Here is a 144,179-nt window from a genome sequence, read left to right on the forward strand (position 1 = left end):
GATGCTCTGAGCGGCGGACCGCGCTCCCCCAGCACCGATGGATTTTTCCATCTCGCCTCATAATGACCGCTTTCCATTTGTGCCGGCGATCGGAGGAGCGCAGGGGGTTGCATGTGAACAGCGAGGGGCGGCCGCCGTGCGACGCCCCGCCGAGCGCTCACTGGGCACGCCACGGCCGCCGAATCACAGCCTGAGTCACGAACACGCACACCTCTGACCTCCACGGTCAGATTTATCGATCGCGCTCCGTGAGCCGGAGCTGCTGTGAGGACCGCTCTCCTGCCGGCCCCGTGACCTTTCACCTCTTCTGTGAAGGATTCCCACTTCCTGGAGAGTCCGTTCATCAGTCAGGTGAACTGGGACCGAGGTTCTGAGAGAGGGGTCCTGCAGGGACCTCAGAGCCTCAGACTTCTCCGGTTCAGGACTGGATTCTAACCTTCAGCTGGTCTCAGGATCCCTCCGCCCATCGCTGAGAACGAGACCTGAGACGACCGGACTGGTTTACCGGGCGTTTCTGAAGAGTTTCATCAGGATGTGGATCAAACTGGTGTCAGTGCAGAGGTCATCTGATCTCCAGAGAGCCGAAACACAACATCAACTCCAAAGGTTCAAATTTGTTTTAGAGTAAAGAAGCATGACTCTTTAAAACAAATTGGATTAAAAAACCTTTTCATTAAAACCTGAAAAAGCAGGAATGGTTCAGGAAGTGTTTGAGTGGTTTCAACGTTTCATTTCAACAGTAAAATGTCCACAAAGCATCTTCAGAATTTTATTAAAACAACAAAGCAAAAACAGATTCAACTCTGCGCCTCGTTATTTGCTAAAAGATTTAAAATCCCAGAGACAGTCTCACTCGTCCTGCAGAATGACAAGACTTCTTTGAATGTCTGAAGGTTTTAGAATACATGTTTTTACAAATGAAAGAGTTGCTAGAATGGATAAAATGACTAAATCCATTAAAAAAATCAAACCTCAAGGCCACGAAAAATGGCTCCAAACCCGAAAATTCTGAAAATGTGTCCGAACCTCCACTGTTCAAAATGATGACAGTTAAAAATGCATCATAGGATGCAGGTTTTATATGTATTGCAAGAATAAAAATGCAGCTTTATGATCAATTTGACTCCCTTATAGAAGGCTGAATGTGTTTTCCAGGTTAGTCAGAGCGGCGGAGTCGGACTTGAAGCTGCAGACTGATGAGTTAGGAGGAAAGAACCCGTAGTTTCACATCGTGAGGGAAAGCCTCGGTGATCGGCGCTGCATGGCCGTGATCCGGAGAAGCACTGCGCTGAAACACGTGAGCGGGTGAGCGGGCACAGCTGGAGAGCACGGCGGAGCTGCTTGTCATGCACAGCCAGTCCTCGCTGCTGCTGCTCTCTCAGAATGTGAGGTCAAGGTGAGAAATCCCAGAGCCGCCACTTGTTGGATAACAGTCTCAAGTTGCAGATGGAGATTGTGAAACTCTTCTTGGCAGGAAAGCAAGCGAGGCTATGAAACTCATCAAAGTGCAAAGTACCAAAATTTATCTGAGACGTGAGGGAAATGCAGATGTTGGGAGAAGCCGACGGTGATGCTGATCTGGATGAGTGTGGACCACCAGTAACACACACCGACACACACTCCTGCTCTTAACTGCTGCCAGATGAAGACGAAACACCAGGATAGACATAAAGTTTAACACGTCTAACAAAAATTCAGATCACTGCAAAACACCAGCATGGAGGAAGCCTGATAAATCAGGAGAGGAGTTTCTAAATGATTTCAGATTCACAGCAGCTGTTCCTCTGGAGAGTCAGTTTTCTTTTTGGGAAACAGTTTCATAGCTGTAGCAAATGTTTGAAACATGAAATTCATCTCATGTGAGATGAGCTCTCCGGGTTCTTCTGAGTCTTAGAATTTTTCTCCTGAACTGTTTGTATTTTATACTTTTCCACTTTGTTCAAATGACCTGGCTGTTCCTGTCGCCCATATTTTCATATTTCTCTTGATTCATATATACACCAAAACTCAACAATATAATCCACAGTGAATTAAAACATTTGCTTCACACACATCTGCAACCTCACATTTTCCCTTTTGAGACTGCAAAAACAAGAAGACCTTGCCTGGTGATGACAAGTCAAACGTTTTCTTAAATTTATTTTTATTCCTCATCTCTCAATCTAAGAAATATTTCAGATTATTTAAATTTAGAAGAAAAGACACCATGTTTTCTATATGATAACTAATGTTTTGGTTGCTGTTTGACTGGTCATGTGACTTATGTTAGAAGCCACTTATACGTTAAAATAAACTGTATGTACCAGTTATGACCAGTAGATGTCACTATGTGACAACAGAAAGCTGCTAAAGAACCACAGAAAAAACCTGAACACAGAACTGACAGGGTAAGAAAAATGCCTCCAAACAGAAAATGTCTTCTCAAAGAAAAATGTCTGACAGAAAAGAGAAAGAGAGTAGAAAGAGTCCAGAGTGTGAGAGAAACCCGTGAAGGAGAAAAGACGCAAGGTTCACCCCACGACAGGAGTCACTCCACGCTACTGGAGAAGGCTGTCCCATGGCAGTGGTTTTTGGAAAACCTGGCGCTGCAGATGAAGAAATGAAGCGTCCGGCCACTGCGACCCTGACTCTGACACACTATGGCTGGATCCAGCCTGTCCACCACTCGGACTTCTGGGAAACAGAATTGCTCCTGGAGTTTTAGCAATGAAGCAAGGCCCGGTCCACGAGCCTGACCAGGAGACAACACACTCTGTCCCCAGGTTGACAGGGAGACGTTCAGAATGTCTGCAATCACACTTTGACCAATCAGAGGTCAGCAGCCCAGTAGTCCACCCCACCATGCCCTGGATGAGGCAGTGGGTACCCTGTACCCGCCCAGTGGACCCCCACCCACCGCAGGTACCGGCCTTTCAGAGGCAGGCAGGTGAGGGAGCCAGACAGACTCCGCCTCCAGCAGGAAGTGCTGCTGGTGATGCCGAGCGCCGGTTGGAGTGCAGGGTTTATGGCAGACATACGCTCCGGCTCCTGTCCGTTTATTTCACACTGACGGCGATTTCATGTGAAATGAATAAAAGGAGCAGGCTTTCTTCTCTCTGAGGTTCACTTGTGGTCTGTTGAGTCAAATTACCATCAGTATTTGTGGCCCGGGCCACCTGCTGCCGCCGTCCTCAGCTGCTTCCTGTGAAGCTCCTCAAACAAGTCCATTAGCTTTCATTAGCCGCCTGACAGACTGTCACACGCCTCCAGCCCCGGCGGCTGGAGTTTCCTTTCCTGTTTGACGGGTCTTCATGTCAAGGCTCCTGGCGTCTGGACGGATTACTGGAGGAACAGACAAGCATGGATAGATAAAGCAGTTATGTAATGGAACAGTGTCTCTCTACAACCACTGACACAACCAGGTGAATCAATATTGCATCTAAAATAATCTAATTTAGTCAATCTGTGTGACCAAAGCAAGCTAAAAGCCTTTTGTTAGTAATTCTTCTGGTTTAGAGACTCCAGCATCAATGACCTACATGTTCTGCTTCTTTCAGTGTGATAATCTGAACAGTACAACACTGTCACAAAGAGTTGAACACAAAGGAAAATGATGCCAAAGAAACAAACTATTGTTTTTCACTTCCTATAAAAAGCAAAGCTGCTCCAGTGTGTATTTGTGGGATGTCATATTGCTATTTTATTATTCTGAAATAAACCATATACTCCTCACCTCCTACAAGCAAATTATTGTCAAGCCTATGATGCTGAAAGGGTTTATGGTTAAACGATTTAATGGGATTTTTCATTGAATTAAAGGCCCTCTGGAGCAGAAATCAGAATGAAATGTGGATGGACGTGAAATGGAATGTGGTTAATTTCCATCTCTGATGAAGGGGGGTATTTTCACATCTCTGCTGTCAGGAGTACATATAACAGATTCCTCAGGTACAATGTGCAGCGTCACTCAATACTTTTTACAGATATTTTCATACCTAAAGATCCTCAACATGGCTGTATTGTTTTAATCACTGAAACTTTAATGACTGGATGATGAGGATAAGGAAAATGTGCACTCGGACACGTCGCAGGCCGTCAGGATCCGGCTCTGTTCCCAGGCCCGGCAGCATCTCGTGGACTCATTATGTATCTCGGCTCTGCAGCATCGCTTCATCAGCCGGAGCAAGCTGCTCACCGTTCCCCTCGTCCAGACTCTCGGGTTAGGCCGAGCAGTTGGCTGGAAGCGAAGCCGCCACCTGCTGGCCGCCACTCCCCCTTCAGGACGCGTGGCTTCCACACGGTGAGTCTAAACAGAGTGAAGGAGGGGATCAGCGGCTAACGCCAGACCTGCAAAGCAGATGCTAAGTGCTGCTGTATCTTATTATCTACCTGCTGCTGCTTCACGCTGAGCGAAGCCTCTGTTTTAATCCACTTATATCTGCAGGGAAACGTCTGAGCTCCACAATGAGAGCAAATGAAAGCCTTTCCCATCATCCCTCGGCTGGGCCGCGCTCCGCCCCGTCTGGATCTGTGGACACGGCTCAGAGCAGCCCTGCAGCCCGCAGAGACCCTGTTTATGTTGCTGCATGCGCCGCTTGTCCTGGAATATCTGTGACCTCAGAAGGTCCAGAGACGCCGGGCAGTCGAGTGGATTTCATACGGTGTCGGCTGTGATTGATCACATGTGTCATGGCAAGGAGAGCCGCTGATATATGGTGACTGTCGGGCTAATAAACACCAGCACTGTACGTCTGTTTCTGCTGAACCACCCTCAGACTGCCTGCTGCCAAGAAGACGAAGGGCAGTCACCACTGGCTGAGACAGAGATCTTCTACACCACTGTTACATCTATCACAGCTAGACATCGCTGTGTTTTTACAGTAACTGAACAATGTCATATTTACTGGTTTGTCATTATCACTCATTAAAATGATATATTTGATCATAAATTGTGTATGAGATGCATTTTTTGATTACAGTAAGAATCCAGATTTGATCTGACCTATATTAGTAAAAGACTTTTCAATTCAATTAGTGTTTAGCCCTGCTTGTGTTTGGTGAGTTGGCATCCATGGGACTGTTTCATAGTGAGATTCACGTCAGATTTAAGCTTTAAGATGTCAGAAGAGACTTGAAGTGCTTGTAAATTCACATTCGCAATTTGGCTTTTCTGGAGAAACCACAGAATCTACTGTCTCAAAGACTGGACCAGGAAAGTGTTGGTTTTCTCCACATGTTTGTGGATGACTTCTTTATGTTTGCCAGCCTTTCCTCCCAAAGCCTTTTGTCTGATGCTGTGCGTCTCCTCGGACCATTCAGCCTCTCCAGCCCGTCGGCCAGCGATTGTACCACTGCCATGAAAACCGTGGAAACAGGCAGCATGCTTCGGTGTGGCAGCAGAACCTGGCACCGACTGGGCCCAAACCACGCAGACCCCCTCACTTTAAGGCCCGGGGCCAAGACTCAAACAAAGAGGTCCTGCTGTGAGAAGGCAGCGCCAGCCACCCAAGCACCAGGCTGCCTGTGATCGCTGTTCACAGCAACACTGCGGAGCCTGGAGGAGCCTGTTTGGACAACTCCTGATATGTTGGTTGAAATCTTTTGAAAATTATTCCAAAGATTCCATCACGATTCCAGAGCGCCATTGTAATTGTACTTCATGCTAAATTCCAGTCGAGCTCCACGGAGCTGAACATTGAGACGGCCCTATGAGAGGAAGTGGCCCTCAGGCCCGCCCACCAGTCCTGTTCCACCGGCACAAAGGAGCAGAGACTGCTGGGTCCAGGACCTCTGTCACCTCCATCCAGCTCTACTCTAAATCAATGCTTCACCTGGCGACACGTCAGAACTTTTGTAAATCAAGACACATTGATTACTTTTCTTTGACTGCATTCATCTGAAGGACATAACGTCTGGCAGCTCCTGAACCGGGATCAGGCATCTGGAAGGTCAAAAAAGACGTTTATCAGGATGAACTCAGCAGACAGGATGTGTCGGCCTGACGTTGGTGAAGACGTGTTGGTGTCAGCGGCAGCAGATACGAATCAATCGCCTCAGATTATTTAACAGGTAGTTATATAATACTATTTTGTTCTGATGAAACCAAAGCTGCTCTTTAGAAGATTTTTAAAGCTGTCTGGAAACATGACTTGTATAATTGCTAATGTCATCTTATCACTTTTTATTGCAGCTAAATCACCAAAGAAAGCCTTCATGTCATTATATTCTTTAAAATGATGGTGGTTTTGACAGATTGTGAGCCTGGATCATTTTATGACTGCAGAAATTCAGCACCAATCAAAGTTTGGTCCTTCTGAGCTGGTACCAATCAGAATGCTGTCTTTGTTTTTTGTCTCATCCCTTCAGTCATTTTTTTCAGTTTCAACTTTCATCAAGAAAAACAATTTAAAACAAGATATTTGAATTTTACTTTATAATTTAATTTAATTTTAACTGATCTACAATTGAAAAAAAACAATTATAACTTTTTCTCTTCAGCTCATTCAGCTTGAATAAACTGTTCCGTTATACAATCCATAAAAAAATCCATAAAAATACAATATTGTTCTTGTAATGAATGCATGTCCTGTTAAAGAAAAATGTAAATGTCTGATTCTGTTTCAAAAGGTTTTTAATTGGCTGCTTTTCACACTCACCATTTGTGTTGTACTTGTGTGATTCCACTGCATGTTAATTAGTCTATTTATGCCTCTGATTGCCTGTTGGAGGCTAAGCATTTTATCTGCTTACATAAATGAACGGCCTGGTGAGTTATTAAAAGGCTGACAGCCCACGTCAGTCTGGGAGTGTCTGTAATCTCCTAACACCACACATTCACGCTCCGACAAATCAGCCCCCGGAAACGTCTGTGTCGCCTCCATCTGATGGAGCTCGGGCCGCCAAAACAGCCGCTCGAGTGGCTCATATCAGCTAATGGAAGCGAGTGGCTGTTAGTGTCAATAAGCTGTCACGAGCGCCCCGGATGCCGCTCGTATTATGTGCATGTGGGCGGCGGTGCGGCCTGATAACAATCCCGCGGCGACACGGCGCTCGGCAGCAGGGATCGGCACGGGTCAGCTGGCGGCTCCAGGTACAGGACTTTCTCAACAGGTTTTAACCAAGCGGCCGTCACGCCGCTGACAGCTGCGAGCGGCGGCGGAAGCGCCGTGCCGTGCTCCGCTCGTACCCTCTGGCCCTCCACTGTGGAGTGTCACTCCAGGAGAAGCCAGACTCCCGGCTGAGGAGGACGCTCTGCATTAAAAGGCGGCGTATAAATGAGCAGGTCAGCTCCGGGACATCTGTCAGCACCTGACACTGATGGACGCCTCGTTTCAGCCGCAGATCCCGACACTCCGGCACAAACACGGAATAGAAATAGGCTTTGACAAGAGTCGACACTTCAACATCACAGCAAAATGAGACAGAAGAAACGCAAACACTCAACGTCCACCGAGCTGATGCTTTTCTCTGAGATGTGAAACCTTGAGAAATTAGAAATATATGAATCTCAAAGAACTCATTCAAACAAAGGCTGTCAAAAAAACACAAGAACGCATCAATAAGACAGAGAGATGGAGCCTTTAATCCGTTGGCATGACAACAATCGACGGGGAAAGTTTCAGATGACAGTGTATTGAGACTGACAGCCATCAAATCAAGTTTGCATGTCATTATACCAGTTGGTGCTGAGTTTTTGGAGTCAACCGACACAGAGAGAGCTGCAGGACGTCACCCAGCGAGCGGCTTCTCTCTTCCTTCTGCATGGCTTGGGTCCAGTCAGTTCCTCTGGAAGAAAAGTTCTCCTCATATGCAGATGATGCTGGAGTCAGTGGTGGAGAGGAGCTGTTCCATGGCAGGTGAAAATAATTCCAAAACACGATGACTTTCTGTTCCAATTGAAAACCAAATTAAATGCATTGATAAAGACTCCAACATATAAGAAATATAACAAATACAGTATGAATTGAATGAACTGAGTGCACTATAAAGGGAAAGGTCAGTGTTCTTCATAAGTTCATCTTTACTGCTGGAGGAAGTTTGATAACCAGCAGTTGGAAGTGTTGGCAGAGGAAGTTACCAAATACAAAGTCATCTGAATCCATGTCTGTTGGTACTGACCATTGCTGCTAATCTGCTTTACGTGGTAGAGACATTTTAATAGGAGCAAACTCATTAACAGCTTCAGTTTCAGAAACACGAACCTCCAGAGAATCGGGTGGTCGGTGCGTCAAAGGACCCGGCGCTCTGCCAGCTGGATGACCTGCGAGCTCCGGTCGTCGTCCCGTATTGACGCCTCGCTTCAGAGCGGGAGTTTTCAAGAGTGAGCAGCAGCCTCAGGCCTTATTTCATCCAGCACCGTGCCAGGAAAGTGATGGAGAGCTGGAAAGCACGCTACTGACGATGAGGAAGAGGAGGAGTGAGACCTGGTTGTGTTCAGAGACCATTCGCTTGACTTTCAGGAAACCTGTCCGGCTGCTCTGAAACAGCTGGAAACTGCGGCTCCGGGTAGCGACAGGCAGACAACACCTCTACATCTCAGCTCAGTGGGACTGTTTCATCCTGGACGAGACGAGAGCAGTCTGAGTCCAGTTTTTAGGAGCTGTTTGGGGAAGATAGCACTCCAGTGTTCAAAGTGATTCCCACGAAGAAACGCTTAGATGAGCTTGATGCAGAAGCTCTTGGAGTTCTAAGATGATCCGACACCTTGGGGATAATCTGCAGCACAGATGGTGAACCTGGTTCTCTGGTGGACCTCAACTCACAAATGTTCTCTTGGTTCTTCTTGGCAAAATTTTCCATGATTCCCATGATTCCAGTGCTCTGGCGCTGCTTGTGAACTGGGTTATCTTCACTCATGGTGCATAAAAGAAGGATGAAAGTTACGTGGCGTCCCCCACAGCGTTCTGAAATCCCAGGTCAAGGATTTGAACAGGACGTCTCCATGTTGAACATTTGAAACCGGATGTAAGTGTGATTAGTCCAGCCCGTCATGTGACGGCATCACATGGACAGAAGACGCGCTGTGATAGGGTGATTTATGCAAAACTTTAAATAAAATAAACTCAACAGAAGATTTATGTGAAAATCAGGGTCTGGTGAAGCAGCACGGTTGAAGAAACTAGTGACAGAGACCAGAACATGTTCTCAAACCAAGAGCTTTATATGTTTATTGACACTTTGAAAGTCGCCATTTTTGAATGAGTTCCAATGAGACCCGGGCTCTTTGACTGATCATTGGATATTACAAAATATCTGTGAGCACTAGATGTCACTTTGTGACAGCAGGAAGCTGCTACACGAACAGAGAAGCATCCATTACGACGTGTATTTGACTGAGAGAGCAAAAAACGTGTCAACAGTGAAATTTACAATAAGATCAGAAAACAGAAAGAGTTCAGACCAGAGGAAAAACACAAACTCTTACCATGATGAAGAAAACAAAGACAGACGGTCAGCGCCGCAGATGCATCTGGACATGGAAGACAAATGTGACTGGAACACCGGTGAGACTTATCTTTCTCTTTAGGTTTGACAGATCTCGCTCGATAACCTAAAACAATAAACTAAACTGTGTTTACAATCATATGAAGAGAAGTCTGGAGTGAGGCGAAAGCCTGATGAGGTGAGAACCACCCGCCCCTGATTTCACACTGAGGTGTGTGTTAGTTTCTCCTCTAATTCTGCTGATAAACAGGCTGTGGAGGAAGCACCAGCTCCTCAGTGGAGGCCTCCAAAGCTTCATCCTGTCTGGCTGCTCGGAGCACTTCCTGCTGTGAACTGGCTCCGCTTCTGTCAGATTAGGAAAATCTGGAAAGATGTCTTTGAAATGTCTGTTTGTGTAAGACAGCGGAGAGAAGCTGTGGCACTGTCAGGTGTTATTTCACTGAGCAGAAACTCACCTCCTCCGCCTCTCTAACGCCACCGAGCTGTAAAAACAAAGGCATCGATTCTCTCCACCGGCTCTCCGTCAAAATGACCACGAGCAAGGACGCGGCGGCAGGCTGCCGCCACGCTAAAGTGAATATTAAGTCAAATAATTGGATTTTCCTCCTAAGCCGTTGCCACCGAGGAACTTACAATAAGGAGGAGTAATGGAGGATCTCTGCATCTGCGGCCCTCGGTGGAATTAAAGGAGGAGAAATTAATTGAATTCAAATTATATGTGTGTTAATCTGACTCCCAGAAAAGGCTCCAACCTTGAATGCAAAAATCATGTGTGAGTACTCCACAATGAAGTGTGAATTGCTCTAAATGATAATCTGCCAAGTCTAATATGGATCCAGTGATAGAAGTAGAGCTCCCCATTGATGGGATGAGTGAAGAGAGTGTCTGAAATGTCAATCTGATCGTCAGTATGATTATCTCGTTAAAGCAAAGCTCCCTGGGATAGTCTCGGGTAAGTGAGCAGCGGGGCTTGCATAATGCTGCCAGAGATTAGTGCAGAAACTGAAACCAGAGATAGGCCAGTGTGTGTGTGTGTGTGTGTGTGTGTGTGTGTGTGTGTGTGTGTGTGTGTGTGTGTGTGTGTGTGTGTGTGTGTGTGTGTGTGAGGACAGAGAGAGACTTTCAGGGATGTGAATATTAGCTGCCTGGTGTCGCAGCAGGTGGAGCTTCATCAAGGCGGAGATTACTCTCTGGCTGTGAATGTTAATATGACAGCATGGAGACGGAGGCCGGAGGGCGGACAGCCGCTTCAGGACAGCACCAGCAGGCTGACCTGGACTCCAGCGTCATCCAGAGTGTGTGTGAGAGTGTGTGATCTGCCGTTGGTTAACAGCAGGAAAATGACGTAGCTGACTGAGGACATCCAAATGAAATCAGGTTATTTCATTCATTTAAATCAGCTTTTCAGGTGAGCGTTCTGCATGTGTCAGTGGACGAAGTGTCCCCGGAGACATCCTGAGACGTGACCACAGGACGGGCTGTTGAAAGAACATGTGGGAGAATTACAGCCAAAGAATCACAGCAGATAACTGCTTTTCATTTATAGAGATAATCCTTCGGAGGAAGATGAAATAATGACGGAAACACACAAGAAGACAGAAAAGTCAGAAAGAGTAAAACTGAGCCAGATCATAACTATGTCTGAAAACGTTTCTATATAAGAGACATTTCCATATAACTGAGCTGATCTTCCTGCTCAAACACTTCTGCTTATGAAGCCTTTTGTACACTACATTGGTTTTTTTTATTGTTGATTGGTGCACCGATAAATGGTGGGTATTTATATTTTTAGATATGTATGACGACAGTAAAGCCATTCACCTAAATATTTCATTTTACACAGAAGCATTAGTTTTGTGTTTGATGGCTTCCCTCTGCCGCCCATCATCAGCGGCAGGCTGCAGTGTTTCTGAGAGAGGGAGCCGTTGGAGTCGGACCGGCGGGGCTGTCTGGAGCTCCCGCTCGCTGCCGGAGAGCAGCTTCCGGAATACTGAGCGGCCGCGGAGCGTCCGGGGATTTGAGGGAACACTGATAGACAATCCAGCCTGTTCCGAGCAGATCTGGGAGGGAAACACTGCAGCCTCAGCTTCACCTGTAAGTCCAGGGACTCGACACCTCCCACTGTCTGCAGCTCACCTGCTTTGGAGGGTTGTTATCCTGTTATTTGTTATTCTGTTGGAGCGAGCCCCGCCCCGCGGACCCCGGTTCGAGGACAGAGGAGGGATGTCTCAGAAGCAGCAGTGAACTCAGGTGAGTTTTGCAGATGCAGAGGAAAGTTGTGCCGACTCTTCTTCAACATGTCACATCAGTGGCACATATGGATTTGTCACAGACGGAATAATTCTGCAGCGGGGGATATTTCAGCGAGGGGTGAAATTCAGGTCATGAGCGGAGTGTGTGTGTGTGTGCGTGTGTGTGTGTGTGTGTGTGTGTGTTCGTGTCAGCTCCCACACACTCCGGCTGAGCAGTGAAAGCAGCAGCCTCTTCTGGCTGTTGTTTTCTGTCGACCGTCCCTCTCTGAGGCTGACAGCCAGACCTGCCGAGCGCCGCCGAGCCGGGTTCCCATGGTCACCGCGGAGCTGGGGAGCTCGCTCTGCACTTCGGAGCTGCCATTTATCCTGTCAGAGGGGGGTGAGCGGCCGGCGGGGGGGCGGCTGGTGGCCGAGCCCCTCAGCAGCACCCATCCAGGAGACTAAACACATTTACACCCAGCAGACTCCAGATCCAGCAGACTGCCGACGAGAGAGGAGCCCTGGCACGCATGGAAGCTATTCTCAAATCCAGAACCGTAAACCGGGCCAGCCTTTATCTTCCTCTGGATTTCACCGTCAGCATCTCGCTCCTCTTCCTGCTTCATGTAAATGTTGGGACATGAATGGAAATCAGGTCCAGACTGGCCACAGCGTTTCTGATGTCGTACACCTGAACGGTCTGGAGCTCGTCTCAAAGCAAGAAGCTCAGGGTTCAAGAACAGGAAGGGCCTGTCGGTGTGGAGTTTGCATGTTCTAACTGTGTGAGTCTGGGGTTTCTTCAGAGCCCTCTGTTTTTCTCCCACTTAAAACAAACATATGAGGTTAAATTTAAGTGTCCTGAGGTGTGAAAGTGAGTGTGTGTGTGTTTCTCTGTCCTGTGGAGACCTGTCCAGGTGTGTCTGTCCTCTCCTGTCCAGGTGGAAGCTTGTCTGGAAGATCTGAAGCTCCATCTAATACACAGCCTCTCCTTCAGCTCTATGAACACACTGTTCAGCTCTTCATTTGTGATCAGAAGAAAAGTGTTTGGACGGTCAGATCTGAACGTCAATAAAAGTCCATCTCTGTTCAGACGTGAGTGGACGTCAGGACTGACGTCAGGTTTGTTCAGGAGCTTCACAACAGGAAGACCGGCTGGACTTCTCTTGATGAAATGTGTGTATGTTGTTGTGACTGTCAGATAGAGATATGGGAGAAGCTCGCAGACGCCCTGTTGTGTTCGCTTTGTGAAGTGCGGTGTAATGAAACGGATTCCTCTGCGATCCATCTGCATTCGGCGCCGTGATCACGCCGCATCACGCCTTCACGCGGCGCTGCCTGTTTCCTGCAGTAAACGGTCCTCTAATGGTGACATATATGGATGGAGCTGCTGTCTGCCGCCGCCCCCCCCCCCCCCCCCCGAATGTCACATGACTGGTAATGAGGCCCGGTGTCAGTCACCGTTTAACGGCCGCCACGCTGTAATCACGGTACGGCCGATTCGCACCGTTTTCTGTCAGTATTATTCCTCTGCTGCTCTGAATCGCCGCCATGACGGCGTTTGATTCGTCCCCGCTCAGCCGGGATTCTGCGACATGCTAACAGCGGCTCCGGGGCGTAATGCGCTTCTGGCATAATTTAATGTGGGATTCATCGCTCACAAGCTCAGGAACTCATTCTGACATGACACAGCCAGCGCCCCGGCCCATTCCAAGGGTTTCTTTCTGGATTTCATGGTGACAGATTGGAAAAGCAGCACTCTCCAGCAGGTTGCCAGGCATGTAATGCCGGTTATTGCCGTCTGTGTGTTGATTGATGTGTGGAGAGAGGGAGGACAGGAATAGAAAACACAGACGCCTTCTGACTGCGGCCTCCGCCGGACCTGCAGAACTGCAGGAACCCGGATTTAAATGGGTGATACCTGAAGAAGCTGCGAGGGCAGAAGTCTGAGGATTGAATTAGCTTCCTGTGTTTCCCAGAGATTCAAAGTGACAACAAATGATAGAAGAGCGCCGCTCCACTTCCGCCCGGCGTGTGATTTGTTTGGGGATTCATCATGTGGAGCAACCACTCGCACCACTGGCCACAGACTTCAGTGTCTGTCTGAGACTTGAGAGAACCACACACAGCAGAGCAGAACCTCAATACAGCTGCAGTCTCTGTTCATGTGGACTGTCGGGAGAGGCTGAACTGCTTTTCCTAACACTTGATGCAGATTGTTTGAGGAACCTCGGAGGTTTTCAGAGAGCCACAGTGGAAACAGGCTGACAAGCAGCAGAAATTCACATCTTCCTCTGCATTCACTCCTTTGATCCGGGATCCAGGTCCTTTGGTTGAGTCGTCTTGAATTAGCAGGTTCAGCCTTGTTGTCGGTATCTGTCAATAAATAATGTCTTTGATTAATGCTTACATTACCGTTGTCTGATTGATTGCAGTTTGTTGCCTTCAGCTAATGTTTTTTCCGATATGAATTATTGAAAGAATTCGCTTTGACTTTCAAATACAGAATAATATTATCACGCATCGATTTTGCTTTGAGAATTCCGTGTTTTTGTTCAGCTGAATCAGGTTCTTCCTTCCTTGTGCACGTGGAGCTTCATATACAGTTAAACAGGGCCGTGCATGTGAGGAGCTGATCGTTTAATTCACTCTCCTCGGCGGCTCAGTAGATACAGGAAAGACATCCGATTAATGAGGCTGTCTCTTTCCAGAGCGTGTTAAACATTCAACAAAGGTTTTAAATGAATTAGTAATGACTGTCATGCATGCACACACAAATAAACACACTCACTCAACGGACACTTCATTAGGGCGCACTTCCTTTAACTTCGCCCTCTGATATCATCATTTCTCTGCAGGAATAGTGTCACTGAGGACTGAAAGCTTTCTTTACAGGCGTCAATAAACCCTTATTTCCTGTCTGTCTGTGCTGCCTCTCACTGTTGTGTCTTCATCAGCACCGTATTTATCAGCTCCTGTCAGAACATTTCCAGGACAACAGTGAAGCAGCTCTGAAAGGAGATATGTGACGAGGTGAACCGGTTGTTGCTAAACTTGCCCAATCCATTGAACTTGTGAACTTAATTAATTTAACAAAGCTCGGATGTTTGTGGAAGGTGGCCCACTGAAACATTAGAAACGTGTTTCAGACGTCTCCCACCTCTGGCAGGCTGTGTGGACGTTGATCTGGAGGATCTTTTATTAGTGGAGTCGGTAGACCTCGTCACCCAAAGCGTCTGACATTCTGTTGGTAACAGCTTCACACATCTGGCAGCTGTTTGTTGTCATGTTGACGTCTTAGTCGGTTGATCAGAATTTCTAACCCGTACTCTGAGAACCCAGCCTTCCAAAACGGTTCCTCTAGAAGGACAAAGGTTCTACTCACAACCGTTTCAATACAGAGAACTCTTTCTGGAAGAAGGAGCTCTTTGAGGGCGGTTGAAAACATGGCTGTTAGAAGATCTTCACTCTCAAATATTCAGTTGTTTAGCCATGTTTCAAATAGCATTTTTAAGGCAGATGTATCTGGAATACCCGTATTAATTCATTGTACTTGTTCTGCCACAGTCTAAAATGTCTTTTCCAACATTTCATGTTACACAATAGTTAAACGAGGATCTTTTTGACGTTTTTTGTAATAATTTCCAATTCATGAGTTTTTCCTGGTCTGTAGAATACAGTGTGGTTCTTCATGAAACCACGAGAAGACTAAAGGTTTTGGTGAAAGCCTTTATAAAGGTCTGTGTGTGAGTTCTAGATGAAAGGGTTCTGGATCGAGCCCTCAGTAAGGTTTACCAGTGAAACCACTACACAGCTGCAGGGTTCTTTCTAGCGCCTCTCACAGGCAGTTCTGGGTATAACCCTCTGGATAAAAATGGAGCAAACCAATGTGAGACACACAGGGGTGGGGGTTTAATCTACTGCATGGTTACGACTGCAGGATTCTGTGCATAAATTGGGCACAAACACCTTGAGGTAGTATTTTTAAATTGTTTAAAACGGAGTGGTTTCCTTGCTCGATGTAGATTTTGTTACCAGACCATGTTACCCACGCTGTGGCTCGTCCCACTTCTGTTCCTGCAGGACTGTAAGAAAGGAGTCTACTAACCATTTTTTCGTCAACCTGAGCAGCAGTCGACCTCCTCGAGTCCCGGTAAAGCGTTCCTCCCGGAGCGCTGATTGGCTCTGGCGGTTGTTTGTCTTTAGCTGGTGTGAGTGGCTGCAAATCGTCGCAGGTCCTCAGCACGCTGCAGAGTCCCCCTGTCTGAAACCCAGCGGGGGGCCGTCCTGGCCTCCTGCACTCCACCTGCAGATGGGATTCATTTTATTTCTTTTTGTTCTCCACCTCCCTCTTTATGCTCAAGGGAGAGGAATAAACAAATGAAATGTAAATGTAAGAACAGAGAAGGTGAGAAAAGAGGAACAATGTGAGAGTTGGTTTCCTGGAGCGGCGGCGGCGACGGCTTTGTACCTGTCAACGTTTGATCATTTCGTAGCTCCACATAGATCTGTTTAGGCAAAGTAGCTGAAATCAATTATACAATGCTAAACGTCCTATTATCTGAAGGCCCTCTGAGAGGCTCCCTGATGCCTGGAGAACAGGTGCAACTGCAAGATGCAGAGATTTGGCCGATTCCCCCCCCTCACCAGTCTGAAGCTGAATTTATACACCGTGTCCAAAGACTCGCCCATCAGAGTATTATCAACAGCCCATACATGACTGATAAAGGCAGCCGTCAGCCCCGTAATTCCAATAATTCATGGCAATGTAGTGAATTCCATCCAGCCTTCATCAATCTGGGCCTTTTATCAGTTTTTCAAATTGAATTAAATTGTCGGCTCGCTTGAAAGGGATTTCAAACGACCTGCCTGGAATACCGGGGGCTGGTGGGCCCTCAGCCTTCTGCCTGAAACGCAGAGCAACAATTAATCCCCGTGAAATGGAGCAGCGTGGCACTGGCTGGAATTACAGCCCGAACACCGAGTCAATCAGGAGGATCAGCGGCTGCCGGGTGGAGTCAGATAGAGGCCTACTTGGTTCCTCTGTACCTTGATATGGTGGCCCAGGAGGACCGATGGTGCAACGCAGCAGCAAAAACCTTTTGCTGCTGCGTTGCACCATCGGTCCGTCTGGGCCGCTGTATGTTGAACAAGACTCTGGCAATCCATCCGTTCTAATCCATGCATGCCGCCGTCCGAGCAGTCGTGAGAAGGAACCACCCAGGGTTCCTGGAGCGGAGCCGGCCCTGTTCCAGGGGCCCTGCCGAGCGCTCTGCCATGTCCTGCTGAATGCTGCGCTGTGTGAAGGACCCATTAAACACCGGCAGGTCGCGTTAAAATGGAACACCTTGTGATATTTCCCCCCTTCCTCAGAGCCCGGCCGGGAGTCGTGAAAAGCTGGCAGCTGATTGTCAGGTAGGAATAAACCTGGAGCCTGGTGAGAATAAACACCTCGTATAAAGAGAAGCAGGCAGAACAACCCGCGGGTCTCTGGTGGGAGCTGGGCTTGGCCGGCGGCTGCAGCCCACCTGCGGCCGCCCGCCGCATAATGAAGTGAGGAGGTGCAAAGTGTCGCAGAACATTTCACTGGCCGCGCTCAGGCCGGCATTGCTGCTCCCAGAGTGCACCTGGCCCGGGACAGACAGAGCGGCTGCAGCGTGGTTCAGACGACAGCCTAGACACGCGAGGACGGACCGTCTGACTGACTTCAGTTTGAGTTACGCAGCAAACTGCTGAAGTTCATCGTGAGGAGAGACGACCGCTTTGGCAACTATTACGCAAGTATCCGAAATATTCACACACGTCTAAATCTCATCACCATCTGGCGGCCGGGGGCTGCAGCGGAGTAGTCAGCACTCCAGCCTCACATTGAGAGTGACTTCAGGTCGATTCCGGGGTCGGGGATCTCTCTGCAGAGTGGATGTTCTCCTCCAGTGTGTGTGGGATTTTCTCCAGTGCTCCAGTTCCCTCCCACGGTCCAGAGACGAGTGCATTCAGAGGACTGTTGCTCTCAATTGGCTGCAGGTGTGTGTGTGTGTGTGTGTGTGTGTGTGTGTGTGTGTCTGAGTGTGTATTCCACCGGTCTGCTCTCAGGTTGTCAGAATCTCATTCAAACACTTCACAACACCTGCTGCTTTACTTTATCTGGAATGTGGCGCAGATCCAGAAAACTGATTTCAAACGAATCATTTGATTCTGTGATCTTAAAAAAAACATTAAAGGAGTCATTTATGTGACTTTTTGATGAGGAAATCAACTGTTTGATGGTCAAGAAATATTTGAATCAGTCCTGAGGACTGATTGCTGTGAAGAATAACCTCTGATTTCTTGATACAGACATGATTCTGACAGCGGTTCCTCCGTCAGTCACACTGTTCTGATCACACTGACCATATTTTCTGCAAACAGAACAGTGTTTAAATGAAGAGACCTGAACGTGGCTCTGGGGTCGACTTCAGCTTGTAGAAATCGTGAGATCAAGATTTCGTGGACTTCGCTGCTTTCCTCCCACGCTTCTTGAACTTCTCTCTTTCTTTACTTGGTGAACAGTTTACTTCGACACATTCTTGTGACCCCACACCCCGGAACCATAAATATTCATGAACGTGCACACAGTCGCACTGGATTCAGCTGCAGTGTGTGTAACGTTGTTTAATGAGTTGGAGGGAGTTATGATAACAGCAGCGTCTGGTCAGGCGGAGAAGCTAACGACCCTGGTAAAACATCCACATGACAGGTGGTGTTTGGAACCTGCTGCTGGTCTGGAGTCAGTCAGGTTCACTCTCACACCTACGAATCACACTGCAGGGACTTCTTCACGTCCAACTTGTCAAGTGAAAGATGAAAAACTGATGATATAATTTTAAGAGGCGGTGTGAAGCCAGCTGGGCCAGTAGGTGTCACTGTTGCTCTGTTGCAGCCGATGGAGCAGCGCTTCAGCCGCTAGCTATCCAAAAACTTACATGTGCGGTCAGTTGGTGACAGTTTCCTAACACATTTTGTTAAAACTAAATATTTAGTTCATTTATTCCCAGAAGCTGTGTTTTATTGAACCAAGCTACATTTTAGGAAAACATCTGGCTTAATAAAATCTGTTCTTTATTACTTAAACGGTTCCAAAATGAAGGTCAGCTTATTTACATTTAAGGTTTCATTACATTAACCAATCAGGTTTTTGTTTAACTAAATACTAATGTAATTGAGTGATATTAGATTTGGAGCTGCCGGCTGGATCGATAAGATAAGATAAGGCAACAACAACATGACCACAGGCAAAGGTGGAGTACGGAACTTTTACATCCATCTATTGAGTCATTATTAAAAAATAATCACCAACAAAAAGTCCTCAGTTTAGAATAAAAAGAAGGAAAAGTGTGAGATGTTTCTCAAAAAGCACGAAAACACAGCTGCCTGTTTCAGTTAGGAAAGAACGGAGTAAAACTACAGACCTAAATCTCGTGAAGTGGGAATCTAGGAAATGAACTTCAGCTTGGCGGCGGAGCAGGATGAGACGGGAGAGAGAAAAGACGACAGGAGAAAGACACATTAGGTTAATGATGGGGACTCCCCAAAGTCATTAAGACCGATCCGCTAGACGCCTGATATTATTCAGTCAATCAAAATCATCCATCCACACTCACTTCTCCCCACAGAGGCTGGAGGAATCCAGATAACAGGGTGAGAGCAGGATTCATCCTGAGCAGGTCACCAGTCCATCAGTCCACTGGTCCACTGGTCCATCAGTCCAGCAGTCCATCAGTCCACTGGTCCACTAGTCCACTAGTCCATCAGTCCATCAGTCCATCAGTCCACTGGTCCACTAGTCCACTAGTCCATCAGTCCATCAGTCCATCAGTCCATCAGTCCACTGGTCCACTAGTCCACTAGTCCATCAGTCCATCAGTCCATCGGTCCACTGGTCCACTAGTCCATCGGTCCACTGGTCCACTAGTCCATCAGTCCAGCAGTCCATCAGTCCATCAGTCCACTGGTCCACTGGTCCACTAGTCCATCAGTCCATCAGTCCAGCAGTCCACTGGTTCATCAGTCCACTGGTCCACCAATCCATCAGGAGTCCAGCACAGAGACACAACTTACATTCATCTCCAACAAGTCAACTCCACTCTGGATGTCAGAAAACCAGCTACATGGCTACATGTTGGGTAACAGAGCTGACCGTTGAGTCACTATGCAGAACTCATCTCATCAAAGACATTTTCGTTTTAAGAATCATTATGTGCAATAAGAAAAGACGGTATCATCAGCATACATGATCAAGGATCCGTCTGAATGAAGCCTAGTAATGATGACAGGTTGGTTGTTAGAAAGGAGGGAAGTATAGATGTGGAGGTTGGAGCGAGTCGGTCTTTTGAACGGCTCCTTTCAGAGAATAACACCATTCAAAGAGACACAGAGCCCATCTCAGACCAAGACACACAACAAACCACAGCTAAACTATCGGGATAGCTACTAAATCCTTAAAAGGGGTGAAGTCTGTCAGAACTGATGGTTAAATGTTTGTTGACTGTGTCTCATGACCCAAACCTCCCCGCAGCCTGTTTTCTGTCAGTGAAGCCAGGAGCCCCTCGCTGACATTGCCATGAATCACTGTCTTTACGTCCTTTCTCCTGCTCATATACATGTGAGCATTTGTCAGTTTTTCTAAGTATCGACCATGAAGCTTGCATTAAATGGTCATGAATCCACTGGACATGCACAAGGTCAGAGGTCTGATTTACAGCTGGGGGATTGGTCCCTTGCCCCACCAGCCACAGCAGAGGAGGTTACAGAGGAGATGAACCCTGGAGACCCAGAGGTGGATCATTTTATTGGGTCATTCTCTGGACGGAAGCACACACACGCAAAAGCAGACAGATAGAACGCTCATTTTTAATTCTGGCTCATGTAACAGACAGTCTGTAGCTTCACAGGTTGAGCTCTTCATATGGGGACCTGGTTAACGGCACATCGGAGTCATTCACTGGGCGGCGGAATGAGGGTGATTAGCCTGCGACGAGCCACAGTGTGCGATCCTGTGTTTGAGCCGTCTTCCACATCGTTTATGTTCCAGTGAAGGGGTGAAGTGCACGAGGGGAGATGTGGAGTGAGATTTAATGAAGGTCTCTTTAACCTCTGAGAGGAAATCCTGTTAAGCGCGCCAATAAAAGAGCAGCAGATGAATAAATCGCTGGTGGTCAGTTTGGACATGAGCTGGAAAGAAAAAAGGATTGTTCCAGATAAGATAAGAACAACTGTGGAGATAATGTACACACTGCTGCTCAGGCGGTTTATTTCTGTGTGTGTGTGTTTGTTTTTCTGAGACATGCCTCCTATGTTGGTCCCCAGAAAGTCAGTTCCAGATTTATTAATCCAGATTTATTAAGATCCTGCAGGAAGCATTCTGAACTGCAGACTCGTTGGACCTATCCTTCTGTCCTGGAAACAACAGTCCATCTCCAAACTGCAGAACTACACGCTCACATATATAAAGTGTGTGTTCAGCTTCTCCCTCGTATCACCAGACTCCAGCGTTTGGTTTGCATCATGTGCATCCGAGGCAGATTTCACAATGCAGACGTTTACATCAGTATTCTCCAGGTGAGGCGTGTCTGTAATCCGATCTTTTCCAGACAACATGACGGTTCGTCAGCGCGCCACACCGAAGAGAGCATCAGTGTGTGAGCTGTTAATCTGTCCGCGCACCGTCTTTAACATTCAGTGAGTAAAATGTCTCTAACGCAGATAAAATCGTGCCATTACCCCGAAGCCGCCGCCTCTCAGCACCCCGCCGGCTCCAATTCTTCTCACAATCACAAGGTGCATTCATCACTATTTTATGTTCCCGCCACACAATCCCAGCCGGCACTTTCAAAGACCGGCAGCATAACAAAGCAGAAATCGAAGCCGAAATTGTCCCCCGCTCATTTCAAACAGCCAAATATCACACATTAATAGATGTCGGTGCAGCATTGCTGTGTGTTGCGCCGCGGATCTTTTGAAGGAGTGTGCTGACAGGATTGCCTGGTGCGCTGTTTAATGTTTTATTTTCCCACACACTGGCCCGCCTCTGTCTGACTGGCTTTCACAAGACTGTGCACAAAATAATGATAAGGACACACAATAAAGCGCTTTAAAGAAGAAAAGAAGAAAGCCAGTGCGGAGGGATTATAGTGGGACTTCCCTGTAAAGAGGTTCAATCATCTAAACCCACTTTTCTAAACCATTGTAGTTCAAGGGACCCAGACAGCCCAGTCTGACCCAGCCAGGCTGAAAGCCAACCATCAGAACTGCCAACCTCCAACTTACAACAAGTCCAAAGTTTCCTGTAGTTTCAACATCAGAAAGTGAGAGTCCATCCAGGAGACATTGACATTTAAAGACCTTCAACCTGGAATTAACAGAGAAAACTGAACTTTCTCACATAAAAAGCACATTTTGACCACATGGTTCCATTTTAGATCCACTTTTTTGAGCTACTTTCTTTGCTGTAATATTGATGACTCACATTGACCTGGCCTGACCTGACCTGACCTTTCCTGACCTTCGAGGTGTGTCCGATCTTTCCTTCTGTTAGACGTGACCTGGTCCCTCACGCCGCCGTCCTCCATGCAGAGCAGTGAGGCCTCCAGCCTTCAGAGGGAAACGTTGGCGTCTTACTGGACTTGCAGCTTAACTGTGGCCAGCGCATGAAAAACTCAACTATCTGTCATGTTTCCTTCAACTGAGGTGGCTTTCCAAAATAAAATCCATACGCTTTCATTCTGATCTGGAAATAATCATGGGTGCTTTCATTCCCCTCCAGGCTGGACTGCTGCGAGCTCCAAACCATAAATCTGGGCCTCGGACTGGACGGGATCAGACGGCGGCGCTCTGGATCACACCAGTCCTGACAGAGCGTCACGTCACCCCGTCTCGCCGCTCTCCGCTGGCCTCCCAGCTGTTTTACTGCTGATTTTAAGGCCGGGATTGTTTTTAAAGCTGGTCTCAGTCGTCATGTCGAGCCCAAACACCACAGAGGAGAGGCTTTGATCGCCGCGAGAACCACAAAGATTCAACTCTCAGGATGGATTATGGCTCACGACAAAAACTAGAACGACCAAAACCTCCAACTACACTGACGAAAGAAGTGAAAAACTCACAGGAATCAAAGCTCCCTGTTTGTTTAGTGTTCCCTGTGTTGCTTGAGAACAGCCGTAAAACTCGAAGTCTCTGGAGTTTAATGAGTTTATTTCAGCAGTGTACCTGAGTGGAGTCTGATCTCCTCACCTGTGATCAACACAGCGACCAAACCAGAGGAGGTGTGTGTGACGAAGCGGCCCGCACAGCTGAAATACACTCCTCCAAGTTTGATGTGAGGAATGTTACTTGAAGGACTCGCTGCAGCCTGGGAATTAAAAAAAAGAGAAAGCGAGAGCCGAGCGCTCGGTGACCGTGGAGTGAGAGCAATTTGAAAAGGCTTCCGAGCCCCGCCTGGAGGCCGGCGCTCCGTCTGCATATGTCACCTGTAACATTCATCTGAATAATCGCTGACGGCTCCCCCGGCTGTGCCCTCCCCTCCGTTTGCCCCGGCGCCTCCGTGGAGTGTGCAGGCTCGGCTTGTCTGCTTAGCCATTGTTCCCAACAAGTCTGTGGGCGTTCGGAGACCTTTGGGTTCCAGCAGAATGCTGAATGTCAGCGCTCTCCTCGTCAACGTGGGATTTTCTCGCCTGGTTGAGACGAAGTGATAAAACTGAGAGAGCTCGGCTTGTCCCTGCGAGCCGCAGGTGGAGCGTCTGGCTGCTGCTCCGGAGCAGAGGTCTGCACGCCGGCTGAGGGGGGGTTCACAGCAGCTACACATGTTGACCCACTGTGCTGTAAATGCCTCATGAATCAGGGGCGGATCCGGTAGGGGGGCACAGGGGGGTACAACAGCTGTTTTGGGGGGGGGCCCATCGAAAAGCTATAAGAAGAAATGAAAGCTGCTACTGACCCCTTCATATTACAAAGCATTTTTATTGGCTCTGTAACCCAAAAAGAAACAATAACAATTTTTACCCTTGATCTGTAATAAAATAATCTCAAACGTTCTGTGCGGTAAGTTCTAAAATATTAACAAAAATAAAATACAATGAGCAGCACTATACATTTTATAGTAAATCTCACATGTACCGGTGTCTTGAAGCTTCAAGTATTGCTAAATGGTGCATTAATTACATTTTGTGTTGAATAATCGCCCTGGGGACCTTTAGGCACAGCAAATACAGCAGGACTGGGATGTGTCTGCTGCAGCTGCCCTCTGATTCCTAACAGTCATCAGAAGAGTCCGGCTCCTCCGCTGGTGCATCGAAACATATGGATTGAAACAGGGTTAATACATCTTTAACCAATGTTATGCTAAAAAAAGAACATTTTACATTTAATTAAATTTAATTAAAACAGCAAGGCATTAAATACGATCAGTTTAGACATTTAGAGTAGGTAATTTAGTAATTTAATTCACCCAACTATGACAGAAAAAACAAATAATATCAGGGCCGGAGTGGGTCTCATTTTCTGCCCTGGAGTTTCAGACCTCAGACCGGCCCACTTTAGATCCCCTCCTGCTGAAATCATGTCATTAAAATCTTACATATGAAATCTACAGTGCCAATGTTCTGTAAAGCCTTTTCTAAAACATTTCAAATTCATTCAGTTTCAGCCACATGGTGGACATCAGTGAGCAGAAACAGAGAAAGAGGTGAGCTCAACGATGTGACTTTCATCCTATTCGCTCTTCAACAGTGGGCTTATTGTTTTCACTATCTTACTTTTAATGGTTAAAAATGATATCACTGGTCTCTCCTGCGGTTCAGGTATAGAAAGTGGTATTACTGGAAGTAATGCTGGCTTGTTCACACACTGTTCTGACCGCTCAGCTGTTCTTCCATCCTGACAGGATCAGTCCCTCATCACCACTGGCTGCTGCTCTGCTAAGTCACATTTTAAAAATGATCATGACATGAATGCCTCATGAACTGATCACATGCTGCCACTACAGATGATTTACTGACAACATGCTCCAGAGAAACTGCTGAAAGTTACTACAATGTTCACATATTGTCATGTTTGTTCACTGTGGAATGGCAGCAATGGAGTGAGAGGGCTGTAGAGAGGGATGAAGATAAAATTATTTCTCCCAAAAAGTATGCAGCTCCTCTCTGCAGCTCTTCTCTGCAGCTCCTCTCTATATGTCTTTCCTGCAGCTCCTCTCTGCAGCTCCTCTCTGCAGCTCTTCTCTGCAGCTCCTCTCTATATGTCTTTCCTGCAGCTCCTCTCTGCAGCTCCTCTCTGCAGCTCTTCTCTGCAGCTCCTCTCTGCAGCTCCTCTCTGCAGCTCTTCTCTGCAGCTCTTCTCTGCAGCTCTTCTCTGCAGCTCCTCTCTGCAGCTCCTCTCTGCAGCTCCTCTCTGCAGCTCCTCTCTGCAGCTCTTCTCTGCAGCTCTTCTCTGCAGCTCTTCTCTGCAGCTCCTCTCTGCAGCTCCTCTCTGCAGCTCCTCTCTGCAGCTCCTCTCTGCAGCTCCTCTCTGCAGCTCTTCTCTGCAGCTCTTCTCTATATGTCTTTCCTGCAGCTCCTCTCTGCAGCTCCTCTCTGCAGCTCTTCTCTGCAGCTCTTCTCTGCAGCTCCTCTCTGCAGCTCTTCTCTGCAGCTCTTCTCTGATGCTCCTCTCTGCAGCTCTTCTCTGCAGCTCCTCTCTATATGTCTTTCCTGCAGCTCCTCTCTGCAGCTCCTCTCTGCAGCTCTTCTCTGCAGCTCCTCTCTGCAGCTCCTCTCTGCAGCTCCTCTCTGCAGCTCCTCTCTGCAGGCCTTTCCTGCAGCGCCGCCTCCTCCTTCCTTGCGTCGGGGCTCCTGCTCCTCATTAGTCCCAGAAATGAAGCTGCTGCTGCTGCAGAGCCTGGAAGAGAAAAGGCAGCATGCTCTTCTTCCAGCAGAATACAGACATCAACTTTCCCCCCCTCCCCGGATCCTTTGTTTGGGATTTTCCTGTGAAGTTGGCACACTTCAAAGCTGCAGGATTGACAGCGCTGCAGACGGAGAGATCCTCTTCATCTGCCTGCTGGAATTATGCACACATCTCTCCTGAGCACCACTTCAGAGCCGTTAAATATCTGGCCTCTGCGTGACACCCAGCAACACGCTGGAAGACGAACAAACGTGAGGGAAAAGCAGCGAGTTTAACACAATACAACTGCACATCAGTGGAACCTCCTAAAAGCAGCTAAACGAGACGACTCCAGCGGGGGGGGGCCTCGCCGGTCCTCCGAGCTGCACGAGGATGTGGAGGAAGCCGCCGCTGAATGTCTGCACTGCCGACCAATCCTGCGCTTCGTGCCGTCCCTCAGCGGCGGAGCATGTGCAGAGCGCCGCCTGGAACCCTGACCTCCGTCACCCGGAGACCCGGGGACCCCGCGGCACTCCTGTCTCACCATCCATCACTCCTGCCACGGCCCAGCAGCACCCACACCTCAGATAGCCTGCGCCGGTTGAACTGGGACTCAGGACCAGCCTGAACCACTCAGGAACCACTATTTTCAATGGAGCCAATTAAAACAGATAAAAACAAGACCTACATTTTTTCAGCTCCACATTTCATATTGTTCATTTCAGAAACATTCAACATATTTCATACTTTTCATACTGTTTATATAGATTCTTCCACTGAGCCCTCCAGCCCTCCATTTTTACTTTTGTATATTTCAGTTTTAATCAACAATGCGTACAATAACATTTGACATCTTGAACTGATTAAAATATAAATTCTTGATAAATTAAAAAAGTTGGAGTTTAAGTTCTCTTTTTTGTTTTATGTAACTTTCAATCTAAACCAGAAAAAAAATCAATTTTAAAACATGTGAAAGCAGCTTTATAATTTATTACTGCATTACTTTTTCCTCTTTCCAATGTTTTTATTTAACCTAAAGCTACATTAAGTTTAAGGTTATTTCTGTTAGCGAAAAAAATAATAGTTTTAAATTTGGAAGCTTTAAAAATGCAGAAAAATATGTGTTTGATTACATTTTTGACTATTTATTTCTAATCAAAATATTGCTGTATATAATGACTTCAGGACGATACTTTAAATGGCCTAAAATGTAACTGAAAAAGGAGAATACAGCCGAACTGGGATTTTAAATCGCCTGCTTTGAGTTTCAAACCCTAAATAAGCAGTTCAGGACTGACGCGACGGAACATTGAGTTGTGCTTCAGGAGTTGTTGAAGGGATGAAGCTGCTGAGTCATGCTAACGGCAGGACCTCCTCCTCCTCCTCCTCCTCCTCCTCTCGGGTTTGCTCTCATCCTGAGCCGGACCGCTCTCCGGCCTGCCGGTAAACAAAGAGCATTTATGGCCATGTGCTCCTGGTTATTAGCATGTGGAAGCTGTTAGCGACTGGACCGACCAGCGCATCCCCGTCATGATGAGCGTCCCGCTACACTGGGCCAGGAAGTTCATGGCGCTGAGACGCCAGATTAGGGAAATCCAGCGCAGATGAAATCAACATGTGGCGACCGCCGCCGCTTTGAGGCTGGAGCGGCGCTGACGAGGAAAAGCCTGCCGTGTGATTACAGCTCTAATTGGACATAACAGAGTAATTGCGGGTGAAACCGCGGCGGCCGCAGAGGTATGGGCCGCTGCTCGCGCTAAGCTAGCTGCTCTCTGCACAGCGTGGAGCGACCTCGGACGGTGACCTGCCGGGAACAGAAGGCCGGGTGGAGGCAGACCAGGCGTCATCCATCATGTGTGACGGCTCTCCGTCATCCCGCCGTATGGAGGAGGCGGGGCTTCAGAGTCCTGGAGACCCAGGAAGACAGTCTGAGTCGTAGATTTGTTCCAAGTTGCTTCATTCAGGAAGGAGACGTCAGAAGACAGCTGGACCTCAGCAACAATACTCATTTAGGCTCATTTACATGATTATTAACCGCAGGGCTGCGACCGCACTCCTGAAGCCTCATCCGGCACGTGTGGGCGGCAGCGCCGTGTCCGTCCTCAGGGTAGGACGATATTAATCCCATACACGAGGGCTTGCTTACAGCTCAGCGTTTTAAAGAAAACACCATGGAGTTTCCAGGTCTGGTGTTTGTGCCACCGGGGTGTGCGATTGTCCCCCAGCTCCGTCACACTCGGCCTACTGAACACACCCCCCTCCCTCTGGGGACATCCCCCCTTCTGATCGCCTTTCTAAATAAATCCTGGTCGTTATTGACAAGAAAGCTTCAATTGAAAGTTCAGAAATGATTCCCAGAATCAGCATCAGCTGCACTTTAGGCCACTGAAGGTGTCAGGCCCATGGTTGACTCCATCTGGTCTTCACAGGTCTATCAGGGATCAGCAGGTTCTGGTTCTGGATTCCCTCTGGACTCCAGAACCGTCAGCCCCTCGTCTTTCAACATTTCTTTTTGTGCGTCGCTGCTGGTTTCCAGGAATGAGTTCCTGACTGTTTTCCTCTTGATTCTCCAGATAGCTCTGAGGACTGTGGACTTGTGAGGACTTGATACAGAACCTTTGATGGTCTCTGGAGGATGGAAGCAGCACAGCGCCTCATCTTGTTTGAAATCCGCCACCTGACTCCAGTTTGGAGCATGAATACACCACGGAAGGGTTTCCATTTCAATTCAGACCTTTAGATAAATCGACGACCAGACAGAACATTTTGTTCATTTTTGTTTTTATAAAGCCTCCAGGTGTAAAACACTGTAAAATATATATTACCCCCCCCCCCCCCCCCCCAATGTTTTTCAGCCAAAACATGTCCCGTTGAGAAGCAGCACCCAGATTATTGTCTTCTATCAGTGTTAACAGGTATTTTACATTTAAAGCTCATGTCGTAGCTGCTGCAGCCTCATGGCCTGATGGTGCTGCCGCCGTGCCTCACACTGATAACGATGGCATCATTTCATTTGTTTTTATCAGCAGATCTCAGGCTTTCAGTGTATTGTTGTGCAGCCACATCCACAACAATACGACCAAACAGGGCCGACTCAGCACCACTGGTTCTGAAGGGGGGATCTGGGTCACTTCCTGGTACTGAGGACGTTTGCTAGGGACGAGGTCAGACCGCTTAAAGACGGCGCTCCGATGGCGAAGGGAAAGAAAGAGCCGCCATCTTCTCCTCCAAAACGCAATATAGGTCAGTCCTGCAGCAGATCAGTATGCAGCGAGGCCAGAGAGGGGTGGAGAGGGGTGGAGAGGGGTGCAGAGGGGAGGGTGGCGCTGGGCTGACCATGAATAATTAATGCCAACGGGTTCCTGGTGAACTAATCCCGTTTGTGAAACCAAATCAACAGCTAGCTGCGTTCGCGCCGCAGCCTCGGAGGGCCGGCGTCGGGGGAGCGGGCTCGGTTGCTCGCCATTAGTCATGTTTATTGCTCCGCACGTCAGGACGGCCCCGTCAGGACCGGGCGGGAAGAGCCGGTTTCATCACGCCGCTTCAGGTGGATTCATCACGACTACACATTTGCTGTTTTGGCACTCAGTTTATTACTTTTAAGAAAAATGACAGTGGAACACAACAAATGCTAATCAGGCTGAATTCATCAACAGAACCAAGGAGGCTGCTTTTCATCTGTTTCCCTGCTGCAATACAGCAACTGGCAACGATTAAAGGAGACAATTACCGTCACTGTCAGAGGTTTGGGGTGTTTTTATTACTCTGTGACTCCACTCAAGTAACCCTTCCACGATTCACTGCTGAAGAATGTTACTCATCTGTTATTGGTGTGTCATGAGGCTGCAGCCCACAGGAGGCATGTTCACCACGCACAGCATGAGGGAAACCAGGGTGGCGTCCCCGATCCGGCCAGAGGAAGCTGCTTCTTCCACGTCTTCCTCTCCACAGCTATGAAATGACAGGACGGGATGGATATGATAAAACACCTGATATCAGCCACCAATAACCAAACTGAGTTTTACAGTGACGTCTGTCTTGTTCTGATTTTTCAGTATTTGACGCTGCAGATATGTGTTTAGATACTGCAGTCTGAACTAGAGTCCCAAAGAGATGCTGGACTGAAGCATCCTGGAACTCTGATGGGTTCAGACCCAGATCCACCAAACAGGCTGCTACATCTAACAGAGATTATAATCAGTAAAGGAGGGCGAAGATGAAGAACACACCGAGCTCACTGAGCCCGAGGAAGAGGACAGAGGAGCCATCACAGAGGCTAGTGCTATGCTAAGCTAGTAAACAAATTCAAACAGCAAACAGGCCTTGGTGATTTGGTGTTTTATTGCTTCAGGATACCTGGTCTTGCTGTTACTTGAGCTCCAGACATGTCCTTCGTCCATTTATGCTTCGTAAATGACTCAAATAGTTCAGAAGACAACAGGAGTGTCTCCTACTCTAAGGCTTCTCTGTCTGACCCTCCAGTTGTTTGCTATTGGCTCATTTGAACCCTGAATTTCTTCCAATAGATAGTGAACGCCGTACGAACACTGTGTTAGAAAGTGAAGCGTAGCAGCATGATTGATGTTCTGTGTCCCTGCTGACGCCTTCGTCCTAAAAGTCTTTGAAACGACTTTGCCTTCCTTCCCGTCTGGTGCTAATAAGCTCCATGGAAGTCCGACACAGAAAGGTTTCAGCGAAATTTGGCTCGCGATCTTCAGCAGATCATTGTAAACAGCAAACTGAGTGATTTTATGAGTCAAAGTGTCTCTAAACCTGCTTCACATTAGATTTTATGGACTGGACTGTAAACGCTGAACTCCTTTCAGAGTCATTAGCCTCGTCTTACTTCACTTTTTGGCACTGCAGTGACGATTTGATGCTGTTTTCAAAACATTCCCGAAGCATAGCTGTGTGTGAGGCATTAGGCTGAGCACGGTGTGATCAAACAACGTTTTAGGATCAGTTCAGGCAGAAAACTGGGAATTTACAAGTACGAGCCTCATCTTGGCTCATCCCGTTGAAAACGTCAGTGTCATTCATTAACGGTCCATTCCAACCTTTCTATTAGCCTGAAAATGATCTTTTGGTTCTGTTTGTGCCAGAACGTCTGCCTCGCTGCTCATTTCTCTGATAAATCACTGTTTCCAGGCTCCAGATGGATCCTTCCTGCACTCTGTGCAAATCTTATTTTGGAAATAATAATTCCTCTAATTGCTGTATTCCTCATTTCTGTGTTGAAAAAGCGGTGAGTGAGTGAACGCCGCCTCGTCCCCCCCGCTGCTCGCCGCCTCCTCAGGCTTTGTCTTCTCCTCTGAACCATTTCACTCCTCGTGTAATGAGCTTGTTTCATTTGTTAAAACGGAGCGACTTGGCGTCTCGCGCCTCTATTACCGCAGGATCTGTCAGGACGTCACATCAGAGGCTTCAGAACGCTGATAACCGCTGGTTTTCAGCTTCACACAGTGAAACAGGACCGATCTGTGGCGTCTGCTCAGTCACACCGACACCGATCAGACATTACAGGACGTCAGACAGCAGAGGAAATGCTCGGTTTCTTCACGATGCTTCATTGGCGAGCAGCTCAGCGCTGGACGGCTGGGTCCGTTTCCTGAACTGATCAGAGGCTTCTTCTTTATCTGCAGTGTTGCTCCAGATGTCATTTCTGGATGCTCAGGCAGAATGTGGGGTCTTAACCTGCCGGACGGCAGCAGTCTGAAGCTGTGGCGCCAGGCGGGACGGATCCACGCCGTCATGTCTCCATCACGCCTGAGTCAGAGCAAGAGGTGTGTTCGATCCGGCTGAGAGTGTGTGGAGAGTGTGTGTGCAGCGCAGCCTGGGCTTCCTGTCCGGACCTGACAGCAGTGGCTCCCGCTGCTCCCCTCTGCCTCTCCAGTCCGCCGGGTTCAAACTGAACTTCGTCTTCTGCAGACTGTTAGCTCCTCCGAGCGCCTGCTGCTCTGCTGTCATCTCCGCTCACCTCTGACATCTTCAGCCGCAGAACCGCTGCTCGCTGGATATTTTCTCTATTTCACACCTTGTCTGGGAGCCGTGCACACACACACACACACACACACACACACACACACACACACACACACACACACACACACACACTGGAAAACCTCCACACATCAGCAGTTTGAGAAACAATCACACCTCAACTTTAGCTCTGGCTCTGTCGGTAGAAGGGATCGTCTTCAAGTTCCAGAGCTGACGTTTCAATCAACCAGTGTGTGTGTGTGTGTGTGTGTGTGTGTGTGTGTGTATTAAATGTGTGATTTGCCTGTAAGAATGAAGCTCATGAAAAGTCTATTTAAATTTGTTCTCTGCCTGATGCTGCACCTGCATGTGGAGATGCGTGTTCACTTGTATTTTAACAAATATTTAAGAAACATGATCAAAGTCAGTGCTGCAGTAAAGTTCCTGAGCGCTGATCCCAGATTTCTCCAGGAATAAAGTGTGTGTCTGGGGATTGTTATTGAATCTTCAGGTTTTTGTTGCAGCTCATTGTGAAAGATTTATTTGAATTGGCCCATCGGAGATGACTGGAGCCTGCAGAGACAGGCATTTCCCTGGGAAAACCACCGTGTGTGTGTGTGTGTGTGTGTCTGTGTGTGTGTGTGTGTGTGTGTTGGGGGGGTGGGGGGGGAGCAGGGCCAGTCAGCGGCTTGTAAAGCTAATCTTTTTATTTATGTTTAACCTGGACTTCAGCACCATCAGCACGCTGAATTATTTATGGACAGAGATGCTAACGACTGGCCCGAATTCTGAGTTTTCTTTCTACACACACACACACACACACACACACGCTCACACACACATCTGAATACTGATGGAGTTCAGCAAGGACGCAAAGTTCTGGCTCGACTTTATTTTGAAATCTATTTTATGGCCGTAATGAGGCGGCGAACACGCGGCGTGACGGCAGGCGGCTGCAGGAGGTAAGGGTCACCATAAACAACAGAGCCTCGGACGTTACGAGGCCCGGGAGACGAATCGCAGCGGCGGAAAACGCATTCTTGTTAGAGAACATATGTTTCGCTTACATCCCCTGAGTAAAGGTCACGGGGAGACGGAGGAGCGGCTCCAGCCAGATTCACCGCCGAGCGTCTTCATCTGTTTGCTGCGTTGGGAGGGGGGGGGGGGGGGGGGGGGGGGGGGGACCCCGCATCAATTTACGATGTAGTGAGTGGCTGCGAGGGGAAGCAGCAGAGTTATGAGTTGTGCTGTTATGACTTCCCAGGGTCTAATGAAGACATCACTTTGCTGCTGAGCCGCACGGCCGCTGCTGTTTGCTGCCATATTTAAAGAGATTACTGAACATCCGGACACCTTTCCTGAAAGCCCCGGCAACTCCGGCTCCTCTTTAATAGTCACATCGTCACCATTAGCGCCGGCTTTTATTCATTCCCTCTCTGAATCTATAAACCGGCTGTCCTAAATGGGTATTAATTATTTTTCATGGGCGTCCGATGAGCCGTAAAATCAGCTGACGGATTTCTGGCACGGCTTCCAAGAATTTAATTTCGCATTTTCACAAAAGGACAAGCGGAGCTGGCTAATTAGAGCAGGAATCCGCCGCGCGCCGGCGAGGAGGGTCGTGTATCAGGATGTAAAACGGAGCTGCTTTGTAATTTGCGGTCTTGGAGAGAGAACAAATTGTGAATCAGTGGGAAGCGAGGGGAGGTTAGTGGAGTTGGGAGGAAAAAAGGGTTTGGGGTTTTTCAGGCTGGATGCTAACGGCTCAACTCAACGCCTGTAATGCTTTAATTCAAGCTCTTTGATTACTTTACCCTCAGATTGCTGCCATCAATCCTCCAGGACGTCTAAAATCAGCTGAAACTCCATCATTTCCTAACAAATACTCCTTTAAACTGCCAGAGAAAATTTACTCCATCTTTATTCATTCATTCGTTTATAATTGTGGTTCTCAACCTCTGCTTTGGACCCCCTTGAGTGGACGCCACAGATCAGAGTCAGGTCCCTGAAGGCTTGTCGGCTCTCAGGTTGCAAGTTAAATCCCTCTTGCTTTTCTTCATGTTTGTCTTGTTAAGTATTGAATTGAATCAGCTGTAATATGTCGCATGTAGGTTAATCCAGCCAACGAAGGGACTGTGGTTCTTTAAAGTGGATAATTCAGTGAGTTTTGAACGTAGACATTGTGAAATATGGGTGATTTTGGTTTGGTCAGGGTAATAAAGTTTAGTTTTTGATTTAACAACAACTCTTAACTGGGCTTAAAAACAATTTAAATGTTCTAAAATCATGAGTTGGATCTTGAGTTAATTTTAAATTATGACTTGGTGTAGGTTTGGACCCTCTGGGGTCAAATGGAATGACTGGTGTTTATCTGTGGATGCCACAACTTCAGAACCATTGATTCGCAATTTTAAAGTAAAGACTGAAAACTACACTGATTTCAAAAAGATACTGCTTTTCATTTTTGTATTGCAGAATAATTTAAAAAAGCATTTTCCCAACATGACGCTGGTTATTTCAAACTTCTTTTCAGCTTTTTTTACCAGGGCGTTGAGCTCTGTTTAACTCTTGTTAAACAGCCTTGTTGTTCTGGTTTCATGTTAAACCGCTGGACGCCAACATGGTAAAAATGATCGGTCTGCCCACAGAAATGCTTGAAGCTCTGTAGCTTCATGTCACTGCTGCTGTTTTGCTGTAAGATAATCGCCCATGCCTGCACACAGAAAACAACAGCATGAAGTGAAAACTGAAACTCTGTTCAATTATATTTCTCCGTGTATTTCCATCCATGTATGCAGATGATGGTGTAATAAATGATACTAAACACATCGTTTGTTGGAGGAAGCCTGCTGAATTCTAAAGCATGAGCAGCACCAACACTCCGTGGTTATTGACTGGAACTGTGGTGCTCATGAGCAGAAAAAGTTGTTTTCCCTGTATATAAAAAGACTGAAAACTCTGGAAGCCACAGCGAAAGACATTGAGAAAAGTCTGACCCAAAAATAGGCCTCAGGAAATTTACAGCTGTACAGATTCATAAGGATAATAACTCTATATATTACAATCAGGTAGCTGAAAAGGCCATCCATCTGTGATGCCGCATCATCCTGCAGGGTGGAGGGGAGCTGGAGCCAAACACAGGCGAGGACAGGACGCACTGGACAGGTGAGGACAGGTGAGGACAGAAACACCGGATTCACAGGCTTCACAACGGGGTGAACAAGTGACCATGAGAGGTTATTTCAGTTGTTATACGGGAAAGTCTTTCATCTCTTAGAACTGTTCTGGTTCCAAACACAGATTCTGCAGTCAAACAGTCAAACAGGAAGTACTGAAGGTTCTCCTGTTTTCCAGTGTTCTCACAGCATGTGGTCTGTTTGTGGGTCACGTGACATTTATCCAGTTTTAAAAGAAAACAGCTCGTCATGCTGTTCTTCTGGAAAGCATTTATGAAGTGTTGCTGATGAGTTGGAGGCCAACACCTCTGTCCTGATTAAATTCTCTGCCATAAATCTGTTTCCTCGCCGCTCCCCGCAGAGCGGACATATTCCCCCTTCGCCGCTCCATCAGCGCCGGGCGGCCCGGGCCTCACCTCCGCGGTGTCACGCCGCACAGCGTCAGGAAATTGCAGGCCTTGAAAAAACAGTGAGTCATCTGACAGAGAGGAGCCCTCATGTCTTTCTTGGCAGGCGGCCGCTAAAGGTCGGGGGTTCGTCCCGATCGCCGGAGTCCGGGCTCTTAAAGCCGAGACGCAGACTTCAAGCCCTCAGCGGGCGGCGGCAGTCCGGGAGCACAAAGGCCTGTGAAGTGGAAAAAGATAAACAGCCCCGTGTCCTCATGGTTTGAGGTGAGCAGATAATATTATCAGCGTCAGACACAGAATCCTCCTCTGCCCTCACGGAGGCCGTCCTGCTCCGTCACTCAGTCCCATCGCTCGCCGTTCAGACGCCATGTGGGGCCGGGCTGACATGACAGAGACGCGACTGGGGCTCAGATAAACACTGGTCAGAACGGAGAAGATCATATCCGAGCAGTCGACACGGTGAAGACGACGGTCAGACGTTACAAACTGCATGCAGGTCATCACTTTTCACTACATCAGTGAAAAATATGAAGTGAAGAATTTAAAGCAGAAACACTATATTTCATCATTTGCACAAATTCTGTAAATCCCAGCAGGCAGCAGTGATTTCAAAACTTGACTATAACAAAAATAAAAAGAAAATCTGAAATGTCTGAATCGGTGTGTGCTTTGATTATTTTGCTAAATGCATTTTCCAAACATCCAGTAAACCTTCTGCTTCAGATTTAATAACCTGCATTGATTCATCATCTCCTGGTAGGAATGAGCTTTTTAATGACTCTTCATTTAACTGATTTAGAAAACAAGAAGAAATTCAAGTCAACAGCTCTCACAACGACACAGATTTTCATAAAATGTTCAGCAGAGCGGATGTGACCTGAAACAAATTCATGCTCTGTAAAAGCACAGCCTTTATTTCCAGGTGCTTGAAAACTTAAAGTGCTCGTGTGTCGTCTGCAGCACGGAGAAGTTGAAAACCAGCCTCGCTCATGTGCCATCCGCCCACCCGCGTTCGCCGCAGGCTGAGGGATGCTTGTTGCCATGGAAACCGTGCAGCGCCACATCAGACCGACTTTAGAAAGTACCTGGACCGCGAGCAGGCGGTGCAGTCTGCGAACGGTCTGCGTCCAGCAGTTCATCTGAAACCTGGAGCACTTAGCAGCGAGTGGTCATCTGACGGCGCTGCTTGTGTTTCAAAACTCACTCATCCTGGTAGACTGAGGGCGCCGTGGAGGGAGGCAATGTTTGTCCTCTGAAAACATCCAAATATGGATCCTGAACTTTACTATTATGAGCATCCAGTGGTTGATGAGCAGGAATGTAGATTCAGGCTAAATACGTGGTGAGACTGTGAGTCGTGCTCGTCTCCGAAGCGGTGCTGTTCTTTACTACAGCGGGTCAACACAACGGGGGAAGCAGCCGGTACAGGTTCTGTCCGATCAGCTTCCTGATCATCAGAGTCAAGAGAGAGAAGCAGGAGGAGCGTTGATCCTGCACGGTGACGGACTGCTACACTTTAAAAACAGCAGTTTTTAATGTAATGTTTCATTAAAATCACTCCCTTCTCAAAGCTTTTTAAAGGATCTGTGGGGAACCAATTTTCATCGATGAAGTTCCAGCATGAAGCCTGCAGGAGGGACATGATCCTCCACGGGTTCAAAGCACTCAGGAAAGAATGAAAAGGAAAGAAAGTCACAAAGTATCTTATTATAAAGTCTGCTGATGAAAGTCGTGGGGAGCCAGCTGAGGAAATGTCTGCAGCTTCTCTGCTAAAGTATGAGCTGCTCTTCAAACATGATGTAAACAGACACAATTGTAAACACTTTATCATCAGACATTGCAGTGCACGTCACGCTGAATCACACCACTGACCTTCTATATTGTGTGTGGTGTTATCTGTCAGCAGATCACAGCCCACATCTTCACAATTTGTCCATTTTTCTTTGTACACTCGCCTTATAGATCATTCCCGGGTATATCGGAGACCTCGTGCACGTCCTCCTGATGCACGGCAGCAGCGTCGCTCCTTCAACGTCACTCGGCCTCCAGCCAGGGCCGACTCTCGGCATAGGCGAACTATATAGGGCGCCATGTACGGGGGGGGGGGGGCGCCGCCGTGACTGTACAAGGGGCGCCCCGACGCTCCGTGTGAGCACTGCTCTGACGGCCCGTGTGAGCAGCGCACTGCTCGGCATCGTTCAGTATCGTTCGGCATCACTCATCACTCGTCGATACACGCCCCCCCCCCAGCTCGACGACTCTCTGTGACTCTCCCGGGGCACTTGTGTCGGGCTCGCCGAGGGCGCCTGAGAAGCCCGGACCGGCCCTGCCTCCAGCACAGATGTTTGTGACTCCCAGCTGGAATTAGCAGAGACGTCCTCCTTCAAACCATCAGAACACATAACGGCAATGTGCTGCGTTCTCTGGAGCTTCTGCTGATTGGAATGACTAGAACGAAGCTTTTCAGGAAAGACAAGTCTGAATAACAGTTTGGAGCTAAAAGCATTTAGAATCAAGCTGTTTGAACTGTCCAGTGTGTGTGTGTGTGTGTGTGTGTGTGTGTGTGTGTGTGTGTGTGTGTGTGTGTGTGTGTGTTGCTCTGTGTGTTTCCTGGTTTATTTCTTTGTTTTATCAAGTATTCAAAACTCCGTTCCTCAGACCAGTCTTCTTCTGAGGAGAACATAATGTAATTTCCATGGACACTGATTTCTGCACTGCTGCTCTGAATAATTTACGTTGCCATCTTTTAAGAGCAGAATTTTAAATATTTTCCAAGGGTAATGAAAATGAACCATTTTCGGAACTCAAACCATTTGTAAAAGTAGGAATTCATTATTAAATGTCTGAATTTATTCATCAAGAGCTAAAAAAATATTTTTTTTTCTTTTATTCATCCATCTTTGTTAACACAAGGTGTGAGGGACAGTCCTTTTCCCACAATGCACCACAAACTGTGGTCACACACTCTCAACAACAACAACAACAACAAAAAACAACAACTCAAACAACTTCCTAAAATGCCTAAATAATCTTCAGCTGGATGGTAAATGGACTTCACACAGTTAACACACACTTTCACACACCGGCAGAGGCAGCCGCTCAGTCCATCCACTGTCAGCTGGTTTCAGTTCAGCGTCTTGCTCAAGGACACAGATAGGGAATCAAACCTGAAACCTTCTGATGGAGAGACGACCATCAGAAAACTCCTCACATTTCATGACCTCTTTAAAATCTCTGGATCCTCCAGAACCAGAACGGCAGCCCAGCAGCATGATGGTCCCTCCACCATGCTTCCCAGAGGCCGTAGAGCCTTGCTGTTTTCACTGACCATGGCGATCCATCCCTCAACTTCTCAACTGAACCTGAGCCAAACTTTCAGTAGCTCTATTTTGAAAAACGACAGGACGGCACAACAGAGGAAGAAAAAACTGACTGTGAGAAAAAAGAGCCGCAGAGCAGAAACTGGCAGGGAAACACTCCTCAGCTGATCAGAGGAGCTAATCCACTCCAGGAACGTCCAAGCCTTTATGAATGAGACGGTTGTGTTTGGAAGTGCAGACTGATCACACAAAGAGGCTGAGGGCAGGCGACGGAGCCGAAACAGTCCGTCCTCAGTGACCCGGCTCGCCGTCCGGGCCGCCGCTCGTCGGAGGAGTCCGGCGCTGAGTCATGGAGCATTCATGGAGCGAGGCGGTGAAACGTGAGCTATGTGGGAGCCGGCTCCTGCACCGCACAGCGTCAATGGGAGGGCTGTGTGGGAATCAAACCCAGACCGGGCAGAGGGCACGAACACGGCGGAGGCGAAGCCACGAAGCCGGCTTGTATTCTGGAGATGAAACGGCGTGTGGAGGCGTCGGAGTCCGTCCCGCTGCGTAGCTCTGGGTGTGGACGGCGTCGAACAGCTGAAAGCAGACACTCATTCCTCAGCGCCACCACCAGGGGCGCCGTCTGGCCGCTCCGCCCGGCCTCAGGCACCGGGGTCTGCCGGTGGAGGGGGGGGGGGACAGCTCCACCCCCTCCGACATCGATCCGCACTTCAAAACCACAACTGAGCCTCCCGCTCCGTCCCTCGGCTGACACCATCCATTTGTTGAGACGGCTTCTCCGCAGGCGTGGGTGCTGACAACCGGCGCTACCCGACGGCGCCCCCTCACCCCCCACATCCCCCCACCCCACATCTGAGACTGACAACAAGACGGTTTTTTCCATTGGCAGGGTTTCTCTGGTGTTGGAACACACGACCAAACACACATGAGAGGGAGGACTGTCGCCTTCCATCAGCCTCCGTCAGTCGGAGCAGGAATAATGGAAGTGAGCCGCAGTGAAACGCTCTGAATATTTATGGACTTTTACTTTGAAACCGGACACTAACCCAAACTCAACCTCTGACCCCAGGCTGACCTCTGCTTTGTGGCATGTTTGGGTTTTTGTATGTAATATGAAGCAAATTTACTGTTTTTGTGGGATTTCGGCAAAGGGCCAAACAGATGCTTCACACACAGAGCAGAGGACCCAGAGAGGATCAGGAAACTTTACAGGAATGGTATTGATAGCTGATCTTCCCCCTCCGAAAGCAGAGCTCAGTCATAAACCCAGACGCTAACACGACCCCCACTAGCTTTTCCCTTTTCTCAGTTGGAGGATTTCGCCCTGCAGAGCGGTGTTTTACCCTGATATCCGACACGTCTGACACGGGGAAAGAGAAGGAGTCGGTTTCCACGCCACACGTCAGTCCTGAGAGTGTCTTTCTAAATGACAGGTTTCCCTTCAGACCGGAGAGGAGAGAGATGAAATGACTGTTTTGGCTTCACTTCCTCCTGTTGTGAAAATGTTCTCCTGGTTGAAAACGTCTCATGTCTTCCTCTCACCCACACACAGTGACCTGGCCCTTGTGGCACCCTTGTGGGACCCCCCCGTCCCACTCATTCACCTTCAAATCCCAACATTCCACCTGAGCGGAGGGGCTGGAGTCTCTTCAAGATCCACTGTGGAACCAACGGTCTCCCGCAGACACCCAGCCTGGACAGCAGAACAGTATTTCCAGCGTGCATAATTCAGGATACTTTTAACGAGGCGATAAAATCCTGACGTTCCACTCAACTCTTGATACGGCAACATGAATTCCTAATATTTTTTTATGAACTGCGTCGGTCGGAGGTGTTTATCTATAATAAAAATCTTAAATTGTAGCTTGGCAGCGTGATGCTGTCGGCTCGCCACTCATCCAGAGCGGAGAAACTCCGTCCTCCGTCCCCTCATGGAGATCAGCTCGGCTCCTGTTTCTTACTAACAGCTAGATGAAACGTTCGCCAGGGGCCCCCCGTCTCCCGAGGCCGGGAGGGCGGGTGGGCCACCCCCCCTGGCCTTGGTCGTGGTACAGCCGCTGACGCTCCACTTCCAGACATGGTGTGCAATGCTGGGTCCGCTCTCACCCTGGCTGTCCAGGACGCTGAGATGTGGTTACGCCACAGGTGAAAGTAAGCCAGAACGCACCGGAACGCTGTGCCAGTAAGAAATATACTGGCCTCTTCTACTGGAACGCCCCGGAACGCCTCTGAAAAGCAACTTTCACTAATGCATACAAAGCAAGCCCTTTCTTTTTTCAAGCAAATTTTACCGAAATAAGTGTAAAATTGATGAATACATAAAACTCATCTCCAGACTACATCTTCTGTGAAATATTGGAGCTTGCTGTGGACCAGACACTGGAGGTGACAGGAGGAACAAATGACTTCCAGGCCTTCCTCGACAGTCTGTACTCCTTATACAGCCAGTCACCAAAGAACATCAGGGACCTGAGTGCATGTGCTCACGACCTTCATATCACCCTCAAAAAGATCGGGAAGGTGTTCACTGTCCGCTGGGTAGCGTCATCATACAGAGCAGTCTCTGCAGTTTGGCAGTCGTTTCCAGCCCTGGCCCGACACTTTCGGAAGGCATCGGAAGATGATGACAGGGATGGCAGAAAGAGGGCAAAGTTTAGAGGTCTGCTCTCAAAGTTGACCTCCATCAACTTCCTGAAGAACCTTGCTGTGATGGCAGATGTTCTCAGCGAACTGAAGGACCTATCTGAAATGCTCCAGAACAAGAGGATGACAATACCGAAGGCCCACAACACCATGACAACATTTGTCAGATGCATTGAATGCCTCAATACATACTCAGTAAAACACACAATCTCTGCCAATCAAGTAGAGGAAGCCATGGAGTTCAAGGGAGAGAAGCTCAGCATGGGCAGGTCTCCCATAATCAACTCTGGCCAGTTTATCCAAGCAGCAGTAGACAACATGAAAGAATGACTGCTCACTACCACAGCCAACAGAGCACAGGTCAGTGTCTCTGCCAGCCATAAAGAGACCTACAACACACTGATAAGTCGATTTGCAGTCCTCAACCCTGACAACTGGGACCATGACAATCCTCACTTCGGAGAAGAGGAAGTGAAGGCTTTGAGTCAGGTCCTACATGTCAGTGAAAAAGAGGCCCACCTTGGTTTTGTGGAGTACAAGATTTGTGGTGGCAGAAGTATCCCTGGTGAGATGAAGAAGCTGCTCGTGGCTGCAGACACACTGTCTCCAAGCAATGCAGATTGTGAGAGAGGATTTAGCTCAATGAACAATATCACAGAGAAAAGAAGCCAACTCACAACCAAGAATACAGCCAATTTACTCTTCATCAGCTGTGTGGGTCCACCAATCAGACATTGGGGTGTGATGCCTTATGTGAAGACATGTCTGGCCAAGGGAAGGAAAGCAGCCATCTCAACTACAGGCATGGCTTGCCACTATAAAGAAAAGGAAGACAACCACTACAGCCCTCTGTGGAAAATGTGGAAATCTTTGTAATTCCATTTCCCATGTTATCATTTATGAGGCACAGTGCCGCAAATGCAACAATCTGTTATTTTGTGCACAAATAACAGATAAAGGCCAGGGAAAATGGTTAGCACTATGACCTGCTGGTGTCACAGAGTAGTGCTACTGCACTACTAATAATGTTATTATTGTTCTAATGTTATCTCCCCGACGTCCCCTAAAGAAAGTAAATGTTTTGCCATATATTAAATTATGTGTCTGATATCTTACATTATGCACTCAAGGATGTGGACAGGAGTCAAAAAAGAGCAGGATTTATCAACATCTGTCTTGTAGGATGCTCACAAGCTTTGCGCACAAACGAAAACATTTTTTTGAGTTGCACAGTTCCTACAAGAATCTTATCTTACTTTCACCCCTGGGTTACGCCCTGCAGTTCGTGTGTCGCCCGCCTCCTTTCAACGGGATTCTTCGTACGCGGCTCGCGTGCCCTGTGCGGGCGGTCGCTCTCGAAGCAGAGGTGTCCTCGCTCCTATGCCGGGGCGCGGTAACCGAGCTGAGCGCGGAGGAGGCGCACTCGGGTTTTTATTCCCCCTACTTCTTGGTCCCCAAGAAGAACGGCGGGATGAGACCCATTCTGGACTTGCGGGCCCTGAACGCTCATGTGGCCACCAGGAGGTTCCGTATGCTGACGGTCAAACACCTCCTGGAGAGCCTCCGTCCCAGGGACTGGATGACGTCAGTCGATCTCAGGGACGCCTACTTTCACATCCCCATTCTGAGGAAGCACAGGCGCTTCCTCAGGTTCGCCGTGGGATACTGGTATTTCAATACAACCGGCTCCCCTTCGGCTACTCCCTCACTCCGTGCACCTTCACCAAGTGTGTCGAAGTCGCGCTGGAGTCCCTCCATCGTCGTGGTCTGAGGATCCTCACCTACATCGACAACTGGCTCATACTAGCGCCCTCTTATCAGGAGGCTGTGGAGCAAACGGCCCTGGTCCTGCACCACATTGAGCTATGGGGTTCTTTGGGGTTCTTTTCGCCAGTGCATAGAACGTACAGTGTCCACTCTGGTTCTCAGGTTGTCAGACTGACCTCCTCTCGGGGTAAACGCCTTCGCGCACAGGGACTGGCCTCTGGGCCTCCTGTATGCATTTCCTCCGACCTGCCTCTTGGCCCCGTTGCTGTGAAGGGTGAGGGTGCAGAGCCTTCACGTGATCGTGGTGGCTCCGGACACCCCGGGCACCTGGTGGTTCCTGGCCCTGATCCAGTTGGCAGTCAGAGACCCGTGGTCGATCCCTGACGGGCCCGACACTTTACTGCAAGCAGGGGGTGCCCTCCAGTCCTGAACTGTCGTGGGCAGGAGACTCTTGGCTTGGATGCTGAGAGGGTGAGACTAGTGGAACTAGATCTCCCCCCGGCGTTGGTTTACACCATCCAGAGTGCCAGGGCCCCCTCTACTGTCAAGGCCTACAGGTCTCCGTGGCATCTCTTCATGTCATGCTGCTCGGAGAGGGGTCTAGACCCGGTCTCCTGCGCTATCGGTGGAGTGTTGGAGTTTCTCCAGGCTCTGCTGGACAGTAGTTGCGCTGCATCCACTCTCGCCGTTTTTGCATCGGCCATTACGGTGGGCCAGAGCGGCTTCGGCCGTTTTTCTGCGCGCAGTCACCCGCTGGTGAAGCAGTTTCTGCGTGGGGCGTGTCGGCTGAGGCCGCCCCCCAAGGCATGTGGTTTCCCTGTGGGACCTCCACACAGTGTTGGATGGTCTGAAGGAGCCCCCCTTTGAGCCTTTGGAGCATGCGGAGGACCGCTTTCTCTCCTTTAAGGCTGCTCTCCTGTTGGCGCTGGCATCCGCCAAGAGAGTTGGGGATCTCGGTGCTCTGTCGGTCATCCCTCCTGCATGGTGTTCATTCAGGATGGGGGCTTAGTGCACCTTTGGCCTAACCCAACCTTTCATCCCAAGGTGATCACTTTGGACTTCCGGTCGAGGGTGATCCGGATCAGGGCACTTAGCTCCCTGCCTGGCTCGTGTGTGGATGACTCTCATGTGTGGCTGCCTGCCCGAATGTTCTTGGAAGTTTGTTGTGGCTGTACTGGACGTCAGGCCTGTTTACTTCCGGCTTTCTCCGCACCAGTCGTGTCAGGTGGGAGTAGATTCATCCCTACGGCCTCCGCCTTGGTGAGTACCAATAGCGAAGCCCATAGGTGGGCTAAGCACTACACTCGAAAAATTGGTAGTTACTAAACGTAACTCCAGTTCTACGAGTGTATGCGTGCCCACCTACCTGCAGGCCCAGCTGTCTTGCTTCCTTTTCTACTGGCTGTTTCAGAAGAAGGAAGATTAGCGCACGGGCGCTGGTTATATTCCCTTGGTGAGGGGCGTGGCAGTGTGCCAGCGCACGACGGGGATTGGCGCGTCAGTTTCGGACTTGTCTCAGTGATTGGCTGGCGCCAGAGAGGAGTACCAATAGTGAAGCCCGTAGGTGGACATGCATACACTCGTAGAACTGGAGTTACATTTAGTAACTACTAATTCTCTTGTCTTCTCCTGTTTACTGATGCGACTCTGCATGTTGAGGCTGAACGGCGTCGGCGACTTGCTGAAATGAGAAGAGAGCAGAGGCGTCGGGAGCCCGGTCCTCCATGTTCCACCCAGTCCTAAATATAGCCGGAGAGACGGTGGATGGACAGGAGTGGACCCAGCAGTGGGACGGAGTGGCTCTCAGCCTCTGAGCTCTCTGTTCACCACAACACTCCTTATCCATGTCATCTGGCTCCATTTTGGTTAAAATTTCACACTGCAGTGTTTTATCTTCAGATGTGACGGTGATAAAACGCTACACCTCTGAGTTTTACTGATATTTTACAATGTGGCCTCAGTCTGAACAATCATGTCGTATTTCTTCTGACTTCTACATCAATGGTCAAAAACCTTTCTGTTTGCATCAGGAACACTTGAAAGCAACATCATTTTCCTTGGATCAGCAGGACGCTGTGTGAAAAGGCTTCAATGACGTCTGAAAATAAACTGTGGGTGTGTGTGAGTTAAGAGCAGCAAAGAACCGCCGCCTTCAGTGAAGTGTTTTTCAAAATAAAAGTCAACACAGACTGATGGAAATTCAAATGCATATTTTCAAAATAAAAAAGTCCTTCTGCCTTTTACCAAATGATCCACCCAGAGGTTGGAGGCTCCTGTGATGGACAGCGTCACAGTTCTGGGCTGCTGGACACAGACTTCTATCAGTAGATGTTTGGACATGTCGACTCCTCGTTGGCTGTGTTCACTTAATGCTACTTCCTCATTTCTTGCTGACACCTGAAGTCTTGGATTTCCTGCAGGACAGCAGCAATACTGTAACTCCCACACTTAATGAGGCAATTCAGCCAATGACAGCTCTGTCTGTATTTGTCTGTGTCTGATCTGATATGCTCCTGATTCCAGAAGTTTCCAACTATTTTTCTTTTCAGTCTACTTGTGCTGTAATGCCTGATGGTAAATGTCCCGGTGGGACGAGGCCCTGAGGCTGGACCGGGACACGCTGGACAGATTAGATCTCAGGACGGACTGAGAGACCGGGAGTTCCTCAAGATGAGAAGAGTGGAGTCATGCCACCAAATAAAAACTCAGAGAGGCTGAACTGTTTCAGCGCGCCGCTGACTGATGTCCAAAACATCTGCAGCCTGTTCGGCAACAAACTGCGGCAGTATTCACACAGCCAGATCCAGAGCGTTCTGCAGGGAACGCCGCACCGCGGCCGATCGGCACGCTAACCAGTGATGGCGCTCTGCCACAAGGTCACTGCCGCTCGGTCGATACGCTTCGTTCTGGCTGCGGATCAATCGTCTAATTAGGCCGGACGACGTGGAAGCAGCCGAGTCATGATAACAGGATGCTCATTACATGTTGGCGACCCAGCTCGCCGCCGCCACCGCCGCTGGTGATTACATAACAGCAAGGAGCGCCGAAGGAAAAACAACATGCAGAAATATAAAACAATTGGAAACACAAGTTGTTCAGACGGCATGAGAAGCTATTTGGACTTTCAGAGTTCATCTGACCTAAACGAGGCTTTTTCTGCCTTGGAGTCGTTGTCCTGGTTCCAGTTCCTGTTTTCTAAGAAGCTTGAAGCACAGAGCTCTTCAGAGGACTGGAAGGTAACCAGCAAAGCTGCTGAAAAGCCAGTTTCAGCTCTTTGTTTCCCAGAGATCAGTGTGGAGAAGCTTCCTGGACGACGATGAGGAGAAACTGGACGTTTCCTTCCTGCTTCAACTGTCCAGAAAACTAAACTCAACATCTGAAGGCTGAAAAGCTTCATTCCTCCTCATCACATCATGAACCCTGCTGTCCAATAACGCTGCTTTTGGAGATCCAACACACTTTGTCAAAAAAGTACTGCTCACTCCACATTATTAACATGTTGCTGCTGCTTAGTGGTCAAGTAACTAACCTGAGACTGTACTTTGGCTAAAACACATCAAATACATGAATTGCTTAGTCCTGCTGATCATGTTTTGTAAGAAACCCTGAACACTACGCCGGGCTCACACTGGCTCCGGTCCGGCTCCGGTCCGGCTCCCACCTCCGGTCCTGCTTCTGGTCCGGCTCCGGTCCTGCTTCTGGTCCGGCTCCGGTCCTGCTTCTGGTCCGGCTCCGGTCCTGCTTCTGGTCCGGCTCCGGTTCGGACGCTGCAGCTAATCAGTAGTCATAAATCAATGTGGCGGCTCCCAGCAGCCACGGAGCGGCTGTGGTCCAGAATGGTTCCACATGCCGGCAATGATATGTGTCTGCAGCGCCGGAGACGGCACTGTCAGGACCCACCCTGAGCACCGCGCTTCAGCGCCCCCTATTCAGACCGAGTGGAAGAGCAGAACAGCACTGCGAGGAACAGAGTCCCCTGCTCTGTTCAAGACAAGTACCCTACACGATTTACCATTTTAAAGGATGATTTAGGTTTATTATTCTATGGGAAGATTTCATTCAAAATGAACATTACTGTTGTACAGTCAAAATGTACTGTTTTGAAAGAAACCTGTTTTAAGGAGGATTTCACTCCAAATCAACCAACACCTGCCTGCTGCCTGGCTGTCAGTGTTCCTGTGTTTCTGCCGTTTATATTTCTCTGGTTTTTCGGACTCTGCTCGTTGCTTTGACCCGGCTCTGGATTTGCCGCTGTGGATTTGTCTTCCTGTTCTCCTGCTTCCTTATTCAGGAACTCTGTTCTGGATCGGCCTCTACCTCCTGGTTTGTTCCTGTGATTCTGTGGCTTTGGCTCTAATTAAACCCTGTTAACCAGATCCTCCTGGTGGAGTCTGCTTTCGGGTTTCCCGACGGTCCTGACAGAGCTAACTGTCCTGGGACTGACACCTTTCCTAATGACTGGTACACTCCAAAAAAAACTTGGGCATGTGTTTGTTCAATTGACTAGAACTATGTTCACCTTAAATGAATTAAGAGTGTTTATGTTTATTAAATGGTTCGTTCATGTCTGTTGAACAGGGATTTTAAAAATACTGGATGAATTAGCATCACTCATGTCAATCCAACAAGAATAAGGTCCTTCAACGCAACATTGATTATCCTGCGCATGCACAACTCCTCCCACCATGGTGGGGGAGGGTGAGAGGAGACATGAGCAGCAGACATTTTGAAGCAGGAGATCTTCGTCTGCTGCAGGAAGTGTGTTGAACGGTAAGTAATACAAGGTTTAACCATTGGTCTCGTTAAATCATGATTTCGCTGCTTCTTTTTTTCAATTTCAGTTGATAAAAAATGGCATATATATGTAATACATCCTGCAGAAGAGGATTAGCGCCACTGGGGAAAAATATGACTTTCACTTTCTGAAATTAAAGTCAGAAGTTCTGACTTTTTTCAGAACAGTTAAACAAAACCTTTAGGACCTTAATTTTTTTTCTTCAGTAGCCCTAATCCTCATTTGTATAATAGAGAAAACAATGTTTGGTCTACTTTTTCAACAATGTCTTCTTCTTCTTCTTCTTCTTCTTCTTCTTTTTTTCTTCCAGAAATGCATCTTAAAAATAAGCAGTGCCTCCTTGCTCTGAAGATTTGACCTCCTCTCCATGGTAAGGTCATATATTTGTAACATTACTGTTTAGGTATTAAAAAAATAAAGTTTACTCAAAATAAAAACAAGACTTGAAAGAATTGAGAATGAACTCAGACTATGCGGTGTACTTAAAAAAATATTAAAATGAAATAACTATACACTAAAATGTCATTATTAGTTGCCCCCCGCACCAGTCTGTTGGGTCTTTGTATTCAGCGTTTCTATTTCATTCCATCATTTACTCATGTTTTTTTCCTTCTTCTTCCAGTGACCTGTGTGTGGCAGTGCACACAAGAATGGGAAGGTAAATGCATCAGTGTTGACCATTTGTTTATCTTCTTTGTGATGTCATAGTGATGATGTCATAGTGATGATGTCATAGTGATGATGTCATAGTGATGACAGCCAGCATTTCATTGTTCATCCTTCCTGTGTTGTATATTTTTTGATAAGTGGAGTCCTCTATGCATTTTTCATGTTTTTCAGATTGATAAGGAGTTGATGCGCCTATCAACTGTTCCTCTGATATCTACGTTCTTTGCTGAACTTGAGCGGTACACTCCACGCATGATGCAGCTCCATCAACGCAAAGGAGGGGTGGCTGGAAGAAAAATAAGATGGCACATGGCGAACGTTTCCAAGGGTTGTATGGATACACCTATGCTTAAAAAGCCTTCATTCCCCTGTCATGACAGTTACATGATTATAAGAATTCCTCGTGGAGTTATTGGATGCAGGTTTTGACTTAAAGTGTTTAATCCTGATTTTTATTGATCACATCAGTTTCAGCCAGAAATGAAGAAGTAAATGGTTAAATCACATTACGAACAATTTGGTCAGAATGACAAACCACCTTGTGTGTGAGAGCCAGAGGGGACTGCTTCATTTTGTGTTTGATTGAGTTAGGACATTGTATAATACTTGCATTTTGTCTCTGAAAACCAGAGTATTGTTTAATGCAGTGTTTCTGACCTGCAGTCCGTTTGGGTATTGCTGTTCCCTGAGGGTGTTCGATATGGCAAAAATGTCATATCACGATTTTTTAAAATCAATTTCACGATCACGATTTTATCACGATTCTTTTTTATATTGATTTTTCTAGACTAATTTGCAAGTTTGACAATTTTTCCCCAATATTAAACATATATAACGTATAAAATGCATTTAAACATGTAAAACCCTAAAAAAAACAAAGACAATTTAAGCTAAAGAAACTGGCTTTAATTTAAATAGTACAGTTTTTTTCTAATCAAAATGTGCAATGAACACAAACATAAAAAGTAATGAACAGCAATAGAGTGCACTTTTGTAACACAAAAACTAAACACACTAAATACATTATTAAAAAGGGTCAATAAAAATGCAAACTTCGCTGGTTACCTCTTAAAGCTAGGGTTGGCGATTTGAATTAGATACATTTTTTTAAATGCTGGTTAAAATGATCTTTACGACCCGATGGGAAGCAATTCATAGCGTGTTCTTAAAGTAGTTTGGAAAATATCCGCTATCTGCAGCAGGAGTAAAACGGGAAAAACAGCAACCAATCGTCTTGACGGGACACCTTTTTTTAAACCAATCAAATCCCTTCGCCGTTCGACCTGCCCCCTGCGCGTACATGTCAATGGCGTGCACTGACCCTGGTTCAGTGCGCGTAGAAGGACGGAGCGTCGTTGCAGAATGGCGGAGACGAATGTTTGGGGGTTTACCAAGTGCGCCATAACTTGGCGTTGTGCAATTAAAGAAAAACGAAGAAACGAAGCGCTGAGGACAGGTTACGCCAGGAACGCACTGGACGCGGAAGTGCCGCGCGCACCACCGCGCGCAGAATGTCTCCGCGTCTCTGCTCCCAACGGAGCTCCTCCAATGGGGTGGGAGCTGGGCGGAGCCTTGGGGAGATGCTACATTCATGCTACATGCTAGTTTTCCAAGATCGCCAACCCTAGCTTTAAAGGACAACAATTTAGAACAGAAACATTTTAACTTTAATATCTATAACCTGAGTGAATAATACAGCTGCTTGAGAACAATTTTTTGTTCAGAGATCTAAGCTTTTATCTCCCTTTAAAATTGACGTAAAAGATAATGAACAATAAAGTTCACTTTTGTAACACAAAAAATTAAACATATCAAATAGCTTTTTAGCAGTTTTAATGGGATATAGTTTTAATAGTTGCGCTATATGACCACTAGAGGACTCTGTCTCCATTGAAATACAGCCCCTCATCATCCCATTCAGACCTCAAGGCGCGCCGGGGCTGGTAAATTTGGATGAGGTCTGAGATGTACCGAGGGGCCAGTCCGCTTAAGGCTTTAAACACAAACAATAAAATCTTAAAATCAATTCTGAAACGAACAGGGAGCCAGTGCAAGGACGCTAAAATGGGGGTTATATGATTGTATTTCTTCCTCTCAGTTAAAAGGCGTGCCGCAGAGTTTTGGACTAACTGTAAGCGGGAGAGAGCGTTCTGGCTGATGCCTGAGTAAAGTGCATTGCAGTAATCCAAACGTGAAGAGATAAAAGCGTGCATAACCTGTTCTAAAGATTTAAAAGTTAAAAATGGTTTAACTTTAGATAAAAGCCGAAGATGATAAAAGCCCGATTTGACGACAGCATTTACTTGCTTGACAAATTTCAAATCACTGTCAATAGTGACGCCAAGGCTGGTGACTGAGGGTTTAGCATAGTGTGTAAAGTGGCCCAGATCTCAGCTGGGATCGATCTGTCCAAATACAGTTCCCTCAGTTTTACCCTCGTTAAGGCTAAGACAGTTGTTTGCCAACCAAGCCTTGACGTCACGAAAGCAATGAAAGAGGGGTGCCAAGGGGCTGGAAGAATGTCTCTGGAGTGGCAGGTAGATTTGACAGTCATCAGCATAGAGATGATAGTGTATCCCATGCTTCTTAAAAATGACACTGAGTGGGAGGAGGTAGAGAGCAAATACAACTGGAGCTAGAATTGAACCCTGGGGGACTCCACAATGAAGAGGAGCAGATGGTGAGGTGGACTCCCCCAGCCTAACACAACAAGATCTCCCCCTAAGATAAGATCTGAACCACTCCAGAGCAGTCCCCTTGACACCCACACAGTTTTCCAAATGATCTAAAAGAATTGTGTGATCCACTGTGTCCACTAGTAGCTTATACATCCTTTTTGTTTTTACAAAACTGATTTTTTGGTTAGTTTTTTTTGTTAAAACGACAGGCGAGAGCGATGGAGGCCCAGCAGCAGCTGATGCTCTCCCAGCTGGAGGAGAAGGACCGCCAGCTGAAGGAAGCTCTGGCAGCGAACAGCCAGAAGGACCGGAAGTACTTCAGCTCAAGCTCCTGGAGCAAAAGATGAGAGCCGACAGCAACCTCCACTGGCAGGTCCGCTGGAGAATGCTGAAGGAGAAGAACGCTAAGAAGGAGGAGGCTCTGCTGAAGACTCACCAGCAGCAGGTCGCCCAGCTGGAGGCCGAGCTGACCACCATGAAGGAGGCTCTGCGGGCCCAGAGGAGGGAGGCCATGAAACAGCCAACAGTCTCTGAGCTGGAGCAGAAAGACCGCCTGCTTCAAGACGCCCTCAAAGCCAAAGAGCAGGGCGAGAGGAGGTACCAGCAGCTGAAGGCCCTCAGCCAGAAGACGAGGGCCGACAGCAATCAACACTGGGAGGTCCGCTGGAGCATGCTGAAAGAGAAGGCTGCTGAGAAGGAGGCAGCTCTGGTTAAGCAGCACGAGGAGCAGGTGGTCCAGCTGAGAGCCCAGAAGGAGGCGCTCTGCAGACAGCTGAAGGCAGCCCAGGACAGCCAGGAGACTGTGGCCGACTGGAAGCACCGCTGGAGGCTTCAGGAGGAGAAGGCAGCAGCAGAGGTGGCTTCTCTTAAAGAACAGCACCGGCAGGAGAAGCTGCCTCTGACCGAGGCCAACCAGGCCCAGCTCATCAAGGTACAGACCCCTTTCTATTGACTACGTTCCACTCAACCTCAGCTGTTATGTGGTTTGATATGAACTGGTTTGGAACCATGAGTTCCAGGCCACTGAGCGGTTTAGGAAGTCCCTCAATGACCATTTTCACTAGTTTCATTCCAGCTTAAAAAGAAAAACGGTGAATGCAGGCGCAGACACAAAGCCCTGGAAGCTGGTCTGGAGGAGGAGGCGTGGCTGAAACGCCGCTTCAACCAGTAGAGCGACAGCAGACTTCAGGGTGGACAAGATCCTCAAGAAGAGACGAGAACTGAAGAGGAGGAGCCAGGAGGGGCGAGGAGGGGATGGAGGAGAGACAGCAGGGAGTCAGCAAGGAGAGGGAGAGAGAGAGAGATTTTGGTAGTTAGTTACTTTATTTTAGGTAGTTAGATTTTGGTAGCGAGATAGTTTATTTTAGGTAGTCAGATAGGTATATAGTTCTTCTAAGGTAGTTAGATTTTGATAGGTAGTTTATTATTTTAGAAAGTTAGACTTTAGTAGGTAGTTAGTGTTTTAATGTAGTTAGATTTTGGTAGGTAGTTAGTTTATTTTAAGGTAGTTAGATTTTGATAGGTAGTTTATTATTTTAGAAAGTTAGACTGTAGTAAGTAGTTAGTTTTTTAATGTAGTCAGATTTTGGTAGGTTGATAGACAGGTAGATAAATAGACTTTGGCAGATAGATAGACAGATAGGGGCTGACATCCCGAAGAGAGACACAGATTTAATGAGCATCTCAGCATTTTTCTTGTCCTGGTTAAATTAAAATCGCAGATAGCGCCTTTAATAGCTCATGAAGATGGAATCATCTATGGCTACACAATTGTCAATATGCACTGTGGTAACAGAGTAGTACGTGTGCAACTAACTGATGGCAACCATGATCACAAAGAGCGTTGGCTGCAACTTCAGTCCTAATTTAAAAAAAAAAAACAACTGAAAAACTGTTGACAACTGTTGTTTCTCTGACATTTAAAAACACAAAAAGCATCTGCTGGCCCGCTCCTTTTTTGGTTGTTTTGTACTTTACTGTTTTGTAAACTATTGTATTCTTACACTTAATTTTGTAATTGAACATAACAGGGAAGTAAATATGTGCTTTGTCCAATTGTTCTATATGTACTTAGTCTCACGTTGTGTACAACTCACCATGTATGCTTTAATGAGCTTTTCACGGTCTTCGTTCACATAGATATAAAAGGACCGGAGGACACAAGCTCTTCTTGCGTGCATTGAGTCATGCTGATGGGAAAAAAGGAGTCCATTCAGGTTCCTCAGGTTTCCAGTGATACCTTGGAAGCCCCTGCATAATGGAAAATTGAGGGAACAGTAGGGGTGTGCGATATGACGATATGAAATCATTAAGGATTATAACGTCGGGACGATCTCATAAATCAGAAAGATCGTTAAATCGTCGGGCACGTCCTCCTCGTTCTTTTTTCACCTATATATAATATTTTTTGGAGTGAGGATGTTACCTGAAAGCTTCAGATAATATGAACTAAATATTCCCTCCAGTGCAGTTTTCCACACACATACTAGATACATGCGGAGCAACATTAACGATGATTTAAAAAAAAAAAAAAAAAAAAGGTTCCAGTTGACTCTGGGATGCAAAGGCAGCTAACAACGAGCGGAGCGCGGTGTGACAGCGTCTCCAGCTGGAGCTGCTGCTGGGTGGAGGCTGGGTGGAGGCTGTGTCAAGCAGAGCTGGTTTACAGCAGCAGTACGGGATCTACAAGAGATCAGCCGCCATAGAAACACCCCAAGAAGCTGGAGAGAGAGACGCTGAAGCTAGCACCGATGCTAATGCTAGCTAGCGAGCTACCGCTAGCAGTTCACAAGCTAGCATGAGGGATTTTATATACATCAAATCACAGAAATGTGAAAAGACACTTAGTGAACAAACCATCAAGTTAACAGCTGAAACGAACCTTTAGTCTGATCACTAGTGGAACGTCTTTGATTTAATGGATGATGAGGGGCTGTGTTTCAATGGAGACAGAGCCCTCTAGTGGTCAGATAGCGCAACTATTAAAACTAGATCCCATTAAAACTGCTAAAAAGCTATTTGATGTTTAGTTTTTTGTGTTACAAAAGTGTACTTTATTGTTCATTATCTTTTACCTCATTTTTAAAAGGAGATAAAAGCTTAGATCTCTGAACAAAAAAATGTTCTCAAGCGTCTGTATTATTTACTCAGGTTATAGATATTAAAGTTTAATTTTTTGTTCTAAATTGTTGTCCTTTAAGAGGTAACCAGCTAAGTTTGCATTTTGACCCTTTTTAATAATGTATTTAGTATGTTTAGTTTTTGTGTTACAAAAGTGCACTCTATTGTTGTTCATTACTTTTTATGTTTGTGTTCATTGCACATTTTGATGAGAAAAAAAACTGTACTATTTAAATTAAAGCCAGTTTCTTTAGCTTAAATTTTCTTTTTTTCTTTTAGGGTTTTACATGTTTAAATGCATTTTATACGTTATATATGTTTAATATTGGGGAAAAATTGTCAAACTTGCAAATTAGTCCAGAAAAATCAAGATAAAAAAGAATTGTGATAAAATCGTGATCGTGAAATTGATTTTAAAAAATCGTGATATGACATTTTTGCCATATCAAACACCCCCAGGGAACAGCAATACCCAAACGGACTGCAGGTCAGAAACACTGCATTAAACAATACTCTGGTTTTCGGAGACAAAATGCAAGTATTATACAATGTCCTAACTCAGTCAAACACAAAATGAAGCAGTCCCCTCTGGCTCTCACACACAAGGTGGTTTGTCATTCTGACCAAATTGTTCGTAATGTGATTTAACCATTTACTTCTTCATTTCTGGCTGCAACTATGTGATCAATAAAAATCAGGATTAAACACTTTAAGTCAAAACCTGCATCCAATAACTCCACAAGGAATTCTTATAATCATGTAACTGTCATGACAGGGGAATGAAGGCTTTTTAAGCATAGGTGTATCCATACAACCCTTGGAAACGTTCGCCATGTGCCATCTTATTTTTCTTCCAGCCACCCCTCCTTTGCGTTGATGGAGCTGCATCATGCGTGGAGTGTACCGCTCAAGTTCAGCAAAGAACGTAGATATCAGAGGAACAGTTGATAGGCGCATCAACTCCTTATCAATCTGAAAAACATGAAAAATGCATAGAGGACTCCACTTATCAAAAAATATACAACACAGGAAGGATGAACAATGAAATGCTGGCTGTCATCACTATGACATCATCACTATGACATCACAAAGAAGATAAACAAATGGTCAACACTGATGCATTTACCTTCCCATTCTTGTGTGCACTGCCACATACAGGTCACTGGAAGAAGAAGGAAAAAAACATGAGTAAATGATGGAATGAAATGGAAACGCTGAATACAAAGACCCAACAGACTGGTGCGGGGGGCAACTAATAATGACATTTTAGTGTATAGTGTGGTGGAAATTTCTATTGAGTGCATGCTTAACTGTTTTGCAGTGCTTAGATTTATTTGTTATAAATACCCGTAGCTCTCACACACTCAGATGTGTGGGGAACCGCGAATGCTTTGTCTAGAATTTACTTTTCCTGATAATCTTAGCGTAGCAGCTGCGGCACTCGTGGGAGTCTTCCTGTGTCCAGCCTACGGCTGGGTGCAGTCAAGGCCCCTGGGAGTGAACGTAGCAGATAGTTATTAGAGGCGTGCACGCCCCTGCGAGGGCAGAACTCACTCTGTTACTCTGTTGACTGCGTGACTTCTCCTGCTGTACAGCATAATAAAAGATACCAAAACGAACTCACCGGCGGAAGCCCTTTATTAAATAAAATTGCCATAACAGTTGGCGTCACGAACAGGATCCTACGAGTGGAATCCGGCGGAGGACAGAGACCTGGTGATTGGCCATCCTGCGGACAAATTGCTGCAGCCCCGCCGCCATTGATGGACTCTATGGGGACCGGGTCTGAGCCTACCGTCCGGACCACCGCTAGGATCCACGAACTGGTTTCCCTCCTTTTCGGGGAAACTCCTACAAGCACCCGGTGAGTTCTTTCCATATTGGACTGGTTGGAGGGCGAGTGACTGATGTAGTGCCGGTCACTATAATACACAGCATAAAACTTCAATCCTCCCAGAGTGAGTGGGAGAGAGATTGGAGAGGGTTTTTTAGCACTTTTGCACCCTCGGGTCTGGGCTGGGACCGTAGAGGCGAAAAGGCCGTTGGAGACGTCCAATTGAAAATGGGTAACAGATCTGTTAAAGAGAAGAGTCCTCCAGACACCCCAATATGTAATGACATGTCAGGAAGGTATGGGCCCGAGTGTGTGGGACGTGTGAGAGAATTGAGTGAATGGTTTGGGTTCCCCAAAGGGGGGAAGTTTGAGCATGAGACAGTGACTGGTTCTGCTAAAATGTTCACTGGGAAACAGGAAAACCAGGGATAAAAAGAAGATTGAGAAGTCACTTTGGATGAGTGAAGCTGGAAGCAGAGGTAGAAAGCAGAGGGACATTCGCTTAGGGAGAGAACAGGGAGAGAAAACATCATGAGGGACATGAAAGGGTTTTACTACAGATACATGTGTCTCCGTGCCATCTGCTCTCTTTCGAGGTTGATTCGTACTGGACGTCGGATGTGTGAGGAAAGCGACTGGACTCCTCCCCTTCAAACATCCATCCAACCACCATGGCCTCTGCTCTACTCTACTCCCACCCTCTCTGACGTGTCGAACTCCACCTCTGCATCGGCTTCCTACTGAAGGAGTGGTCTGGTCTGTCAGACACTCCCAACACATCGGCGCTGGAAAGCACCACCTCCTGGATGAACGATGGAAGTAAAAACCGAGCCAACAGCACAACATCATTCATGGTTCTTCCGAAGCAACTCTCCTCAGGGCTCAAGCTACAAGCACCACCCTGAGGGGGACGGAGGACGCCAGGGTGAGGCTGGTGGACAGACTGGACACTGGGTCCGTGACTGCCCACATAAGAACTGTGGACATGGACGATGGTGTGGAGAACCAGGCAGAGGAGCACAAGAAGGGGGGACACCGGGTCACGTTGAATTCTTATCCAACTGACGGAGGAAATTCTTACTGAGAAGATGAAATCACCACGCACTGATGGCATGGGTGACGTACGCAAAATAACACACAACCCGCTAACCGCAATGAAGAAGCGCTTTGCACTGACACACAGCTTGCACAGGGTCAGGATAGAGTAGCAGAGCTTGAAAAGAATACAAAAAAACAACACATTGATTAATTGTATTTCATGCACAATTACTGATGTACATCTGAGGTTTCCCATGCTCACGCTCAAGATAACACGGAAATCTGTGGGATTTTTATTTTAGTTTATTTTTATAAACTTGGTTGATTCTGGGACGGTGAATTGGATGTTGACTCCTGGTAATAGAAGAAAGCTTTCCATGTCCACTGAGATGCGACATGTTCTTATTGTCTAAACTTTGCCCGATGACTCTGATTGACAGACAGTCGATGATCAAACTGGAGATGGTGCTCACATCAACCGCAAATTTAAAACTTCAGACAAACCCCAGTGCATATTATATGCACTGTGCATACAGGACGTGATGTTGACTATGAACAATGTTTTTTTCCAGGACTTTGACAGTGATTTGACTATATCAACGTTTTTTTAACAGGACTCAGTGCGCAGCGTCTGTATGTCTGTCTACTGTCCAGATGTCTTTGTTTAATGTTTCAGGTTCTCACAAATATTTCCAAAGTTCCCTTGCCAAATCCCGCGATGGGCAATGGAATGATTTGGGACGGTTCGTGCGACAACGCGTGATTTCAGCCGACTGCTGATCCAACCCTCCAATATTCGCCATCTCTCTCAGCATATCGTAAGACCTCCGCTGAAGTACATGTTCCAATGAGCATGCTCGAATAACCACGTATGCAAATTGTGTTTTCAAGAACAAACGGAACAAAAGTTCACTTTGTTAGGATCAGAATGTAAAACCTTATTAATTTAATCTTGAGAGGGTTTTTTTTTTTTTTTTATTTCAGACCCTCCAAAGCGAACTGTAAAACAAACAGTTCATTCAGTAGCTGCATCTTTATCAGCTGAGGAGCTGAGGACAGTTGAATATAAAACAATTGCAGAGGCCTGAGAGACAGCATCACACACACAGCCTAGTGAGCTGATGATGTGGGGTTGAAGATGCACCGATCAGATAATTTAGTACAAAATAATATACTAATGTGTTTTTGTTTTGTTTTTTGTCTGGGAAGCATTTGTTTGTTTTGTTAGAAAATTCCTGCAGGTACCCCCATCGCTCCGCTCCACAATTCTGATCCTCCATTGCCAGCTGCACCGCGCTGACCTGAGGGAGCAGCTTCACAGCAGCGGGAAGTACAGACACACACACACACAACTAGAGGGACTCAGATTGACACAGATTTAGGGAGAAAATTGTTTTTTCTGAGCCTGTGAGGACATGTGCGGTGATTCTGTTCTTCTCTTTCTGCTGAGACTTTTTTTAATGCAGGGGAGAAGGAGAAACTGTTGTGGCTGTGGAAGCAGTGGACACAATAATGGAAGGAGCTGCTCCAGAGGCTGGAGGCGGGGCGGCTGGCGGTTGAGGAGGTTGTGGAGGCGATGGGGTTTTGACTACGAACGTGGAAACTTCCGACGTGATGACGACATGTTGACTGCTGGCTGATCGCCGAGGTCAGAGCATGAACACACACACACACACACACACACACACACACACACACACACACACACACACACACACACACACACACACACACACACACACACACACACACACACACAGACACTTACAAAACCACACAGACAGAGAAAAAGAGAGGTAATTGGAATTCCCAAAGTTATTTTAGCAACTTTCAAATGATGATGTGTTTATTGTATCTCGTCACTCTCAAGGGAGAAATACTAATGGGTCAACAGAACTGATCAATCCTGATAAAGGGAGAAAGAAGAGGCAGCAGGCTGCCTCCCTTATGGGTCACTTCTCCCCCCACAGCGCTGTGGCTCTGACCACAGGCTGTGAGGCTCATCGTCTTAGTGACATTATTTAAGAAGTCATGCTTTAATATTGTGAACTTTATGTTTATCTGTACGTATTATGGAGAAAATATACCAATGCTAAACACACAAGAGAACTTATTTAAAGGTATAATACATGATTTTGATTTCTGGGTGGATCACCTAAATAACTGGTGGGTCTGTTTGTCAGTCATTCTGACGAGCTGCTTTCGTAAGGCGGTTCTCCGTGCTCGCGCCCAATCAGCTTCTCCTTTTTGCGCATTCAGAGTGTTTCTGTAGCCGGTGAGCTTCTGAGCTCGTACTGACCGATGGCGAGTCTGACATAATGAAACTGTAACTGTTTCGGGAAAAAAGCTTTATTTATGAGCGAGGCGGATCGCAGAAACTGTAAACAGAGCCGTGCACGCCGGAGAAGAGGAGATCGCGCTCGTACACTTCCGCGTTTCCTGGGAGAAGCAGGAGAGCCGGGCGGATGGTCTGGAGCATGGCGTTGTTCAAAAAGTGAGTAACAGACTTGGGGCTTCGTCTTTTCGAGAAAATCGTGTATTGGACCTTTAAGTGAAGGTTTGTTTGTGATTGGCTACAAGAACCCTCAATCAAATGTCAGTTTCAAGATCCACTGACACAGATGGAACTTCCACCTCCATCTGATTTAGCTGGAATATTTGTGGACTGAACAAAGATTATGTAGCTTAATAGGCTCGGTTAAACCTTGCTGAGTAACACTGAGGCCAAGTGTCACATTGACACGTCCTGGATGATGACAGTGGTTACAGGTATTGGATGTGTTATGGCGTGAATAACTGCTGAAGGTGTTTAGTTGAGACGGACGGTCCATATGATACACCTGATTTCACACCAAATCCGCTCACCAGGAAACAGGTTGTCTCTTTCCTGGGAATGTATTCCTGCTGTCGACAGTTTATTCCAAATGATTTTGATTTTATTGCTCCCATTAGGTCTCTGACTGCATGTTTGCAGGTTTCCTGGACTCCAGATGCACTGGAAGCATCCCGGGCCCTGCAGTCTTTCTTCACTTTTCTGTCTCGACCTGTCATTTCGTTGTTTCTGATATTGAACAAACTGTGACGTTATGGTTCTGATAGTTCTGGTAAAATGATAATGTTCCTTCTATATTAGCAGCTTGCTTCACGATGCGCTGTTTTGACCGCCAGGCTCAGGTTGTTTGGGATCCACGCCGGGGGAATGGACGGCGTTGAAGGACATGTTGATAACATGCAGCTTGTGTTTGAGGTTGTTTTCATGGAGCTGTCTCTTCAGACTGCTCAGCCCCTCCTTTACACTCTCACCAACTTTCTGGGGAATGAGGACAGTTTTTTTTCTCGCTCGGAGCTTCGATTAACAGACTAACCCATTCTGATGTGATATATTCTTGGTGTACATGGTGGTTCTGAGGGGGGAATGGTACATCAGGCCTTATCATTCCCACCAGGTTACATCATTGTGGTTTTCTGGGAAGTTCTCAGTGGTGGCAGAACAGCACTATAGAGTGTTTGGTGTATGCAGCTCACAAGACAAGGCGAGGAGAACGCCATGGGGAATGCTGCTCACCGCCACCTGAGTACCCTGTGACCACCTGATGGTGGACTTCGTGGAGCTGACTCTGTTTCAGATCAGACAGACCATCACAGGGCCCTTCCCCTCCTGGCTGAAGGGTCTCTCCACTCTTCGCTGGCTGAACCCAGGTGACTGGATCCAGGTGAAGGACTTCTGCAGGAAACACTGGAAGGCCAGGCAGTGGCCATGTCCAGGTCCTGCTGGACTCATGCTGCTTTTAAGGTAGCAAAGCGAGCTACCTGGAGCCAGGCGAGTCACTGTAAGCCTTTCCCAGCACCACCCTGACTCCAACAGCTGATCTCCCAGCCACAGGGCAGAATAATCCCTGAGATCAGCTCCTGTGTGAGGTAGTCCACCCTCCACCAGGCAACAGTGAAGATGTTCCTGCTCCTGAGGGTGCTGCTGCCCCAAACCGCAGTGGCCCCCCTGCTTCGTTGCAGACGTATGGTGGACCTCACAGGACTCCAGGACAGCCTGTGGTGGAGAGCTGCCCCTGCGGTAGCTCCAGAGTCACATAATGCCAACTGTACTGTTTGTGCTTTAAGCCTTATGCTGCCTCCGCTAACACTTTACCATTCCTTGTTCCTTGTTCCTGTTCCTCTCCAGGATTCTCTCTACACATTTCTGCATGCAGGCAGGAATAGCACTGGCACAGAGCTGCAACATCCTTGGTTCTCACTCTAACCCTTACCCTTAGCCTTAGCCTTAGTCTTACCCTTACCCTTTCCCTCTCCTTTTCAGCAGCATTCTAAGGAGGTGTCATCCCTTAGTATGGCACCATTCATAACCAGCATGAGAGCCTCACTAGTCTTGTTACTGATGGATTTGACTGACCTCCTCATGGAGGAGCAGAAGGCTGTGTGTCCTGGGCCTGCTGAACAGAGTGGCCCTGGACCTCCTTCTTGAAAAGAAAGGGGGGTTTGCCCTCTCATAGGTGATCAGCACTGCTCCTGGGTTCCTGACATCTCAGAGAACATGACTAACGTAGACACCCAGCTGTCTTCCCTGCTTGCTGAATTGAGCTCTCAGGAAACGGGTGTCCCCTTGTCTGGATGGGACTTCTGGGATGGCTGACTGAGGGCGGCTGACGGGCTTGGCTTACTAAGGTTGCTGGCATGCTAGCTGTTTTCCTATCGATTCTGGGGGTTTTCTCCTGCTGCATTATTCCCCTGGTCCGTTGTCTGGTTGCTCGCATGTTCACAGCTACTTTGGCTCATTATACTTTGCTTCATTCCACTGAGCTGTTTGCATCCTTGTTCGCTCACCTTTCTGATGATTCTGATGATGATGATGCTGATGATTTGGGGTTGATTGACTGATGTGGGGTGTCTGTTGGCATCTCCCATGTGTTGAAGTTGATTAAACCGTGGTTGATTTAATCAAAAGGGGGGAATATGTGGTGGAAATTTCTATTGAGTGCATGCTTAACTGTTTTGCAGTGCTTAGATTTATTTGTTATAAATACCCGTAGCTCTCACACACTCAGATGTGTGGGGAACCGCGAATGCTTTGTCTAGAATTTACTTTTCCTGATAATCTTAGCGTAGCAGCTGCGGGCACTTGTGGGAGTCTTCCTGTGTCCAGCCTACGGCTGGGTGCAGTCAAGGCCCCTGGGAGTGAACGTAGCAGATAGTTATTAGAGGCTTGCACGCCCCTGCGAGGGCAGAACTCACTCTGTTACTCTGTTGACTGCGTGACTTCTCCTGCTGTACAGCATAATAAAAGATACCAAAACGAACTCACCGGCGGAAGCCCTTTATTAAATAAAATTGCCATAACAATAGTTATTTCATTTTAATATTTTTTTAAGTACACAACATAGTCTGAGTTCATTCTCAATTCTTTCAAGTCTTGTTTTTATTTTGAGTAAACTTTATTTTTTTAATACCTAAACAGTAATGTTACAAATATATGACCTTACCATGGAGAGGAGGTTAAACCTTCAGAGCAAGGAGGCACTGCTTATTTTTAAGATGCATTTCTGGAAGAAAAAAAGAAGAAGAAGAAGAAGAAGAAGAAGAAGACATTGTTGAAAAAGTAGACCAAACATTGTTTTAAAGAGAAATTTTACAACAGGACAAATGTCTCTATTATACAAATGAGGATTAGGGCTACTGAGGAAAAAAAATTAAGGTCCTAAAGGTTTTGTTTAAAAGTTCTGAAAAAAGTCAGAACTTCTGACTTTAATTTCAGAAAGTGAAACCCATTTTTTTTTTTTTTCCAGTGGCCACAATCCTCTTCCATACTATTATAATTAAGTGCTACAATACTTTTAAGATTACAAACAAATAATAAAGTCAGATTGAGAAAAAAAAAAAAAGTTAAACTTCAAGTCACAATTCTGACATTGTTTCTCAGAAAAGTAAAACCAGTTTTTTTTTTCACCTTAAAGTTTAAATTTTCCCCAGTGGCGCTAATCCTCTTCTGCAGGATGTATTACATATATATGCCATTTTTTATCAACTGAAATTGAAAAAAAGGAGAACTTCCAAACAAATCAGTGTGACAAACGAAGCAGCCAAATCATGATTTAACGAGACCACCTTGTCCACTCGTCCTTCGTTCCACCATTCTCAAAACTTGTGTTCTGGAGAAAACTATCTGTCTGAGAATTGTCTCATACAGGTCTAATAGCTATAATTTAACACTTACCCTATTGAAATAAATTATTTAATGGTTAAACCTTGTATTACTTACCGTTCAACACACTTCCTGCAGCAGACGAAGATCTCCTGCTTCAAAATGTCTGCTGCTCATGTCTCCTCTCACCCTCCCCCACCATGGTGGGAGGAGTTGCGCATGCGCAGGACAATCAATGTTGCGTTGAAGGACCTTATTCTCGTTGGATTGACATGAGTGATGCTAATTCATCCAGTATTTTTAAAATCCCTGTTCAACAGACATGAACGAACCATTTAATAAACATAAACACTCTTAATTCATTTAAGGTGAACATAGTTCTAGTTAATTGAACAAACACATGCCCAAGTTTTTTTTTGAGTGTACCAGTCATTAGGAAAGGTGTCAGTCCCAGGACAGTTAGCTCTGTCAGGACCGTCGGGGAACCCAAAAGCAGACTCCACCAGGAGGATCTGGTTAACAGGGTTTAATCCGAGCCAAAGCCACAGAAACACAGGAACAAACCAGGAGGTAGAGGCCGATCCAGAACAGAGTTCCTGAATAAGGAAGCAGGAGAACAGGAAGACAAATCCACAGCGGCAAATCCAGAGCCGGGTCAAAGCGACGAGCAGAGTCCGAAAAACCAGAGAAATATAAACGGCAGAAACACAGGAACACTGACAGCCAGGCAGCAGGCAGGTGTTGGTTGATTTGGAGTGAAATCCTCCTTAAAACAGGTTTCTTTCAAAACAGTACATTTTGACTGTACAACAGTAATGTTTTGAGTTCATTTTGAATGAAATCTTCCCATAGAATAATAAACCTAAATCATCCTTTAAAATGGTAAATCGTGTAGGGTACTTGTCTTGAACAGAGCAGGGGACTCTGTTCCTCGCAGTGCTGTTCTGCTCTTCCACTCGGTCTGGATAGGGGGCGCTGAAGCGCGGTGCTCAGGGTGGGTCCTGACAGTGCCGTCTCCGGCGCTGCAGACACATATCATTGCCGGCGTGTGGAACCATTCTGGACCCCAGCCGCTCCGTGGCTGCTGGGAGCCGCCACATTGATTTATGACTACTGATTAGCTGCGGCGTCCGGACCGGAGCCGGACCAGAAGCAGGACTGGAGGTGGGAGCCGGACCAGAAGCAGGACCGGAGCCGGACCAGAAGCAGGACTGGAGCCGGACCGGAGCCGGACCGGAGCCAGTGTGAGCCCGGCGTAGTGTTCAGGGTTTCTTACAAAACATGATCAGCAGGACTAAGCAATTCATGTATTTGATGTGTTTTAGCCAAAGTACAGTCTCAGGTTAGTTACTTGACCACTAAGCAGCAGCAACATGTTAATAATGTGGAGTGAGCAGTACTTTATTGACAAAGTGTGTTGGATGTCCAAAAGCAGCGTTATTGGACAGCAGGGTTCATGATGTGATGAGGAGGAATGAAGCTTTTCAGCCTTCAGATGTTGAGTTTAGTTTTCTGGACAGTTGAAGCAGGAAGGAAACGTCCAGTTTCTCCTCATCGTCGTCCAGGAAGCTTCTCCACAGTGATCTCTGGGAAACAAAGAGCTGAGACTGGCTTTTCAGCAGCTTTGCTGGTTACCTTCCAGTCCTCTGAAGAGCTCTGTGCTTCTCAGAAAACAGGAACTGGAACCAGGACAACGACTCCAAGGCAGAAAAAGCCTCGTTTAGGTCAGATGAACTCTGAAAGTCCAAATAGCTTCTCATGCCGTCTGAACAACTTGTGTTTCCAATTGTTTTATATTTCTGCATGTTGTTTTTCCTTCGGCGCTCCTTGCTGTTATGTAATCACCAGCGGCGGCGAGCTGGGTCGCCAACATGTAATGAGCATCCTGTTATCATGACTCGGCTGCTTCCACGTCGTCCGGCCTAATTAGACGATTGATCCGCAGCCAGAACGAAGCGTATCGACCGAGCGGCAGTGACCTTGTGGCAGAGCGCCATCACCGGTTAGCGTGCCGATCGGCCGCGGAGCGGCGTTCCCTGCAGAACGCTCTGGATCTGGCTGTGTGAATACTGCCGCAGTTTGCTGCCGAACAGGCTGCAGATGTTTTGGACATCAGTCAGCGGCGCGCTGAAACAGTTCAGCCTCTCTGAGGTTTTATTTGGTGGCATGACTCCACTCTTCTCATCTTGAGGAACTCCTGGTCTCTCAGTCCGTCCTGAGATCTAATCTGTCCAGCGTGTCCCGGTCCAGCCTCAGGGCCTCGTCCCACCGGGACATTTACCATCAGGCATTACAGCACAAGTAGACTGAAAAGAAAAATAGTTTGAAACTTCTGGAATCAGGAGCATATCAGATCAGACACAGACAAATACAGACAGAGCTGTCATTGGCTGAATTGCCTCATTAAGTGTGGGAGTTACAGTATTGCTGCTGTCCTGCAGGAAATCCAAGACTTCAGGTGTCAGCAAGAAATGAGGAAGTAGCATTAAGTGAACACAGCCAACGAGGAGTCGACATGTCCAAACACCTACTGATAGAAGTCTGTGTCCAGCAGCCCAGAACTGTGACGCTGTCCATCACAGGAGCCTCCAACCTCTGGGTGGATCATTTGGTAAAAGGCAGAAGGACTTTTTTATTTTGAAAATATGCGTTTGAATTTCCATCAGTCTGTGTTGACTTTTATTTTGAAAAACACTTCACTGAAGGCGGCGGTTCTTCTCTGCTCTTAACTCACACACACCCACAGTTTATTTTCAGACGTCATTGAAGCCTTTTCACACAGCGTCCTGCTGATCCAAGGAAAATGATGTTGCTTTCAAGTGTTCCTGATGCAAACAGAAAGGTTTTTGACCATTGATGTAGAAGTCAGAAGAAATACGACATGATTGTTCAGACTGAGGCCACATTGTAAAATATCAGTAAAACTCAGAGGTGTAGCGTTTTATCACCGTCACATCTGAAGATAAAACACTGCAGTGTGAAATTTTAACCAAAATGGACCAGATGACATGGATAAGGAGTGTTGTGGTGAACAGAGAGCTCAGAGGCTGAGAGCCACTCCGTCCCACTGCTGGGTCCACTCCTGTCCATCCACCGTCTCTCCGGCTATATTTAGGACTGGGTGGAACATGGAGGACCGGGCTCCCGACGCCTCTGCTCTCTCAACACGCAGAGTCGGATCAGCAAACAGGAGAAGACAAGAGAACTAAATATATTCAGCCTCAGCTTCAATTACTCTGATTTCAACCTGCAGCAAAACATTTGTAACCTCAACTTATTTTAGACTTCTGCTTAAAATTCTGAGTGATGGAGGCACAAAGGAGCTGCGGAGCTGATTCGGCTGGCACTGCTGAACTCCGAGTTATCTGCCTGACGCCCGTCCCTCTTTGGAGGGCTGTGTGGGTAAAGCGGAGAACTCCCTCGATCTGTTTGGTTTCATCGAACCAGCGTCTGTCCAGGATTTCTAACACTCACAGCACAGTTCGCCAGTTTGAAGGGATTAATAAACTGTTCCGGCTCTGATTCGGTACAGGAGTGACATGGTTTGAAGCTGTGATTCAACATTTATTCAGGGTCCAAAACAGGACGAGGAGAAGGCTCCAGAAGAATTGGACATGGTGGAAAGTGAGAAAAATGGTTCTTTAGTTTTGAAAGGCTGGATTCATCAGGCTGACAGCGGCTCATTCCAGCAGCTTCATTATTTGCTTTGGTCAGTTTTCTCCATCTCTATCTGATTCCTGTGGATTTTCTCCATCACAGTATTTGCTGTGACAGTTTCCGTCACTCTGTGCTCCACACAGAATGAAGAAGGACTTGTGGAAACAAATGTTTGAATTAAAGACGCTGACGAGACGTCTGTAGAACTCATACTGGCCCCGATCCAAAGTGAGTGTAAAGGAGACCCCTCATATGTCTCCACCACGTCTAACTGCACCGAATCACAGCTGACTGTTCTCCATCCAATCACAGCCTGGGAAACAGACACGTCTCCAGTGTCTCCAGAATCAGTCCGTTCACCCCTGATGAACGCTGGATGCGGTCCGGCTGCGGTCCGGCTCCGGTCCGGTACACCGCAGCACTGTGATTCACACTGCCTGCGGTGTCTCTGCAGTCCGCTGGAGGAGGTTGCCGGCGTGTTCAAAAAAGATGCTTGATTTGGCAGAAACCCGCCCAATCTGGCAACACAGAGCCGCTCCGGTCACAGAGCTGTTTTGAGCCGTTTTGGTGTCATTGGACTTTCCTGAGGTGACGAAGAACAAACCGTTCATTCTTCTACAGCGTATAATGACTAACGTCACGCTGTTTGTTCTGTATTCTACCAGAAGAAGTAAAAAAACTGAATATTAAGGCAAAAACACGACACAGATTTTATTTTGAAGTCACTTATTTTGGAACACGTATCGCGTTTCCTTCCGGCGCCCGACTTGCTTCTGTCTGGATTGACGCGGTAGGGCTGCGGCGTGCGGAAAAATAGGATCTTTACGGAAAGAGACCGGAGCTCCGCAGAGGCTCCGGAGCTGGACCGGAGCCGGACCGGAGCCGGGCCGGAGCCGGACCGGAGCCGGACCGCGGCCGCTGTGCACCACAGCATTGATTTTAATGACTACGGATTCGCTGCGGTGTCCGGACCGCAGCCGTTCCGCAGCCGGACCGCATCCAGTGTGCATCGGGGGTCAGCACACTTCGTACTGGATCTGAGTGAATTTGGCCAATACAGAGACTAAATTCTAGTATACAGAAACAATAGCAATGTTATTGGATTGTCATACATGTACCTTAGTCTGCTTTCATTTTTAAAATATCCTCTGATGTAATAAATCAGATCAAAATCATAAGCTAACAGTCTTTAAAGAACTAATCATTCCTCTTCTGCTGATTGTGTCTGAAAAAAAAAACCACTTCTTTTTTACCCTCTGAATGATGATTGACCTCATTTCATAATGAATAGGTGAGAATTCGGAGGATGCTTCTGTTGATTTAAATGCTTCAGAGGAGCAGAGAAATCAAAGGCTGTCATGATCGGTGGTTGACGTTTGAACAGGTTTATTTAGTTCAGGAGGATCAAAGAGGGCTGCAGCCTGGCAGCAGTGTCGCAGGTTCTCAGTCCAGTTCGGTCGGGGAAGTCTCCTGAACCCGTAGGTGAAGGGGGGAAACTCGAGCCCCCGGTCCAGCTCTGAAACCAGCGACAGCAGTTAGAGGGAGATGAGGCTGACGTGCTGGAGACCGTCTGAGTAAGGTCTGCAGGTGGAGGGAGCAGGACGCAGCGCCCGGGGAACCGAGGCAAGGCGAGGCAACGCGTGGTGAGGCGTGACGAGACGAGCCAAGGCAAGACGAAGTCTCCTCTCTGGCCTGACAGAGCAGCAGAGGTACCTGGAGAAGATAACGATCCGGCCAGCAGCAGGTGGCAGGGGGAGGTTATATAGGCAGGCAGAGTGGCGGTCTCCAGGTGAAGGCAATCAGACGGACCCAGGGAGACGGAGGCCCCGTCCACACGAAGACAAAACGCTCATAGTTCCAAAAATGTTTGTCCGTAAAGACGGAGTTGATTCAATATTTATGGCCGTCCACATGACTGTTTTCAAAACGGCCGAAACGTTGCAGTAACATGCCAGGCCGCTAGGTGGCGCTTCATTGACAACCGCCGGAAATACATGGCGATATCATAGCACCTCCGCCTGGCAGCGCTTCATGATCCTTTTCGTGGTCGATCCAACATTACATGAAGCTTCCTGCTGACCGCTTCATGACTAAATATAAAAGGGACGTTGATGTTTCTGTTCTTTCTGCAGAAATCACTCTGAAACGACTCAACAGCTCTTCTGGACATGTGACAACTCCAAGATCTTTTGGAAGGATTTCTGTTGCTTTGTAATTAATAATGTAGACAAGGACTTTACTTTGAGGTGGGAAAATGTGTTTTTTTTGTTTCTTCAGAAAACAGGAAAAGAAGGACGGATTTTTTTATCATCAATTTACTAATCCTAAAATCAAAATTCTTTATTCATAAATGCAAATACAGCAGGCAGAAGCCGTCATTTACCCACTTCAGAAATGTTGTACTCTATTACCGTGTTGGCCCGAATATAAGACGATGTTTTTTTCCAGAAATTGCATCCTCAAAAGTGGGGTCGTGTTATAATCGCGGACTTACGGTAGATGGTCAATACGCATCCGCGCCGCTAGATGGAGCCAAAGTATCACTGACCAGAGAGCGAGTGGAGCGATGAAATGAGATCAGATGATCTCAGATGATCTGATGAAAAATGGCGGATCATCTGGAACAAAGGGGCTGAACGCTGGACAACTGAGCAAACAACAGAGGAGAAGTTATGATACCAACTTTAAACTGATGGTGATCAACGCAGCAGAGTCATCAAACTACTGCCAAGCCGCCAGGAGGTCTGGTGGAGCAGAGCCTTGTTCTTACTGGAGAGCACAGAAAAAACACTACAGATGCTAACGCTATGAGAAAAGCTTTCCGTGGTCCTGAGAGACGCTTCAGAGAGACTGATAGAAGGATGAGTGAATACGTCCTGAAAGACGGAAAGAAAGAAAGCCCACCACTATATTATATTATATTATATATATAAATATATATATATATATATATATATATATATATATTACATCTCATGAAATGTTATCTCAGTTGTGAGTTTTTGAATAATTTTATAATAAAAAGTTGTTTTATGAGTGACCTTATTATCGTCAGCATTTTTTTTTTTTTCACAAAATGCTCTTTGAAAAACAGGGGTCGTGTTATAATCGGAGTCGTCTTATATTCGGGCCAATACGGTATATAAAAATGTTAAAAGACTCACAACAACAAAAAGGCTGTAAAAACTATCAGTATCTGTGAGAAATTTAAAGTGTTTGAAAGAAACTGATGGCTTATTGTTCCCCTGACATCGTGTTTGCCATGTACGTGTATATTTACAATTAAATTGTATCCCCCGGACTCACTTTAAAACTAGGGGTGACCGCTCCTCTGGAACGAGCTCCCCCTAGACCTGCGCTCCCTGGACTCAGTCAGTGCCTTCAAAAAACATCTAAAAACACCTCTGTTCCAGAAGGCATTTCAGACTCACTGACACGGTGTGTCTTGGCGGTACCAGATACTGCCTTCTAACTCTGCTTTTATGTCAGAGCAATCTCTTATCTATGTATTACTTGATCTTTTGAATGTTCTTTTTCTTTATACTTTGTTTTTTGTTGTGAAGCACTTTGTGACTCTGGTCTGTGAAAAGCGCTACATAAATAAATTTTACTTTACTTGTATCCGGTGGAACTGAAGCAGTGCAATATTTTGCTGTAAAAGCGGCAAAAGGCTTCAGTCTTCAGCAGGACGTCTGCTACACCGCACGGCGCCATTGTTATTGTTGTTTACAGCGTTCTGTGCATTTGTTACGACGTAGCGCGACGACGCAGCGAATCAGGAAACGCTCCAGAACAGGAGTAAATACGGAGCCATGGATTCAACAGTTTTGGGATCTGTTCACCCTGGGACCTGGTTTCTAAAATGTTCGGTTTCAGATCCATGGAATGCTGAATTGGTGTGGCTGACAGGGTGAACTGATCAAATATTTTTGAGTTTTGGCCTGGATTCGTCCTCGTGTGGGTGGGGCCTGAGACTGCCCGCTGCCTGCCTGAACAGAATCCTGACAAAGTCAGGCCTCCAGGGGAAACTTCTCCACTGGTTAGTGCCCGGTACCAGGTACTGGGCCTGTGTGATATGAAACATATTTTAGATCTCGAAACAGCTAATTTTATATCCTGATAATGATATACATCCTGGCACAGAATTTTCATGAAGATTTTGTTTTCCCCAGGCTCATTTGGTCTGTTTTATCTCGTGATGGGCAGATGAGGCTTCATGAAGCTTCATGAACCACCGTCTTTATTTCCTGGAGCCACTGCGTGGTAATGCCAGGCCTTCGTCTCATCTTCTCTGTTTTCATGCCATGTCTTTAAGCTGTCGAGAAGATAAGAGTCGCTTGTAACGAGCTGTTGCCGACATGTTTTGCAGATTGCAGTTGTCTGGTTGACGTCTGACATTTTAAACCCAAACCACAGCCGGATGATGGAGCGACGGAAACGTTACTCCAGCTTCCCACTGCGCTCTCCTGGTGTTGAAGCAGCTCCTTCATACACTAAACGTGTTCTGAACTCCCATGATACATTTGATCATCTGATGGCCTTTCTGTACTTCACATGGCGAGCCCACACCACAGCTGGAGTAACGGTAAAGTTAGTGTAGCGCCAGAGCCCAACAGGTAGCCTACACAAAAAACCATGATATAAACAACAGAGGGCTGTATTCTATGGTAGATATATTTAGACGGCGCTGCGGTGCATGGAGAGGCTGGAGGCTGAGGCAGCTTCCAGCAGAGTGGAATCCAGATCTGATTGGATCTAAAGTTTGGGAGGAAATAACAATGCAGAGTGTGTAAGTTAAAGCATGGAAATGAGGCTGAGCGGGCGCCCTGACAGCTTGTTGAGGTATGCGACGCATCTCCTCCCCGTGACCTTTGTTGCATGTCATCCCTTCTCCTCGGCGCCGTCTCGGCTGTCACTCCTCGCCGTCGCTGGCCAGCAGAGTGGAAATGCCACCAAAAAAAAAATCATCTCAAAAAACAAGCGTGAATTAACCCCGACAAGGCAGCGGCGTGCTTCAGAAGAGACGCGGCGTGGCGCCCCGGATCGAGCGGCCCCACCCTCCCCGTGCCGCCCCACGGCAGTGACAGCGGCTGCAGCGGCGCTCTGCGTGTTCAGATCAGCCAGGCCGATATCTGGGTTCCAGCTGGAGGCGCTCATGTGAAGCAACGGCGCTCTAATTGGGTGGAGTGATGGGATGACTGTTTGCTCTTATTAAATGGAGAGCTGTCTAAGTGTGTGTGTGTGTGTGTGTGTGTGGCCGCCACTCAGCAGGATGCAGCATGTAGCGTGTGTAGCTGCGTCACTTTAATGATCCGTCCGTTCAGCAGATGATGATCGCCACATCAGGACCTGCTGCTCTCATTGACGATGGAGGTCGATTCCATTGGAGCAGCCCTGAAAGCTGCTTTCCATCAATACTTTTATTTTATCACAGCATCTAATCAAACGTGTTGCGTAATGCTATAAACACGCAACCAACGATCAGTTTCTGCTCCTGTTGTTTCCCTAAAGATGTCTGACCTCTTTTACTGTATCAGTTTTGTTGTACAGCAGTGTTTGGTTTACCTTTAAATTAGTGATTGGATATGATTATTAAACTAATTTCATCTCTATTATTTTCACAATAATATTCTTTAAAGCTCCCATATTATGCTATTTTCAGTCACGTCATATCAGTCACAGAAGCCCAAAATCATAGTACATAAGTTTGTTCGCCCGAAATTGATCCTATGTTCGGAGTTTGAGGGTCTAAAAAGCGGCTCTGAGGAGCCTCCTCACAACAGCCTGATCTTCACAGCCTACTTTCCGGGATGCACTTGAACGCATCTGGCCACGCCCACTCAGTTTCAGTTTCATTTTCAGAAATGTGGTGCAGTGAGACAAGGGCTGTGTTCGAAACCGCATACTTACCTACTACTCATACTAACTTATTGAGTATACAGTGTGTTTACACTGGCAGTATGCGATTTTGAGTATGCGAGAAGTCCCCGGATGCATACTGCATTCGCCAGAAATGTTGAGTATACATCGTGTGTTCACTACTCATACTGAAATTGCCCAAGATGCAACGCGACGGACATTTGAATAAACTTTATTCAGTTCACAATGACTGTTTCTTCATGATGTACATTTAGCAAGCTGAGTATGGTTCTAGATTTAATCTTCCCTCCATTGTTTGTGCTCGTCGGTATGTTATGTTACGAGATTTCTGATTGGATTGACAATGATTAAAAATAGTAAAAACAAAAAACAAAAAAACAAAAAAAAAACCTTACATCTGAGAACAAGTCCCTGCTGAAAGCGACCATGATGGACCGAAGACGGCGAGCCGATCTTTGTTGAAGAGCCGAAAAAACTCTCCGTCGGTAAAGCATCATAATTGGCATAATAAGTGGTCCGTTAACGGGACACCGGTCCAAACGGCGATGTTAAGCGAGATATATTGCTGAAAGGTTGCCTTCTTGTTTTCAAAGTAAAAGCACAGATTTATCATTGAGGTTGTTTTGCATGAGAAAGGGAAAGGGGTGGTTTATTTTGGTGAAAATAACCGGAAGTGCGTTGCTCACTGCGGCTGGCTTGAATTTCGCCGAATTCGTCTGAACAAAATCATAAACGGCTGATATTCAGACAAATAAACGACACACTCGGGCTCTAAACCACCACTTTGTCGCCTAATTTAAAAAAAAATCTTGATGAAGTTATACATTTGACGAGTTTAGAGCTAAAGTGAAATCAGCTTTAGCAGATCGATTTCTGCTCATGGAAGAAGTGCAATGCATTGTGGGTTATTATGTAGTATACTGTAGTGTAAACGCTTCGCATACTGTTTGATGGACTGAGTAAGCAGGATGCAGGATGGATAGTATGAGTATGTAAGGATGTAGTAGGCAGTATGCGGTTTCGAACACAGCCAAGGAGGAAAAAGACAGTTTTCAAATGTGAACGTCTTAATGAGGCTACGGCAACACACACTGCCATAACCACCTATCCGGGGCCCCAAAGGCTGGATCCTCTTCCAGCGGGGGAGTGGTTGTTCCTCTTGATGACGTAGACAAAGTAAGATTTCAGAATCGCGTGTTTGAGTGTATATTTCCTTAAAAGTGGAGTGCGCAGTTGAGGGAGTTGACTGAATGTTTCACTTGTGGGGGCTCATACAGAGGCTCTGGGAGGTGATATGACAGTAAAGACACCTTTTAAAGTGAATTTTGTATAATATGACTCCTTTAACTCAAACTGATTTTTGTGGACAAATCAATAGACAAATATTTGCTCAACACCTTTAATTGACATAAATTCTCCTTTTAACAGTTTTGAATAGATTAACAGCAGGAAAAACCTTAACTGTTTACATGTTTAGCATTAGCTGGTGACCTCATGTTTAATCAAGTGCTTTCCGGCTGCTCAAGTGCTTGAAAATTACTATAGCTTATAAATCTTAACCATGATCAAAATAAACCCTGTTTCCATTTTTTATTCTGTAGTTAAATCAGTGGAACATGTGAAAATCATAAGAGTACTTTAATCCTTTAGAAGTGAGCGTTTGATTCTTCACCTTTAACTGGTGGATAAATAAATTCAACAACAATAAAAAGGCCTTTCTGACTACATTTGAAGAGATTTTTCTGTTCCATGTCTGTTGGGTGTCAGTGTGAGGAGAACCGCTGCGGCAGACAAAATGCCAGATTGTTGCTTTTCTGTCAGTGAATCTGAGGTTGGTCAGAACTTTGACCAGGTCTGATCATTAGAAGTGAGTCTGCTGCTCTGGATCTGTGGATGTGTGTCGCTGCGCTGCTGACTGAACTCACCAGAATGTACAGTCACCACGGGACCATCACTTCCTGGGAGCTCTTTCTTCACCAGAAGGGTTCCTCTGTGGGGTGGATTTCACGGGACCATGGACGTCCGTGAAGGAGGGGACGGACACTCAGAATCACTTGTCCCTCTCAGAGCAGAGTCTGGTGAAATATTTCATTTCCTTAAAAAAGCGCCGGGTTGTGACACCGCAGCACATCGACTTTGTTTTAATCCTCATCAGCAGACTAATGAATTACATTTGCTGCGTCTCTTCCCACTTAAATAAGTGACGAATGCATTGAGAGCTGCAGAGCGCCACATCTGGGCCGACAGGGACAGCGACGGGACGCCTCCTCCTCCCCTGACACCGGCCGTCACCTCCTGATGGCCACGGCGTCCGTTTGGAGCAAATCAGGTGTGGACGTCCAGCAGAAGACACGCCGGCCGCCGCTCCACGCCGGCTAATGAAAACGGATGGCCGGGGGGCTCGAGGGGGACCGGCACCTGACAGGACACTGTCCGTCTCCATCAAGACACGGGCGGCGGCTCCATCCCCCCGGCGGAAATGAAGACGTCCCGTCTAATGGGAAGCATAATGGCTTCGGACGGATGGAAGACGTCTCGCCTCGGCCGCCGGCTCGGTAACGAAGCTCAGTGACGAGGCTGGAGGGGGAGACCGGGACGGAGCGGCGGGAAGGAAGACGCCGGAATATTGAGACGTGGAACGCTTCGGTGTGTGTGAGGGAGAAATGATGGCGAGGGCGTGTGAGCGGCGGGTCAATACACACTCAGCCGGGCGCCAGCGAGGACCTGACAGGCAGGTCATGTCACTGCCTGTAAAAATAGCAGCTGGCAATCCAATAGCTCTGATTTATGAAGCATGTCAATACCCAGACTGTCACCGTGCTGCGGCGGCGCTGATTGGTGGGTAGATTGACACCCGGCTCGGCTCTGGATACTCCTCATCATCCCAGCTGCCAAAGCTCTCCTTGTCTGGGTTATTTTGGGATTATTCCTTTGTTTTCCACCAACAGTCTGTCAACACATCACCTTAAATCAGTCTGATCTCAGCAAATGATGCTGTGGAAACGGCAGCGGCAGTAGAGGAACCTGACGGCTGCAGGAGAAAGTTTTTCAGTTTTTCAGTTTGAGTTGAGTCCTTTTGGCCTTGAAGCCACAAAATGATCCAGTTTAAACAGTTGGGTCGCATCAATAAAATAACACATTACCATATAAATACACTGACAATTCTACAGAAACATACCTCTTCAAAGATATCTCACATCTACAAGATCAGCCTGAAAACGTAGCCGGCATCTTGCTTCTCAGATCTCAGCACTTCTGCAGCGTTCTTCATGGTTAGCCCCAATGCTAATGCCAATGCTAATGCTAATTCTCCAGCAGTAATTTAGATCATTCCACTGATCGTCATTGCTTTACACCAAACTTAAGTGTTTTAACCTGCACCTATTGAAAACTACAGCAAGAGGAAGTATATGCATTTATTTTCCCTCCTTTAGTTTCAGAAGAACACATGAAAAGAAAGATTTGGCTCTACAATACTCGATAAAATTTATTTCCATTAAAGACACACGTTAAATATTACTTTTGTCAGACATACATTTCCAAAGTGTTGATTCTGCTTCAGTGAATCGCTCATGTTCCATGTAGCTGACAGGTTTCTCATTGCTTGCTTGATTATTTTTAGCTGTGCAGTTGATTTCACTTTGCCTTCGCTTTGATTTCTCAGTCAGTCAAATACAGTGATAATAAAGATTCTGCAGAATCACTATTCTGTGGTCAGGTGTCTGTTTTCAGCTTGGAGGACGAGACTCTCCATCAGCGCTGAGAGAACGATCAAAACTGATCAGCGCCAGATTCCTCATCTTTATGTGTGTCGTCTGGAAGAAATGAAAAAAGTCACTGAAGATTTTCAGAGTCTTGTGTGAGGAATCAGAGTCCTGGAGAAAAACAAGAAGAAGCAGCAAGAAGCAGGAGAAGAGCCTGGTGAAAGCTGTGAAGTGGAGCTTCATGAAGCTTCACTGCTTCTTCTCTCTTGAACCACTTTTAAAATCTTCAGGCCAAACTCTCTCCAATCCTAAAAACAACCCAGGTAAAAAGGTTTTTATTAAATGTCCCCTGGTCATGATGTTAAGGCTGATCATTGTTCGATACATGTTTGGATGTAATGATGATCAAGCTGGTCTTACTTAAAGGTTGGTGGATGCTTTCTTTTTATCTGAATCTGAGGGAAAAAAGAAATTGAACAATACTTGTGCTGATTCACGTTTTTTCTAGTTTCAGCAAAAATCAAGTCAGAACGGAAAAAAAAGAGAAACAGAGACATAAAAGTTCATTAATGTGCCGATAAATCAGTCAGGAACTCCTTGGATCAATAGATGGAGGTGATTTCACTCCGCAGCCGACAGAAATCTTTGATGTGAGGATGTTTGAAAGGTTTTTATGACCACCGAGTGTTTGTTCTTTTTTTTTTCCCTGTTCTATCATCACCTCCATAAAAACTGGAACCATCTCCAGGGAGGGTTACTGAAACCCTGCTTCACCTGGCAGAGGCCAGACAAACCCTGGAAGGACACTGGGATGACTGATGACAGCTGAGCTGCTGTGGCGCTCAGGAACACCCCGGTAAGCCAGGCCACGCCTCCACCCTCCTCCTCCTCCTCCTCCACCTCCACCTCCTCCTCCGCTGCGCCTCCATCTTTCATACATGACAGTAGTGCTGCTCAGCAGTGGGTCGGCCCCCCGGGGACGGACGGGGTGTCCCAGCTGTGTGAAACGTCTCCAGAGTCAGAGCTCTGGCTCCAGCTGAAGGGGAGATTCTCCCGTCGCCCCCCGTCAGCGTCTCTCTCACGCTGCGTAGCTGCCGCTACGCATCCATGACGGAGTCGAAGCACAAGAATCTAAAGCAAACCTGTCGTCATCTTTTTTCTTCTATATCACTGGTGATGAGTTAACGAGGATCGTCTCAGAGTCTCAGAGTCTCCTCAGTCCCTCCACCCTGGAAGTCCTGCATCCAAGATTGTGCAGCTGTGATGAAGTTCACCAGCATAACACCAGGGGGCGGAGAGCGCCGGGTCCAAACTGCAAGAAACTCACTGGTGGTGTGTATTTAGCGAAAAGATCGTCAATGACGCTGCAGATGCTACACTCTAAAAAAATGATTCCTTGGGTTAGTTAGTTGAGCTTAACATCATGAGCTTTTTCGGCATAAAAGAATAAGGTTGTTACATGGACTTATTATAACAAGGTGGTAATTTGTTTTTTAAGAGGTTAGTCCGGCTGAAAATATTGGGTTAGCTAGTTGAGCTTAAAATCAAGAGCTTTGTCAACATGACATTCTAAATTTGATACATGGACTTATTATAACAAGATGGTGACTATTTTAAGAAGTTGGTCCAGCTTGAAATTGGAAACTGTGTCAAATTAAATATGTATGTATATTTTCAACAAACCTGTCAAATTCAAATTGAAAAAAACTTCATTCGTCCCCAAGGGCAATTCAAAGGCCAGACCTGAAATCAGCCACACCTCATTGTCTGAGCTGAATCAGGGACTGGAATTTTGCTGTATATTGAGTTTTCCCATCAGTTTGCCCAAATCTGTTTTGTTAAATTAAATGAGTAAGACAAAACAAACAAGAGTTTTCATAAAAATATTTTAGGGCTGAGTTTAAGTAAGATGGCCACACGATAGTGCAGTGGTTAGTGCTCATGCCTCACAGCAAGAAGGTCCTGGGTTCAAATACTGGCTGGGGCTCAGGCCTTTCTGTGTGGAGTTTGCATGTTCTCCCCATGGGTTCTCTCTGGGTACTCCGGCTTCCTCCCACGGTCCAAAAACATGCATGTCAGGTTAATTGATCACTTTAAATTGCCCTCAAGGTATGAACGTGTGTGTGAATGGTTGTATGTCAGCCCTGCGACAGACTGGTGACCTGTCCAGGGTGACCCCGCCTTCGCCGTTGGGATCGGCTCCAGCTACCCGTGACCCTGAAAGGGAGAAGTGGTAGCTGATGAATGAATGAGTAAGATTTTCAAACCATGTTTTAAGGTGAGGTAGCCTCACCTCTTTCATATGTTGCTTCACCTTAATTTTACACAAACCATTTCACTGAAATTAAGTTGCTTCACCTTAATTTGACATGGACCAGTTTATTAGAATTATGTTACTTCACCCTAATTAACTGTTTAACTGTTTGCAGGTTGAAGTAAATTATGTTGGTCGTCCTTAAATAACTGAGTTTCGACCATTAAAAGGCCTGTTGGATTTATTGAAAGGTTTTAGTTGGAATTTCTTAAAAAGGTTGATGCAAATTGTTACCTTAATTGAATTAAGCTGAGCTGTTACTTTATTTCTTAGAGTGTACTTGTAAACTGAAGACAGCAGACTGTAGTGGCGAGCTATAAGCTAGCTTCCTGCACGGCGCCGTCCGGACGACGGGAGGCGTGGAAAGTGTTGTGAACAGCACCAAAACCACAACAGACCACGTCCCTGGGCCAGGCAGGCTGTTCGCTCTCTATTTGAACAACACTACAAGTTGGATCACATGGACATTCTTGCTCCAATAAAAGCAATTTAACTGCTTTTATTTTGAAAATCTGATCACATTTCATGGCAATACTCCTCAAAATATGACAGGAGACACATATGAAGGGTTTTTTTTATCACTTATTCTATGATTAAAAATAGCAAAAAATGGGCAAATGTCTGAGTTTAATGAAGATCTCATCACATTTAGACACTGACTTCATCTTCGGTGCTCAGAGACAGAAGAACATGGAAATATTCAGATTATCTATAGACACAGAAGCAGCTCTGTCAGCTTCGGACAGGAGATAATTCGGCCTCGGCAGGACGGCAGGCTGATTGTCTTCATGCAGCGCCGCAGCTCTGGCTTCATTCTGTGTTCATGGACAAAACCTTTCAGCAGACCAGACGATGTGAAAAGCCTCTCTAAAATCAGGTTCATGTCATATTCTGATCTTCTGACTCTGGATTTGGGGTTTTCATCAACGGAAAGCAATATTCATCCAGATTTTAAAGATTAAAAGCCTGAAAAACACCATCGTGTAAGGAATGAATACATATTTAAATCGAGTTTCTCTTTTTTTAGACAAATCACTGAAATAAATCAACATGTCATTCATATTCTCCCTTGAAATGGAAATGAAGATGTATATTACAGTCTCACTGTATGAAAGAGATCGTGAAGATCTACATCTACACTCACACACACACACACACACACACACACACACACACACACACACAAGAAAGAAATACAAGTAGATGACTGGAGCCTTTTTTGTTGAAAACATTAGCTAAAGTTAGCTGTAATGCTAAAGAATTCAACTTCCTTCTGCTCAACAGGCTGGACTGATGAACTGAACAAACAAATCAAAAACTCCCTGTTAGAGCTCATGATCAGCGGCAGTAATGGATGTTTCTCTCATGCAGGGACTAGTTTCACGAATATGATCCATAAGAAGCTAAAGTTTAGAAAGTAGAACAACACTTGAAGCAGTCTAAGGCATTTAGACGGCTCCGGTTTCAGACTGTTGAAGTCAGCAGCTCCCAGAGCGACGAAGGTGGAAACAGCAGTGAGAGCTGCTTCCTCTAATGTCTAAAACTTTGATTTGACAAAAGGAGATGAAGGACGCAGAAGACGGTGTAGGAGAAGTCCCGTTCCAAAAGCGCCGTCGTTACTAATTCATCCAGTTTACCATTCTCACCCCTCAATAATAAATGGCAGGAGGAGGTTCGGCCAGTCCAGCTGCCGTCTCCTGAAAGGCCCCCCGCCCTCTGCCATCTGAGAAGGAGCAACAAGAAGGGAAGCGCCTTGATTCAGGACCGGCCCCCCCCCGGAGAGCGGTGGCATCCCTGCATGCATTATTCAGGAGTGTAAATTAACCCTGAGTGGAGGCACTCCATCAATCGGGGGGGGGGGGGGCTGCCATGACGGCGTGCCAGCTGGGGGCACAAAGCCGGCGAGGCGGGGGGAGTGGCGCTGGTCCGTCTCCGTCACACGGCTGTAATGGAGAGGCCGTCGCTGGAATTAGCCCCCCGCCTTCTGAACAGGTGGCCCGACCGCCAGGCGTGGGCGGCGCCCGCCCGAGCCCCAGGTCACAGGAAGTCACCTTCCAGGAGAAACGGCGTGGAAACTCTTTCTGCTGTGACAAGCCGTCATAATTCAACCCAGAGGAGCTTTCCAAACATCCGCAGCTCTGTTGAGCAAACAGCAGTTTGGAGGTTTGAACGCCGTCCAGAAGCCACAGAGGCTTCACTCACTCACCCAGACCCTGAAAACACCCGGCGCCGCTTTTTACATTCCTGCTTTCATCTTGTGTGAACTGTGCTCAACTAGTAACAATAACCTGAGATCTCACAACATGTTAATAGAAATGTGTTGGATAAAAAAACTAATTTATAACCAAAAAATAGTCTGAAGCTGCGAAACAAGTAAACTTTTAAATCTAGCTTTAAAGTTGCAGCTGGGATATTAAACGACTGGAAATCCAACCTGAGTGAATGACAGCAGTGGAGGACAGAAAAACCACAGATATTTTAAACACATGTAAAAACAAGACCGATGGTGACGACGTGACAGTAGGAAAAAAGGCCATTGAAGCGACAAACATCAGCAATCTGTCAAATCTGTCAAAATGACGAAAATCCTCCCAGTTCAACAAACTGGAGACGGACCCCTGCAGAGAAGTGTCTCTACTCCCACAACTCTACAGATTCATTGACAAACACAAAGTGGTGTCTGAAAGCTGATCTGGATTCAGATCAGAGATCCAGAAGATCATAGTTTTAAGTGTTTCAGCAGCTCCAGAGCTCACCCGTCTGAAAACTGCAGACCACTCAGTAAATGAGGAAATATGAATCGATTAACGGCAGAGTTCTGGTATCAGGGGCGTGGATCCACGCTGGGTGGAAGTTATTTCTGAAAGTGGAAGACTTTCAGTCTTCATGCTGGGTCATGGTCTGTGGAGTCCCTCAGGGGTCCGTACTGGGGCTGCAACTTTTTTATTCTATACAGAAATGACAGAGTCTGTCTTTTTAGCTCTGTCTGGTTAAAGAGACGACAACGTTCAGATATTTTATAATTCAGCAAATTTAGCTGAACGTTAAGCTTCATGAGTATTTCAACTGTTTCAGCCATTTTCACAGGAATCTGATTGTGTTTAAAACTTCTGTTTGTTTTGTATTTCAGATTTTGTGGCACACAAATATCAGCAAAAATGTTGATTTTCTTTCCCTTCGGGTAAATGTGAATTCTGCCTAACCACCACCCCCACCAACACCCTGACATCATACTTTTTAATATAAATCAACATGCATCGGTTTTAGCTATTTCTGTCTCTTCAAAACGTAGAACGTGGAAGCTGCCTCCCCTCCATGCATTCATTTATTCAAACTCTCTCATGTGAACATCAGGAAGATCTTTTATTGATCGCACAGCCGCCACTTGCAGACGGTTCTGGGGGCATTTTTGCACCTTTCCTGAGCGCAGAGCAGATCCACCAGGAAAGTGTTTTTCCCTTTTGAGGAGAAAAACTGGAGGAGTCAGAAAACAGCGGCTGAAACACTCCATTTGCTGCGTTGTCACGCTGAGCGGCGCTCAGGCGGCCATAACCACGTCTGGAGACGTATGGCTGTCTCCAAAGCGGATGTCGTCTTCAGGCAGACCGTCCCCTTAATTTGAAAAAATAACCCAACTTTTTCCAGCGTTGAGCGCGGCGGCGGAAGCGAGGCTCCCTCGGAGGAGCGCCGGAGAGCGCGGCGCATTACGCATTCAGGGCATCATTCAGCGCCGAGGAAGGCTATTAGCTGTGCAGCTTTCTGGGACGCCGTCCAAGTCAGATCGGAATTCTGGTTTGGTTAAATCCCCACAAGGGTTTTCCCGAGACGCAGATAGCCGCCGCTCTCTTCCCGCCGACGAGCCCGGGACACGGCGGTCCGGGTTGTTGAACGGCACGTCGAGAGGCTGCTCCCCCGATGAAACCGGCAGGAAGACTCAGCAGCTGATGAATTGCTGGGGGTCCGGGGTGGAGGGGGGGTCTGTTGTTTGGTCCTCCTGACTGGGGATTAAAACAGGATGTGAAGAGCCGGGACCACGGCGGCGTCCAGGCTCTGATCGTCCAGGTTTCACCACGTAATGATTCAGACGTGCTGAAGATACGACTCTCTGCTCCTTTCACCCCCAACAACAACAAAACACACAATTAAGATCCGCCGTATCTTCACCAGCACATCTGACACCAGCTGCTGCATTCGGCCTCGCCCCCGCTCCTGTCCTACATCTGCCGCCATTCCTCTTCCTGATGGATCGTCCCCCCTGCCTGTTTTCCGTGTGGGGGGAAAATACAAGCCGACACAGAGACAAATGTCTTCCGGGACGCAGAGTCATCCTTCATGAGGGCCGTGGGTGGCTGTCCTCCTCTTCCACCGCCGTCCTGCATCACCACCAGCAGGGGGAGGAGACCGGGGCGGCCTCCGCCGTGAGACTGAGGTGGTCAGTCGGTCCAACAAGAGACGTCAGAGGGTCCAGATCCGACACACCGGTTCATGTCTCAACACTTTCACCGGTTTAAATGTCACTGACTTTAAACGTCCCTGTGTCTAATTCTGTGCTGTTTAACTAAGATTCCAGCAGAGGGCGCCACTGTGAATCAAAATAGTGAGTGAATAAAAAAGAAGAGGTCTTCATGAAAGAGCCGATTTACAGTGAGAGCATTAACTGGTGTTCCTACACAGACGAATCAGCAGTCGCTGCTAATCTCTACACTGCCCCCACACAGCCGCCAGCGGTACTGCAGCCAGTGGTCTGAACTCGTTAGCTTCCAGCAGAGCGACAGAAGAGACCAACGCAGGCAATCCGGGGGTCTTCAAATGATCCTGGATGGAAATACTGTCGCTCAGAAACACTCAAAATCACTGAAACGTCTCGTTAAACCAAGTAAACACAAACAAAGCAGTGAAGGGATGATCGCAAGAAAAGACTCAATTTATATTGGCTTATATTCAACATAGAGGTGTCCCCGACTAAGAATTTCCATAGTCGAATCAGATTCGTCCGATTCTGCCAATAGTCGACTGATAGTCGAATCTATCATCTTGTTTGGCGGAGCGGGGGGAGCCGCGGGGCCTGCGGAGCGTCGGAGCGCCTATGCCTACAGCCAGCCCTGATTGCACTAAGAATAATAAAAAAAATTAATTAATAAATTAATTAAAAAAAAAACAGCGCAGGCAGGTAAAACAACACTTTTATTTTTTTCCCACACACTGAAACACAGACTGGAACAAAGTGTCGGTAACTCTAAACATCAAACAAATGAAGTATAGTTCAAATGACCAGAACCAAACCCTCTTCTAACAAACGGGCTAAAGCATGTCATTTATTTATATCTAAAATCTCTGCAGATAAGCTCACATTTTTTGGCTAAACAATTTCTCACATTATCTGCTCAAATTAAATGAAATAGGCTTAATTTCACTGTGTCGGTCCGTTTCGCGCAACATCCATGCAAAAACAAACACTAAATTAAATAGAATTAGCCTTTTAGGTAAATAAAAATAATAATAATAACCTAAAATATTACAATTAAACGAAATAAAAGTCAGCATTAAAAATGAGAATTGAGTAACAGAACCGTCTTTTATTAGCCCAATTATCTGGCTACTGACCCGTTTAATGTGGAAAGCCATGTTGTTGTGAAGTGATATGAAAGGACACGATCTGCATTTGACTTTTTTTGGATCATTTTTGACTTGGTCTGAAGTTCTGTTTTTTTTCCTGACATTTTGAGCCTTTTAAAGTTCAGCCAAATCACCAACGAGATGCTGCTCTGTGACGGAGCTCTGCGCAAAATCAGATTGTGCCACTCACCATGGTGGTTCATTCACAAACAGTAAATAGACAGAGTATTGAATAAAAGTACGAGTTAAGTAAATTTTTCCACAGTGTATTTGATAGGCTAACATGTATATCAAATAGGATTTATATCATGTTTATTTGGAAAAAACAAGCAATTCTACACTGTTAAAAAAAGAAAGCTCAGAATACTCAATATATCAAGGCAACTCGATGCGATAAATTTTTGGGTTTTCTCAACTTTTTCAGGAGTTGTTGACAAAACTAGGATTTTCTAGTTGAAACAGAAGTTCTGTCAATATGAATTTTTTTGTTTTCCTATTCATGATTTTCTTGTTGAGCCAACAATACATGTCTTGCTTTAATGATGTGGTGTTCTGCCTTGACACAATAAAAATATTCTTGTTGAATAAACCTAAATTTGTGTATCTGCACAACTTGAAGTTCTCTATAGGCCAAACACTAATTATCTTTCTATAATGGTACATAATTTGCCTTAACTAAATAAAGATACTCTTGTTGAATAAACAAAATAACATGTGTCTGTTCTATTTTAAATTCTAGAGAGGCGAACAACAAAATCTGGCTTCATTGCTAGGTATTTCTACTTCAATGTAAAGTCATACAAAACTTATTAACTTGGCAAAGCTTTGTTTTATTGCACATGCAACCTTGACTGTCAAGAAAAAAACAGTGCTGTAATGACATTTAACAAGAAGCAAACAAGAGATTGTTTTTTAGTAACAAATGCAATCTTAAAATGGAAATCTCTGTGGCACTCAGTAAACGAGAAAATTAAAAATGAGGTAAGTGCATCTTAAAGATATCTTGCACAACTGTGAAAATCAAAAACAAAATCTTAGCAGCTCTTACTAACACTTAAGCACGAATAAGATAAGTGCATTTTAAACATTGTATAGATTCCAAAATGTAGAGTTATGAAAAGGTACCAGAGCTTGAAAGACCAACAGGCATTACATCAGAGACATTGAACTTGGATGGGTAAAAGCACATCTTTAAAAGAGAAAGGTTTGTACATTAAATCTGACAATATCTGAAGAAGATAGAACCATTTAACATTTTAACATGTCTACACAGAAATCAGTTATCTGTCAAACTCTGTCACTCGGTCTATCTGTGCCTCTCCTGCACTCATACCAAATCTTTGTGTGTTTTTTGCTCCTACATTAGGGAAAAATACTGCAGGTACATCGTTGTTAATACTGAATGAACTTGAACCACACACTTTACACATGATGGGAACATTATCTTAATGGCTTCAAAACATCAATGAGCAAAAAAACCACACATCTGCAAGACACGAAGCCTGTGTTAGTAAAATGACTCACATTGAAAAAGCATTCACAAAACATTTTAAAACAAGCAAGAACAATTGGAACATTTTTAACAAACTGTATTACTTGTCAACCCTTTCTGTTAGTCATTCTGTTTCACTTTTTATGTCATGTTTTAGTTTTTATCCGTGTCTTTCAAATTTTCAGTTTGTTTCTTGATCTCTCTTTCGGTCTTTTTGGTGTGTTGTTCATCCTGTACGGCATTTAGGCCAGCAGCTTTGTTTTAAGTGACCTTGTGCGCTGTGAGCACTTGGATCCGAGCTGAAAAAAAATGGTCTGAAGCGCTTCGAAGGTGTACATCATCTTCCTTGGGTAGTCAATGTTTATGGCATACAGAAGGCCAAAGAGATAGGCAAAGGCTGTGGAGATGTCTGGGATGTCCTGAAGCACAATTGCCCCTTCCAAGACAATAGCTGTGTCCAACACATTCTGCGCACCATCATCTTCAAAGACAGTAAGGATGGCAACAGGCACACCGTTGATCACTCGCTCTTCAGGTTCAGCAGCCTGTCAAAAAAGAAAAGAAAAAAAAGATATCTGATTATGAACAAACGTATCTATTATTGAGTGCTTTTAGTGTTTTTTTTTTTTTCCAAAACTGTTCATCCCTTATTCAATCTTTGCTTATAGTTTTAAAATAATTATTGCTCCTTTTCTTTGGTCAGTACATAAGATTAGGATAATGAGGAGTGATGGCATAAATTGCATAGAACATTTTAAAATTATTTTCCAAAATTGTTCAGTCCTAGTGTAAACCACAATGCATTATGTCTAATTAGCAATTCAATGAAAACTGTTCAACCTAACTGAAAGATTATTACAGACTAAACTACTGTTTTGTTTTCACTCTGGAATTTTAGGTGATTAAAAAAAATATCAAACAGCCATAAACTCTGAAAATCTAAGCTATTCGGTGCTGCACTGGGACAACGTGTTCACACTCAGAGCACTGTACTTTGGAACATCAACATTAACTTTAGAAGCTTTATCATCAATTACATTAAAGTCCAGGATGGAAATTAAACATTTGCAGCCTAAGTATTTACATCTTAAGGTGTTGTGTTTCTGTTGAACAGTCCTATTTTCAACCAAGGGGGGTTTTCAGGAACTGTGCTAACCTGTGTGAAATGGAACAATGTCATTTTGGTCTGTTTCTGAGATAATTTTTTATTACATGTTTAAGATAATGTAAGTTTTTAAGTAAAAAAAGATGCACATTATTTTTATATTTTAAAATCTGACTTAAAAAATATTATTTTATTGGTACAATAAAATCTACATTTTGTACCTGCAATTAATATTTAGAACTCAACTTAAACTTGTCCCTATTCTGAGGCTGAAATTTAATGAAACATTCTCAGGAAAGTGCTTGTCATTCAACTATGATATGCTGCATATAAATGCTACTTACTGAACACTTCAGGAAAAAGGAGGTTGCGTCATCCCGGACATAGACTGGGAGGCCCCTCAATGCTGCTGTGTTGCCATGAAATGTGATATCCGTGGTCTTCATGGTTTCATGTTAAAAAGGAAAAAATCTTGATCAGTTTGGCAGTGACACATTTACACAGTAAATCCAAAACATAAAAAACATTTTAAAAATCCTTAAAAGAAACCCTGAATTATTAGAGCAGTTAATCTTTTTGGATAGATATTTGTATATCACATGTATTTATACAACAAAAAGACCCTCACTAAAAATCTGTTTTAGTAAGACTGAACTTATCAAGTCACCAGGAGGCTGCCATGTTTCAGTCAACTGATTGATTCAGCCACAGCCACATTCAATTTGAAAAGGGGAAAAAACTTTTCATACATGGCGTATTTTATCTGAGATCCCTGTTTATCTCTTCCTGTTTTTAACTAAGTGGAAACATATCTTTACATAAACAGGCATCACATGTGCAGTTCAGGGCTTGAAGCAGGAAAAGATCGCATGCCTGTTTTTTTGGAGGGGGGAGGGGGGGGGCTGGCTCTTCCAGGTGGGCCTAGGGAAGTGCTGATACCTGAAAAACTAACATTCTTGCATTGCCTCCAACTGTGAAAGAGATACTTCATCAAAATGTTAAACTATCCTTTAAACATGACATCAAAATGCTGTGGAAAAAGTCAGTTTTTGAAATAGAGATCGAAATTTTATAAAATATATTATTTCTTCCAAAACCCATCCCTGTAAAGAAAAAAAAAAAAAAAAAAAAAAAAAAAGGAAAAAAGAGCGAGCATGCGCTGTTACTTCGCCACCGTCACTCACTGACCTGACAGTTCTGGACGTCAATCAACAAGATGTCTCAAATAGTCAAACAATATTCAAACTTAGCAACAACACACTGGAGCTATGAGTAACATTTTATCTTGGGGGCAACCCCAAAAAACAGACAGCACAACCGTCTGGAACTACTAAATCCCACTGATAGCGCTGCAGGTCTTCATCTTCATCCAACCACCAATACTGATACAAAGCTTTAACCAACAAGTTATTATTGTTTTTTGTTTTCCAACATTTTTGGGAAGTTAACCAACCTGTCGATAAGAGGAAATAATGAGAGATGATGGGGGGGCCGCATATATTAACCTCAGTTCACAGACACGGACTGTGCTCTGATCTGGCAGACCTTTTCAGTCCGGGTGCCCCGCCCGCGCTCACTTCTGCAGCGCCCAGACAATGGACAGAGGAAAAAAATATAGCGTTGCCCTTCGGCTAATTAGCAGTTGCTCATCGCGGAGCAGCAGCGGCGCTCTCTCTCTGCTCCGCTTCGACGCTCAGCGCCCTGTTCAGCATCGGCATCGACCCCTCCCCCCGCAACTCTCGGCAACGCTCGTGACCTTAACACCACTGCTGATACTGGCAAGGGCCTCGTGAAAACTTCAGCCTCATGTTAACATGTGGTGACATGTCCGCACCCTTTTCTCCCTCATCAAGCACATTCACAATTGAAACAACCCGTTGTTTGAGTAGAGATAAGTTACAACTGTAAATTGTCTTATATAAACGGACTTACCAGATCAGAAAGATATCCAGAAGTAGGAAAAAAATCCTTGTAATCCAGCAGTCCTGGAGACGAAGGCTTGCATGTGCAGTCCGTTCAGTGCTGGGCAGTTCAACCCGTAGAAGAAACCTGAGCATGCGCACACACAATTTGGCCAACAAGACGAAGGCGCTTTAATTTTAACGCAAATAATCTTGTTGTTTGGACAAGGAAATTCTATTTAGACGAACTATAAGGAGTTTCTTGTTGAATAAACACGACTATGTAAATTGAATTCAAAATACATTCATTATGAGTCAGATCAATTAAAAATCTTAATTTAGACCAACATTAGCTAGTTACATTTTTAACAGTGTATGTAAAATCAGTCATTCAGCACCCCCATACAGCTGTGATGGAATGGTCCTCGTTTAATAACCACATTATTTCGATGCTTCGACTGCGTGATTGGTAGTCGACTATCTGAGGACACCCCTAATTCAACATGACTCCTTTTACCTGATGAGGACTCACTGAAGAATTCCTTCAGTAGTCACTCGAGCAAAAGGTTAAACATTTACTCATGTCAAAATAAAAGCTTGATAAGAAGCACGGAAGCATGTAAAGTATAACGTCGTCAGAAATGGATAAAAACTACAGTTCAATTCCATTTAAAGTAGATTTTTATCAGAACAGAAGGAAAATAATCCACATTTAGATTTTTGATGGTCAAGAACACAACTGTTTATCAAGGAAATAAATCTACTTTGTTTCTCCTGTTTCATCATCTGGAGACAACATGTGTTAAATCTTTACACTGCTGCTTAGATATAATATAATATAATATAATATAATATAATATAATATAATATAATATAATGGAATATGATATGTTACAGTGAGTTAAGAGCCTCAGTAATTACCTTTTTAAGCTGCTCCCATTAGTCTTTATAAAAGATCATCAAGGCCAACAGGAAACCCGGAGAAGATCAGCTCAGTTACCCAAACTGTTAAATACTCGTGTTAAAGCACAGAAGTGGGTCTTTAGCAAAGAAAAGAGAAATTGTCACAATTCAACATAACACGAAATCAACAATACAGAGCAAAACAGAAATTAAATTTCCAAAGTTATGAATGAGAACTAACAGAAGGAAGAATAAACTTTCAGAATGTGACCCGTGTATTTTTCACAATGAAGTAAAATAAATCAGTCAAATACGTTAAATATTCCAACCAAATCCGACCACACTGCACTGCTGTTACTTCATTTCTTTAAGTCCGTAAAGCATGCAGGTCTTAATTATTTTTAAAATGTTGTGTCTGAATTAGTTTCCTCTCATTTCATTTGATTCCATTCACCGAAATGCAGTGTTGCATTAAATTTAGTCCTTAAATTTTGATTTTATTAAGATCTTTGTTGCTTTGTCAACCATTGGTTTGAATAATAACTATTGACTTCTTTAAAAATATGGAAAACAAAACATGTAATTGCTGATAATGAAGTTTCTGACCGCTGACCTTTTGACACAAACCTCCAGCAGTGAGTTTCTGTCTTCATTCGGATAAATCCTGAGGCTGATCCAGCTTTAAGACTCATTCTTTACTGAGTGAAGTAAAGATTCATCATTATCAGCTAGACGTCTCTAAGTATTCAAACTTTAAACTGAAAATTAAAAAAAAAAGCTTTAAACTACAGGAATTTGTGTTTCGACGGTGACAATCTGAAGTCCCTCCCGGTCCAAGGCCACGCCTGTGGCCGCTCGCTTGATTCTGGACTGATGGGAGAGTGAAAACAGAGACGTGGCGCTGGGCTTCGCCCTGAGCCGAGGCTCCAGCGGTAACGGCCTTAAAGTGAGCGTTACTGTTAAAAGTGCCAAATGTGCGGCGCGCATTAAAGGCGCTTCCCCAGAAGAGGTGCAGATGGCCGTCTCGCTGCGGCGGCCATCAAACAGCCCAGACGTTGCAGGCCCTGCGTCCGGGCCGCCGCTCGCCGCTTTATGGCTGGCTCCGCCCGCTGCAGACCCCCAGCGCGTCCGGGAGGAAGGTGTCAGCCGATCCGATCCCAGGACTCCATCTGGACGGAAGCGGGCGGAAGCGCTGCGCCCGGGGTCTGATGGCGCCGCGGCCAGCTGGCGGCGGCCCGCGGCGCCGGCGTGCCGACGGAGCGCCGGCTCGCTGCTGCACTCTGGTCAATCCCCGGACGGATTTCCAGTTCTCCACAAAATCTAAACATTTGAGTTTTTCCTCAATGAAACTTTAAGCTTCCTTCTAGAATCTACATTTAGATTCAGTTTGGAAAACAAGATTTCCTGCTTTTATTCTTAAACCTGTGAAGTTTTTCCCGGAGCCTTGGCCTTCGCTGTCGATCGCGGAGCCTCACGGAGGTTTCGCTCTGATTTCCGCTCTACAGCTTTAACAGTGTTAAGTTTGGAAGACGTTTTCTCAGTTTTCGACAGATGTGAGCCGGCTTGGCAATTCACAAATGATTCATAATTGATGTGTCTTTATACTGAACAGGAAAATAATGAACAAAACAGAAAACTAAAAAAGAAGAAGCATCAGCATTCTGTGGTCAGTATCTGGATTTGCATGTGAAAAGCAGGAGGAAGATGCAGCCTTCCGATGATCTCAGTATTATGATTTTATATTAGTGGCAGCAGTCATTTGTAAAAACCTAACTAATCAAATCTGACTGTAATCAAGCATTATCCATTGCATAGTGAATGGCCTTGTAATCAACAGAAAATAGCAAATTCAATGTGGAAAATGTTTTATTGCGCCTCGTTGCACCTCAGTGGAGTGTGTATTTCCACTGTGAACAGTTTCACAGGGAGCGGGACGACGGAGGTATTTTTACTGGTTAACATGTACAGATATATTCTGGTAACTTTACCATCAAGGAAGACAAAGCCTCGCTCCCCCTGTGAGCTCTGGCGTCCCCTGACTGGGCCACGCACCACGGGTTGGGAACCACTGCGCCTCCCTCAAACACACACGCTGGTGTTCATCCTGATCCCTGCTGCTCCCAGCACTCCGCTCCTCATGTCTGCGCTCACACTGAGTTGTCTTCTCAGAGCTGTTCAGAGTCGTTCTCTCTTCATGAGTCTTTAAATGGAGCTTCCTGCTTCACTCCAGACCTTTCTCTCCCTCAGAACATTTCTTTTGTCCAGCAGTAAGCTATTCTTTGCTTTAATACAGTGTTGGAACAGTTTGGAGCTCGACAAGGCCAAGGTGAACGGCTGCAGAGGGCTGTGTGATCAGGAACGCCGTCCAGAACGGCTCTTATTGATCTGTTTGGTGGAGTAACAAGAGTTCACGTGTTCCTCCATACCTGCACCCAGCACATTCAGCAAGGTAAAACCAGTGAACTGTAAGGAGTTTTTAGGAGCATTATTAATATTAGTTAATTCAGAATTAACTGTTCAGAATTAGATGAAAATATCATTTTTTTCCTTCATGCTTTCATGGGAATAGTGTTTCCAAATTGAGATGAAAAAAATGTTTAATCACCTTTACTTAATTTTGCCTAAGATCTGGGGTTGTGAAGCGTTCTGATTGGACAGCAGGAGGAAGTGACGTGTTTCCTACAGGAAGTAAAGAAACTCCACTTCCTCCAGCGTTCCTTTATTTCTTTCTCAGTTAAGTCTGAGTTTACAAAAAAGCTCCACATTCTTTTGTATCTATTCTTTTCAGTTTATCCATTTCTTCTCAGGTTGCTATTAAATAAATAGTCTCGACTGGAGTTCAACACTTGTGCTGGGCGGCCATCTTGGAATATGTGCATCATCAGAGAAGAGCAGAAGTTTACTGAAGGAGGAATGATGGAGGGGTTATTTTAATTGGCTTTGAAACCAGGATGAACCTGACACTTGGGGTTCAAGTTTAATTCCATATTTATTCAGGATCAGGTGTTTATAGGTCTGCTCTATCAGGGACTGGGAATTCCCACAATCCCACTCAGCTCCAGTGTCCTCACGTCAGCACAGCTGATCTCAGTGATGGACTGGTTCTCAGACTCTCTGCAGAGCTTCATCATGCAGGACCGCTCTTTAGCAGCACTCCAGACCCTTGAAGTCCTCTGTTCTGGGGCGAGTCTCTTCCCGGCTCTCGGTCGTGACGCCCCCCCCCCCCCCCCCCCCCCCCCCCCCCCGCACTGAGTGACTGGGGGGCTGTGAAAGCTGTCGCCAGGCTCGGTTACTCGGGATAACACAGCCGAAGCCCCTGACACCCCAAATGAAAGAGGTTGACACGCCAACATGGCGGTGAACACAATGGCTGTGACAGGCGAGCAGCCGCTCCGGCGGGGAATCGTACCGCGGCCACAAATAATGCACCTTCCCTTAAAGTATTCGTCAGGCCGCTGTCACCGAGGACGGGCCGACAGCCTCCGACAGCATTAGACCTGACGGCGTCACGGGCTCAGAACGCTCCGCAGGCGTGGACCTTGAAGTGTGCAGACGAGCGCTCATTGATTCCCCCCCGCCCCCGAAGGCTCCGAGGCCGCTCGGATTCATCAACCAAATGTGTTTTGGGGGCAAAAAGTCCCCTTTCATCACCGGACCGGTGGCATCAATCTGCTGCCGACGCCGGGCGCCGCCCGCCGGATCATCCCCAGACCTGAAAAGTTTAGAAGCCAGACCACGAGCCGGTCCAAGTCCCTGGCAGCCCACTGTGTGGGGGAGGGGGGAGGGAGGGGGGCGGGGTCAGGGGGGAAGGGGGAGGGAGGGGGAGGGGACATCAGGCCAATTGTTTGTCACATCAATCAAGGGGGGATGTTCATGCGGCCATCAGTCAGCGAGCCGGTGGCGGCTCGGGCATCAATAAGGTGGGCTGACAGCCGGGGGGGGGGGGGATGTAACGGTCCTCTTCCTCCTGGAGCGTGCCCCAAACACCCAGACATTCAACAGATAGATCAGGCCCGCTCGCAGCGTTTTACTGGAGCTCCGAAAGAGACGTCTGGCCGGGAGCCTGCTCACTGGCACTTCAGCTGATGCTGCTCTGATCACTCACAACAATAAATACAACATTGGCGTGTTCGTTCAAAACAATATTACTGGTGCTGTTATCACACTGCCAAGCAAATGGGCTTTTACTCCGGGACATTTGATGGAGCTGCTTTGCAAGACGTTTTCCCTGGTGCTGAAAACTACGTGGCCATCAGTGTCTCGCTCAGAGAGGAAGGCAGAGATGGACACAAGCAACTCCACCCTGCTGAACAGACTGGAGTAACTACAAAATAATAACCACTCCAAATGTCTCCTTTCGTTGTAATGCAAACAGACATACAGCAAGAGTACATTTATATACTGCACATTTCTATTCACAAACCAAAGCATGTTTATATTGTAAAGACAAAAGAGTTCAGTTTCACGACCATACCACGTTAGAAATACGATGAAACACTGAAAAACCTGCAGCATTTCTGACCTGATCTTTATTTTGCTTGTAAAGCCAAACGATGCCCCTGTTAACACGACGTCGATTCAGGTGAGGACAAGTGTCAGGAGAACATGGGCTGGGAGTCAGGACCGACCGGAGCAAGGGGATCCAAGCAAAACATGGTTTTTGGGGCCCTCCATTAAAGTGGATTATAATGATCAATTATCAAGTAGTGGACTTCGCTTGTCCCAGAATGCCACACAAACTCCTCCAGTGAACCCTGGCGATTCACTTCTTTGCTCCTCTAGAGCAGCTACAGGCTCTTCCAGCGATATGGATGCATCACGATGTGTCGAATCAGCTCCTGACAACGGAGGTGAACCGAGCCGACAGAAACCTGCGACATCCGTCTTTATCTGAGTCTCACACTGATAGAGATTAAAGGAAAGGGTGCAAAAGCACTCATTCACCTGTCTAGGCTCAGTTACAGCCGCAGCAGATCTGATAGAGGGAATGTCAGCAAAATGCCCATAGGCTTTTATTTTGGAGGCTCTTAGGTGTCCAGGTCTCAGACAATCTGACGGTTGCTTTAAAATGTTATCTTGTCTTTCTTTGTAATTCAGCTTGGTGAGAGTCGTTTCTCTGTAACGTTGAGTCAGTTTGATCCCAGGCGGCCTCAACGCCTGCAGACCGGCCGTTCTGGCCTTGTGCACGTCGGACGGGAAGCAGGTGGCACCGCCCCGAATCAAAGAACGGCAAACACCTGTAAGCCTGAGACTTTGCCCAGGATCAGAGGGCTGCAGGAGCAAGCTCCTGGTCTTCAGAGGCACTCAGGCTGAACGGTCATCTGACTGCTCGACAGTAAAGGAATATTCAGACAACTGGACTATTCTCTGTCAGTGTCATAGAATCTCTCTGCAGAGACAACAGAGACGGTCCTCCGGTGCAGTCCAGCCCTGGCGCTGCTGTCCTACCTGCACTGTCTGCCCAGATATCCAGCACATTAGGTTAAAGATCGTATTTTCACACAACAGTCCCCCAGTTGGCAGAAGAAGAAGCAACAGTATCGTAAAATCAATTAGACAGGAGTCCGGAGTCTTTGTCTAATTGCTGGGTCTCCGGTAGAAGAACCAAATCAATTTTCCGGTGATGCAAAAAACTGAGAACACTTGTTCCCTCGTGTGGTTTATTTAACCCGCCAGTGGAACAGATAATTCAGCCGTTGCTGCAAACCGATGGTCCCAAAGCAATCCTCCTGCAGCCGTCATGAAATGTAACGCCACAGCTCCAAAACGACTCACACACGCGAGTCATACGAAGGTGAGACGTTCTTAAAAATTAGTTAATTCAGTCCAAAATCATATTTATCAAAATGGAGGACTTCCTGTTGACCTTTACGGGTGATGGAGACTTTTACATGTGTGTACTGAACGTCACAGCTGTAGGCGAAATGTGATGTGAGGGTTTGATTTTCTCTGTACTGCAGGTGGCGCTGTTGAGCCATTTTGCTGGTGGAATATGTGGAATTTAGGCTGGGTCTGATGTGGGGCCAGTTTCACGACTTTTCCAGCCTTGGAATGGCCGATACAAAATAATAATAGTTAAATGTGCAAGCAGCCTTGAACGGGTGAATGAGACTGTCAAACTGTCAAACACTTCCTGTTTCCAGCAGGTGGCGCTGTAGGCCACAGTGTTGACGTAACGTGGCTGTGATCAGAGGGAGACTCTACAGTTTGGAGTATTAAATCATCCAAGTGTTTTTCAGAACAGCCCGTGCGAGGATGCCTCCAGTGTCCGGAGCGTCTCAGGTCCGTCTCCTCTGTCCAAAGCGTCCACGGTCTTCTCCCGCCCCTGTGCTCCATTTCCCTGTGTTTGACATCCCGGCCTCAGAGTTTGGAGTGGAGCTTTGTTTTGACGTGTTCCAGCTGCTGAGTTGCAGTCCGGGCCTCGTCCGTCCGTCCGTCCGTCCTGGCTGAGGTCTGCGGTTGGACTCACCGCCTCACTCACGTCTCCCTGCTCTCCTGCACCTCCTTTCTTCCAGATTGTTCTCACATGGCAGGAGTCCCCTCTGAGCACTGGCGGCAGGGAGGGACGGCTCTTCAGGCTGGACTCTGGGTCGTCTTGCTGCAGGAATGTTCCAGAATTTGAGGACGTTTGTCTTAGTTTATGATGAGCCTTGAACAGGATTCACGGTTTTACATCATTTCTATTGAATTCCACTGTCGAAGGTCTGAATCGTCCTTGGATTACCTCTTATCTGATCCTGTTGATGAAGGGAGTGTGGATCTAGCAGCTCTAGCTCTGTCTGGGCAGATCGGAGCCAGCTCCGGGACTCTCATTCACGAGTCCTGGACCTCAGCTGGAGTCCCTCTGAGGGACAAAGACAAGGGGCCCGGCCCGTGAAAGCAGATTAGCATTTCACAGACCGGAGTCCTGAACAGCCGCCGCCAGTCTCCAGCTAAACGGATCAAGTGTTTGTTTGTTTGCTTGTTTCAACACTGATTAAAATAATAATGGGCCGAGAGGCGGGGAGGGCGGGGAGGGCGTCACGCCACCTAGTTAGGACCAGTGAGAGGGTTCTGGGAGAGTTCCTGGACCCGGTCCAGGTCCTGACAGCTGCTTGTCTTCATGATGGTCCCACGTCTCCTGGGGAGCTGCCGGGACGGATCAGGCTCGGTCCGCTCATCTGAGGGAATTTAACCTGAAACCACCTCGCTCCTCATGTCCAGGTGTCGTGACGGGAAGAGGACAACAGAAACCGGGTTCTGGTCCTCTGTTCCATGTCCCACAATGAAATCAGACCCGGCCAGAACTCAGAACCTCCTGAGGTGTTGGAAAACATGAAGATCTCCCAGTGAGAGGAGCTGTTAATGCATTCAGTGTGGAGCCGGAGACCAGCGGACGCTGCAGGACAGAAACACCTGCAGGACAAACTGTCCTCAGCAACGAGCGCTCACTCTCCAAAAACTGTTTGGAATGAATGTCAACGTTTTGGTCTCGTCTTCCTGCTTCTGGAGAGCGAAGGGAAACGTCGGGAGTCGTCAGATCGTCATCGTCCCGCCGACTTGGTGGTCAGGCTGGTCTGGATGGACTAAAACAGGTCTGCTTCTGCTTTCTGGAGGAAAGTTAAAAAATCTTAACAGTTTAGTGGTAATTATATAAACTGCTGTTTCTTTTTTCTTTACACTTCCTCTAAAGAAGAAGACTGGATTGGACTGTCTGCTGGTCTAGAACCCATGTTCAAAATAATAATAACAATCATTACAGTAACAATAATAGTATGATCGTTATTATTTAGGATGGACATGATGGGATGGATGCGTTCTGATTTTTACAGTGATTTACAGTGATTTATCATTTACAGTGAATCAGTTTGATGTTTCTCATAAATGGTGATATTTTAGCAAACTTTTGCATAAATCAAACTTTCGACTGGAGGTGTTTTACTTTTTACTTTGATAATTGTGTGTTGTTTTTTTTTTCAACTGAAGGCATTGTCTCCTTTATTTAGAGAAACTTTAATGCTGTTATCCAGCACTGGCGCTTTATTGGGAGGACAACACGTGTAGCAGCAGATCTTCTCCCTCCATTAATGCGTGCGGCTGCGGCGGCGGCGCTGAGGCTGAACGTGCAGCTGCTTTACATATTTATCAGTCTATTAACTGCGCTCCACATTAAAATCTACATACAGCCGCCGCACAGCGTTGTAGGAATGTTTTATCCCTGCAATCGTTCAGCGTGAGGAGTAATCATATCGCAGGGAGCGCCTGCAGCCGGAGCTCTTCGTAACGAGGAGGGAGTCGCACCAGGAAGTGTGATTTATGTCCTCGCCGCTGCAGGCAGATGCTACTCTTAAAGTCGCATTAAGGCCCCGATAACTCTCCTCACAACTTTCCTGGAGCTGCAGCTCGTCTGAAGCAGGAGGAGATCCAGGAGTGGGTAGGGGGGCTGCGGCGTCCGCTCAGACCAAGAAAACCTCGACGCTCACCTCCTCAGTCAGGACTGAAGAAAGAGAAGCCGCTCTGTAAATATTTGTGGGCCTTCTGATCGCCTCTTACGAGCACAGTGAATCAACCCCAGCAGTGATTTCCTGCTTCCACGTGAAGTCGACTGTCACTGATTATCAGCACTGATTTAGGAACTCTGACGCTCTGGCCGAGCCTCTCAGGCCTCGAACCTCTCTTCGTCGCTGATATTTTATAGACGGCTCGCGCAAATTCCTGCAAGAGTGAGATCAGGATTGGTTCCAGATTGCGAGCGCAGCAGTTTGTCTCCAGACCCGCCGCTCTCCTCCGGCTCCATGGGAGGTTTGCCACAGAGGCCAGGCTGTTTGTGAGCACTGGTGGGTTTCTTTTGAAGCTCCGTGTCTACTCCCACACACACACACACACACTAAAAAGCTGACATTTTCACAGTTTTCCCTCTGATTTGGTGGTTTTTATGAGTTTGGCCGGTCTTGCTGCAACACTACAGCTGTACCGTCAGACTGGAGGCTCAGATAAAGTCTCCTTCTCAAACTTTTATTTGCACGATCAACTTTTTTTTTCCCTTCAATTTCAAGCAGTCTTTACATTTCCTTTTACAGCTTCACATTACAATTTACAGTTTATTGAACAGATTTTAAAACATGGTCTGGAACTGAAATATGGATTTGCCTCACAAATGCAGGAATAATGTAAATACAGCCAACAATTACTGCAAATGAGAAGAGGAGGTCAGGGTGGGCTTAAAAAACAAAAGAAGAAGAAGGAGTTCATATATTATTATGGAAATGTTTCAAACAGGAACTACTTTCTCATAATTTTACTCCAAGCATCAAAACATCCAAAATAATCAATATTTCTTTGCACAAAAAGTGACATTTTACATAGTTTTTCATAATAAAATTAAGAATTTTAAGTCATGAAAATGTGGAATTTACAAAATCAGATGTTTCTTGGTGTTTTCCCCTTGTTTTTTAACCAGGGCCCATAAATCACATGAAAAATGGAGACAACACTTACAACAGCTCTGAGTGTGGAAATAAGCTCAGTTGTCAGTGCCGTTCCAGGACGTTTGGGCTCTCTAACGGCTTCAAGCCCAGAGTGAAACCTCCCACAGGTCTGGGTTTGATCAGAACTGATCCAGCAGAAACTTTTCCCTCCGGTCGATCTTTGATTCTTCACATTGAACTCTGATTTGTTTCACTTCTCTCGGAGCTCCTGGCTCTGCTGGACTTGGCCATCTCTCTTTGGTTTTAGTGTTTAATTTGTTGTTAGCAGAGACCTCAGCACTGGAAACTGGACCTTGGATTAAAGGTGTTTAAAGAAGCGGACTGACTGATGGTTCGGTGGGTGAGGTGCAGGTCAGACTAACAATAAGCTTTCATGTCTTTTTGGAAATCCTCTCTGACTCCTCCTGACCAGTGCAGATCCTCGGTTTCATTTTACAAAATGATTTCACTTTCTTTTCTTTGACATCTAAACCTTTTTAAAACTCTGCAACCTTTTGTGATCAAAGATCCAAACTTAAATCTCATACGTTCCTACTTTATGTTTGTGTCCTCCAGATGTTTGACGCTCGTCTCCGTCTCCACCCAGCCCGTCAGTGGAACGTACCAAGTCTGGAATGGAATGTTCCAACAGCTATATGCTGGATTCATTGTGTTTATCAATGCTAGCTTATCAAATGGGCTAAATTTCTATTATTTGAAGTAAAAATTTGTATTATTTATGATTGAGGTTTAAATGTTGGGGGTAAATCAGAATCAGAAACATTTGATTTGCAGATAAGATGGAAAACATTTGACGAGACGTTTATGTGGTGTTTGGTGAGAAACGAGCACAGCAACACATCATCAGTGGAATGAAGCTAATCTGCCTCAGTTCCTGAGCGTTTCCTGGGGCATTGGGGAGTTTGAGGGGAAACCAGTTTCTCATGGGTCGCTCTCATTTAGCTTCTACTTTTATCCAAAACTTTCTCTTTCTTCCAGGAAACTCCTGAACGGCGTTGCTGTGCAGCTTCCTGAACGGAGTTAGAGACGGCGCATTGAGCCTGAGTTTAAAGCGGAGCAGAAAGGAAAGGACGTGTCCGCTGAAGGAAGTCTGAATATTGGAAACAGGTGGAGTAATGAAAGCCCACCGGCACATTTCTGTCCGCTGTTGTTTTAAGAAAATCTGATTTTTACAGTTGGACAGATAAAATGCAGCGATGGAGATTTTCTTAATATCCCAAAGACTTGGCTTTTAGCGGCAGAAACATAAAACACATGATCTGTGGCATGTTTTCTTATCCCCTCTTCCCTCGCTAAAGGCCGACATTACCAGACATTAGGAGCCGCCACTGTAAAGCTTTCAGGAGTTTATGATAAATCACTTTTATGCGCTCGCAAAGAGCGGCGAAATGGAACCGCTGTTTATTAGCAAATGTCCCAGATTGTTGCTACAAATTCCCTTAACAACCTGCAAATAAATTACAGTGTGAAGGGAAGGCAGCGTGGAGCGCCACGCCGTGCCGCCGCCAGCGGCCGCTCGCCACCGCCGGTCCTGCCAGCTGCTGGGCGAATCACCCTGTCTTCTCTGAAGGAGCGAGGTTTCCCTTCAGTCGGCCATCTTTTTCCTGGACCGGCTGCCTCCTGATCAATCCCGTCCCGTCCTTTGATCGCTGAGCGCTCAGGCGCCCACAGGGTCTGATCAGGGTACTGAAGCGTAGGTCTGGCCAGCGGGTGGATCTGAGCTCGAGGAGGGGACATGTGGGGTCAATTAGGCAGAGTCTGCTCCTGGACGGGGTTCAGCAGATCCACAGCGGAGACCTGCAGACGAGGTGGTCTCGGGCCATTTGGCAGGCCGGGCTCTTCAAAGTATCAGGTGTTAGCCAGCAAATGATCCAGGAGAGGTGGGGCTGGCGGCTGGAGCTGGGGGGGGGGGGGGGGGGGGGGGGGGGGGGGGGGGGGGGCAGCCGGGCGTGAGGCTCTGCTCTCTATACATGCCATGTCTCAACGGTCCACTTAAACAAGCCTTTAATAACACATTCCTGCTGGAGGAACGCCGCTGCCGAACGACTTGCTGACGAAAACGAGTCAATGACCTGTCGTCCATCTGGAGTCCTCCGGATTTTATCATGTTTCCAGGGGCGGGGGCGGGGGCGGGGACGGGGGCGGGGGCGGGGGCGGGGGCGGGGGCGGGGGTGTGTTTCCTAGATACAGGAGCATGTTTCCTCCTTCAGCTGCTCAGCTTCACACAATCTGTCTCTAAAACGACCAGCCGTCTCCTCAGCTCTGCTGGACTGTGTGGAGGGGTGGTGGTGGGCGGGCCCTCCTCATCCTGATGAGGTTGTGGGTTTCAGTCCAGCAGGAGTCACTTTGTGCTGACTTTGCATGTTCTCCCTGTGGATTACTGTAATCTGCTTACTGTAATCCAATTACTTACCACAGTCTAAAAACACGAGTTAACTGGACTCTCTCTCTCTGTCCAGTGATGCTCTGTTTGATCCACTTCTGACTTGATCCAGCTTTAATCCATCCATCATCCTTCCATCCATCCATCCATCATCCATCCATTCATCCATCATCCATCCATCCATCCATCATCCATCCATCCATCCCTCATCCATCCATCTGTTCATCTAAAATAACCTTCAACAGAACAAAGCTGTAGGCCTACATCTATCTACGGATCATACTTTATTTCTGCACTTGGCTGATGTTGCAGTGTCCCTGCTCCTAATGTCAACCTGAAGACTAAACCTGGCCTTTCAGCAGTGGAAGTTCACAGGAACAGTGTAATTTACTGACTTTAAAGGAACTGTTTTCCAGTGGTGTTTGCTGGAGCAGTGAACGTTGGACCAACACTGATGCTAGCACAGCTAGCGGGATGGGAAGAGACAGAGCTTTGAGAACAAATAATACAATGACGATTCCAATCGACAGAAGCTGTAGTACTACCCGTACTTTTTCTTTCTCCGGTTGCTCTCGCCGTCGCAGTTTGGACCGTCTTCAGTTGACGTGGATCCAGGTTTGTTATTCGGACTGCACTGACGACTCTGTGGATGTGTAATAATTGAAAACACTCACAGTAGCTCTAACCGCTGCACTTCTTCATCCTGCGGTCAGAGTATTTTCAGCCAGAGCTGAGCTGAAGCCACATAGTGTCACACGTGCATGTGGGTCTGAAGCCGGCCCGGCGGAGTCAGGGCGGAGGCAGACCTGGTTCTTCCATGAGTCTTCTCTGGAGACTGAGGCCTCTCCCAGACCTGGATGAACTCAGATGTGCCCGGTGCCCCCGTCTGACTCATACACGCTTCAGATTTGGTACTTTCCTCTGAAGAGACTCAAAACCACAGTTTACAGCTCTCTCTAAGCTCTCCATCAGCGAACTCAAACTGTGGTCTGAACCTTCCAAACACTCGCTTGGGTCTGCAGGCTGCAGTCACAGGTCGTCCACATGTTGTGAGTCGCCGTGGAAAACGGGCACGAGGAGCGAATCCGGCCACGTCAAAACAGTCTGAGGAAGACGGGAGCGCTGCCGACCGTGAAGAATTCTGCTGATGAGCCTGTGAGTGGCTGCAGGTTGGTCTGTTTCCTCAACGTGGCTGTTTTCATTTCCGAGCAGGAATCAGCTCCTCCGGCTCGTCTCCATCAGGGAAACTTCACAGGTCTGACATGGAGCCCAGAGGCTGTCAGGGAAGTCAAACACTGCGGCACACACACTTCCTCTGAGTGGAGGCCCCGCCCCCCTCTAAGTGGAGGCCCCGCCCCCTCAAGGTGTGTCTGGAATGATGACTGTGACATTTGTGTTTTCCTGTAGAAAAGTGAAGCTGCTTCCAAACCCAGCAGATAGGTTTGGAAGCCTATCTCCCTCTCCATCTCGTGTCTTCTCAGATCCTTGTCGGCCTCTGATGGTCCCCCCTCTGACGGTCCCCCCTCTGATGGTCCCCCCTCTGACGGTCCCCCCTCTGACGGTCCCCCCTCTGATGGTCCCCCCCTCTGACGGTCCCCCCTCCCCGACGTGGAGCTCTGGGTTCAGATAATGTGGATCGGCTGCTGGCGGTCCGATCGTCTGGCGGCTCCGGTTCCCGGCTCCTCGGGGAGATGAGCCGCAGCCGACATGCTGAAATCACTCCTGATGAATGAAATTAGAGAAGTAAGCGACCATGGACTTTTCTCACTGTCGGTCCACGGGTCGGTGTGAGCTGCAGGACACTGAGGACATGAGCCTCCAGCGATTCACCAGATAAACCACAGGAAAGCCGTTTTCAGCACACTACCCCACACTGAGATCTGAGAAATCAGCCATGCTGCTGCTAAGCTAGCCGCTAACAGACGAGCCTCAATGCCCTGCTGTCAGTGGGAGGTCGGAAAAACTCCCAGAATGCAACAGCTCCACAAGTTTTTAAACATTTGACTGAACAGAAGGTTTTATTAAAATCTTTGGATTGTCAAGATTTTCTGTGGTAAATTTCTGGTTTTGTGAAATTTATTGACATCATGTATATTTAAATAAAGGTTATTTTGGCACCGTTTTACCGGTCTGGATCTGTCTCATGTGACCACTGAACTGGAATGTGTTTCCTGGCCTGAAAGATGTCAGATCATTAAAAACTATAGCCTGAAAGCCAAAGTGTTTATTTCATTTACTTTGTCCATGTTGACTGCATTTCTGATCATATCTATCATTGTCTTATTGTTAAGAGTCGCGCTGGCATTACGATTAAGATATGAAGAAAGTTCCTTTCATCATGCGGTGCTGAGTGTTGAAATGAACCCATTTAGTGATTTTCAGTTTGGAGCTGATGGAGCAGAGCAGAGCTCCCTGAGCCGCCTCCTGCCGAGGCTCTGTGAAGGATAACACAGCTGCCGGGCCTCGCCGCCCTTTGGAAAACAAGTTTCCAGAATGTCAGAGAAGACGTCTGAGTTTCTGCTGCGATGCCGTGACGGCAGGAGGGACAGGAAGTGTGTGTGAGGCTGGAAACCACCGGTCCACTGCTGAAGGCAGCCGTGTTCTCGTGTGTTTGGGTCTTCGGTTTATGTGTCACCAGGAACGATCTCTGGAAACCCCGGTCAGAGTGGAGGTTTGGAACAAGTCCGTCTCCGGTGCCGACGTGCAGCTGGCCGGACGGTCGCTGCTCAACAAACAGTCAGACTACTGACTCCAGTCTGAATCTGTGAATTACACACAAAAAACTAAAATTCACTTCAACTTTTAATGATTAGAAAAATCCACCCAATATTTATATTTAATAATTTAATCAATTAATTTATTAATTTCTAATAAAGCATTAGGCTGTGGTCCCACACTGTGGTTATCATGGATATTCCCAGTTTGAGTTCAGCTTCTGTGCAGTTTGCATGTTCTCCCTGAGCATGCAGAGAAACTCACCGGTATGAAGCTCAGTGTACTGACTGGATGCTGTGTTGCTGGATGATGGGATGGAAAGGGAAGTTGACATAAATTCTTTCTTCACTTTGGAACCCTTTGTTTTCTATTGTTTTGTTTATTTCCTTTATTATCAATGATTGAAATTAACAAAACGATTATTTGTTGTTGACACCAAACGATTCTGGACTCCAGTAAACGTGGTTTCAGGCACAATTTCAGATTTTGTTGTGTGAATCTTTGGTTTTTTTTGGTGAGATTTGAAAACACTTTTTTCCATTAAGTGAGGACATCTACAAAACACATTTTAACTGTTTCCAAGAGTTGGAAGACAAGATTTAAATTAAAAGGTTTTTTTTTCCCAAGAATTGAACCGGATGGTTGAACTCTTCTATGCACTACAAACAGTTAATGTTATAGTTTTTTCTGTCATTAATCTCTAAATAGGAACCATTTATCGGATTCAATGCTTTGTACACGCTCTTCTTACTGTATTGATAGTTTAAAAAGCTTTTTGAGGTCAATGAAAACTCTCCAAGCATCTTTTTACTGCAGTTTCATCGATATAATTCATTACAAGCCTTTAAGGAATTCTGTATATCATTTAAAACACCAACTCTTCTTACACACTCTTCTACTATCGTCCAGACTCAGTCAGCGGTGGTTTGGTTTTTAATTTAAACAGAAACATCTGAGATGAGCAGCAGCTTCATCTTCTCCCTCGAAGAACAGAAGGGTTAGAGGACCAGACTGAGCTCTGCCTCATCTCTGAACAGGCTGAGGAATCAGTGGAACAATCAGATTCAGCCCTAAACCCGAACCCCACGTCACACTGCTGGTTTGACCTTTGACCTGCACCCTGCATTTCCAGTCGACCGCTCTCTGCTCTACCTGTGTGACGCTGTGTGTGAGAATCTTTATCTACATTTGAAAACGTCTCAGATGTACATGAATGGAAACAGTGGGGGCGATCCAGACCAGGATGCAGGAGGGGTGTGTGTGTGTGTGTGTGTGTGTGTGTGTGTGTGTGTTGGGGGGGTTTCTGCCTTTCAACTGCTTCCCATTTCTTCCATGGCTGCAGCGCTGTCATCTCACCCTGGTCAAGATGAAAAGCATCGTTGTGTAAAGAAATTGAAATGAAAATCCTTCTGGTCTCAGCAGGGGCGGGGGAGGGGGGCGGGTCCGGTGTGTGTGTGCATGAGTGTGTGTGTGTGTGTCGCGGCTCTAGCAGGTTGTATTATCTGTGGCTCAATGGCACTTCCCTGGGATCAGATCTGGTTGTGCTGAGGACGGTGTGCTGCATGCAGCCGCCTGCTGCGCTCAGCTTTGTCCAGGATCACAGGTTGTTCTGGGTGAGCGGCTCGGACCCGGGGGGGGGGGGGGGGGGGGGGGGCACTCAGCTCCCCGCTGACATTTAGATCTCTTTATTTTCTCCTTCATTCAGCGGACAGAGGAGCCGGCTGGGAAAAGGACGGGCCCCGGGGGCGGAGGGGGTCCGGGCTCAGAGATGAAGAGTCGGAGGGATCAGGAGGGTGGAGGGGGGAGGTGGGGGGGGTTGAGGGGGGCATCACTCAGTTGCTAAAGTCCAAGAATTCCATCAATGCCTCATTAGACCAGTATCAGGGTTGTAGCTACGAATGAGATCCAAGAGGACAGAAACTGGGAATATCTGCAGGAATGGCATTGAGTCCCTCTGGTTCTCATGCAGGATCATTCTAGGTGTGGCGAAGGGAAGTTCCTCTGCTGTGACGGCGGTCTGGAGAAGGGGAAGCTCTTACTGCATGTCAGTAGCGGATGTTCAGTATTTACCCAGCAGGCTGTTCTTCCAGTGTTTGGGTGTTGAGACGTTTCTCTGATCTGGAGCAGCAGAGCTGAGAGTAAAACTGACCAACCTCCAAGAGTTCTGAGTCCTGTGAAACTATGAAGGTCTTGATCTTCTCCTGAGGCTCTCCTGTCCTGCTCCACTCAACATGTGCAGAGTTTTTACTCTAATACTGAAGCTTTGCTTCGGGAGCCAGTGGATCCCTGTCGAGGAGTGTTCTCTGCGTGGGAGCGTGACGCTGGATCGCTCTGATCTGCTCAGGGTGGGTGGAGTTAAAAACATCATCAACACAACTTGATTCCTCCTTGAAACCACTGAGAGAAACACACACACACACACACACACACACACACACACACACACACACACACACACACACGCACACAGCTTTGTGTGGAGGCAATTGGTGGCTCATTGGGGGGGGGGGGCTCGCCTGCTCAACTTTGCAATAGAAGTCAGATCAGAGCCGAGAGACAAATCTCACCCAAAGACACCTTTTGTTTCTCCTCCTACCAGATCTGCTGCTCCGCTGTGTGTGACACACACACACACACACACACGCACACGCACCTCTGAATGTGTTTCTGCCGTCATGGACCGTCTGCAGTGTCCAGGCCGTCCTGATGGGAATCCTACATACAGGTCGACTCTTCAAGTCAGAAAAATATTTCATCGAAGAAATGACCGTCTGGGTTCATCATTCAAACTGAAAACATGGTGTCAAAGGTCAGAGTAAGGTGCTGGAGGCTTTGTTTTATGGATTGAATTAGGTCAATTTATCAGAGGAAAATTTTATTTTAATCCATATTGACAAATAACACAAATATCTGGAAAATGGATGGACTGTTGAAGGGAATGGATGGATGGATGGATAAAAAGATGATGGATGATGGATGGATGATGGATGGATGATGGATGGATGGATGGATGGATGGATGCATGGATGGATTGATAGATAGATGGATGGATGGATGGATGATGGATGATGGATTATGGATGGATGATGGATAGAGGAATGGATGGATGGATGGATGGATGGATTGATAAATAGATGATGATGGATGATGGATGATGGATGAATAGATGATGGATTGATCGATGGATGGATGGATGGATGGATGGATGGATGATGGATGATGGATGATGGATGATGGATGATGGATGGGTCATTTAAGCACCTAGAGTGTGGATCCAGATAAACAATGATACGGCCTTCATTTTCCTTGAAACTTAGTTTTTTGTTTCTTATGAACCGTGATAATAAAATGTCCTTTCATTTGTTCAAACTGTCCGGTGCTTGAGTCAAAGCCCTGTAAGCTCTGTAAAGCGCTTTGCCCCACTAGAGGGCGCTGTGAGTCACTTTCACATTCCATTATGATCCGTCCAAACTCTTCCTGAATAAAGCCGACATCGTGCTCCACCTGCTGTCAGAGCGGTGTTAATGCTTTGTACTGAGAACTGGGCTAGAATCTCTACAGTGACGGATTTGCTCTGAAGGTCGTGGACCACGGACGCTGTGATTTGATCGTTTTACACAAACACAGAGGAGACAGTGACGAGGCCTGGTCTGGACCCCTGCAGAGACGTGGAGCGTCCTGCCCGGTCCAGAGACCGCCGCACCTTCAGGCCTGTTGTGTTAATGACAGTCTGAGAACATGAACACAGCAATCTAAACCCCTGTAATCCCTAATAAGCTGTTAATGCGGCTGTAGGAAACATTATTATCATGTAGCTGGAGCAGGGGAACGCCTGTCCCACTAATCCTGACGCCCCTCTTTATTTTCCCAGACTGACACCGGATGTGAAGCACAGGAGCACCTCCATCCATCGCATCAGGGCTGTGGAGAAAAAACTACATATTTTGAGTATTTCAGGAGCACAGCTTTACTTTATGCTCCATTTCTGATTTTTGTTTTTAGCTATTAGCCAGACATGCTAACACTAACAGTACAGTCTGGTTTGACTTCCCTTCTCATTGGTTTTTGACATATTGACCGGGAACAGCTGGTTTTCTATCTTAAATTCACATTCAGGGCCTGATTACTCAGTTCCTGTCATGCTGGAGCTGGAGGATCAGTGGCCAGAGAGGCAGACCGGGATCAGAGGTGTGCGGGTTTGAATCCCACAGCTGCCACCTGAGCAAAACTGAAACTTAAAGGAGGGTTTTCTCTGGGTATCGATTAGATTAGATTGACAACATGGACAGAGAGATGTTGATGCATGACGCATCAAACATCTTGAAAACAATCTGTCACAAAGTCAAAACTGAAGGAAAAACAGAAAGAGAGGAGATTTAGAAGAGATTACAAGACTGAAATAAAGGTGCAACACAGAAAACATGTTCTTGAAAAGTCTACAAATCAGAGTCACGTTGGGCCAGCTGAGGAAACGTCTCTGGCTGAGCTGAGCTACATCTGCCGTTTAAGCTACAACACACTCAAACGTCTTCAGACTTCACTCACATCACAGAATGTGGTTTGATCTGTTCGCATCAGCTCCCTGAACGAAGGTCGTGAGTTTGAGTCCAGACCAGAGTTTGCATGTTCTTGTGGGCTTTGGTTTTCTTTTAGTGTTTTCTCTGACCGTAAAGTGGAAAAGGTCTGACGATCATTGGATGAACCTTTTGGAGATCAGACCTTTATGTTCAGTTAACAATACATCTACTGATGCTCAGACTTGGACACATCACCAGTGTTGTAACCTAGGTTCATCGGGTGTTTCGGGTCTTGCAACAGACACCCTCCTCTAGGAGACCCGACAGAGGTGATCAATTCTCGGACTGTGTCCACGTGGCATGCTACCCCCACTACAACCACTGCTCTCCCTTTTTCAACCAGAGCCACCTGGAGGCTCTTTCAGCTGCCTCCACGTTGTTGCCTATGGCCCTTCTGCGGTTCTCACCCGTAATGTCTAGTGTTCCGTAGGCTTTGCTCAGGGAGTAGCTCGCAAACCCCCGACGGCCTACCTCCACTGGCATACACCTGGTCTTCCTCTCGTTTCTCCGACAGTCCTCCACCAACTCATGGTACTGCTCCCTCTTTCTTTCCTGGGCCTCCTCCATTCTCTCCTCCCATGGAACCGTCAGTTCCAGGAGGAAGAGTTGTTTTGTGGCTTCTGAGATCAAGATGATATCTGGTCTCAATCTGGACTGGGTTATGTGTGGTGGAATCTTCAGCTGCCTCTCTAGGTCAACTGTCATCCCCCAGTCTCGGGCCGTGGAGAGCAAACCTGCTGAGCAGTCATGGCCTCGGCTGTAGCTTGGGTGTATCTGCTGTCCTTCAAAATGTGCAACATATTTCTGTTATCAGACACCATAGAGTTTTCTAAGAAGACATCCTGATAATAAGAAGTAGAATCTATTCATTATCTCCACAAACACTTCAGCAAATGAACTTTGTCATGTACCCCTTTCCCACTGCAACTAGCGGGTCGACCCGTGTCTTCACCCGCTAATGATCGGCTTTTTTTTTTTTCTTAGACTCCTTTCCCACTGCCTGCAGACCCGCGTCTCACCTCCTGCTGGCGAGCCGCAATGCTGCGTTTTCCCGCCCTGATGGTGTCCCATGTTGATGACATCATCAGCACGACAGAGCACAGCAAAAGTAAACAATGCAGCAGAACACAGTCCCTGTTACCTGTAGACGAATCTCCTCTTCCCCACGGATCAGGAGGAGCTCTCTGGTCTTGTTATCTTGCCAATGCTGGGTCATCTTGACGAAGGAAATCTCACGCTGTGTCCAGAAACAACAGCTAGCGCGCTAACGTAGCCATGCTGCGCCGACGTCATCATGTCAGTTCCCGGATGTGTCCCTCCTACTAAAAGCCGGTACAGACTCACCCGGGAATTTACCGGGTCGATTGCAGGGTGAACGACCTGGGTCGAAATCCCGGGTAAACCCTTTCCCACTGCCATGAGCATAGACGGATTACTGCATGGGCAAAGTGGGCATGTGCCCAGGGCCCAAGAGCCAATAGGGCCCTCGGCCAGGCTTTTAAATTTTTTTTTTTTTTTTTTGTCCAAAACAAAAAAAAAAGTGTGTACAACGTCACAACAGTTTGTTTTCAAAATGGAGAAGCGGGCGCTCAGCGGTTCGGAAAGACAAAAGCTATCACTCATGGCCGTAGAACAGTGGTTGGCCACTGGCGGCCCGCGGGCCAAAAGAACGATACTGTCTGGCCTGCCAGATGATTTTAAGAATCTGAGGCAGCTGCTTCACGGAGGCAGTAAGTCCGTCCATTAACCTGTCAGGACCAGCTCCTCCTAAACCGCCTTCATTACCTGTGAAACACCTTGAAACCCTCTGATTCAGTGAACAACCTGAAACCCTGCAGCTCTGTGCAGCACCGTGCTGCATTCAGGGAGACTTTGTAAAAGCATCCTGCTGCTAAACATCTCAGTCAGCTGTTAGCTTAGCTGTTAGCCACCGACGAACTAGCTGGATTTGAATGATTCCTTCGTGCTAAAGCATCAGTCGACGGGACGCGATCTCAACTTCTGAGATGGTGGAAAGAAGATTTAAAAGCTGAGCGTCTCGGATAGAACAGGAAAAGTTGTTACTGACGGACGGTTCAGTTCTGAGAGGAAGGATCTGAGCGGCGTGGCGGCGGCTCGGAGAGGGAAACATTGTTCTGGTAGATTTCTGGTTTAACAGCTGTTTACTGTTCTGCTGTTGTTTTCTCATCATCTTGATGTTCAGGATCATCAGGAGTGAAGCTGCAGCTGTGAGGCGTTCAGGTTCCTCAGGCTCTTTCAGATCAGAGGTCTTATCAAACATTTGTAAATACTCACAGTCGGCGCTTCTATATGTTCTTTTCTAAGGAAGAGATCCTTCACAACATTGAAATGGTTCTAAATTGTCAGCAATACAGAATTATAATTATTTATTAAAATATTCTTTCCACATTTCACCAGAGTTGGGTATGTAACGACAAGTAACGAGCGTTACAAGTAGTTAAATTACTTTTGATGGGACGAGTAGTGTAACGGCACTGCTCCCTCTAGACTGGTAGTTAAACTAGCGTTACAAATGAAACTCTACGATCGTTACTTTTACATGACTGCAAATAGAGCAACCAAAATATTAGTATTTAAGCGGAGTTTTTGTTATTACCACACAGTAGATGGAACGTGACCACATGAGGCAGCTACTGGCTCTCTCTTCCCGGGTCAGGGCTGATGGAACCGTCAAGGTAAATTGGTTGCCTTTTATAAATTTGTGCTCCACTGACACACTGCACTACCCTCCTACTGTAAAGGCCCTTTTAAATGAATACTCCGAAGATTAGGGACCACGCCCTGTGCCCTGTCATTGACAAGTTAGACCAGCTCATAAATCCCTGTGTCTCTGGTTCCCAGCTGTAGCATCGTAGTAGCTTAGCTCGAAGCTTAGCTGGAAGTCAATCAGAGCCGGACTACACAAATGGACAAAATCCTCCTTCCAGTGGTCCAGGGGACGGTGTATCAGCACCTGAAGTCTATCTGAATGGTTATAAAACATTTTAAAAGACGTGTTTTCTTTTCAATCCGTTAAAAAAAACGTTTTGATCCGCGGAAGGATATAAGGGAGCACAGCTCCGTGGAGCACTATGCAGTAACAAGTAGTGTAACTTCTTTACTATTTCCATGGAGTAATCAAGTAGTGTAAGGCACTACTTTTTCAAAAGTAACTAGTAACGGGTAACTCTTACTTTTTTGAGTAACGGACCCCAACTCTGCATTTCACACACATTCTTGTTTTAAAAGACAGTTTATTTAACAAGTTGGTGACTGAAGACAGCAGCCACAGTAATCCAGGCTGCAGTTGTCAGGAGCTTCATAATTCAGCTTATTGTTGTTTTGTTTTGTTTTTTTGACTTTACTGAGTGAAGCAGCCAGCTGTAACAAATACAAGCTACTTTTTTAAACCACAAAATTTCTGACATCATTGTTTTAACGTCGAAGATTGGATAGTTGTTTAGATTGGAAAGAAAAAAAAAATCTTCGATGAAGTGTGCGGTGCAAGTGCCCAGACAAAAATTGGCCCGCCGCCAACTCAAGCTGCCGACCCCTGCCATAGAAGCTGAACTGGTCCGAGAGTTGGATTTCAATGACATTATCCAGGACTTTTCCTGGAGGAAGGCCAGGAAAAAGCCAGCAGTTTAGGTAAGTTTTGGTTTATTTTATTTGAGGTGTGTTTTATTGTCAGGTGGCCTGGTACTGCATCAGTGCTGATATATGTAGACGGATCATTGGTTCGAGTTTATTTGTGGTTGTGTATTGCCCAGTGTTATGTGTGTGACGCACACTCAGTTTGTATGGTGGCCGTGGGCCCATGACAAGTTTGTGTCCAGGGTCCTTGGTGATGATAATCCGTCTATGGCCATGAGGAGCCGATAGTTAGCGGGTTTAAACGGGTTTGTTGGCCAGTGGGAAAGGGGTAATAGAGACTGAGACAACAACAGAAACTAATGTCTTTTGGAGAATATACACATGCAGCATGTTACATTAGGAAGAGGAGAACATCACTTCTTCTCATTAACACACTCTGAAAGCTCATATATGCTGTATTGAGGTTTGAATGTGAAGAATGAATGTGAGCCCTATTTTTAAGTTTCTGTTGCCGACGTCCACCTGGAGCCAGCTGGGATCTGAAACAGGATGAATCAGTTGAGAAGATGGGCCGGCTCTACAGGCTTCTCCTTTCACTTTTAAAATTGTACCAATGAGTTGACAGACGAATCAATTGATGCAAATCTTCTAACAACTTCCAGAAGGTTTCAGGAAGTTTTCAAAGGAGAAAATATATTAAAAAAGACAAGTTCTGCTTTCATCAGTGCACAGGAAATCACTGACATATAAAGCTATCAGAAACAACACAATTTAGCAGATAATGACAAAAAGCATCTTTCCAATGACAAAAGAATCAGACATGAATGAGAGCTCATTGAAATAAAGCAGCTCTGTCACATTCCTGCCTCTGTTGCTCACAACTCTTCTTTGCCTCATTAGAAATAAATCAGCGTCTGATGTGGAATGATGGGAATCTGACATGTTTCTCTTAATCCACTACTCTGTAGAAGAAAACATCTGTCCCAGACAAATGGTCCTGTCCACTTTTAAATTACCAGAAGAAGCACAAGAAAAGCTGGAAATATCAGAAATATGGAGCCAAAGACTTCATCAAAGACGAGACAACAGCGCAGAAAGCCAGAGAAGCTCATGGAACAACTTTTTAACAACTGTGAAGCTGGGTTTTTACTTCCTGGTTAACTCTTGATCGTCCTCCCATACCGGTTTACTTCCTAAATCACCACATACAGTTCCTGTGAAGAGCTGTGTTCTCAGCCAGTATTAAAGCTCCGCCTCCTGACCAATCAGAGCGCTTGAAAATGAACCGCTCATCCTATTAAGGTCCTTATTGATGCAAGCACGAACCAGAAGTGCAATTTATTATTCTCACCAAGCAGTTGAACAGGCTTCATCGACAGCCTGAACACACCAGGCTCACTCTTCATATTTCTAAATACGTCACATCGTTCTTCCTCCCACAGTAATCCTAGATACTTCAATAACAGACTGAATGAAATGGGTGAAATACTTCAGTTCTGAAGTTCTAATGAATCGGCGCTGCCATTGGTCATGTGATTTCAGTGAAACACGCCGTTAAGATCAGATGACCAGCAGCTGGTACCTGACTTCATGTCAGGAGATTCACTGAGCTCCCACGATCTATAAAATAAAATGTGACAATTCACATGTTGGAGGTTATCATTCCAACCTGAGCATTACAGAGAAGGAATCTGAAACTGGAAATTTAAAAAGTGTGATCTGGAGAATGATCTGTCTCAAAGTTAGAAAAACAAATGATCAGATGAGATTCAGGAAAAAGAAAATGTTATAATAAAGTTCCTCTAAGGGAACCAGCTGCAGAACTACTGTACGTCTGACTGCAAGAACAGCTGATTTACGCTTTTTACTAGCTTGAAACTGTCAGTAAAAAACGTTCAAAACCAAACATTTGAGGCACAGAATGTCGAGTTACACATTTCACATCATCTCATTTCTATAAACTCCTCTGGCGAGTAATGGCGGACAAAATGAAACCTAACTAAATCAGGCCAGCCGGAGCGCGCATTACGTCATTCCCTTCAAATTCTCCCCAAAAAAATTCTGGTGCCGGACCGGCACTGTGACTTTCAAGTGACAGTTTAGCGCTGTTAGAGGTACTTGTAATGAATATGTCAGGGCACATTGTACACAGTATTAAAAATGTGTAACATATTTATGGTGGAAAATAAGTATTTTTAAGGATGAAAAACTCCTAAATGCATCTTGAAACGTTGTCCCTGCTAGACTTCATTATTATTTCATTTTCTGATTACATTTGTTTTACACTGCCTGAAACAACGTCTGCTTTAATAGAATAAATATTAGTGTGAAGTTCCCCTTGTTGCTGTTTTTCTTTGGTTTATTGATGGTTCCTCCAGTTGCTGCATGCTGGGAAATGATGAATGATTGACCGCAACCATGAAAACACAACATTTAAAAATGGCTGTACATCAGGACAACGTCACAAAATGACAATTGGTACTCGAGCCTGTCTGCTGGTCCAGTGAAAGGCTCGCCCGGGGCTTTCAGCTGCTGGTCAATGATCCGTGCCGCAGGGTTGATTTTGGCTGATTTTCTCCGTGATTGTGGGCGATCTGCGTTTTCACAGTTCTGGCTAAAACGTTGAGCGTTGTGTTTGTCCACGGCCTCAGAAACGGCAGCTGACTAAATAATCCCCGGTCAAGGCCCATTTAGTCGCTGCTCTGGATGTTTCCAGCATGTCCCATAAACCCCCACATGATTAGCTTTTAACTGGCCTCAATCACAGCGCTTTACTGCTGCTTCCAACCTCTGCCTGTGATTAATGGTTGGAGATCCTCACACATCCTGCAGAAACTGCAAGCTCACACTATTTCCCGGTCACGAGCATGGATGATGAAGGAAAGCATGATGAGGAAATGGGAGTGTTTGTGTTGATTTGGCCTGTTTGCATGAGAACGACTGTATTGCTTCCATGTCTGTTTGTTTGCGTCCATCATGGAGTGATTAGACGGAAATATTTTACGTAACGAAGTCATGCAGGAAGATTATTTTTGCATGAGGTCTGACAGTAAATCTGAGTTGATGTTATCCTGCAGGGAGAAAACTCTGCACTGACCACGCTGCAGAATCTGACCGACCATCAGACTGCCTTCACTGTGAGGGTTCTACCTGCCAAACCTTCACCTGCTCACTCAAGATGTTTCTTTCCCTTGATTAAAGGCAGTAATGTCCAGAGGCAGCGTTCTGTGAGGACAGTAAACGGTGTATATAGTGTCGTCTGCTGCGTTGTCTGTTCATTTCATCTGCAGTTTTTCATTCTCTCTACTTGGTTCCGGCCACTCCAGTCACGTCATGTTGAGACTCTTCAGTCTGATCTTGGTGAAGATCTTCATCTGGACGCCTGGTTCCATGTTCGTTTCATGCTGTTGGGCCGGTGCTGCTCAGGTTTATTAGATTTGTTTCCACACTTGAGTTGAAGTCACTGAAAGAAAAGAACACTTTGTGAAATTGGCTTTCAGAGCTCATTTCTGAAACACACTCCAGGTTGGTGTACACATGGAAAACTAAACCTCTCCGAAATGAGCCACAGGGTTCACAGTGAATAGTTCCTGTTTGTTTTTCACTCATGTGTACCTGGAGAAGAGGAGAAGTAAAAGTGTTTGTGCTGATCAGTTTTAGAATTCACCATCTCTCCTCCAACAACCTGAACACTTCCTCCATTTATAGCACCATCATCTGCATACGATGAATCCCTTGGACCTGTATCATGAAGGAGCTGGCAGCGTCCCATCGTTCTGTACTTAGTTTGAAACATAGACAGAGTTGTTTCGTAGTTTCTGGTGTTTGGAGGTAATTTTCAAAGCATGGCTGTTTCAGTATTTACTGCTCCATTGTGCAGAGTTTGACTGCAGAAGTCTCTGGTATCCTGCAGAAAGCCTTTGAAACCAGACATATTTGCATACTGATGGATGATGTTTCAGCGATAGAGAGGGACTGAGGTGGCATTTATTTTTATACCTCTCCAGGCATGTCTGGAGGGGCGTTTGAAATCCACACTTTAGCAGGGTTAAACCCTCTGAGTCTGTCTCTTCTGTCGGCAAGCAGTGTCTCAGGCAGCGTAGCTTGGTTCAGACGTGATGAAGAATCGAACTGATGAAACCAGAACTCATCGTGAAAGCTGAGCTCGGCTTTCACTTGCCTGTGTGTTGAGTCACAGACGTCCACCGCCTGCCTGCAGAAATCACTCCGACAGATGTATGGATCTGTTTTCACTCTATCTGAACTGTAGAGCCATATTTCAGCAACACTTTATCACCTGCTGACAGTGTCTCTGTCGTCTCTGACTTTATGATATCCTGTTCACCGAGATCAGACGGAAATGTAACACAGTGTAATATTATCTGAAAAAACAGTAGGATTTCATCCATCCATCCATACATCCATCCATCCATCCATCATCAATCAAACATGGTACTGGTGCCCAAAATTTTTACTTCCACATTCTTTCCACATTATCAATATGGACAGGAATTCATGTATTTTTTAGTAAATTTCTTCCAAATGCTAATATATTCATAACATCAAACTGTAAATGACATGAGGACATGAGGTGGACCACCATACGTCTTTTGTTTCCCTCTTGGTCAGACATTGGAATTTGGGGGGATTTCATTGAATTTCCCAAACCATCCCGGGTTTTGTTCATCTTCTTCCATAGAGCTGTAAGACTGATTCCAAGAATGTAATAAAGAGATGTAGCCTCCTCTGAAAAACCTGGGGGCATGGTGAAAACAGATCAGTGTGCTTCAGCGTGACTTCCCTCTCTCTCATGGTGTTACGCAGTTCACACAAAACAAGCTGAAACAAGACAGTAATTATATAGAAACGACAAAACACACATAATCGATCGTAAAATAAAAGAAATACAGAACTACTAAGTATAACTTCACTAAATTTAGGGATGAAGTCAAGGGAAGGAATGTCCCACAATCCTTTGCGCTGTCCACTCCGACAGGCTCTGCCAGCAGCTCTGTGACTCAGACAGTAAATGTTGAAGTGTAAATGTACTTTTACCAACAAACTGAAGAAAACCCTTCTCTTCGTGATGATGAATAATTGGAAATAATAGGACTTCTGGGAAAGAGCTCTTCAGCAGAATATGCCTGGACGGACAAGAAAGATGAGAACTGAAGGAAAATAGAAATTAGAATCTGCTGCTTTTCTTTTTCTTTAATTTTGGGGCATTATTCATATTTTTGCATTAGAACAAGTAAAACAAGAACTGATGGCCTGTCTCTTCATTTTGTTTAATGAGGAACTACCTCTATTTTTCTTTTTGTTTCACTGACATTTTGAGGCCTTATTTAGGTTTTGGCACCAGAGAAATATATTTTTGAGCAATTGGCTTGATTTCTTTTTACATTAAATGAAGAAAGAAACAATAGGGCAGTGATGGTTGACCAAAGTTCCTCCAGAGCAGAGTCCTCAGAGCAGAGTTCCTCCAGAGCAGGTTCCTCCAGAGCAGAGTTCCTCCAGAGCAGAGTCCCTCCAGAGCAGAGTTCCTCCAGAGCAGAGTCCCTCCAGAGCAGAGTTCCTCCAGAGCAGAGTTCCTCCAGAGCAGAGTTCCTCCAGAGCAGAGTTCCTCCAGAGCAGGGTTCCCTCCAGAGCAGAGTCCCTCCAGAGCTGAGTTCCTCCCAGAGCAGAGTTCCTCCAGAGCAGAGTCCCTCCAGAGCAGGGTTCCTCCAGAGCAGGGTTCCTCCAGAGCAGAGTTCCTCCAGAGCAGAGTCCCTCCAGAGCAGAGTTCCTCCAGAGCAGAGTCCCTCCAGAGCAGAGTTCCTCCAGAGCAGAGTTCCTCCAGAGCAGAGTCCCTCCAGAGCAGAGTTCCTCCAGAGCAGAGTCCCTCCAGAGCAGAGTTCCCCTCCTGAGCAGGAGTTCCTCCAGAGCAGGTTCCTCCAGAGCAGAGTCCCTCCAGAGCAGGGTTCCTCCAGAGCAGAGTTCCTCCAGAGCAGAGTTCCTCCAGAGCAGAGTCCCTCCAGAGCAGGGTTCCTCCAGAGCAGAGTTCCTCCAGAGCAGAGTCCCTCCAGAGCAGGGTTCCTCCAGAGCAGGGTTCCTCCAGAGCAGAGTTCCTCCAGAGCAGAGTCCCTCCAGAGCAGAGTCCCTCCAGAGCAGAGTTCCTCCAGAGCAGAGTTCCTCCAGAGCAGAGTTCCTCCAGAGCAGAGTTCCTCCAGAGCAGAGTTCCTCCAGGCTGCCAGTCACCTTCTCTCTCATCATCAGAAATCCTGGCAGACACCACCAGCTGGACAGGGTGGTAATTACACACACTCCAAGACGCCATGAAGGTCTCACACACACACACACACACACACACACACACACACACACACACACACACACACACACACACACACACACAGATCTTCATCTGCTCCTTTCAGGCTGAATGTCGGCCCGCGGGCGGCACCAGTGAAATATAACTGGGCGCGTCCCGCCGCCATATGTCTTCAATCTAAAGTAAACACTGCTATACGCAGCTTTTCAGCATTTATAGCTGGATATTCAGCGGGGCAGTAAAGCGCGCATATGTCCGGCATAAATCAAAGCCTCAGCGCCCAGAGCCAGGGGAAGTTATCTGAGTTTCTGTCGTGTCAGTGGAACGTCGCGCTGATGCTCCACACTTTAACGGCTCTGATCAGCTCCTCTTTCATCCTGAGCGTCGGCTTGTCCTTCAGAAACAGACCCAGAGTGGCGTCAGGTGAGAAACTGTCAGGCCTGATCCCTGTAGGAGGCTGAACCATTCCAACTGGAGAAGAGATGAAGTTTGTGATGAGTTGGGAAAGCAGAGGGCAGCAGGTCAGGGTAGTGTGGACCCCATGGAACCCGGGAACCCCCCGGGAACCCCACCTCCCAGCGGACCTGGACGGACCGGCAGGTATCGGCTTCCATAGCGCCTGGCTCGGTGTCCAGTGTGATGTGGAAGTCCGGTGCGTTTCCCCTCATCAGGAATATTTAGTGAGTCTGCAGCCTGGCGGAGTCGGCTCGCTCCCGTCTCATGTGGAAGTCGATCCCCGGGGAAGCTCCTGAGATCATCTGGGCGTGGGGAGGGGGGGAGGGGGTCTGGTCTCTGGGGTCCTGCAGGAAGGAGGTCTGGTGAAGCCGGCCCTCGATGACCGAACCCGGAGCTGATTGGACATCTTGCATTCATTAAGGCAGACTTTGGATGATGCACCGTGTCCTTCGGCTCCGGGATCTGATAACAAAGCCCAGCCGCCGCGGGGGAAAGGCGATCCCGGCGCGGGGCCACGGACTGCACTATCCCACCCCCCTCCACCCCCTCCTCCACTGTGTCCAACGTCTTCTCTTCATCACATTACAATTATTCTCCAAAATGGCTGAAAACTAACGAAAGCAGTTAAAACGAGTGAAACGGCTTGTGAAAGGTCAGAAGAAAGGTTATCCCAATCATGAGCGATAACTAGAGAAACCAAAAACATGCATGAAAAGGTAAAACTGATGAAGTGGGTAAATCGAGTGAATGTTTCAAAACAACTAAAATACAAGTTATTACTGAAGAAACTACAAAAAATAAAAAATAAAAAAGCAAAATAAGACAATGACTATAAAAAATTCTAAAATGGCAAAAAAAAAAAAAAATCTAAAAATGTTAAAAGAGAGTCAGATCAGATGAAACTGCTTCAGAGGCTGAAACAGCTTCAATAGTCGAGAGAAGAGAAACGGTCTAAAGGCGCTAAAATGGTATAAAAAATAAAAAGAGAGTAACACTATTGGTATAAAATCGTTTTAAAAAAGAATAAAATGTGCAACAAAGAGAAAAAAACGAAATAGCTAAAACTGGTAAAATAGCTAAAGACAGGAATATCTGCTGAAGAGGTGAAGAGAAAATCAGTCAAAATGCCCACAAAGTCAAAAATCCACTAAAATGAATAAAACAGTCAACATTTGAGGTTTTATTGAGCTGCTGTCATGAAGCAGCCACAACGTTACAGACGCCACTCGGTCCATTTTAACATCAATAAAACACTTATTTTCTGTTCCTCTATCAGTTGATAACAATATTAAAGCAGAACTTACCTTTTTTTTTAAATTAGTTTTTAAACAGCGATCTGAGGTATTTTATGAGGACATTTGAAGGAAAGCGTCTCGTCAACCTGCTGCTAGCTGAGCTCAGATAGAAACTCAGTGAAGCGGGGCTGAGAGGCCTCGTCGTCGTCATTACACACACTCCGGCCTGCATTTAACTGAACACACACACCTGGACGTGGAGCGTGTTTGACGGTGAGGCTAGCGCCCGCCGGGCCGCAGGTCAGCCCGCCGTCCACGCCGCGGCTAGCAGACTTTTCTAAAGGACAGCTATTGTGCGGAGCAAGTCTGACTTTTTCCAAATGTCAGATTTCAATATTGAGCCACAAAGTAAATTCCACTCACCTGTGAGGAATATGAAAATATTCAGAGAGAGAAGGAGCGGCGGGAACACTGTGGTTTCTGTAAGTTTGGTGAAGCAGCTGTTGAAATGAACTTGAGAAATCCCCGAGGAGAAAAACACATTTCCTTCCAAATATAGAGGCCTGCACTCCCCAACTCATTCCACTTTAATTAATAACTCAGCTCAAGCATTGCATTGACTCTCCTGCCAAACAATGAAACCAGTTTTTTTTTTTTTTTTAGACATACAGTAACTTCAAACTCAGGCGGCGTTCTATATTTCTATTTTCCAGGTTGAGCGTGTTTCCTCCTTCCTCTCCTGAATAATGGAACTTTCTCTTACAAACGGCTCGGCTGCCACATGAAACACGTCGACAGCAGTAAGACGGAGTGAAACCCGCTTTCTGTAACCCCAAAAATCTGCAGCATTTTACTGAAAACCGCTGCTTGACTTCGCTAGCTGGCTCCACGTGTAGCAGTTAGCTTAACTCCATGATTAGCTCCCTGAACTATCTGTCTGGTAGATGAGCAGATGTGGTTTAAAGCAGCGCAGTGACACCCGACCAGGAGTGAAGGTCGTTGTATGCTAGCTTATGAAGCTACTGCGCTTGTGAATAGAGTTATATCGTAAAGCTACTGTCAGATATTTTGCTATCAGCACAGTAAATTCATCAAACCCATGCATTATGTGTTTTACTTGACTGAAATAAACATTTCTACCCATGCTAGGACCTGTTTCACACTTCTGACTGAGCTAGTTAGCTTCAGGATTTCTAGCTTTCTGACAATGACAAGTTTAGACGATCCAGCAAAAAAACAAAAACAACAACAAGTGTGTGTCTATTAGCACAGTTAGCAAACATCAAAACGATACATTAAAAGCTTTGTAAAGGGAGCTCAATTTATACAATTAATTAATTATTGTGGGGTGAGCAACTTTTGGTTAGATTAACTAGTTAGCTTTGAGCAGGACTGGTTTTAAAATAAAATTTGCATCATTTTCAAATACAGTAGAAAATGAGTGTGTTAAAGGAAATCATGTGATACGGCAATTAAATATGAAACATGAATAAAATAGGATGAAATGGTTTGTATGGTACAGCCTGTATCGGTACTGTAAATAAACAGTTAATGTCTTCACATTTTATCCACGTGTGTTTTGGAGCTGGGACTGTAAAAGTGGGTCAGGAAACAGGAGCAGAGAAGAGAAAGACAGCAGCGACAGTGCAGCGCTGAAGAGTGATGGATGTGTAGACTTAACACTCTCACACACAACAATAAGCCCGGAGTGCAACACGGCTGGTTTTCTCCGGAGATAGAATCGTATCCAGAACCTCCGAGTCCTGCTGTATTTTCTGTAGCAGCAACATTTGAATATTACAGACCGAGGAGACCCGACACAAGCTCCCACAGCAGCTAATCGGAAACAGTAGCAACACACACACACACACACACACACACACGCACACGCACACACCTGATGATGAAGTGAAGCGGACCATCAAGGCCGCCCTCCGTCAGGGCTGCTGCCTCATCGATCAGCAGAGTCGACTCAGATCCCGGTTCTCTGCGTCGGTGTTCTTCTTCATGGAGCTTCAGGAATCAGCGTCTCGTCTGCTGCTGGCAGCAGCGTTCCAGTAGCATCAGGTCTGGAAGTCTGCGTGTAGCTCTGTCTGCTGCTGTGCTCACGAGATGTGGTGTTGAGGCTGTTTCGCTGTGTTTTTGTTGGTGTTGTTGTCAGAAACTCATAATGCATGTGTTTGAACTGTGGGAGGAACCCGGAGCGTCTGGAACATGCAAACTCCACACAGGAAGGCCCAGCTGGTGTTTGAACCGGAATGTTCTCAGTGTGAGGTGAGAGTGCTGACCACTGCCCCACCGGCCACTGGCCGTGTTATTAACGTGTTGTTGTGTTGCAGCAATCCCCTCTGATCCAAAAGTGGTCGAATTTCGTGTGTGTATGCATGTGTGGTGTGTGTGTGTGTGTGTGTGTGTGTGTGTGTGTGTGTGTGTGTGTGTATGCATGTGTGTGTGTGTGTGTGGTGTGTGTGTGTGTGTGTGGTGTGTGTGGTGTGTGGTGTGTGTGTGTGTGTGTGTGTGTGTGAGACAGGGCTGGAGTCAACGCTGCAGCTGTATTTACTCAGATGCCTTCAGGAGCGAGGGGCCGCTGTGCGGGGCCCGGACAGGGACCCCTGAAGATGAAGAGGAGGAAGAGGAGGAGCCGTACGCCGTCCTCTGGTCCTCCAACAGCCGAGTGATAATACCGCCCGACAGAAAGAGTTTAGTTTGAGCCACGGCGAGTCGGCCGGTGAGTTAGCGTGTCTGCATTGACAGTTGGGTGTCGGCCTGCAGAAGGGCTTCCATACAGCTGAAGCTGAGACGACTCTGCTCCGTCTGGTGTGAAGCCTCAGCTTATTTAGACGTTAAAGTATCAAACTCGTTACAGAAAGGTTTGAATCTCACAGTGTAAACTGGCTCCAGGTCCGGCATGTGGATCAGGATCTGCTGTGGACCAATGGGAGGGGTCCCCCGAAACACCAGACCATCATACTGCAGCACTTCATACAGTCTGTGGGAGTTTTCCATGTGGTCTGCAGTGCAGTAGTACCTTACAATTTCCCTCTGGGATTACTGAAGTATTTCCATTCTGTTCTACGGTACTCCATCCAGATGAAGCAGTGGTTTCAGTCTGATCTTCATTTCGGAGCAGAAGAGTCTTCATGCAGTCCTCAGAGCTCCAGACCAGACTGAGAGGCGTGTTTACTGTTTCAGATGCTCGGAGAGCAGAACAGGTCAAACATGGGTCGGTCAACATCCTGTTTTTGTTTCTGTGTCCCATAATGTGACCCCAAACCCTCACAAGAGAAGAAAAAGAGAAGACAAGCGGTGAAATGTGTTGTTTGAAGGATTCTGGCTGAGAGGAGGGGGGTGGGGGGTCCTCGCAGCGCTGGATGTCCTCCGCCCTCATTAAACCGGTTACATCTGTCAAATCGACTTCGTACACATCATAAAACCGAAAACAGAAAGAGGAGAAGTCTGTTCCTTCGTGGCCGGTTATGTATTTGCCGCCGTGGAGGCGGCGTGCGACGAGACCCGAGCGGCTCCGGGGAGAGAGTAAAGCCCAAACTCCGTCTTCACCGCCGCGGCTGACAGTTACTCAATAAGACGGCGGCGAGGGCCGTTAAAGATTTTACTGGGGAGGGATTTGCAGCGAAGGCCAGCCACATAAATCTGGACAAACGGGGCGCCGCCACCCGCTCGGATGACACAAATCGACGCCTCGTTAGGATCAATAAAGTAAGAGCACAATGCTGCAAAAGCACAAGTGCAAACTGTGGGGCTCCGGAGGATTCAATAGCCCCGAAGAATGCGTGGGAATGGGGAGCTCAGGTTAGAGGGAGCGCTTCAATCCCACCAACTCTGCCATGAAATAGAAAGGGAGAGAGCAATTGACCCGTGAACCGGGGCTGAAAGAGAAATCACTTGTTCCCGTAATGACTGCCTTCCACTCCGGCGGAGAGCCGGCGGACGCCAGCGCCTCACAGCCGGGGCGACTGCGCTTAAGAGAAAGGACGAGGGGAAGGGAGGTCTGTCCAGCTGGCCGGCAGAATGACGATCAGCTCCCCTTCCTCCTCCTCCTCCTCCTCCTCCTCCTCCTCCTCCTCCCTGTCCAAACAAGTGCTATCAGATCAACACAAACACGGCTGCATGCTGAAGAGCTGGATGTGAGGCGGATCACGGCGCTCATTAGGCAGCTGAGGTGAGTTTCCTGAGTGGCTGCTGGCCGGGAGGGTTTATTCAGCTCCTGTTTATTTACAGAGAGCGGCCCGCTCATTTGCACCCCCCTCTCCACGTACAGCAAGACTGAAGTGGCTGCTTATGTCTGCTGTGGTCGGGGGGCTTATCCGGCTCTTTGGGGAGCATCTGCAGGCCGCTGCCTCCCATTAAAGCCTCCTCCACGGCGCTCGGCCTCAGGCTGCGGACCTGATGGTCTCTGACAGGGCCGGGGGACACACGGGGTTCAGACAGGGGTTCCGGACCACAGGTTTCCTCCCACTGTCCCAAACTAACATGCAGCCGAGGTTAAATTGTGTGTAAGTGTGAGAGGGACTGAGGCTTTGAGTGTGTGTGTGTGTGTGTGTGTGTGCTCTGTGACGGCCTGGTGATCTGTGACCGGTGGAGCCGTGGGGGGGCTGGGATTGGCTCCAGACTGCAGGGGGGCGAGCTGATGTTGGATCAGGAGGCATCGGAGACGGATGGATGGTTCTGGACCGGAGACAGCTCCAGGAGTCCGTCTGTGCTCACACACAGGAATATAAGTTCAGCTGATCGATCCATCCGTCTTCCTCACAGCCCTCTCTAACTCTGGCCGATCCCGTCTGTAAGGCGGGGATCACTCCTGACGGGGGACAGTCCATCACAGGGACAGCACACACACAGCGAGACACTACAGGAGCTTTGAAAGCCGTCAGATGGCTTCAGACCGGGAGGAGACTGGAGAACGCACACATGAGCCCAGTCCAGGAGGACTGACGTCTCCTCGGGACCAGGACACACTCGAAAAACCTGAAACGAAGACAAGACGAGCTCACCCTGAACGAGTGGTGGATTCCGGTCTTTCTCCCCCTGGAGACTTCAATAGCTGGGGGGGGGGGGGCTGAAACCAGCAGATTAGAGCCTGTCACTCCGGCTCTGATTCTGGTCACTAATTTGCGGCGGCGGCTCTGGGTCAATATTTGCGTTGGCTGATATATTCTTTTCCGTCTTTGTTGGGCTGTCAGGGTCTTTGACGTCTTTGTCGGAGACGGAGCCGGACGGCACGGGGACTGTTTGAGGGGGCTTTGTCCCGCCGTCCGTCCCGAGCCGCGCTGCTTCCCTGCTTCCTCGGCCGGATGCCGGGAAGTATCGACACGACACGGAAAGCCCATTTCACCACCCCACCCATGAATTATTTCTCCCTCCAGGACAGCCGCGTGTATTTTTACAGTTTTTAAAATTCATGGGCTTTTACCGAAACATGGGGATTTGGCTTTGTGATGGATTCCTGCCTCATCCGCTGTGACTTTCCACGCGTCGGAGACCGTAAACATTTTTGCAGCCGTTCTGTGCATTTGAACCGCCGGCTCCTAACCTTTCTCTCGCCTGGGCCTCGCCGCTATTTTTCTATTCCTGCAGCTCTAAAAATATCCTGAGGCCCTCAGATTCTCAGACCCCCTTCTCAGCCCCCTCCGCCATGCCGCCGCCCCCCCCCCCCCCCCCCCCCCCCCCCCCCCCCCGTTAAGACACTGGGCTTCAGCTCTGAGAGCGCCGTGAAACGCCAGCAGACCCTCAACCTGAGGGGCGCCGAGCGTGAGAACAGGGGCGGGGTTCAGGGGGGGGAGATCCCACCGTCCAGGAGCCATCTGGAGGAGGCTGTCATCGAGAAGGAGCCCCCACCAACACACACACACACACACACACACACACACACTGACAATGCCGCTTATCAGGATCACTGGCAGGCTGGTTTAACAAACAGACACACACACTTAACACACACACGTCACATTAACAAATTGACGACTTGTTCCTCCCATCTCTTCCAGGTCGTCAGCCTCTGCTGCAGGGCATTATGGGAAACCTGTGGGGTTCAAGTCATCAGGCCGTTTTTTCCCAGAAAAGTTGGGACGACAGCAAACACAACCCCATCAAGCGCAGCTGACAGGCCAGACGACCAGAACGAGGATATTCACTCAGCTTTGAAGACTCCATTGAACTGCATTAAAAAAGGCCATGATTTCCAATTTAAGATATATTTACACTCTTACCAGCACCAAGCTGTGGTCAAATGAGGAATCAGTGGGATTTTTCTGCAGCAGAATTTGTTGGAATTTTTCGTGTTTTTGACACCTCGTCTCAGCATCCTTCCCACGCCAGCCAATCCCAGCCGCCATTCGAGGAGCCCGAGGAGCTGAGAACGTGGAGCTCAGCATCGAGTTTTGGACACTTTGAGATGGGGAATCGAACTCGCAACAGGTGCCTTGAGTTTTGCTCCAAATGTCCTCGACAGGTGGAACTGCGTTCACGTCTCGGAGAGCTGCTGTTTCTTTTTGACACGACGTTTGGGTTTGACAGGAATGCCTATTGACAGCGTTCCCGATCCGATGGAGCGGTTCCCGGAAGAACCATGTGTGTTCTGAAAGCAGGAGAGCCTGAGGCCAAATCACTACATGTGTTCAGTAATGACCTGACAGATTTGTCACTTGTGAAAGAACATTTTCCTGATTCTTCAAACTATTTGATGAAACTCTGGGCAGCTGATGATTCCACAACTCAAAACTCTGAGCCCAGTTTTCAGAAAGTTTCCCACAGACCTCAGACGTTTCTGCTCTTTCCCTCTGAGCGCCGGAGTAATTTCTCTTTTTAACTTACTAATGTTACTGACCGGCTGCCAGTAAAGCCGATCATGTGCTCAATGTTCCTCCAGCTGTTTCTAATAGTAGCATCTTGTTTCCCAGCCTTCTGTTAACATTTGATATGTTGTTCTAAATCAATGCTTTGAGGAAACGCAGCATAAACAGGTACAAACTGCTCCGACTGGCTCCTAAATCGATCAGGGGGTGAGAGCAGGGCTTTCAGCTGGAGGCTTGAACTCATGAGTCATCCTGACGAAGTGCTGATTGTTTCCCAGCCAGATTACAGCTGTGACTCAGATTTACTCTAAAAATACTGTCCTGTTCCTGCCACAAACCAGGACCTGATTTAAAGTCTCTCAGGAGCAGACGAAGGAATCCCAGGGATGATCTAAACCTTCTGAACCGAGGCCGACGGTCCGAAGACACAGGAGCAGAAAGACGAGTCAGGAGACGAGCTGCTGAGACGGTCTGGCACCGATCAGCGGGACAGGACCGGTCCAGTCCGGGATCAGCTTCAGGTCTGGTCCAAATCCATCCCACAGTTTGAACAAGACCCTGAATGCACCAGACGAGTCAACAGCATTCAACTACCAACTGCCAGGAACAGTCGCTCTCCACAGAACCCCGTGAGAGACGGACACACTGCTGCTGAGTTCTGGACTGCTTCAGCCATTTAACACACAAAGATGCTCAGAGGGTGTTCCTTTAATCACGATTAATCACGATTAATAAGCAGATCGGAGTGCTTAAAGTTGGTTCTGGAAGCTCAGACGTGTGTTTGGTGTGAGTGTGTGTGTGTGTGTGTGTGTGTGTGTGTGTGTGTGTGTGTGTGTGTGTGTGTGTGCGCGCGCTGGCTGAAACCTGAACACTGGAATGTGGCGTCCTCCACTCGCTGGTATTTTTACTTCCAGATATGACCGAGCATGGAGAAGGTCAGAAGGTCGGCCTCTCCAGGGGAGGAGATGGCTGGATTTCAGCAGGGAGGAGTTGAAAGGAAAGAAGAGGTCAGAGGTCACAGGAGGATGAATGATCAATTAAAGGGGAATTACAAGCGTTACACTTATTTCCCTGGCTGAGTCTGGCCTCACAGCGGAGCTGCAGGATGGAGGGCTGGATGGCGGCACGCCGGCTCCTCAGCTGCCGGAGGATGACTCCTGGTCTGCGCTCCTCAATAGTTTGGGTTTGCAGGTTTGGATTGCCTCCATTGTGGCGCGGCCCCACGCCGCTCCAGGCCGATCCGGTTAAATATTAATTGCGTTCCCCGGGAGGATCGACTGTCAGGCTGAAATCAGACACCAGGTGACAACAACACCAAACTTTTCCTGTTCCTCCGTCCTTTTGTTTCCCTCCGACGGCTTTAAACGCGGCGTCTGTGTGTGGGGCGACACAATGAGTGAGGTTTGGTCCCCCGGCACAATTTGAGTCTCGGAAAATTCCAGAATAAGTGTCGGCTGCAGCCGAACACAAACACTGAGCGGAGAGGAGGCGCGATGGCCGCCGTCAGCCTGATAAACACACATTCTAAAGGCGCTGACCTTCAGTAAATCTGCTCTGAACTTTATTCCGTCCAGCCTTGGTGGAGGTGCCGAGTTTTTTTTTTTCTTTTTCTGAGGAATGAGTTTGCTTTCAGCCCATGAGGGGAGATTGGAGGGTCAAGGAGGTCAAGGAGTCTGTGATATCACCGGGATGAAATGTGCCTAATGAAACCTGCTGCAGCCGGGGTGGCCTGGGAAACACACACACACACACACACACACACACACACATATATATATATATATATATATATATATATATATATATATATATATATATATATATATGTATGTATCTCTTTTAATTCAAATATATACAGTATATATATATGTGTATGTGTATGTGTATATAGTATATATTTATATATATATATATATATATATATATATATATATATATATATATGTGTATGTGTATATAGTATATATATATATATATATATATATATATATATATATATATATATATTAGAATTAAAAGAGAGGACCAGATTGGCGCCACGGCCTCAGCATGTGATGCAGCGTGGCTGAAGGTGGGCTCGCTCCACCGGAGCTGGGTTGTGTTCGGTCCAGGATGAGCCGTCCCAGAGGAACCAGAGGAAGTCCTGCAGCCGGAGTGGAGGCCGGTGTGCCGGTGGTCTGTGAACGTGACAGATGTCACCAGTGTAAACATAACCGCCCATCACAATCACCGCCGCCGTGGCGGGGACTCCTCCCCGCTCCGATAATGACCGGCTGTCAAGCGCAGTAAAACAAAGCGTCGCCGGGACAAGGTCAGGAGCAGCGGCGGCGCTGAGGGCCCGAGCAAATTGGCTGTTGAGCATGCTATCGTGATTTATTGATCCCTGAGGGGGAGGCTCTGGGGAGGTCAGAGGTCAGACCGGGAGCTCTCGCCGTGGTTTCGTTTCCCTTTGAACACGCTGTGGAATGAACGGTACGCGCCGCCGCCGGTCTGGCTGCTGAGTGAGGCGGCTGCGTGGCGTGACGGGCTTCGTCTCAGCGGCGTTACTGATCGCAGCGAGCGGCGGTCTGCACGCTGAAGAACGGACGAGGGCGGAGTCTCGCCGCTCCATGTGACCCATGAGGATCCTCGATGTGGACGACACACTCATATTTACTCTCTCAGGATGCACAGTCGGCATTCTGTTCTGAAAGGTATTTATATTCATGACCGTGACTTTAAAACACTCAGGCTGGAAAAACAACAACATATGATGATGATCTGAAAGTCAAAACAGCCCCGTGGATGATGACAGCTCTAAATGTTTTCAGCTTCATTCCGTTTTTCAATTTATATTCCCAGAAATGAATGGGTTTCACCACCGTGGTATTTTTAACCAAAACAGTAAAAAACATTCGTGAAGATCTTTTAAACAAAATAAAACAAACTTCTTAACTTTGGATGGTTGTTGAAAACCTGTGGAATCCCTCCTGACACAGTGTCTCTCAGTGCTCTTGCACGTACACGCTCATACATGTACTAGCATTAGCATCATTAGCCGTGATGCTAATGCTCCGTGGCTGACATGGCGAGCTGCTGCTGCATCACTCGGTTGTGGTTTCAGTGTTTTCTGCTGTTCTTAATAAAGAGAGTCCGTTTCAAACAGCAGCCACACTGATAAAACAGTTCATTTGCGTTGTCATCCAGCGGCTACATTCCACCTTCCGAGTGGCCAGTTTTAGGTCCAGCGGCCTCATGTTGACACGCATGCTGTCGATCGAAGGTCTTCAGCCTGCTTCCTCCAGAGGTCGGCGCAGTGGATCCCTGCCTCCACCTCCTGCTGGGTGAAGCTGGGCCTGCAGCTGACGGCTGGTCTTCTCACTTTGTTCGCTGAGCTTTATTAAACCCGCTCTGCGCCGCTTTGCTCCAGGCCTCATTTCTGGAGGCTGCAGTTTAAGACGTGGACCCAGTGTGGACCGACCGAGGCCATCTCTCCACGGCGGATCTCGGCAGCCGAGGAATTCCTGCCGTTGTTTACTGTCTGCCAGTGAAAAACCGCCACAATTCCACACATGCGTTGAGCTCAGCGCAGGAAATTATTGAGGCTCCGTTGCGTTAAGCAATGTGAAACATGCAAACTGTCATCACAAAGCAAACCATACTAAAATCTGTTTTTTTCTGCTTGAGTTCACCTCAGGGCGAACGCCGTCTGAGTCTGAGGGGCTGAGGAAGAAAAACAACACCAAGAGGACAGGGATGGTCTGAGCAGACCGATGTTCAGGAGTGGGAACTCAACCCTGTCTATTGGCGCTATTATTGACGAGAATTCTCAGTTTTAGTTTAGAAATACAGAAAACATCCTGACAAGAGTCACATTAGCCACATTTTTCTGAAATGTATTTAGAAACTGAGCATTTCTGGAGAGATGGAAGCAACCTGGAACCATTCAGTCACACTGTTTTCACAGAGCTGTTGGTGTTTTCTTTTTTTTCTTTTTCTTTTTAAAGAAAACTCTACAGCAAACTCATCCTGCACACACGCCTTTCATCTGGATGCTAACCTGCAGCAGCCAGGGCCATTTGACTGTGGTTATGGTCTGATCGGATCTGCAGCGCAGAATTACGTCCCAGCAGGCGCTACGAACATAGACATATGGCCATAGATAAGTATACGGCTACTAGCATTAGCCCCTATTTAAACACAAAAGGCTTTCGTCAGATCCCTGGAGTTTTGGCCGCTGTATGCCGAGAAAGTTGAGCTGCAGTTCGAATCAGTTGCGACTCTGAGGGATGTGTCACAAGTACAATACAGCCAGTGGAAATGCAGCCGTTTATTACAACAGTGGCTAATGCTAGTATCCATATACATGTCTGTGGCCATATTTCTATACTTTTAGCTCTGCTGCGTGACGTAACTTTCTGCTGTGGATGCAAACCGGGCCTGAGCTAGCTTTAAATGCTACATCACGAGCATCGGTTCTGGTTCTGTTCTCTCTCTGAAGAAGAACAGAAACCTTTGCGTTTATATTATTTTGACTTCTCCGTTTTCACTTGCTTGGGTTTGACAGAACGGTGGAGTGAAAATGCTCCATGTGAAACGTCCTGCTGAAGGAAAGAGACGTGTTCTTGTGTCAGGTTCAGTCCTGTAGTGAGCAGCATCCAGTCTGGCCCTTGATGGGTTTGTAATGTGAGCGGCTCGTGAAGAGAAGGTCTCAGGTTAAATGTCTTTGCACCATCAAGCCGTCCATCCAGCTCCGCCCCCAGCTTCACCTCCACCCCCGTCCAGTAACGACCACACGTTCAAACGGAGGGATCGGCTCGCTTCGGGTCAAAGAACCGTAAATCATAAATACGGCTGTTCCCACCTCTGGGGTTACGGTTTTACTGGAGGACAGCCTCGTCGTTGCAGATGACTTTAGCCACCAACGCCGCAATAAAGTGGATATTAATGAAAGGTTTTGCGGAGGCGGGATCTCCGGAGAGTAACTCATTTTAATTCCCGGGGACTGACGGCGAGCAGACGGGGGTGATTTCATTCACAATGTCGCCTGGCCGCCGCCGACCGGCACACCCAGACCTGTTAATTGGCTGGCCTGTGTAAACTGCAGGGGGAATTCAAGGTTTGCCTGAGAGACGTCGTCACTGGAAAGCTCGTGCCTGAATACGACAGCGGCTCCCTCCACCGCCGCCGCCGCCGCCGCCACCGCTGCCTTCAGCGGCGCTGCTGTTCTGTTGGGAGAGCGGGAGGAGACTCTTCCTCCAACAGAGCAGATGAAGTCCCAGCGCTGTCATGCCAGGCCTATTTTAGCTTCATTCAGTGTTTACCTTGAGAAGACAATTAGCATTGATTTGCAACTGTCAGTGCTGGGAGTGTTGGTTTGTTTGTTTGTTTGTTTGTTTGTTTGTTTGTTAAATTCACATTTAATGAGGGATCTCCTTCCCTCTGCACATTCAGGCAAAACTGGCGAGCCTGGTTTGGATGGAGGGGTTTGAAGGGAAACGGATGCCCCCACCCAACCCCCCAACCCCAGCTAGACTTTGACAGGTGTGAGCAGGTATGTGTAGTGTGTGTGTGTGTGTGTGTTGGGGGGGGGGGGGGGGGGGGGGGGGAAGCTGGAATCAACAGATCAAGAGTATCGGGTGAGAAACACGACCTCAGCCCCGAGCACACTCCAACATTTCCATGTTTCCAGCAGCCACGGGTCGGACGGATGCCCCCCCCCCCCGACAGCCACGCTCAATCACACGGCACCTCTTCAGACACACAGACAGGAAGTCGGCGGACCGTGAACAGCGCCGAAGTTTTCTCAACCCTCCTGTGAGAGCGTGGGGTTCCCACACGGCGCTGCACGGCGGCGAGGTGGAAGGGTTCAGACGGGGCTTGGTATTCTCCCCTCGTCCCCCGCATGCCAGCTGGACGGCGGCCGTCTGACAAGACGCCGCGAGGTTCAGATCCGTCTCTGGAATAAACAGCTGAAGATCACATGACCCGCTCTGTGGTCAGTCACACTGACGATGAGCTCGCTCAATAAGTCCGATCAGTCGACCCGGAAATCGATGCCATCCTCCAGTCTCACCCGGCGCTCCCGTCTCACTCTGGCCTGTCTCCTCACACTCCTGTCAGTGAACCTGTATTGACATTGTTGACAACAACAGTTTTCCTTCTTTCCTCCCTAAACAGCTGACTGAGCTGTTCGTCAAACTGCGAATGGTTCTCAGGCTTATAACTGGGTTTAATGTGAGAATGTGTCTTTTGTTCAGATCATGTCATCTGTTTAGAACTGGAGCCCTCCGTCTCAAGAGGCATCACAATCAGTGTCTAACATCCACATTATAGAGCATCTTCCTTCTATAACTGATGCATTTGAAGCTGAAGAGTGATTAAAACTGTTCCACACTATAAGCCACTGGATTACTGCATCTTTTTGCACATCATTCAGATTTTACAAACCATCACAAATACTCCGAAAGGAGCTGTACTTTGTTGGGAGTTGGTGATGTCTTTCAGAGTGTGTGGGTTCTCTGTGCAGTCAGAGCGTGTTTGGAGTTCTTCTTCTCTCCCCTGGCTGCAGAGGTGACCCTCTGCCACGGTGAGTGTCACTCTGTTTGTTGAGAGGAGGCGGGGGCCGTGCCGGGGGGCATCGCTCTGACAAACACAGCAGATGCCTTACACTAACAAACAGGCCGGCAGGACCAGGGCCGGGGCCGGGGCCGGGGCCGGGGCCGGGGCCGGGGCCGGGGCCGGGGCCGGGGCCGTCCTCTCTGCAGCCGCCGCTCACTGCTTCATCGCACTGCATTTTATTGGTCTGTCATCGACTGTTTACCTCCGTCACCTGCAGCTTCTGCACTTCATATGATTGCCTTTTTTAGTCAAATAAACACACACACACACACACACACACTCACACAATTGTGAATATAGGGATTGTATTCATCCACACAAAGGGGCCATTGTCCGGAGCTTATCACGACATTAAAGCTAAGCTGTTTATGCGCTGCGGACTGCTGGGGCTGTAATCTCAAGTGACTGCAGGGAAAAATGCAGAGAGATGGTGATTCTTCACTCTTCAGCGTGAGTCCGAGTCTGTCCTTCATACCAGGGAGAAAAAGACCTGAAGCTGCTGGCTTAGTCAAACACAACTTCTTTTATTTAATCATCACACACTCCCCACCGTGGAGTGTGTTTGTTGCTTTAATTGTTAGGTTTATCTTCAAACAGCCACCCACTCACACATCCAGTGCATCCACACACACTATGGATGCCAGTGCTCACGCTGGAATGAATCCTGCTTGTTATTATTGGGGAATCTGGGTTCGGCCAAAGTGCACGTGTACGCCTTGGGCTTTGGAATAAGATGCAAACAGACATTTAATTAATCTATCATGAATTTTTCAAAGTTACACTTCTTTCAAACGGGATTATTGTTATTATTATTTAGTGTCTGGGGTTATGGATAAATTATGAGGAGGAACAGGCACAGCTTGGATGCATTTTAATTAATCTGAGACTGCAGGGGAAGTTAAAAAATGACTTTTCATCTTCTGCCAAGTGGCGGACCACCGACAGCAAGCATGCAGCGTCTGCTGCGGATCAGCCGCCACTGCAGGGCTGCAGGGCGGATTGTGTGAGGGTTTGAATGCAGCATCACTTTGACGTTTTCACACACAACTGATGTGAGGTTGTGTTGATGCTTCAACACACCCAGTTCAGCTGAGAGCCTCAGCAGCAATTCATTCCCATCAGTGCCAAACTTGCCGATTACTTTCAGTTTTGTGTAATATATGTTATTCTCCATCAAAAATGTGAAAAATGTCAGTCGAGTGAATTTACACCTGATGACGCGCCATCAACTAACTCCTACAGCAGTGATTCTTCACCTTTTAGCTTTTCGCTGATGACATGATCATAAGATCCAGATGTACGGAAGCAGTGAAACGTCTAAAGAGTGCAGGACAGTGGAGTTGGAGTGACTCCAATGTTCTCATCTTAGTAGAATTTTCATAAAAGACTCCAAATAACAGGAGAACACAAGTACTGCCAGGTTAAAGCATCGCCAAAACAGTGGAATGAGCAAAAACATGTCTCCAGGACTGACATCAGTGCTTTGACAGCAACTGGTGAAACTCAAGTTCAAATGTCTGTGGAGACTTAGAAACAGCGCTGAAGTTGAAAGACACAGTGTTTTGGTCCTGTTTACATGACAACAATTCATTTGAATTTGCATCCTTTTTTAAATTTTTGTTTTGTTTTGTTTCTACGTTCAGATCACAAAGTTTCAAAGGCTGTCAAACACACAGAAACACCAGAATCAATGTAGTTTCATGTCAGACCAGTAGAGGGCGCTCTGTTTTTGGATCACAACCAATCATGGAGTTAGAGAACAGCAAGATATAAAAATTTCCTCTGTTCTTCGTCATAGAACAGATCCACTCAGAATGAAAGAAATGTTCTCCCTGTATGCAGATGATGGTGTGGTAAATGACAGAGAACCTTCACTTTGTTGTAGAAGTTAAATTACAAAGACAGCAGCACAAACACACTCGATCCTGTGTTGTGTTTTCTTCAGTGTACACTGAAAGTGGTGCATTTTGAAAAACTACACACTCTGAAAGCTGCTTTCATAAATAAAATAGACAAACAGCCAAAACAAAACAAAGTCTTTGACTGGGGAACTTCATTCAGTTAAAACAGCTCCTGCCTCATGTATTGATTAAGTTAGTTTTGATTTTTAATGTTGTTTATATAGATTTTCTGAAAGATGAGAAGTGGACTTTTGTGTGTCGAATCTGTGTGTTCAGCTGTAGATCTCTGAAGAACTGAGAAACCTTTGAAAATTCTGCTGCACAGACCTGAATGAGACTATGGGAGGTGGCCAGAGGTCAGTAATCTGTGCCTGTTTTCACAGGAGATTACAAACTGGAGGACTCCCCGAGGGTCACAGGCAAATCCTGGGTAGTTAATGTGTGAGCTACCAGTCCGCATGATCAAAAGCAAGGCATGGATATTAGCTCAGGGCTGCCCAACCCTCATTAAAGGAAGCCATGTAATGAAGCAGTGCAGATATGGTGAGATAACTGAGATATCACAGCTTCATCAGGATGAAGTCATGCTGAGCAGCATTTCCCCCTTAAACTCACACAGCTTCATCGTCAGTGTGTGCAGAGATGTACCCAGGTCACGTTACCCCGCTGACCTTTTGACTGACACGAGCAGGGCTCCTCACCTCAGCACAGCCGTGATGCTGCGGACATGTGTGTGGTGGACCCTGCGGTGGTGAGAAGACCGCCACGGGTGACCTGCTGAGGACGGTGTCTGGTGTGTGATGGATGTGAGGAGGCAGGATACCTGCCTGTGTCTCCCCTCGCTCCTCCTGGCCATTGAAAAGATGTCCAAACCCATCGGGTCAGTCTGTAACCTGAGCTGAGCGGAATGGACTGATCTCCGGCGGCTGTGCCTCTCCGGCGATCGTTCACGTTAAACATGCACGTGAAGCTCTGCTCTTAGAACTAAACTAAACTTTGAATACAAGCTGCTATGATCTTCAGTTCAGTAGGTGCGCCTTGCTGGCCCCACGATGAGCCTCATTCTTGGCCGTAGAGCTCAAACAGAAGACACTTTGGTCCATATTGACATGAAAACTCATATTGCATCATATTACACTCCCAGCAGCTTCAGGATGACTCAACTTCTCAGTCGACCAGCTGAATGTGGCATCAGAGATGGAGGCTCCTCAGACCTCCTCTGGTCCGGTTCAGACTCCTCAGACCTCCTCTGGTCCGGTTCAGACTCCTCAGACCTCCTCTGGTCCGGTTCAGACTCCTCAGACCTCCTCTGGTCCGGTTCAGACTCCTCAGACCTCCTCTGGTCCGGTTCAAACTCCTCAGACTCCTCAGACCTCCTCTGGTCCGGTTCAGACTCCTCAGAATCCTCAGACCTCCTCTGGTCCGGTTCAGACTCCTCAGACCTCTTCTGGTCCGGTTCAGACTCCTCAGACCTCCTCTGGTCCGGTTCAGACTCCTCAGACCTCCTCTGGTCCGGTTCAGACTCCTCAGACCTCCTCTGGTTCGGTTCAGACTCCTCAGACCTCTTCTGGTCCGGTTCAGACTCCTCAGACCTCCTCTGGTCCGGTTCAGACTCCTCAGACCTCCTCTGGTTCGGTTCAGACTCCTCAGACCTCCTCTGGTCCGGTTCAGACTCCTCAGACCTCCTCTGGTCCGGTTCAGACTCCTCAGACCTCCTCTGGTCCGGTTCAGACTCCTCAGACCTCCTCTGGTCCAGGTCTGCTGGTCCTGGTTGGCCTGTAGCCTGAGTTTCCTGCAGGGACCCCCCACTGTGATGAGCAGATGTTCTTCTGTTCACTGCAGGTTGGATCCAGAGGTTCTTTGAGTTCTCGTCATCTTTCTATCTATCTTTCTGTCTACCAGCAGCTCCCCTTCATCATTTCTTCACGCAGAAATGCTTTTATTTGCGACTGACTTCCTCTTTCCTTTTTGAGTAAAGAATTTCAGCTGATATCTTTCTTGCTATGTTGTTATAATATGAAAGCTCGTCTCTAAACATGCTTGACCTCCCCTGCTCTGAGGTGTGGTTTCTTTACAGCTCGTCGGTTTCAGATTAAAACATCTCTGAACGGCGACCCCTGGCTGTGCTCTGCAAACAGCTGCTGCTGCTTGTGCTAACATTAGCAAAGCTAACAGAGCTGTCCAGGAAGGAGATTTATTTCTCTGCAGTGGCTGTAAACACGACACATGGGCTCACTGATAACTGTCCTGTTTTTGTTTTGGAGCCTAACAAGATATTCCGAGCGTCAGAACGTTAGCGTGATAAACAGCAGCGCGGCGCTGACACACAAACACACATCAGAGAGCCTTTCATAGAGCGGCGAGCGGCGCGGCGGCTCTCGTTCCCACATGGCGACTCTCTCAAAGGGAGCTGGACGTGCCTCCAGTGACTGCAGCAGGCCGCCTGTTTACCCAGCAGAGACCGGCGAGGCTGACAGAGGCGTCTGGCGGCTGTTAGCTCTGTAGCGGCGCTAAGCGCTGGTTAGTCAGACCCCCCGTGTCCTCCGACCCTCCTCGTTAAAAACAGCACCGCTGATGCAGGACCGGGCCTCCGACAGCCGCCTCGGCCTGTATGCTGGGTTCCCAGAGCTCACACAACGTTCCAGAGTCGCCCTTCGTGGAGATGACGGGACAGGCGGGACGTCTCAGACGGCTGGACGCTCGGGGAAAAGCTCCAAAACACCGGGATGAAGAACACCCGCGACTCAACAGTGGGTCAAAGTTACAGACTCTGATTTACTCAATTAATATTCCAAGTAAATCCGTTCAGTTACTTCTTGTCTGTTTCATGGTCTGGAAGCATGACAGGTGGCTATGGAGGGGTTTTGGTGAAAAAGGTTTGAGCTCTTGTAAAAGCAAAAAATGTGCATCTCTAGATTTATTTTTCTCTTCACGAATACAGCAATAATTACACATCCCCAAATCCCTAATACAGATGTACAAATCTGGTTTTACAAGTCACAGATTAAAAATCTTAAACTCTCACAGTTTTTCTAATATTGTTGTATTGTATTGTGTTGTATTGTAATGTTGTAGCACATTTGGTTGGACGGATGTGCATTTATTGAGAAGTGGATGGTTACAGTTCCCTGACACTCCTTTAAAGAGCACTGACTTCACAGTCGCTTCAAACTTTAAGTGAGGATTTCTTAGTAATGATGTAAATGTATTCAGGGGCCATTTGTTATGGAACCAGAGAAATGCTTTCACACATGGTATGTCTGTCTTTAATGAATTAAAAATAAAATAAGAAGAGACACCTCTATTTCATGAGGTAAAGATGGATTTCTACATCCTCCGTCTGCAGACTAACAGTTTACTTCTTGATCTGAGGCTGATAATTGTCAAAATGAATAAATTATTCAAACCTTCCTGTGAAACACAGTAGGATGTGTGATCCCGCTCTCGCAGGCCTTTGAAATGAATCGCATGCTTTTCATCTGGGTAAACGCGAGCTAATCATCTGTCATTGGATTAAAGCTGCAGGGCCGTCAGCAGCAGATGCAAACAATTCTCCTCGAGGCCGCGGCGAGCAAAGGGACTTGATTTTCTGTAGCGGTGCAAGGCCAACAGAAGAGAGCTGTTAAAGTGGAGGGAAGCAGCTTTCTCCTTCAGCCGACACTGCAGGCCGCGAGCTCACGCTGTGTGGGTCTAATCTGTCCCGATGAACCCAGACGGGGAAAAAAAAAGATCCCGAGTTTGAACAAAGCGGAGCGGGAGTGAAACGCTCCCTCTCAGCACAGAGAGATAACCAAACACCCCTCGGCAACAGGCCGCTGTCTCGTTACACTCTGAAGCTGTCAGCGTTTCCCACGCGTCGGCCTTACAACATGACAAACTAATCAAGAGCCGCGGGGCCGGGCCGGGCCGGGAGCGAGGGTCCCAGCGGCGTCCTGCCGGAGCTCCCCGGCCGCTAAGCCGCTGCTCAAACATGGTCCTCCGCCTCGTTACCACGTCGGCGATTTGCAGGACAATCGGTCCACTGAGGGGGTCAAGGGTCAGGCTGAGGAGCTTGTGCGGCCTCCAACTGGAAAGCTGATGTGTAATCAAACCCTAATCTCAGTCTGACCAGGCTCCCGGCCCCCGAGCTGGGACAGACCCCCTGGACTGCCCGTCTCCTGGAGGACGTCCCAGCTCCCACCGAAAACCTCAAAATGACGGAGTTCTCTTCATCAAACCAGCAGTCTGTGAACACACACACACACACACACACACACACACACACACACACACACACACACACACACACGCTTCTTTAAGAGCACAGGTTAGTGTAATTTGCAGCCAGCCGCTCCCCAAACACTCCACGTCCACTCCACACTTTATTTCATTGTATTTTGTCTCGGCCTACACGCAATGGAACGGCCAGTCTCCTGGTGGGAGGTCTTCAGCAGGAGGCGAGTCCGGGGAGCCCAGGACAACTCCTCTGCAGCCATCGCAGACATGGGGAGGGGGTGGGGGTGGTAATTAGTGGGGGGTTATTACTCCCGGTTAAAGCTGGGTCTGTGTTCGGTACTGAAACCTGCTGTTTGGTCCTTGACAGCAGCACAGTGGATGGACCTGTAACAGAGGAACTGGGTGAGGGGCGTTTCACATCCTGTAAGAAAATATCAACTTTATCATATCAACAAGAGAATAAGCTCTCTATATAGACTACTTATTTATAATGTTCTGTACAGTAGTGATGAGGTGAAGGTGTAGTTGTGTTGTCTGCTCAGTGAACTGCTGTGTGTCTGGTGTCATCTCCCGTCTCGTGTTTCACATTGAAAACCTAACAGCAGCATTGGAGAAGAGCGGCATTCCACAGAGGAGCACCGACCTGCAGCAGCAGTTCTGTTTCTCAGTGAACCCTGAGCGTCTTTGCCTGAAGGATTGCAGTGAGGTTAAGAGTCGGATGTTCTGGAGGACGAAACTGGAACAGAACCGGTCTGTTCTGGCCCTGGAGCTGCAGAACCTCCCTCCAGAGCGGAGCAGGGAGAACAGCCTGTTCTGGCTGCGTGGAGCCTTCCAGAGTGTTCCTGGCTCTGCTGAGATGGTGCCTGCGTGGAACATCCTGGTGGAACATCCTGATTGCCTCTGGTGTTTGTGTAGACCAGGCCCGCACGCCGCCATGATGGAATGTTCCTGTTCCAGGTGAAGCAGTCTGGATTTCACAGCCAGGAGAGGCTGACCACAGACTGCTTTTCATTCATGTAACTTGCTCCACCTCCTGAGCAGGCTTTTCCGCTGAGGCCTTGGCTCTTACCCAGCAGGCCAATGGTGTCGTCAGGTACACCCGAGTTCTGTCACCATTCCTTCAGAATGAGAACTCACCAGTCTGTCGCTCTCTTTAGGTTGATAATCCAGCTTCAAACAGTCCAGTTACGCTAAGTTTAGGTTAGATAAGGGATTTTATCTTCATATTAGGACACGACCAGGAGGGTTTCAGGCTGAACGTGTGGTGTTTGATCCCTCCAGCCACCCCGCCGCTCGCGTCGTGGAGCTGGACGGCGGTTTGGTAGGGAGCGTTTTGGCTGATTTACTGTCACAACATTTCATCTGAAATACAGTTCAGGACACGTTTATTCCTCCGCCTCCCATTCAGGTGGTGGTTGTGCAATGTCTGTTTGACCTACAGAGACACACAAGCTGCTGACGCACTGTTTGTGAGTGTGTGTGTGTGTGTGTGTGTGTGTGTGTGTGTGTGTGTTTTGGACTTTCATCTCCTCTCATGCCCTGAAGAGAAAGCGTGTGCAGCTGTTTTGTTTTGCTGGCTCCTCTCAGCAGAGCGGGACGAGGAGGAGCGAGTGGGATACGCTTCTCGCCGGAGAAAAAGAAAATGATGAACAATTGTAATTTTAATGGACAAGTCTTGTCTCATAACGGTAAAGTTCAGCTGGAGCCAGGAGCCAGACTCTCCTCCAGCTGGCTCCGGCTCAGCAGTCTCCACTTGTTCCTTCCCCAAAATCTCCCAACCGACAGAAGAGCTTCATTTGAAATCTGCTTATTGGGGAAACTGTTTGATGTTCGAGTCCAGTTTGGACCAAAACATTAAGGACGACTTCACTTTACGCCTGGAGTTTCTGTGAATCCAGACCCGGGAATGTGGCTCCTCTCACCAGGGAGACTTTCTGGAAGAGTCTGGACTTTGTCTTCAGAAGTTTGGACTCTTTCATTGGTTGGGTTTTTTGAGTGCTCAGACGTCAGTGTCTGTTGGGTAGGGTTGATTTTGACCCCTCGGTCTTCACAGAGATGTACTCCTGCACAGGGACAAAAAACGCAAGGAACACTTCCCAGGGTCCTGGTAAGTGAAGCGAGAGATGCATCGAAAGGACAAGTCAAAGTCAGAGTACTAACCATTACTAGGAGCCAATACCAAGTAGAGATATGAGTCCTGAAGCAGCACCACACAGTCTCTGCACCAACACTGCGGTACCTCCAGCCACCGCAGTCTGCAGTCCACACAGCGCAGGGTCGCAGCAACACACTGCTGGAGACAGCAGACTGAGGCGTCCAGCTCCCAACGACTGAGTCAGTCAGACTTTAATCATGTTTAGCATGTAGCATGTAGCATGTAGCATGTAGCATGTAGCACAGCTCCCAGCACTGGGACGGCACATCCCGACACAAAACATCCAGATAACTTCCAGAAGAACGAGAAGCCAAGCGTTTCTGGACTCTTCAGTTTAAGAGCCATCGTTAATTTGTGTTTAAAACCACTGAGGCGTTATCTGCAGACAGAAGCAGAGGTGACTGAAAATCTCCTACATATTGACATTCTCACCAAAGAAACCCATTTCCAAAACGTAATTTACTGCAAAGCTGTGATATGTTTAATAGCTTCCATGTTATCTCATTTCATTTGGTCGTATTGTTTCTCAGCAGCATGAGAAAAACAAGCCAACAAACCTTGAAACCTCTCTGGATCTCCCTCCGTTCTCATGTTTCCTCATTTCTACTCTGCTTTACATCACACGCCTGGACCACTCCCACACTCATCCTCTCAATCTCGCCGTCTCGGACGGACCCTGTGCAGGAAGCAGGTCTTCTTGGTTTAATAGCCGCTTTAACTCTCCATTACTCACATTATTCTTTATATTTGAAATGCTGTGAAGTGTTGTCAGTGAAACGCCGGCTCACTGCATGGAGGCTCCTCCCGCCGTCCCTCTCAGCTCTCCAGCTGAAGCCATGAAGCTTTCTGGAGGTGTAAAGAGTGCAGCAGCAGCACGGCGAGGAGAAGGGCAGGAAGTGATCAGCGGCATCCTGAGGCAGATCAGACGGTGAGGAAGAAGAAGCGGGGGGGAGGAAGGAGGGGAGGGGGAGGGGGAGGAGCCACGGAGCTGCCGATGGCTGGAGGAAAACCTGGGATTTCTGTTGAGCCCACGGCGGCGCCGCCTGTTTGGACCAGGAAGTCAGTTCACTCTGGTATGTTTTATGGATCGCCATGACTCTGACCGTCATAGCGAGTGTATTCTGGCAGCGGCAGTGTGTGTGTGTGTGTGTGTGTGTGTGTTTGTGGGGGGGGGGGGGGGGGGGGGCTCTCCTACAGGGCTGCAAAAAGGATTGCTGATACTGTGACTCCACCCTGTGAGGACGACTCCGCCCTCTTTCTGGAGGATTATAGCTTCATTTGACCAGCCTCCACCTGCCCCTTTACCCCCCCTCCACCTGCCCCTTTACCCCCCCTCCACCTGCCCCCCTCCACCTGCTCCTTTACCCCGCTCCACCTGCCCCTTTACCCCGCTCCACCTGCCCCCCTCCACCTGCCCCTTTACCCCCCCTCCACCTGCCCCCCTCCACCTGCCCCTTTACCCCCCTCCACCTGCCCCCCTCCACCTGCCCCTTTACCCCCCTCCACCTGCCCCCCTCCACCTGCTCCTTTACCCCGCTCCACCTGCCCCTTTACCCCGCTCCACCTGCCCCCCTCCACCTGCCCCTTTACCCCCCCTCCACCTGCCCCCCTCCACCTGCCCCTTTACCCCCCCTCCACCTGCCCCTTTACCCCCCCTCCACCTGCCCCCCTCCACCTGCTCCTTTACCCCGCTCCACCTGCCCCTTTACCCCGCTCCACCTGCCCCCCTCCCCCTGCCCCTTTACCCCCCCCTCCACCTGCCCCCCTCCACCTGCCCCTTTACCCCCCTCCACCTGCCCCCCTCCACCTGCCCCTTTACCCCCCTCCACCTGCCCCCCTCCACCTGCTCCTTTACCCCGCTCCACCTGCCCCTTTACCCCGCTCCACCTGCCCCCCCTCCACCTGCCCCTTTACCCCCCTCCACCTGCCCCCCTCCACCTGCTCCTTTACCCCGCTCCACCTGCCCCTTTACCCCGCTCCACCTGCCCCCCTCCACCTGCCCCTTTACCCCCCCCTCCACCTGCCCCCCTCCACCTGCCCCTTTACCCCCCCCTCCA

Source organism: Salarias fasciatus, chromosome 15, assembly GCF_902148845.1.
Source record: "Salarias fasciatus chromosome 15, fSalaFa1.1, whole genome shotgun sequence".
NCBI classification, from domain to species: domain Eukaryota; kingdom Metazoa; phylum Chordata; class Actinopteri; order Blenniiformes; family Blenniidae; genus Salarias; species Salarias fasciatus.